General features: G+C 34.3%; 9 protein-coding genes and 3 pseudogenes across 11 annotated transcripts; 8 read left to right on the forward strand and 4 right to left on the reverse strand.

Annotated features, from left to right (window-relative positions):
- The first annotated feature begins 1,111 nt into the window (after positions 1-1,111).
- Positions 1,112-3,204, forward strand: LOC145619437 (putative galacturonosyltransferase-like 1). Its single transcript, XM_081674124.1, has one exon. The coding sequence runs from the start codon at positions 1,320-1,322 to the stop codon at positions 2,373-2,375; it is 1,056 nt and encodes a 351-aa protein (XP_081530250.1). The 5' UTR covers positions 1,112-1,319; the 3' UTR covers positions 2,376-3,204.
- A 5,830-nt stretch (positions 3,205-9,034) lies between these two features.
- On the forward strand, positions 9,035-11,581 carry LOC145620019 (subtilisin-like protease SBT1.5 pseudogene; annotated as a pseudogene).
- A 1,991-nt stretch (positions 11,582-13,572) lies between these two features.
- LOC145621612 (B3 domain-containing protein REM21-like) lies at positions 13,573-15,411 on the forward strand. The gene is made up of 4 exons (XM_081676339.1): positions 13,573-13,714; positions 14,043-14,397; positions 14,512-14,633; positions 14,963-15,411. Exons 1-4 carry the CDS (start codon positions 13,592-13,594, stop codon positions 15,230-15,232), a joined length of 870 nt encoding a protein of 289 aa, XP_081532465.1. The 5' UTR covers positions 13,573-13,591; the 3' UTR covers positions 15,233-15,411.
- A 4,383-nt stretch (positions 15,412-19,794) lies between these two features.
- Positions 19,795-24,265, forward strand: LOC145620510 (putative membrane protein At3g27390). Its single transcript, XM_081675194.1, has 10 exons — positions 19,795-20,093; positions 20,256-20,364; positions 20,857-21,058; positions 21,153-21,283; positions 22,063-22,351; positions 22,469-22,575; positions 22,789-22,933; positions 23,014-23,212; positions 23,321-23,564; positions 23,907-24,265. The coding sequence occupies exons 1-10, from the start codon at positions 20,000-20,002 to the stop codon at positions 24,031-24,033; spliced, it is 1,647 nt and encodes a 548-aa protein (XP_081531320.1). The 5' UTR covers positions 19,795-19,999; the 3' UTR covers positions 24,034-24,265.
- On the reverse strand, positions 24,235-25,683 carry LOC145620511 (uncharacterized). The gene has a single exon (XM_081675195.1). It carries the CDS (start codon positions 25,616-25,618, stop codon positions 24,722-24,724), a length of 897 nt encoding a protein of 298 aa, XP_081531321.1. The 5' UTR covers positions 25,619-25,683; the 3' UTR covers positions 24,235-24,721.
- A 2,441-nt stretch (positions 25,684-28,124) lies between these two features.
- On the forward strand, positions 28,125-30,597 carry LOC145620690 (uncharacterized). Its single transcript, XM_081675397.1, has one exon. It carries the CDS (start codon positions 28,174-28,176, stop codon positions 30,043-30,045), a length of 1,872 nt encoding a protein of 623 aa, XP_081531523.1. The 5' UTR covers positions 28,125-28,173; the 3' UTR covers positions 30,046-30,597.
- A 3,753-nt stretch (positions 30,598-34,350) lies between these two features.
- Positions 34,351-51,332, forward strand: LOC145621598 (uncharacterized). The gene is made up of 15 exons (XM_081676327.1): positions 34,351-34,607; positions 35,026-39,943; positions 40,025-40,213; positions 40,918-41,032; positions 41,296-42,358; positions 42,580-43,027; positions 43,720-43,773; positions 43,855-46,693; positions 46,777-46,890; positions 47,017-47,147; positions 47,439-47,531; positions 47,833-48,102; positions 48,183-48,750; positions 50,090-50,165; positions 50,248-51,332. The coding sequence occupies exons 1-15, from the start codon at positions 34,351-34,353 to the stop codon at positions 50,345-50,347; spliced, it is 11,235 nt and encodes a 3,744-aa protein (XP_081532453.1). The 3' UTR covers positions 50,348-51,332.
- A 2,043-nt stretch (positions 51,333-53,375) lies between these two features.
- On the reverse strand, positions 53,376-56,605 carry LOC145620020 (uncharacterized). The gene is made up of 8 exons (XM_081674679.1): positions 56,417-56,605; positions 56,218-56,307; positions 55,847-56,092; positions 55,522-55,758; positions 54,561-54,656; positions 53,808-54,464; positions 53,540-53,692; positions 53,376-53,447 (listed from the first exon to the last, which is right to left on the reverse strand). Exons 1-8 carry the CDS (start codon positions 56,603-56,605, stop codon positions 53,376-53,378), a joined length of 1,740 nt encoding a protein of 579 aa, XP_081530805.1.
- A 15,115-nt stretch (positions 56,606-71,720) lies between these two features.
- Positions 71,721-78,728, reverse strand: LOC145620413 (extra-large guanine nucleotide-binding protein 1-like; annotated as a pseudogene). The gene is made up of 8 exons (XR_014108220.1): positions 77,176-78,728; positions 76,916-77,056; positions 76,716-76,820; positions 76,450-76,623; positions 76,054-76,228; positions 75,072-75,310; positions 74,017-74,183; positions 71,721-72,621 (listed from the first exon to the last, which is right to left on the reverse strand). The product of XR_014108220.1 is annotated as an extra-large guanine nucleotide-binding protein 1-like (transcript).
- Positions 78,729-88,218: 9,490 nt separating this feature from the next.
- LOC145619415 (protein JINGUBANG pseudogene) lies at positions 88,219-90,332 on the reverse strand (annotated as a pseudogene).
- Positions 90,333-106,936: 16,604 nt separating this feature from the next.
- Positions 106,937-111,683, forward strand: LOC145620991 (uncharacterized). 2 transcript variants are annotated; one of them, XM_081675730.1, is made up of 7 exons: positions 106,937-107,042; positions 107,224-107,389; positions 107,641-107,699; positions 108,216-108,334; positions 108,588-108,828; positions 109,008-109,131; positions 111,237-111,683. In XM_081675730.1, exons 1-7 carry the CDS (start codon positions 106,983-106,985, stop codon positions 111,314-111,316), a joined length of 849 nt encoding a protein of 282 aa, XP_081531856.1. In that variant the 5' UTR covers positions 106,937-106,982; the 3' UTR covers positions 111,317-111,683. The 2 variants fall into 2 exon arrangements, with proteins under 2 accessions (XP_081531856.1, XP_081531857.1); XM_081675731.1 differs by having other exon boundaries at positions 107,009-107,042; positions 107,228-107,389.
- A 368-nt stretch (positions 111,684-112,051) lies between these two features.
- On the forward strand, positions 112,052-113,658 carry LOC145621352 (allene oxide synthase 3-like). Its single transcript, XM_081676084.1, has one exon. The coding sequence runs from the start codon at positions 112,184-112,186 to the stop codon at positions 113,639-113,641; it is 1,458 nt and encodes a 485-aa protein (XP_081532210.1). The 5' UTR covers positions 112,052-112,183; the 3' UTR covers positions 113,642-113,658.
- Positions 113,659-114,339: the final 681 nt, after the last annotated feature.

The following is a 114,339-nucleotide window of genomic DNA, read 5'->3' on the forward strand; positions in this document are numbered from 1 at the left end:
CCTAACTTCTAAAATGCTTGTGAGCAAGATCCTTCTAAAATATACGGTATAATAATAGATATTTATTAAAATATACGGAGTAATAGATATCAAATGATAATATCAAATAGATAGTGTCAAAGTTAAAGAGTTGCAACTAAAAATACAAGTAGAAGTAAAAGTCGTAAACAAAACTACGGAGGTAGGATTACTTTGATTAGTCATAGTTTGGCAAACACATAAATGCCGAGTACTCCGTATTTTGGAAATGTTCATGAAAGTTTGTAAAGTTGAACCTTCTAAAAGAAAATTGTTGTAGACTTGATGAATGGTAGAAAGTCAATAAAAGGAAGCATAACTACAAGTCTATAACAATTATAAACATTTCCAAAACCGAGTACGAAGTACGAACTTCTTTGACTCCAATCAAATAAGGTATATTCTTTCAAAAAAAAAAAAAAATCAAATAAGGTATTACACATTCCAACATCAAAAAAAATTCAGAAAAAAACATTTGAACGCGGTAGTATTACGGAGTAGGTAAATAACTAAATACTCCGTAACAACTCATTTAAGACAACAGATCTGAAAAAATGGAAATAAAAATAATATTGCCTCTATTCCTTAAGTTTGCAATAATGTATTTATTTATTTTGAGAGTCAATTTGTACTTCCTCATCGATATGTAATTAAAAACAAGTCGTTTTGCAATATTATTCGATCTACAATGCATTTTACCATACAAACTACGGAGTACAAAGTAATACGAAGTATTCAATATCATACATTATTACTGTATTTTTAGATGTTTAGATTTATAGGGTCATAAGGGTGAATGATGAAAATTAATCCGAAATCTCCTAAAAGTAGGACCCGTCGGTGGTAAGTTGGTAGGATAGATTACGCTATATATTTGTAGTATGTCCTCCGTATGTGTATGTATGACCATGAGGAAGATGACCCCACATTGAAAAGCCTTGGGAACTTCCAATTACCTCCAATTTCAAAATGTGAAAGCACCTTCTTATCTCCCCATATTTCACATAATAATACTAATATTATTATTATTATTATTATTATTATTATTATTATTATTATACTTATACCTTTGAATTGAATATTTCCTAAACTTGAAGCTTCCTTCTTCCTCCCTTTCAACCAAACACACTCTTCTCTCTATCTGGCCATCCATCACTATCCCCTCTTCCTACCTTCGAAAGCTGCTCTCTCACTTACCCAACTTTTTCTATTCAACTTAACGTTACCCCTTTAAATCCCTTAAATTTCCGAAAATTATAAACTCACTCAATTCAATTATAGTCCGATACATCATCTAGAAAATGTATCATAATAATGGTTTCCTTATCACATTTTTCTTAGTCTTTTTGGTATCGGCCAACGCCGATACCATTGGTCAAAGGTTTAAGGAAGCACCACAATATTACAACGCCCCGAGTTGTCCAAACATTGTGACGACTCACGATAGTAGTTTACAAGATGTGAACCCTTACGGGTCCGAGGAGGCCGTGCACGTTGCGATGACGCTTGATTTAACATACCTTCGTGGCTCAATGGCCGCGATCTTATCGGTCCTACAACACACGTCGTGTCCACAGAACATCTTCTTTCACTTTGTGATCTCGTCGTCTACACCAACCTCGAATTTACGGGCCACGATTGCAACCTCGTTCCCGTATCTTCATTTCGAACTATACCCCTTCGATGACGATTCCGTTTCGGGTTTAATCTCGACTTCGATTCGGTCAGCACTCGATTGTCCATTAAACTACGCGCGATCGTACCTCGCGAACCTCCTCCCGCTTTGTGTGTCCCGAGTCGTGTACCTAGATAGCGATGTCGTCGTTGTCGACGACATCGCTACGCTGTACAATGTCGACTTGGTGGATGATAAAGTATTGGCTGCGCCACAATATTGCAACGCCAACTTCACTGCTTACTTCACCTCCACTTTTTGGTCCAACCCTTCCTTGTCCGTCACGTTTGCTGACAGAGAAGCGTGTTACTTTAACACGGGGGTAATGGTCATCGACTTGAATCGTTGGCGGGCGGGTGATTATACCCGTCGGATCGAGGATTGGATGGAGCTTCAAAAGCGAATGCGGATTTACGAGCTCGGTTCTTTACCCCCATTTTTACTAGTTTTCGCCGGGAATATTGTCCCGGTTGATCATAGATGGAACCAACATGGTCTTGGTGGCGATAATTTTCGTGGGCTTTGTCGGGATTTACATCCGGGCCCAGTTAGCCTTCTCCACTGGAGTGGGAAAGGCAAACCCTGGGCCCGTCTAGACGCTAATCGCCCTTGCCCTCTAGACGCCCTGTGGGCCCCTTACGACCTTCTCCAAACCCCCTACGCCGCCGCTCTGGAGTCGTAAAGATAAATCAACGAGAAAGTATTGCATAAGTCCGGACTCACCGACGGTTCAAAATTGGTCAGGTATTGATCAGCTTTTTCCTAATTAACACTAATAATAATATAATAATACGACGATCAACGTGGGGTCGGGAGTATTATTACTGTTATTATTATTATTATTGTTATTATTATTAAATAGCTCGGCTGCCGACACAATATATGGATCTGTATGTATGTAAGATTCTCTGGCGCTGCATAGTCGGAGGGTTATTATTATTATTTTTGGTTACATAAACTTGTAGTGTCATTAATAACAAGTGCTTCAATGTAAATGGGAGAGAATGAAGAACACAAAGCAGTAAAGAAGAAGGAATTGAAGATAAAGATGATCAAATGAAGGTGATGAATTGAAGATAAGTTTAATTACATGTATTTCTGTAATTGTTTTTTTTTGTTTTATTATATACCATATAGTAGTATTATAAAATACAAGTACATGGGAGTTAATTAATGAGGGGAATTAGTTAGCTAGAGGAAATGGTGGGGGAAAGTAGAAGAGAGTTATAAATAGAAAAGCACATGCTTCAAATTTTGTTGTAATAAATTTTCCATATGGGATGGAACAAGTATCATATGGCATTATTCGTTGCATATACTACGAATAATGAAACTTGTACATAAATCATTTTGCTCAATTAATAGAAAATAAATAAAATAATTTGATGTCTTTGTTCATTGTTTCTTACGATACTTTTTTTAATTTTTTCTTTTTATGTTTGGGTTTTTTCTGATATACTTTGTATATTTGATATTTTTACTGTTATATTTATGTTTTTCTAGTACCATTTTGTTTTTTAAGGAAGAAAATACAAAATTCAATACTCCGTACTACTTGGATGGCTGATGTATATGTGGAATTTTAATTTTGAATAATAATGTAACGACCAACGAGTGTATTGTACAATATGCCTAGTGTAGTAGTGTGTTCAAAGGTGAAAATGAAAGTACAATAGATTAAATCTCAAATAAATAAATCAGCCCCCAAGGTAAATGCGAAATGACTTTGCTACTAATGATGATGATGAGCACGTACGGTATGTTATTCCATTATTTTTATTATATATGATTGTATGTCAAAGATATCTTTACTACTCTTTGGGTCAAAAAAATAAAAACGACATCTTTACTACTCCGTACTACATATATATAAGTATTAAAAGTTGTTTCGAATTAAGTCTTCTACATGTTACATTGCGTGCAGAGTGATATCTTCCTGGCCTTCTTTGTTAACTATGATCTCATGCCATTTTTACATTAAAAATAATCGTAACTATGATTTATACAAGAATTGAACTCATGATCTCATGACTAAACAATAAAAATTCAACCATTGAGTTATGTCATTATATTTGTCTTTATTGCAAGCAAAATAGAAAAAAAATGCAATTTTGTGAAACAAAGAAGTCTATTAATAACATAATAGATAAAATTCAATAAAAGTAAAATTGAATCATGCATGTCATGCATAATTAATATAATAATATATGCATATAATAATTATTAACCAAGGCATCATTCCAACCTAAAAGTTAGTTTTAGTCTTCACAAGAAGACACTGCAAGATCTACAAGTAACTTCTCCCCCTATATCATAAAGATTTGAATTCTGCACTACTTACATAATATTTAACTTTATATCCACTGTCCAATGAGATGTAATATATATGATGCTTCGCAATGTGTATCATCTACTTAATTTTTATAATTTAATTAAATTAAGATGTTACTAAAACCATGAATGATAAAAAAATGGTGCATCAATAATAAAGGTCAACTTAAACATGATTCAACTTTAAAAACAAGAAAAGTATAATTAAATATAGAGTTCAAAGTTGAGTGTATGGTTACTTATAATGAAATTAATGTACATAGAAAGTGAGGAACGAAGAAGTAATGCAAAGTTGTAAATTTGTCATGTATTATTTGTATTTGCATTATATGGCAAGGTTGTAATAATAGAGGGACAAAGAAATAGAAAATGACATTTCTTTGTACTATTGAGTTGTGATTTATATCAATATTTAGTGGAACGGTACTATAATAGTATAAATGGTTGTTGCGGTGTAAAAGATAGCTACATTGGTATATATTTTTAAACCTAATGTATATACACAAGTATATGGTTAGGTGATGATGTATGTAATTAATGACAAATATATATACGTAGTACTTCTAATGCTACAATTAATATGCAAATGATGCATTATTATTTAGGAAATTTTGCAAAAAACCACCTTTTAAATCTTGTTTTTTGCATTTAACCACCTTTTAAAAAAAATGTTGCAAACAACTACCAATTTTAAAAATTTTGTTGCAACTTACCACCAATTCAATGTAAAACAATTAATAAATTTGGCTAAAAAAGTGGTAATTTGCAACAAAATATTTAAAATTTGTGGTATTTTGCAACATTATTTTTAAAAGGTGGTTATTTGCAAAAAAAACAAGATTTAAAAGGTGGTTTTTTTGCAAAATTTCCTATTATTTATTATACCATTGTGAAATATATATATATTTTACCATTGTGAAATATATATATATTTTACCATTGTGAAATATAATACGGAGTAGTAAAAACTAAAAATAAAATATATGCTTTAATGGTATTGTTTATTATATACCTATATAAATAAATGATACACATAAAAACACTAATAAGATTCGTAAAAATACCGCTATTAAGTATTAACCAATACATCAAGTAAAATATATCCTTTCACTAATTTGCTCAACACAAAGGCCCAATGCAATCAAAATTTCACTCATAAAAAGCATTAAATGGCAAATTACGTATACAAAAAGGTTGATCCGTTAGTAAAAAAGAAAAAAAAGAAAAAGTTTTTCCTTCAAAAAAAAAAAAAAAAGGTGAGTCCAAGCTTTATTCCAATGATGACGTGTAGAGAGAGTGTAGTCAGCTAGAATCTCTAAAGACTAAAGTCCAAACATGTGATATGGGCTGCTCACCAATTAGCCAAATTCTATGAGTGATAGATAAATTTACAGTTCATAATAGTAACTTATCAGGGCAAAAATGTCTTTTTATGCATTAAGTTAGTGAAACATCATACAACTATACAAGTATTTATTATTGAGGGAACAAGGTTTTGTTTTTTTTTTTTTTTTTTTTTTTTTTTTTTTTTTTTGGTAATTATTTTTTTAAAAAATTTTTTAAGAACAAGTTTTTTTTTGTTTTTTTTTTTTTTTTTTTTTTTTTAGGCAAAACGTAACAACAAGTGAAATTTAGTATCCAAAGAAGAAATAAGGTAAGCTAATTGTATTCCATTTTTTCTATTTTATGTTTTGAATGAATGTAAGTCCAATAAAACTTGGACTTAGGTTGAATGTTACATAAAAGTTCCTTTTGATAAATGAATAATTTAAATATGTAAAAAAATTACTTGCAAAAATATAGAAAATTGATCAATAAAAATGGCAATAATGATTAGGGGGAGGGTGTGATGAAAATTTGCAAAGCCTCCTTAAGAGGAGGATTTGCTACGACAATAAAATCAAAATAATGTTAGATTAATATTTAATATAATAATAATATTTTTATTTTATTATAAATTGAATGTCAAGGCTTTCTTTTCGGATAAGCCATTACATAAGATGAGTGTTAAAGCATGGAAGCTTCTCATTTTTATAATTATTTGCAAATTATAGAATATATAGATCAACAATAACAATGGCAAAAATGGTTAGGAGGACCGTGTGGTAGAACTTTGCAGAAACCTCCTTTACTACAAGAACTGCTACATAAACTGTTGCATTTGGTTTCACTTGCAGATCCTGGAATACATACTCCTATATGATTGTCTTGACAACATGTTACTTTTGAATCTCCAAGATCATCAGCTGCATGCCAATATCATATTATTGTATACATCAAACAAAATAATCTATACTATAGTTGTTTAATGCAATGTGATTACATTTATTAATTACATAGACCAAAATAATCAACACGTACATACAATTTATTATTTTACTGAAATTAATAGATAAGTAAGGTACAAACCTGAACAAACCACAAGGGCAACAAAGAGTAGAGCTACAATCATACTGATTTTCTTCATGTCTTCCGAAGTTTTTTTGAGATCCTAAAAAATAACCGAACTTAAGTATGCGCTTTGTATATATAATTAATAATGTGTAAATATATTTCAATAATATGCTACTTGTAGTTTAAAAAAAAAGTTATGCATGTAATAACACTAATGAGTTGAATAATACAGGTAGGGGAAAAAATTGATCCAATACCCTAGAATTTTGTTGACAATAGTAATTAACTAATTATGTTACCTTCAAATTTTCAATAGACAAGTCTAGAAATATTAAGTTATTAACACCAAAACTATTGATAGATTGACAAGAATTCTTAGATTGATCATGATCATATATATAGTGTTGTATTTTACCAAAAATAAAAAAGTATAGTTGTTAGATCAATTTTAATTTGGTAAATATTTTTATATGCCAGAAAATATATAGAAGATTTTCTAAATATGTAATTTTGGTCATTTGAATCAATTTTACTAATAATTTAAAAGATCTAATAAAAGCAATTTGACAATATGTATTTACTAATTTGTGTTAAGGTAATAAAAAGAGTTTCTTCAAAAAAAAAAAATAAAAAAATAAAAAGAGTTAGAGAAAAAAAAAAAAAACACTTTCCTTAATCGTTTTGCCTATAGTTAATGGAAAATTTTGCACCATAATCATAAATAAGAACGAAATACTGTGCTCCGTATACCATTGTCACAAAAAGATATGACAAAGATTTTGAAAGACAATGACATTTCCAAAAATCTTGATAATTATGGCATATTTCTAAATTATGACGAACATGCATGGCTTTCTCTAAACTTATTGACAAATTAATTTAATCAAATTAAACTATTTTTACAGTTTAAAATTATTAATAAACTGATTTACTGTAAAATAGTTTTTAGTTTAATGATTTTACAATCATCTTGTTTTAAGTTGTGAATGTCATATGTCAACTGTGAGTAGCTAAATTGGTGAATCCATAATCTATTAATCTACATCTCCAAAGGTTTCTAAACAAGAATTCGTACTTTGTATTTTGTACAATGTACGATAATAACTAAGGAGTATATCAGTATATGTAAACAATGTACAAAGTATTATGAACATGAAGATACTATACCATCAAACTAAGCTAGATGGTACGGATTGTACCTTTCAATCTCAAAGTTAAAAATTCAATCTCATCAGAAACACTTTGGGACGAGGATCCCTTATCCTTTCTCCCTTAGCGTTATAGTATTTGCTGATCCGTAAAAAACGTGAGGTTAAGATAAGGTTAGATTTATTTACCATTGATATAATTTTACTAACAGTCAAGTCAAAATCGGAATGTTTAAGAGAGAGTACAGTAGTATTTTTATTGTTTGAACTTTAGCAATATTGAAACACAGACATAGAAACGAGCTTGAAAATTGAAATTCATAGTTAAAAATGGGGCCAAATCATTGCATCTTAACCAGCTTCATCATCTTCAAGTTTGATTGCTTCTTCCTAGCAAATAATCTGTTGATTGTAAGTTTTTTCAGAATTTTAATTTCTTCCCTCCAATATTTACATTTTTACATTAACGATAATTTGCAACTCCATTTTAATTTCTATACCCTTATTATTGAATTGACAAATTATATACTTTAATTGAGTTTTGTGGCTCAAATTTGCCACTTTTTTCTGGGTTGTCCCTCAATTTCTATTTTATGAAACATTATTCAGTTGAGCAGATTTTATCGAGCTATTGCAATTTCAGATCTTTTTTTTCCCCTTTATTATCGGGTTTCAATAAATGATAAGGAGTACTCCCTTCGTCCGAAATTAATAGTTATATTGATGGTGTAATTTGAACTCGTTACGTGACAACTAAATACAGATGGAGTAGTGAATTGCATATTTAGATGGGAATTGAAATACTGTGGTGCATTTTAATGGAGATGGATATACTCTTAATTTCCTTTTAAAATTAAATGACTTCCTTCAATTGGATTTATTTAGGTTCTAAGTTTGTTCATGTATCTAAATGTTCACACCTCTCTTCATGCATGTACATTCAAATTCTTTATTTTCTCATGTTTTGGAAAACAATACTACCTTTGTCCGGAATTAATAATCATGTTAATGTAATTTGGACTCGTAATGTAACAACTAAACACGGATGGAGTTTGTGAATTGCATCATTGTATGGGAATTGTAATACTGTAATGCACTTAAATGGAGATAATACTCAGTATTTCCCTTTAAATTCAATTACCTTTCTTAATTATAATTCTTTAGGTTCTGATCTTGTTCATGTATCTGAATGTTCACACCTCCTTCCATGTATGATTAGCCATATTTGGACCAAAATTTCTGTTTCTGTGAACTTGTAAAGTAACAGCTTAAATGTTAAATGAACTGTTTGTTTTCATCAACTTGTTATTATGTGAGATGTTACATTTTTCAATGTTTCACCTTTAGTTCTGTATGTTTACCATTTGTTTATGTGAAGATTATATAAATAGTCGCGTTGAAGCATCCATTACAATGTAATCCATAAGCATTATCTTTAGAATTCACTTAGAAAGTTAGAAGTTGAACCATGTCTCTCTTTTGTACCATTTTCGTTGTATTGTTTATCACCTCATCACCGTTCTTTGGGGCAGGGGAAAATGCTGATGATCCGAGGATTCAAAACTATATTGTTAGGATTGAAAATGACTATAAACCTGCTGCATATTTTGATGTTGTGGAGTGGTATAGCTCCATTCTTAATAGCATTGGATTCAATGTTATCCAAGAGGAAGGAGGGAAAGGCAGTAGTAATTTCCTTCATGTTTATGGAACTGTCTTTCATGGATTCTCTGCTCGATTGACCTTTGAGCAAGCCCAGTTGCTTAAAACCCAACCTGGTGTGCTTGGACTCTTCCCAGACCAAGTGTACCACCTTCAAACGACAAGAACACCACATTTCCTAGGTCTTGATTCCTACCAAGAACCGGTTGGTTTGTTGAAGGAGTCTGACTTGGGCTCTAATGTCGTGATTGGTTTCCTTGATTCTGGGATTTCGCCTGAGAGCCCAAGCTTCAGCGATGAGGGGCTAAGCTCAGTCCCTGCCCACTTCAAGGGGGTTTGTGATGGAGGCATAGACTTTCCTTCCTCATTGTGCAATAAGAAAATAGTTGGGGCCAGGTACTTCTCTAAAGGGATACTGACAATGAAGGGTGCTAATGAGGAAGAGCCTCAGTCAGCTAGAGACTATGAAGGGCATGGGACTCACACAGCTTCAACGGCTGCAGGTAGAGGCCTTAATGCCTCTTTCTTCGGCTACGCTGAAGGAAGGGCCACCGGGATTGCCCCCAAGGCAAGACTGGCCATATACAAGGTTTGTTGGACGAATGGGTGTGGGGCATCCGACATATTGGCTGCATTAGACAAAGCAGTCCAAGACGGGGTTGATATTATTTCCCTCTCTCTCGGTGGTTCTCCAACACGGTATTCTACTGACCCCATTGCAATAGGGTGTTTTGCAGCTGTTGAGAAGGGGATATTTGTCTCAGCTTCAGCAGGAAATACTGGGCCTGAATTCAGAACAGTATCAAACATAGCTCCGTGGATCACCACTGTTGGGGCAAGTTCCATTGATCGGACCTTCCCTGCTGATCTTGTCCTTGGAAATGGCATCATATTGACGGGAGCTTCTTTATATACTGGTGAACCGATGAAGGATAAACAATTCTTCCCTATCATTGATTTGGGGGGTTCAACTTGTGAAGCAGATTTTTTAGATCATGACTTAGTCAAAGGTAAAATAGTTGTCTGTTTACATGGTTTTATTAGCACAATACAGAAGGGCTTGAATGTTAAGGAGGCAGGAGGATTGGGCATTGTTATTGCCAATGATGACGTTCAAGGGGAGAGTCTAAAAAGTGATTCTCATCTGGTCCCTGGATTATCCATTACCAAATCATCCTATGATAAACTTGTTGGTTACTTGAATTCAACTCGACATCCCAAGGCCACAATAGTGTTCCATGGGACTAAAGTTGGCAGCAGTCTAGCCCCAGCAGTGGCTGCATTTTCATCTCGGGGTCCACACTTTGAGTCTATTTACCTTCTTAAGCCTGATATAATTGCTCCTGGTGTTGACATCCTTGCTGCTTGGCCCAAAAAGGTTCCACCTTCTGGATTGGGACTTACAGAGGATTCACGACATTCTTGGTTTAATATCATATCCGGAACTTCCATGTCTTGCCCTCACGTGTCAGGCATTGCAGCCCTTCTCAAGGGAGCTCACTCAGACTGGTCACCAGCCATGATTCGTTCAGCATTAATGACGACCTCGTATAATAATTACTCTGATGGTAAGCCTTTAGTAGACCAAAAATCTTACACTGAAGCATCAATCTGGGCCACTGGTGCAGGCCATGTACATCCTGTAATGGCAAATGATCCAGGTTTGACTTATGACATAGATATGGACTCTTATGTTGATTTCCTTTGTGCCTCTAAATATACTGAGGATGAAATAAGGACCATTGCTAGAAGGGTTGTTAGTTGTGACAAGAAGGCTCTTAAGCAATGGGAACTGAATTATCCAGCCATCATTGTCGCATTCAATCAAACCCAAGAGTCTAGTGCAATTGAGTTTATTGTCACAAGGACTTTAACCAATGTGGGTGTGATAGCGTCTAACTATACAGCTATAATTTCCAGCCCTAAAGGGACACTTGTGACTGTTAATCCTCCCAAATTAAGTTTCAAGGTGAAGGGTGAGAAGCAAAACTTCAGAGTCAAAGTCTCAACCACGAAAATTCCTTTCAAGGATGAAGAGGTGGGTTGGCTGACTTGGACAGACGGTCAGCACAATGTTACAATTCCTCTGGTTGTGGTTTTTAAGAACAATCACTGATTTGCATGATGAAAATTACATTATTAATAATTTTAGTAATACTTCATTTTGAAAATTGTAATGTTAGCAATATCATATTGTTTATGCTTAAGGCAATTCAGAGATTGAATGATTCCATATGCGATATGATTTATCATATTCTATTTAACTATTTTCAGCATTTTCTTAGGCTAATTTCTGAGCTGCAAAGGTTTATTTTTGTTTAAAGACCGTGAACATAGTTAAAAATAACCATGAATGTAACAAAGGGGAGGAAGACCTAAACTTTGAGCGTTGATGACAGTGAAGATTAAGCGTGGTGGGAGAATCTACAGTATGGTGAGCAAAAAAACATGTCAACAGGATTTGAACTCCAAAGTTTGATAAGCTAATACCCTTTTAGTCTGTCAATGTGTAGTTTTTTTTTTCTTTTCTTTTTTGATATATTCACAGGTGAAGGAAAATCTATGGCACCTTTCTTGAAGTTTCTTCCATCAATTCAGAGTATTGATGCCTTGAAGAGGTCAACAAATACTACAAATTTGACAGCAGGACATAGAAATTCACTTCATGTACTTTATGTAGCTGATTTGTTGCTTACATGCATGGTAATACAATGCTGACAAAAATTATTGGCAGAGATCATCCATGTCGCTTGGAGGCCGTCTCTTCTGTCAGAGAGCTGTAAGTCTTCTCAATGAATTTTGCTATGATATTAATGAATTTAATATTATTGCTCGCCTGTAGTGTTTGAAATGTCATTGAGGTAAAAAACCTGTGTCTTCAGCTTCAGCTGTAATCTGCTCTATCACAATTATATACAGAAAATCGTAGGACTTCAGATATCCATAGCTTATTTAATTTATCGGTTTTATCTGAAGCTACCTTTTGTTCCAAGTCTTCATAGTAGTACAAATTTGTGCAATTATGTGGACTCAGTTTACGCAATGTGATGCAATGAAGCACTGAACATGTTTTTGTTTTTGCTTTGTTTATTTATTTATTTTTTTTTTTTTTTTGGTAAAATTAAATCAAATACTATGATAGGAAATGTAGTGACCATTGTGCTCAACTTTTTCTTGGCCAAAACCCAAAAGTTTTGACTAGGATTAGATGTTAAGGCTAGAAGGAAATGTTATATATCCCTCTTAAATAATTTGTAACTCTTGCTTTCCTTGACAAGCCTCAACCTACTGAAATTTTAAATTTATCTATGTTCAGAGCACGCACTGGATGCATTAGTAATTATGTGTATGGTCTCTTCAATTTTATATACCTCTTCTTATGCCAAATGTAGAATAATATTGAAATATGCTTTCATGTGCATTTTGAAGTTTAATTCACTAATTTTAACCATTTGGTATGAGTTTCCTAACGGCTAACGCTACTGCACTACCGTTATTTCTCAAATTTCTGTATTGTATGACAATCCAATAATTTGCACTCACTTTCATAAAGTGATATTTGAGTTGTACATCACTTTTTACTAATATAACTAGAGAAAGTTGCATGCTTGTTTAGAAAACCGATTGGAAGCCAATACATGAACAGCTAGTTGTTCATGAAATTACATGTTTACTTTGTGTTAGGAATTTGTTGATTCATATGGTTATGAAATTACTAATAATGCATTATATCATACTTACTAAAAAACTAAATAAAATGCATATAGTGTGGCATTATGATGATGTATCAGGAAATGGTCCCTCCCTCCAACCCCATCATAATGCTACTGCATTTTAGATACTGCAATTACTGTAGAACAGCTAGTAATTACTTAATTTAGCTATCTGATTGAGACTCTGTGGTTCAGCTTTAGTAATAGTTCATAAAAGTAAGCTTATAGTTCTCTACAAAGACTAGTTTTTATGAGATGCAGATATGTTGACTTAATGAACAACCTCGGATGCTTTAATTGAGTGAACTGATATTTTAAAAACATTGATGCTCATTTTCTCCTCTCTACTTTTATTCTATCTCCCAGAAAGGCTCTTTGATTTTGTATATTGATTTATCAGGTATACATTTTAGTGTAAGTATTTTTGATCTATGAGTTATCGTTGGTTTATAATTATATTATAGAAATTTATTTGAGAAATCTATCTGATATCTTCTTATATGTTATACATATTTTTTATTTGTGGATTTTTGATGTGAAATGGTGTTTAAACTCTTCCTTATTGTAGTTACACAGCTTTGTCTGACTGTTCTACTTTTAAGCTGATGTGTGTCTTATAGAGTCCAGGTAACTGTGAACTGAAGCAAATAATGAGTAACAGACAATACTTAAGGAGGAAAAGGTCTGTAGAGACATCTGCCGACCCGGATGAAGGGAAATCATGGAGATTCTTGAGAGTTATGCCAACTTCCATTCTTCAAGAAAGCATGCAGGTAAATCTAGGTTTTTTTTTTTTTTTTTTTTTAAATGCTTAAAATCATTGGTAGTTTACCTGATAGGTTGTCCAGATGATTTTCCTGAGGAAACACAGATTTGTTTCGCTTAAACATCTTGAATTAGTGTTTCTGCAAACTATTATGGCTTCTCCATTGCACCATTATGGTTTTAAATTGATTTGAAACAGATTTAAATGGGTCAATCATGTGGTATCTTGTTTCCAAAATCTGTTTGAATTCCATCTGACCTGCCTATGTTATTTGAAGTGAAATTTTCGTTTTAAATTGTTGGAAATTAAATTAAATTTTCTAATTAATATCACAGAGGACCCCTTGTGATTTTGCCAGCAAATTTCGGTCCAAATCATCTGTATCTGTCTCACTCAGTGGTGCAAACAACTCCTGGATTGTCAAAGTATCTAAGAAAAAAAACAAGCTCCAATTCTGTACCGGGTGGGACAAATTTATAAAGGATAATTCCGTAGATGATGGAAGTATGATCTTATTCAAATATAAAGGAGATTGTAGATTCAAATTTTGCATATTTGATCCTGCTGGCTGTGAAACCCTACCATGTCATATCCATTATGGAAAACAAAAGATCGACTCTTGCGGTGAGGAAATGCGAGAAGTAGATGAGGAAGACTTTGGTGAAAAACCTTTGCCGAATTCTCCTAAGAGTAAGATATTGTACATATAACCTCTTTATATTTTTCTTTTAAAGAATTGCCCATTTTGAACTTTGTTAGGACGTAATATATCTTTGAGGTACGGTGTCTATCAAATTATTTCAGGCTCGAGCAAGGAGGACATCAATCATGCCATCAATTACGAGGACAACACCAAACTTGAGGAATTTTTGGTCTCCTTGAAGAATCCCTTCTTTTTTGCTAAGAATAGCTCTAGAAGCGAACTGGTAATATTAGCACCTCCCTTGCCCCCTCCCCCTTTCCTTTATACCAGAAAAAATCAAGTAACAGTACACTAGGAATAGTACATATACATGCTCTAAAATTTAACATGAAGGTCATGAACTACTCTACAATCCATAATTACGATCAAGTAGCTCATTAACTTTGGTGGTTTTACGAGGCTTCCATGTGAACTCGTGAACATGAATTTTCATTATATCATGTTACCAATACTTAAACATTCTTCTTTGTCATGTTCATTCTTACATCGTATAAATCAAGTCTGTAATCATGAAATAATGAAAATAATTTAACTTCTTGCTTCCATCTGCAGGTAATTCCTACAGAAATCATATATACTTTCGGAATCCAATTTGATGAGCCATTTTCAATCAAAGACCCAAAGAAAAGGAATTGGGAAGTACGAGTTGTGACCTGGAAAGATGGTAGAGTAAGGCTCACTGGTTGGAACAAAGTCCGCAAATATAACTTCATTACAGACAAGGATGCCTGTGTCTGTGAGCTCATTCCTAGCAATGTGCCAACTTACAGTTCCATCAAGGTGCATATATTCCGGAATCAGAAAAAACCGGCTACATTCTGATAGATTTGAACATCGGTCATATCAGTGATTTCTCGTTTCTAATGACTGAAGGAAAGCTCCTGTCATGGATTAGCTGTTAGTCTATAACATACTCTGTACCAGATTTGTAAAATTAGATGTCAAAACTTGATGCTGAAGTGTTGAACTTCCTGCTTATTAAGAGTTGTACTAATTATCATCTTTAACTCTTTGCGAGGACCTTGTAGCAGGTTTTAGATTTTACAAGTATTATCTTGTATCTTTAATAATGGCTCATAAGTCATAACCTCAAAGGCTCAAACTACGATAAATGCTACTTAAACAGCCAATTAGAGGTTTGATCAATTTAAAAAGCCAATTTGGGTGTTTGGTAAATAGCTTATTAAAAGAGCTTTTTGGGCTCAAAAAGCTATTTTAGAAAAAGCTCATTATAAGAGCTTTTTCAAATAAGCTTATTGAATAATTAACTTTTTGTTGCACTAAAACAACTAACAATTAACAGCTATTTACCAAACATTTTTACACAACCAGCTGATTATAACCAACTAGTCAAATCAGCTAATACAATTAGTTTTGTCAATCAGCTACCAGCTAATTGCCAAACAGGACCGTAACCCAATCGGGCTCCGATCTAGGAATCTGAATTAACACCTCTAATAGGACAAACCCAATTTGAGCCATTTTGAACTAACTTATTATGATTCGTTACAAGACAACCCACTTATGAGATATGACCCAACTTGCTACTCCCTCCGTTTCATAATGATGTTCCTGTTTCGCAAATCGATGCAAATTTTACCCATCTTTGACCGCAAATATCTTTAATCTCACACTAGCAAAAATTATAAAAGTTAGATATTAATAATCTACTCACCAAGACGAATCAAACTAGATCCCACATGACTATATTTGCTCTTATAGATTAAGAGAAATTTAGAAGATTCTCTCTTTCTTAAAAAAGTCAAAGATTCAAAACAGGAACATTACTATGGAACGGAGGGAGTATTGATCAATGGTTTTGACCAACCCTATATATTGGGGCTGATATTACACAATTGGCCCTTACTTTTGACTCTACTTATGACGGATTGACGCAGAACTGTAACAAAACAGTGCAACTCTGCAAATGTTTTGATTTGACTTTGATGTTTCATTGTCTTTTACTACTGTAAAATCAACCTTTCAAATTTAATCAACCCTCTTTTCTTTCCCCTTTAAAACAACAAACCCACCCCAAAAAAAAAAAAAAAAAAAAACTCCTCTGTAATTTCTAAAACCCTAGATTTCTCAAAGATTGGAACTTTGAAGATGTGTCCTTCAGATAAAAAGCACCCACAATTCTTCAAAGTGTTTCAACCACAACAATCTTCTGAAAATTTGGTACGTTTTTCATATGATACTTTTACCAAAGTTTTTTTTGTTATATCCCCTGTTTTCATCCCTTAAATTTTCATGCTTTCTTATTGTTAATATTAAGTCAGTCGATTAAGCAAGATTAATACTTTCGTATACATTAATAATTTTTGTTGTAATGTCGATAAATTTTATATCTTTTTCCATGTTTCCTTGTAATTAGTATGATTATGGGTTATATACTAATTTAGATAATTACTTGATAATGTAGAAGTTTAATGTAATCTAAAACTATAGATTATGAATTAAAATTTAGTAATTTGCAGAAGCTTCCACCTGCATTTGAAGAGAAGTTAGCAGGAGAAATCCCGAGCAGAGTGTTCTTAAAAAATAGAAATAGTAGTAAGCATTGGCTGGTAGATGTGGGCAGAATTGATGGTAGATTATGTTTTCAAAAGGGTTGGTCTACATTTGTCTTGAAAAATTCCTTGAATTTGGGAGATTTTATGGTTTTCAAGTATAATGGACAGCGGATTTTTGATGTTTTAATACTTGGGAGACATGGTATCGAAAAGGAATTAGTTGGGGCGGAGGGGACTGAAGAACTCGTAAAGGAGGAGGAGGAGGATGAGGACGAGGATGAAGATGAAGATGAAGGGATGCGCTACACAATGTCTAGGAATATCTCATCTAAGAAAAATTGTAAGATACTTTTAACTCTTTTAGTTAATCTTAATTTTTTCTCCCTTTGGTTGTTTTTTGTTTGTTTGTTTGTTTGTCATATGATTTTAATAATAAATTGGAGTCTTAATATTTTTGGTCTCACAATTGTTGTCTTCCTGTTCCTATATTATAAAGTTTGTCTCTCTTCTTGGTTTGTTGCCTTCTTTGGCTAATAACTCAGCTGAACTGAAGTGAACTGAAATGAATATTTTATAAGAGAAGGAAATTAGGAGTCGAACTGAACTGAACTAAATTTCAACGTATGAGAACAGGCCCTAAGTAATTATTTTCTCAATGTCAAGGCACAATTTTTTGTTACTCTACATATATTAATAAGGCGTTCATTTTGGAACGAAGGGAGTAGTTTACTTAATTCGAAATAATTCTTATATGTTGTTGGTGAATTGGTTGTGTGTAAACCAAAGCTGAATTTGAGATTTCTAGGTATCCTACTAGCTTTCTTCTTTGGTCACTAATGTGTGAAATTGTGCAAGGCAGAATCGATGCAGTTAGAATGGAAAAGTCGAGGAGGAATTTTTTTGTGGAAATTCTGAGATGTTTTGAAGGACTTAAAGCAATATAGTTTGTATGAATATATTATCAGCAATGTGAGATTTCAATCGAGCATTAGGATGTATTCCCGGTGTTGGAAGCTGAATAAATTGTTGAAGCACTCTTAGGACTATAGGACTAATAGGTGCAGAAGCATTGGTTGAAAGGTTTGAGCTGCAAATCGTATTATGTATTCTGTCATTTCATATTTCCTCGTTTCTCTGTATTTCGATTTGTTGCTTGTATAAGAGGTTTGTTTAGTGACATCAGGCAAACTTGGTTAATGAGAGAATTCTGGAGTGAAGATGTAAACTAACTCTTTTTATTGCAAATTCTGTTTTTGTTGCCCTTGAAAGTAGAACAAGTCTTCTTTTATTAGCCATGCTTAATCTTGCTGGTTTGGGATTACATGTTTGATGTTTATATCATAGTTTTTCTTGAACATAAACTAAAACACCGCCTTTTCTCACCCTGAGCCTTAAATTTACTCTCCTTTACAACTCTACAATCTATACCATTTTGTACTTGCTAATACCAAGTGTGGTCAATTTAAGCATTCAACGGGTTGTCTTCATACTTCAAATTCAGTTATTTACTCAAATTTAGCATTAGAAGTTAATAGATCCAGAACCCTTTACCATAGGGGTTTTCACTAGGATCATTGTATTATACTCCATACAGGATGTTTTGTAACTTTTCCGCTTATCTTCCTACTTCAGTGTCCGAGCACATTACAAACAGTGATGAAGATGATATTGATGAAGATTACAGCGATGAAGATGACTATGAAGACGAGGATGAAGATTTTAAGCCTACTCGAAAGCTCAGGAAATTATAAGAGAAAAATGGTAAGTTCTCCCACTCACTTATAACATGAAACATGTTTAGTTGATACCAACTAACACTCTTTGACATTCCCATATCAGGTTAAGCAAGAGTATTATTGTCCTCCAAGACGCGAAAGGAAGAAGCTGGTGCAGATTAGATTATATGTACAAGCCTGGCACCATTCTTTGTGAGTTCTTGCCTCAAAGCAAAGATACTTGTGAAATCATCGTCTCTGATATTGTCCAAAGGCAACTAATTTAATTAACAATGCAGCTGTATGAAATGATCTAGTAGTTTTAATATTGTTCTATCAGATTTGGGAATGAAATATAACTTCTTTTTATTTTTCACAATATATATCTGTCAGATGTGTGACTTGGTCAAATAAATGGATAGCATTATTGTTATTTCCTTTTTAAGGATTTGGATCTAGATTTGCTGCTATCTTAATATGATTCTATATATGGGTTATTATTTTCTACACTGAAATGTCTAGTACAAGTACTTCTTTTTATTGGTCTAGTAAGTGGCAAGCATAACAAACTACCCGAAGGGAAAATACGGGAAAAAAGCCTCTAATGAGCCTGAAGGGGGTCGATCTCTAGACCTCAGGAACATTTCTAAATACTAGCGATATCACTACTCCACAACCTTAATCTCCACTCAATCCAAGTATAGGGTCAGACAATCTGATATATAATGCAGCATTAGAATTCTGCAATTATGCTAATTATTTCAGAATAAAAAACCACCAATAACAACTATTTGCAACCTGTTAAAAGGCACTATTGACAAAACCAAGTTGCTGATAAAATATGTCCTACAGTAAAATCCAAAAATAGATGAACATTTTTTTTATGTAGTTGGGATTTGCCAAATAAAATAAAAAAATGTCTAAAACACCCTTGCTAATTGCTAATTTCTAATCATGTAGCATATTGTTAATATTTTATATAAGGGTAGTTATTATTTATTGATGATAAAAACAGTGCTGTTGTAGTCTCGTGGAGCATTTGGTCACCAAAATGGGACCCACTTAGTACAGATTCACTATATGTACAGCTCTTCTTCACACATATTAAGAATAAAATAAATGGGGCATATCTCCATAAAGATCAATATATATAAATTAATGCTTCAAATTGTAAAACTATCCAATATATAAGCTATAATACAGTAAGATTCCTCTGGATCTTAGTCTTTTTTTGTCAATAGTTTACTCTTTGTTATTATGTGGGTGAAGATTTCTTGCAGAAATTGTTTTTCAGCTTTTTTAGGAATACAGTTTGAAGCAAAACTGAAATCTTGCAGTCTGAAATAGTGGTGGAGAAAATGGCAGAAGCAAAGGTCATCATATTGTACATTGCTTATGCCATCTTCTTTCTCCCTATCTTTCTCTTACTCTTTTTGCTTGGATTTGTCAAAAGTAAGCTCTCTCCCTCTGTCCTCTTTTTTTTTTTTTTTTTTTTTTTTTTGTGTGTGTATGAGCCGTAAAGGATAGTGATGTAGACGGGATTTGATTCACAATGTCTAGTTGCTGTTGTATTTCTGCAGATTTGATTGACATGTGAAATACTTGAACTTGCAGGTGCAATATTCAGCCCCTTTGTGTTTCTAGTGATTGCTATTGGGGACACTGGTATTGTAATAGGGCTATGGCCTTGCCATCTTTTTTACAGCATCTACTGCATCATCAGGTAATTTCTTTGGTAGCTTAGATTAATTTATTCACTTGTTTAATTTGCAAGATCCAAACTTTATTTGGTTGATCCATAAGAGAAGGGCTTAAACTTGTATACAATAGGTTGTATTGTAAACATGCTAAGTCTCCTCAGTTTAGTTATATGTCAACTTTGTTGAATTTTTATATTTACTATCTCCGTTTCATAATAGTTGCACGACTTGTGTTTTCATAGCCCGAATCTTTTATTGTTGCAAAAATTATAAATAGTAAATATTTTGAAAATAAACATTGAGGCGCTTCTAACATTCACTTGACTATGCTTTCTCCTATATACTAGTTGGAAGTTACAGTCAATATTTGTAAGGCCTGACCTTCAAATGAGAATGGTGCAACTGTTTGAAACATAGGAAGTACTCATATATGAATTGGGGCGATTATGCTAGTTGTATATAAGACTCTGATTTGATAATTGAAAGATAATCCATACTGATTTTGTGGGTTGCAGGACCAAGAAATTTGGCCCATTTATGAAGGGTGCGTTGATCCTGCTATCCCCCCTACCAATTGCAGTTTGGACAGTAGTTGGGGTAGTAGGCAGTGTTATAATGGCAATATATTATGCATTTGTTTGGCCTGTTATGGAAACTTTTAAGGCAATCAGTGAGGAAGGCTTATCAGTTCCTCAGAAGTTGCTTAAATGCTTAACGGTATGCTTACCAATTCAAAGCTCGTATATGACATTTTTGGATTTTATTTTGGCTGAGGCTATATGTTTATGGATATGAGCATGTTTATGATTAGGATGGTACTTGGAGCAATGTATGGGGAGCATGCACTATTGTGCGCGATTTTGCAGATTTCTCCTTCCATTCTTATTTCTCTGTGATGGATGGATTACTCGAATCAAAGGGAGAGAAGCCCATTGAACTCAAGTATGTTTCCGTTGCCTTGAATTTATGTATCTTTTAAGCATTTGATGATGTACAGAGTTTTGTTTGCAGAGTTTCAAGGACTAGTATTTATAATAGTTACTAAGCTAATTTTTATGAATTTTAACACATGAGAATGTTGAACAACTTTCTTTTGCTTTTTTTTTTTTTTCTTTTCTGCCAATCTAAAGTATTGAACTCAGAGCAAAAATTGAAGATGTGTGTGTGTGTGTGACTTGAACCTAAGCAATTTAGTACGAAGTATATACCATTTCCATTTCACTCCAACATCTGAAAATCAACCACCTGTGATTAGGGAGGTTAAAGCTTTCATGAGCTCATGGTTACATATCAGAAATTAGAGCATTGCTGAAAAATTACAGAGAGAAGTGCTCAAATCTGTGTAATGCAAAAACCAAAAGCCAGAATTATGCTAATAAATTCTGAACATGGGATCCACAATCTGTATTCTAACTCGTGTCCTCTGAATTTGAAGTCGTATGAAGTAATAACCTATTCCATGAATATCTGGTTTCAAAATTATCATTGTTATGCAATGCAATCAAGTTCAACAACATGTGCACACTTTAGTTTGTAATATGTACTTGTAATTGGGTACATATGCAACCAAAACCATGAAGTTTTAATCAAGAGTCTTCCTTTTTTTATTCTGACTATAGCTATTTATGATAGTTAAGTTCATTTTATTTTTTATCATATTTTACATATTTTGACCTCCTTGAACAAATATATCTAGAAAACTGAACTTTTTCTCTCTGTAGGGTTCTGCAGATTCCAGGGTGTGTTGTATGTGCTGCTCTTGGAATCTTGGTGGATGTGATATTTATTTCACTAATTACACTTTACAAAGCTCCGATTTTACTACTTAAAGGATGGCATCGGTTGGTACAAGATCTTGTGGGAAGAGAAGGACCCTTCCTTGAAACTGTTTGCGTCCCCTTTGCAGGGCTTCTAATCGTCCTGTGGCCAGCTGCTGTCCTTGTAGCTATTGTTTGTGGCATTCTTTCAAGCATTGGATTCGGTTGCTATGCTGCTTTGGTTGCATATCAGGTACCCTTTTTCTATTGTTTCCCTCCATAAATGTGTCAACAGGGCACAACATTGATCCCTTCATATGTCACAATTTACTCGACCCTTTACTGATTTTTGATTCGCAATGGTATGTAGGAAGAGTCTACAAAGAAAGGATTGCTCTATGTCATAGCATCTGTATCCATTTTCGACGAGTACACTAATGACCTTCTTTATTTGAGAGAAGGTTCTTGCTTTCCAAGGTATAATTTGATTTTAGCAGACTAAAAAAATGATGCTTCTCTTTGGGCCTTTTGTTTTCAAAATTTCAAGGGTACAACATACAGTAAAAATCAATCTATCAGTAAACATAATTCAGTTTTAATAAATATCTTCTGAAAAGATTAGCCTTATTCTTGAAAGTGTGATGCATGAGTAATTTCAGAAATATGACCATTATCCATTTGGGCAGCCAGACCTGTATATCGAGCAGGAGTAGGTTCCAGTTTCTCGTTGCTTCCTGTGAAGGGACTGCATGAACAATTCAATGGTGGGAACCATAATAAGGATCCTCTTCTGAGAACTCCTTCACAGAAGAAGAGAGCATTGCATTCCATGCTGGTAGGTATCAAATATGACATTTGATTGAACAAAGGAAAAGTTAGAAAGATTAATATTACACCCACTGATGTATAAAACAGATATGGGACAGTTTCTTCAAAGCGTGTGAGCATGATGGAAAAGAGCTTCTCAGAAAGGGAGCTATCACAATTGCAGACCTTGATGCGTGGCAACAGTCAAACAACAACAACAAGATAATCAATGTAGGAGTTCCTGCTTATGTAATCATAGATTGCATCCTCCGCTCTATTAAAAGTGGCTCAACGGGATTTCTTTTGAGTAAGAGCTTTTTGCCATTCCTCTACTCCTCACCTCTGTATCTGATTTCTGTAAATCAAATTTAATCTCTCTTAAGTCCTAACCCCTGTCCACACGATGTGTCTTCAGGTAACAATGTTGAATTGACAAGCCTGAACAGGCCTGAGGGAAGGGTGTTTGATTGGTTATTTGAGCCAATGAGCATCATGAAAGAGCAGCTCAGGAGCCTGAAATTGGTAGAGTCCGAAGAGTTGTATCTCTACAAACTGTGTCTATATAATGGAGATGCAAGAAGGATGGAAGCTTGGAACAATGGTGGTGCACCTCCACATGAAGAGATTAGAAGAGCTCAATTGGAGGGTATTAGTAGAAGGTAATTACAAATTCACTCTGTCCTTTATGAAGTAGTATGTCCAGCATTAGAGATTTGCACCAGTTTAGGACTAGAACATAGGTGAGACTTGGTACTTTGACAGGTAATAGTTGAAAATAATGGATATTAGGAATGCAGCATCCATAGGATGGGGGCATGGGGGCGCGTGAGAGGAAAAAAACATCAATTGATATATGTGCCCAGTAGGGTGTTTGAACAAATGAATTGTTTTTATAGCTCAGATTGGAACCATGTATACAATGAGGGACACATTGCTGGTTGTATAAGGTTAGAATAATATTTTGAAGCTCAACTCTTGATATCATGATCTGGAATTTTCAGGCTGCATGGCTTCTGTTTGACAATCTCAAGATTTCCAACATCTCGGCGAAAATTTATTCAAGTTCACAAGGATATAGCACAAGAATCAAACCGAAGGTCATTATCTTTAGGATCAGGAGCAGTATGAAATCATTTTGGCATATGACAAATACTGATATTAAAGCTTGAACGGATCAGTCAATTTTTTTACCACACATTCTTTTTCTTTGTTTAGCATCGGCTTGCATGTATTGCAGTGTAATTACAAGAACTCTGAACTTAAGAAAAATCTCGCTATATTACTGTCACAATACTCATTATAGCAAAACCCATGTAGCTAATTTCCCCCCTTAAATGTTAGAATTTCTTTATGCATGGAATTTGCACTTTAACAGCTATCCTGATGTGCTTGAGTTCAACAACTGTTTGAATACTATATTAAACCTAAGAATACATTTCCTTGATCTGTATAAACTAAGTTATCATATTTATCAAAAAGTAAACAGTGATAGCTTATTAGCTTATGTGCAAAGTGATTGATTAAATACAGTGCTCAAATAGCAATTTGTATATGAAGCTACATAATACTGTAGGATCAGCTTTTTGGATTTCAAGATTGTACAAATTCATTATCATGATATTTCATTTTTTGTTTTCCAAATAGGATTGTAAGAACCTATGAACATTAAGATCCTTCCTGAGTGTCAGAATTGGTAGCGTTTATCAGGATCTATAAAATTAAGATTGCAGTCCATGTTGCACTGATGCTTGGAAACATTTTACATAACCTGGTTATATAATACACTGATCTGAGAAAAAAAGACTGATCGAAACATCTAATGATCAAGAGGTTGCTTGAAGCATTCAATAGTTACAGGAGATTCAGATTTCCTATTCTGAAGCTGTTCATAAGACGTCAATTGCCGGATTCTTGGAATGCCTTTTCTAGCCAGAATCATGGAAGAAACTCCTGTGAACATCAGAATCCCGGCAAGTATCCAACTGAACTGCAAATTAGCCAAGGCTCTTGCTCTGAAATCTGCTTCAGGGGATCCACAGGTGACTGCTCCGTGCATCATCTCACTACTGCCAGCTTTATCCATCTGCGGAAAGCAACCTTTTGGGATTAACTTGGGAACCCATAGCATGAATCCCATGTTAACAAACCAACACCCTTGAAAAACAACAGAAACAGAAAGCACAAGTGCTGCAGGGAAACTAGCAGGGAAGACTGTCATTGCTACAGCTGCAAGGAAAGAAACCAAGGCGATGAGCTGCAACAGCCCATGGTACTGCCCTTCAAGGCCAACATGGTCAGTTGAGTGGAAATGAAGCAGAAAAAGCTCTTGACCAAAAACAGATGCAGCCATGATTCCAACAAGACTAGAGACTGATTCAGATATCTGATTCAACTCAGCATAGTAGGCAAAACCTGTGAAGATCGCGAGGTGGATGAACATGGTTGCATGCTCAAAGTTGTCAAGCTTGAAACTGAGATGAAAAGCCGGGTAATCAAGGACTTGGAGGATGATTGCAAGGACCGAAAAAGACAAGATGAGGATGAGCTCCAACTCCTTGAGCTTCAACAGAGAATTATTCAAGGGGTACCAAAATTTCGAGATGAAATTAGAAGGACCTTTGAGATAATATGATCTGATGGTGTTGATAATGTGCCATACACCAAGAATTGTTAAGGCCAAACCAGGTACAAAATGCCCTACAAAAGTCCCCATAATTCTCTATTTTGGTAATTTTTGAGTGGTTTGTTATTTTTCCATATATGTTCATTCAATATACATCAATAATGCTGCTTTTATATATAAACTTGAATCTAACCAAAGTTCAGAAATTGTTTTTATGTAACACACGTAAGTTGGTGCATGGTGCATAGATCTTCCATAAAGTATGAAAAGATTCCTTCCATTAGATTACCACCTTTATAATCAAGTGGTCCTTTCAAAAGAAAGTGTGTTAAAAGAGGAAGATTAATCAGAAACAATTAAAATGATGAGAAAGTAATATGTAATCTAATCACATAATGATTATGAAAAGGTTACTATTTGCAAGTAATTAGCTTGTTTAATTGGTGATTATTTGTTTGGTTTATAAGTAGTGTAATTAAGGTGGGTTATTAATAAGTTGATGAAAGTCATGTCAGCTCCCCACTTTGTTGTGAATTGTGATGGAAGATGACATGCTAGATATAGAGAGTGGGTTTATAAAGATAAAACCAGCAAAAAAGAGTAACCCACTCCATGAGGTCCACAATCTCTTGGTGCATCAATAAGAGTTTTGAAGAAATCTTAGGAAAAGTTTGGTATGAGAGTGTCTTTCATAGTTTCAATAACTTTTTCTAGATCATAGTGTGATTTGAGAGGGAGGGAGGAAGAAGAGGGTTTTTTTTTTTTTTTTCTCCCCATAGAATGGCTTATGAACGTAGTCGTCCATGTACTTTTTTTTTTATTTACATTTAGGGGAAAATAAACCTCATCGCTTTACATGTGAGTTTTGTCATGTACATAACATGCAAGATTTGATTAATGGACTATGAGAAGTAGCTAAGTGAAGAAAAGGAAGTGTTGAGATTAAAATAGAAGAGACGATGACTTTTATCATATAACCAGTTGTACCTCACATTGTACGGAATAAAACCGTTATTGCTCTAGAGGAGCAAATTTCTTTCTAGCTTATTTCCTTACATGCACAAATCAAATGTTGCATAATCAAAACAAAATCGATTTGCTTTGCTCATTTGTGAAATTGAGCACAATACATCTACTGTCATCTTATTGTAACTTACGAGATACAACCAATTGTATGGAAAAAAAAAATTTAAGAAGCATAAGGTTTTAATAAATGAGGTGTATTACTTCGTACCTACTAAAAATGAGAGTTGAGGTGGAAAAGAAATTGAGTTTGTCATTGATAAAAGCCAAAGGTTTCAAAATTAGTAAACAAGTCTTAATAACATTCTAGCTAAACCCTAAGGGGGTGTTTGGTAAGTAGGAATTGAGGGTGGGATCGAGAATTTTAATCCCAATTGAGAAAATAAGTCTTGTTTGTTGGGTGGGAATGGAAATAAAATGGGGTTTGGGAATGAGATTATTTAAGGGTGAATTCCTATCATTTTATTACCTAGGGAGGGTAGGTAACAAAAGGATGGGAATAGGAATAGGGGGAAAATGACATTTTTGCCATTAATGAAAGAATGAAATAATAATCTTAAGTAAAGGTATATTGGTAAAATTGTTATTTATTCCCTATATATTTCCACCCACCATCCAAACAAGGTATTAGCATATTTTCATGTATTCCCATCAATTAATTCTCAATCTCATTCCCACCTTTTAATCCCCTTACTCCCATTCTCACAATCCAAACGCCCTGTAAATTTCATCATCCTCTTATTCTAACAAACCAAACGCCTTGCTAATAAACCAACCCAGCACCAAGGTAGTCAATTGTACATGAGATCGGTCAAAAGTCCCTTTGAACCAGCGAACCATCTTAGTTAGTGTTTTTGTTTTTTTCCCATTAACCGGATACAAACACGAGAACTTCTAAAGAGGTCCACTAGTTAGTTATTCACTTATTCTTGCCGGGCTTGCCCCACTTTCTCAACATGAGAAACATTAATGTTTATCAAACATGGCAAATTAGTAAATAAGACAAACTTTGTTAATATTTTATTATTATTTTACTACTTTTTCCCCTCATCTCCTTCTTCCTCCTGTGACTCCTTCCTCAAATCTCCATCAACAACCCAACTCCATCATCCTTCGATCCCAACTCGTGACCCACCTCCATCTTCATCCTTCTTCTTCGTCCTCTTCCAACCTTCATAGTACTCCATTAAAGCTGTCAAATTTTCCTCTCTTGAACCACCATTTTCACCACTGTATTAACGGCATCTCCGCCGCCAAATTAAAAGAAAACCCTAAAATATAATGGAGAAATTAGGGTCAGTGTTAACCCTAAAGGGTAGATGCATCATCCTAGCTCCTCCATTAAAGCCCCTGTTCAGTTTCTTCATTGAATTTCTTATTTATCCATGGAAGCTGTTCTTCGCTTCTCCATTGAAGCTGCTCTGTTATAGCTTGAATTCATCTATTTATTTGACAAAATTACAATATTGTCCAACTTAATAACTGAAAATGACGAAATTGCCCCTTTGAGATACATAGAATGTTTCTCATGTTGAGAAACTTGTATTTACTCATTCTTGCCTCCCTCTGGGTTTCTTTGTTTTCTACTCTCCTCTCTTTTAGTTCACTCTCTAGTCTCTACCATGAAGCTCCGCCATTTCCGCCACCACTCCAACTTCTCCTCTCTCTCCGCCGCCTTCACAACCCCCCGAAAACCACCGACTCCACCACCTTCACCGGCGCCCCAATCAACCCAACACCAATTACAAACTTCAATCTTAAACTCTCAGTGGCATTTCATCGAACACCTTGCGCCCACTCTCACCCCCGCCGAAATCTCCACTACCCTCTTCAATCTCCAATCTAAACCCACCCTCGTTTCCAAATTTCTCGATAAAATCAATCATACCCACCTCGATATCGACTCCAATTCTCTTGCTTTTGTCATAATCTCTCTCCTTCCGTCGCCAACCCCTGCTGTGCAGCTAGCAAAACGCATAATCAGTAGCAGGTTAGTAAGTAGCTCTGATTTTTTTACTAAATTGGGGGAATCCCGTGAAAAATTGAATGTTGATTCTAGCATTTGTTATGATTATTGGATTAGGGGTTTGTGTCAATTGAAAAAAGCTGAAGAGGGTTTTAAGTGTTTTAAGATGATGATTAAATTGGGGTTTTTGCCTAAGGTTGAAACTTGTAATGATATGTTGAGTTTGTTTCTTAGATTGAATTTTACTCAAATGGCTTGGGTTTTGTATGCTGAAATGTTTAAATTAAGGATTAGTTCTAATACTCATACTTTTAATATTATGATTAATGTGCTTTGTAAAGAAGGGAAATTCAAAAAAGCAATGGAATTTGTGGGGTTTATGGAATTTGCAGGGTTTAAGCCTAATGTTGTGACATATAATACCATTGTTAATGGGTATTGTTCGAAGGGTAAGATCGAAAGTGCTAAGAAGATTTTTGGTGAGATGAAGATTAGGGGGATTTATCCGGATTCGTACACGTATGGTTCGATTATAAATGGGTTGTGTAAGGAAGGGAGGCTTGATGAAGGTGTGAAATTTTTTGATAAAATGGTGGAAAATGGGTTGGTGCCTACTGCTGTTAATTACAATGCTTTGATTGATGGGTTTTGCAATAGAGGGGATTTGGAGAAGGCGTTCGGTTATAGGGATGAGATGGTTAAGAAGGGTGTGGCACCAACTTTGTCGACGTATAATGTGCTGATACATTCGTTGTTTATGGAGGGTAAGGATGGTACTGCTGATAGCTTGATAAAGGAGATGGAAGAGAAGGGTATGAAGAAGGATGATGTTACTTATAACATTCTGATTAATGGGTACTGTCAAAGTGGAAATGTAAAGAAGGCTTTTGAACTTCTTGATGAGATGTTAGTTGAAGGGATTCAGCCTACGAGGGTTACTTACACGTCTCTTATTTATGTCCTGAGCAAATCGAAGAGAATGAAGGAGGCAGCTGATCTGTTTGAGAAGGTAACAAGCAATGGTGTGACTCCGGACCTTGTGATGTTCAATGCTTTGATAAATGGTCATTGTGTCAATCGGAACATGGAGCAGGCTTTATTAGTCTTGAGGGAGATGGAGAGAAGGAAAGTTCGTCCTGATGAAGTCACATACAATACTCTAATGCAGGGCCTTTGTCGGGATGGTAAGGTTGAAGAAGCTCGAAAACTTCTTGATGAGATGAAAGAGAGGGGGATTTCTCCGGATTATATTAGCTATAACACACTTATTAGTGGGTACAGCAAGAGAGGTGATATGAAGGATGCCTTCAAGGTTCGAGATGAAATGTTTAATATAGGATTTAATCCCACTCTTCTTACTTACAATGCCTTAATTCAAGGGTTGTGCAAGAAAAAAGAAGGTGCTCTTGCTCAAGAACTCCTGAAAGAAATGGTTGATAGAGGCATTACTCCTGATGACAACACCTATATCTCTTTGGTCGAGGGAATTGAGGATATGGAAAACTTTATTGAAAATGGCACGCCATAACAAGTTACCAACGGGATTCTTGGGAATCTGTTTCTGGTCCACAAATCCTTTGTTTTGATGAAGGTCTACAATTGGTATCACTAAATATGATGTTTCTTATTTGGCATCTAAAGGTTTGAGGAGAAACTGTTTAGACCTCTTCTTCTAAGAGGGCCAGGCATGATTGCCTTAAATCTGGGCAACAAAGAATATAGCCTTGCCTTGGAGGCTTGGATCATTGGATGGCGACAAAGAATATAGTCTTGCCTTGGAAGCTTGGATCATTGGATGGCGGTGGTCTATCTGCAATGGATCAACCTGTGGCAAACAACGACCAAGCAGTGCAAGTGGTCAAGCGGTTTGTACTGGCTATGTAGTCCTGATACATTGGTTTGTTATCACTCAACCTCACCACATTGGAGCACATATTCTATGGATGGTAAATGTTTTTCGTACTATTTATAGTTGTGTTGAAATTAATTGGTAAACGAATATTGTCATGCAAGTTCTTGTCGAATAATCTATTGTGTAATACTAAGCCCTGTAACAGAACAGATCTATGCATAAATCAGAAACGTAACAAAATATTGATTACTTATTTGAAATGCCATTAAATACTTCTATAAATTAATACTATTCTGCTGGGGTATGATAACTAAAGTCTAAAGTAACCCCTTGTTTATCCCTTTACTCTTCTAACTAAATTATTTATAAAACTTAGCATCAATTTGATCAAGGTTGCTGGAGCTGGAGCTGCCTCTTCCAGCTTACACCTGCTTGCTTAATATTGTTTACATGACAAAAAGAAAAATCCCCAGTAACAATTCCCACCTCGGGTGGCAGATTGACCGTACCGGCGAGCAAGATCGAGATCACCGGGTGATAGAGCATGTGGTGGCAAAGCAGGTAAGGAATTTGCATTAGGAGCACCAGCAGCAGGGGTATTTCCAGGGATAGAAGTACTAACCCTACTAGTCACCCCCTCGGCCATAAAAATCAGTACAATAACTACTATAAATAAGCTTTTTGAATATGCCAACTTCATCTTCTTCCCTTTCGTTGTTTAGAGCTTAAATTGCTGCCCGGAGTTAGGATGGATGCAAGAATACTACGGAGTTGCAGCCCTATTATCTGATGAGCATTTGGTGTCGGAAATATGCTTTTCGTAGATGGGTGTAATAGGTTGGTGGTGTCATATTCATTGATTCATAATGCTACAACCAAGATTGTGATCGTAATGTGCAATGTTCATCAAGAAGGATGTCGAATTGTTGATCGCCTGTGTTGGTGTTATATAATTTGAAGTAGAATTTGGTTGGTGTTGGAGTTAAACCTTCCTAATTTGGAATAGAGAAATATAAGGAGAAGAACAAGGAGATGAGAGAACATTAGAACAATGCAAAAAAATAACATTTTGCGTCATTAATTTTTGGGGTGAAGGATTATTCTTGTGATTAGCCATTCAATATTTTAGGCATGCTTATTTCATTCTCATTCTCTAGTTTTATAGAGATATGAATCCATATGTTCATCCTATATTTTTTTTTCTGCTTTATAATTTTTGCAATTGTTACGATTTGTTCTTTCGTTTATATTAATGGCTCAATTTATTAGCAAAATAGAGTATGGCGTATTTTTGTTGAATATTAGCTGAATAAAATGTGACATACTCTAATTTTTGCAATCTTACAAAAATCAGAATATGACGTATTTGTTGATTAATGATTCTGACTCAATGACCTGAATTAACACCTCTTACTAATATTGTAACACGTACTACTAATTTACTACAGTATCAATAAACTTAGCATTAATTTGTATATGATGGTGGTTGATTATGCATACTCTAACAAGTCACAAGCTTACATTTTCGTATAGCTGCGTTATTAATCAGAAGTACAATACACAGAAATAATAAGCCAAAAACATCTTTGATGAAATGCCCTATACTCGAAGCCGTTGGCGGATTGAGTGGACGGGCCAGCAGCAAATCGGCGGCCTAAACCGCCTCGTACTGGAGTTTGTTCCCTGACCATTGGAGGAACAGCAGTGGCAGTGGACATGTCCACGGTAGAAGTACCAGTCGCCGCCACTATCATAAAAACCAGTGCAGCAGTGCAAATCACTGAACTTGCAAGCTTCATTTTTTTCAATTTCTTCAAATCTTAATTCGCTGCCAAAAAAAATAAATGGATGAAAGAATATGAAAGGGTTGCTACTCTTTATATAGTAAGCATTGGCACAAGGCAAATATTATAAAGGGAAACATTGTGATTATTATTTTATTGAACTTAAGTTAAAGGCAACTATTGTTAATAATAAGGGACAAAATAACCTGGTCAATGGGCGGTCTGGGCCGAGGTATAAAAGTGCCCATTTCTCGGGCCGGGCCGAGCCTAGCTTTGGGACACAATTTTCATGCCCAAATTCGCCCAAAATGGCTGGGTCATGCGAGCTTTTCGGGCTGGGCCAAAAAATGAACTAAAATAACAAAAAAAATGCATTCCCAAGCAAGTCCAAAAAAAAAAAAAAATCGTGCCGGAAAAACCCACCCAAAATCGGGGCGGGCAGATTAGTTTTGATTAGCTCTAGGACAAATAGAGTAATATTGTGATTAGTATTTTATTAAACTTAAGTTAAAAGCAACTATTGTTAACAATTAGGGACATATAGAGTATAGTTTTTGACTTTTGAGTCGATTAGTTGGTAAAACTTCTAAATTTTAACATTAATGAGGTTTAGGTTTAACTCTTACCAAGCTACATTATCGTAGATTTCCTTTTTTACTCTCTAGCTTTCTTCATATTTTTCACTCAAAATATTTTTCCTCTACTTCCCATCCTTAAACACTCTTTTGAACATACTCGTATATTCTATTTGTAAACTCTTTTTGTTTCACTTTATGTACATTTTTCTCCCAACTTCAATTAGTTATAGTCTTGCACTCTTGCTAATGCTCTTCTCATTTTTTGCACTCTTCTTTATGACAGTTCATGTTAGCCGAACTTAAATAATTTTGAGATTAAGACTTTATAATTGTTGGCGTATTTACACCTAATCAATGTTAGGCCATTAGACAATTTAGTACTGTTCCTCCGTTACTTTTCTATGATTACATATTCTATTTTGGACATATATTTCTATGATTACATTTCTAAACTTTTGTAAATAGAAATTTTACACAAATACAACTATATTTATACATTCCCAATACACCCACTTCTAATACAATCGTTCCCATTGCCAAAATATGTATATGTTCCCCAAGTAACTATTTCCATTTATCAAAATATTACCTACTCATAAAGTAAATATAAACGATTCTCATTTTATATTTTATGTACTCCATACGATTATACTATCAAGGTCTATCTCTTAATATAGTACTTAAGTAAAATATCACAGGTATCTTTTTTTTTAGGTTGGTAATAGAGGTGATCAAGTTAAGGCCGACCCGATTTTGGGCGGGCTTTGGACAACTTTTACCGGCCCGACCTGATTTTTAAAAAAATTTCGGCGGGCTTGGGAAATCAACTCTATACAATTTTAGTTGATTTTTTGGCCCGCCCGAAAAGCCCGCATAGCCCGCCTAGTTTGGGCACATATTTTACGACCCGATAAATGGGCAGTTTTTTTGACCTTGGCCCAGTTCGAACGCAGCCCAGGCTGCCCATTGATCACCTGAAGTTGGTAAAAAGAAGAGTCCTATCAATCAAAACCTCTCACAAGTCCTCTCGGCTTGGATAAGCAGGCTGGGACTTTGGGAGGTGAAGGTTTCTTTTTTGAAATTTGATCCCACAATAATCTAAATGCAAACTTTCTTAATAAATCAAAACTTTAGTCAGTAAACCAAACGAATCTATGGAGTACGTAAGTTCAGTTCACATTTACTTAATTTCAGTTCAGTTCAGCTCCAATTAGTTCAGTTCAATTCAGCTCTAATCAGTTCAGTTCCTAATTTCCTTCTCTCATAAAATATTCATTTCAGCTCAGTTCAGCTCCAATCAGTTCAGTTCAGCTTAATTCGGTAAATGTGAACAGGCCCTAAGTAACCGTAGAAAAGTAATGAAAGGAGTACTCCGTACAACATTACCACAAGCACTAGTAAAATAAAAAAAAAATTGAACAACAATCACATTATTTACCCTCCAAAACAAATACAAGCAATCTATCTCTCAAAACCTTTCTCCGGCAAGTCAAAACCTCAACAACAAACAACAATGGCGGTCACAATCCCAACCCATCTGAAACACCATCACCATCACCACCACTCAACTTAATTACAGAAAATGCACAAACTCAACGACGAAGAAGACGACGACGACTATGCAAGGACTTCACCATCAACAACAACAGCTCGGTGCTCTTCTCTCCGTTGCCCTCGCCAAAGACGACACCGCCACTTCCGCCGCCGCACCATCTTCTTCTTCCTCCTCGTCAGCTACTCAGGATGCTGACGACTCCAATCGACTTTCCGCCATTAACTCGCTTCATCGACTCATCCTTTTTCCTCCTAACTCAGTCCTCGTTTCTCACTCCGCTACTTTTCTCTTTCAAGGCTTTTCTCAGCTTCTTACTGATAAGTATGTTCTTCTTTTATCTCTCTATTTTCTATTTTAGGGTTAATTTTGTGTTTTTTTTGTTGTTGCTATTTTGATTGCTGCTGTTTTTTTTGTTTTAATTGATTGAGCTTGTTGGAATTTATTTTGTTTCTGTATTGCAATTTGTAGAGTTAATATGCCAGCTTGAGTTGCTTATTGATTGCATTAATTTTTTCAATTTCTAGAATTATTAATTTTCCAGTGAAATTAGCTTTCAATTTTTGAGAATTTGTGTTTTGAATAAGTGTTTCTTAAAGACTCTTTATCTATGTGTTGGAGGTATAGTGTTATGGAGTATTTGTCCTCGGGTGTCGAAATTAGTGGATAATCTAATGCTTCTGTCGGAAATGGAGACTGTTATGAAAAAATTGTGACATTTTATTAAATATGTGGTGCTCAGATCATATGCAATTCGTCGGGCAGCAGCCACTGGATATGGAGCGCTCTGCTCTATTTTGTGTACAATTCCGCCAGGTTCTAATGGAAGGCAGAACCATGTTGTACTGGGAACTTTGGTGGATCGTTTTATTAATTGGGCGTTGCCATTGTTGAAAAATATAACTGCAAATGATGGGTCTATGGAGCTGGCTCTGGAAAGTCTGCGTGAATTCTTAAGTGTTGGGGATGTAGGAGCAACTGAGCGGTATGCTTTTCCTATACTCAAAGCATGTCAAGAACTGCTTGAGGATGAGAGGACCTCCTTGAATCTGCTACATCAGATTTTGGGTGTTTTAACTGTGTTATCCTTGAGGTTTTTTGGATGTTTTCAGCCCCACTTTGTTGATATTGTTGACCTGCTACTCGGATGGGCAATGTTACCGGATCTTGCTGAGTCTGATAGACAAGTTATTATGGGCAGCTTCTTGCAGTTTCAGAAATATTGGGTGAGTAATCTACAGTTCCCTTTGAGTTTGCTGTCCAAGTTTTTAGGTGATATGGATATGCTGCTACAAGACGGAAGTCCTGGAACTCCTCAACAATTTCGTAGATTGCTTGCTTTATTTTCTTGTTTCTCGACTCTACTAAAATCAACGGCTTCAGGGTTGCTAGAAATTAATCTTCTTGAACAGATAGTTGAGCCTCTGAGTAAAATGATTCCCAAGTTGCTGGGATGCTTGTCTTTAATGGGGAAAAAGTTCGGATGGTCAAAGTGGATTGAGGATTCTTGGAGGTGTTTGACTCTCTTGGCCGAAATACTACGGGAAAAGTTTTCCACATTTTATCCTCTTGCTCTTGATGTTTTATTTCTTAGTTTGGATGTGAATGACAGCACAAAACCTGCTGAAAGTGGGAAAATTACATCCTTTCAAATTCACGGTGTTCTTAAAACCAATCTGCAGTTGCTGTCCCTGCAAAAGCTGGGGCTTCTTCCTTCTTCTGTTCATAAAATTTTGCGATGGGATTCTCCGATTTCTCAGCTGCGTTTGCATCCCAATCATTTAGTGACTGCAAGTGCTGCTGCTACTTATGTTTTCTTGCTTCAACATGGGAATGATGAAGTTGTTGAGCATGCAATTAGCTCACTATTCGAAGAGATGGTCATGTTGTCTGATATGTTAGAAAATGTCCTTGTCTGTAGAGATGTGGATACTAACCGTCCCAGATCCGATTCTTTCTCAAAGACGGAGTTGTTTGCCTTGATAAAGTATAACTTGAAAGTCTTACTGAGCTGTATTTGCCTGGACAAGACAGATAGTCTGACTGCCTCACCTGACATAGCTAATTTGTTGTGCAAACGGTCAGAACGTCTAGCATTATTTGTAATTACGAAGTTGTATCCTTTTCAGTTGGCTGTCAAAAGCTGTGTAGAGCTGCAAGTAGTTGTTCTTGAAACTTTAGGTAGGATTTCTTCAGTCGAGCTATTGAGCAAGTACTCCATTCTTCGCAGCAATGACTCTGTTCAGAAAACAAATAGAGTTTGTATGGATTGTAATTTCATTGTTGGGCACTTAAACAAGTACAGTAGCATCCTTTTGAAAGCTCTTGAAGCTAATTCTCCTCTTGCTGCAAAACTCAAAGCCCTTGATTGGATTCATAAATCATGTGAAGATGCAACTAGAATATGTGAAACTCTGAATGTGCCCATAAATCCTTATGATGATACTGGATATGGTTCTGCTGTCTGGACTCTGGTTTCCTCTGTACTGGGTGCTGCATTTGACAGGGAAACAAAAGTGAGGTTGCAAGTGGCTACAGTATTTGACATGCTTTTACGAGCAAAACTTGTTCATCCCAGAGACTTCTATCAGATGGCAGAAGTGGTCCTCGAAAAGCTTGGCGATCCAGATACTACAATAAGAAGTGCTTTTGTAAAGCGTCTTTCCCTTTTCCTCCCGGTTGCGGTCTATCTCTGTGGCTCATCGGATTGTGGAACTGATACAACAGGCAGGTTCACTGACTGTAAATCAGGAAATAGAGCTGACTTGCACTGGAGACATGTGTTTGCCCTTAAGCAGCTGCCACAACGTCTGCAACCACAGCAGCTTGTTTCTATTTTGAGTTACATCTCACAACGATGGAAGGCACCTCTTTCTTCCTGGATCCAACGGCTTATTCAACACTGTAATTGTGCAAAGGAATTAACTCAAAGTCTGGAGGAAACTGGAAGTTCCAGTGGCAATAGTAAATGGCTGGAAATTAAGTTTGAGGCTGAATTTCTTGAAAAAACTAGTTTAGTGAATAACTTGGCTGGTGTATGGTGGGCTATACATGAAGCTGCTCGATATTGCACTGCTACTCGACTTCGGACTAACCTTGGTGGTCCAACTCAAACTTTTGCAGCTTTAGAGAGAATGCTTCTGGATGTATCTCATATGCTGCAAATCGATAGCGAGCAAAATGATGGAGGTTTAAGCATAATAGGTTCCAGTGGTGCCCATTTACTGCCTATGAGGTTATTGCTGGATTTTGTTGAGGCTTTGAAGAAAAATGTATACAATGCATATGAAGGCTCTTCTGTGCTGCCTCTTGCTTCTCGTCAGAGTTCCTTGTTTTTTCGAGCAAACAAAAAGGTTTGTGAGGAGTGGTTTTCTCGCATATGTGAGCCAATGATGAATGCTGGATTGGCGTTACAGTGCCATGATGCTATCATTCAGTATTGTTCCCTGCGTTTGCAGGAGCTCAAAAGTTCAGTAGCTTCTTCCTTTAGAGAAAAGTCTCGAATTCAGGCTGTTGATAACCCACTTGATGTCAGGGGAAAGTTAAGTGGAGATGTCATGCGAATTGTGCAACACATGGCTCAGGCTCTGTCTAAGAAACATGAATCAGCAGCTTTAATTGGCTTGCAGAAATGGGCGTATATGAGCTTTTCTTCTTTGTTTGATGAAAGCAAACTAGCTGATAATAGCTATCAGCTTTATGGACCTTTCTCGTGGATCACTGGTTTAGTACATCAAGCAGAAGGACAATATGAAAAAGCTGCTGCTGTCTTTACTCATTTGCTACAGACAGAAGAATCCCTTAGTTCTATGGAAGCTGATGGAATACAATATATAATTGGACGTGTCATAGAGAGCTATTGTGCTATTTCAGATTGGCAGTCACTTGATTATTGGTTGCTGGAGCTGCAAGCTTTACGGGCAAAGCATGCTGGAAAAAGTTATTCAGGTGCTTTAACTATTGCTGGAAATGAAATGAATGCAATCCATGCATTAGCTCAATTTGATGAGGGTGACTACCGGGCATCATGGGCATCCTTAGATTTAACACCCAAAAGTAGCTCTGAACTTACTCTCGATCCCAAATTGGCATTGCAAAGGAGTGAGCAGATGCTTTTGCAGGGATTGCTTTATAAAATTGAAGATAAAATGGACATGGTGCCTGATGAGATGCATAAGGCCAAGTTGTTGCTAAATGAAGCTCTGACTATTTTCCCACTTGATGGGTTGCCAGAGGCTGCACCATATGCCATACATTTGCACTGCATATATGCATTAGAAGAGGGTTGCGGGTTGGCTAACATTCAGGACAAACCTAAGCAGTTTGAATCAATAGTAAATTCACTTTGGCAGGCAGTTTATCTGCCAATGAGTGTAGTCCACCAGGATTGTAGTTCATGGCTGAAGCTTCTTAGGGTATACAAAACCATCCTGCCTATTTCATCTGTTACCTTGCAGCTATGCAAGGATTTAATGTGCTTAGCTCGCAAGCAGGGAAATTTTGGGTTGGCAAACAATCTTAAGAAGTATCTCAGGGATCAAACTGATACTTGCTTTGAGGGAAGTAATCGTGTATTTCTAACATCAAGCTTGAAGTATGAGGATATTCTGCTGTTGTATGCTGAAAAGAAGTTTGCAGATGCATTCACGAATATGTGGTCATATGTTAAGTCTGCCTTTTTTGGTTTAGAGGATGTAGATGCTGCTGCTGACGATAGTCCATTAAAGGCTAAGGCATGTCTGAAGCTCTCAAATTGGTTGAAGCGGGATTATGCTGATTTTAGCCTGGAAAATGTTGCTCTTGATATTCTTACTGACTTCAGCCAGTTTGGTGATGGCGATGAATCCTTGGTAGAACAGAAGTTGATCTCTAAACCAAGTACACGCTTAATCATTGAGGAAATTGTTGGCACAGCAACAAAGTTATCAACGCAACTTTGCCCTACTTTAGGCAAGACTTGGATTTCATATGCATCTTGGTGTTTTTCTCAAGCTAATGAGAGTCTAAACCCATCTCAGGGAGCTGTCCATTCGTCCCCTCTTTCTCCAGTCCTTCGTCAAGAGTTGATGCCAAATATGACCAGTTTAACTGAAGATGAAATTTCGAGAGTTAGATCTGTTATTTCTGAACTTCCTTGTGCAAATGATTCAAATGAAAGGGAAGAGAGGTGTTCCTTAGTTGAATCGTCCAATGAGGTGAATCGCCTAAATCAAACATCTTTGGTGCAGCAAGTAGTGAATGTTATTGAATCTTTTGCAAGAGTACCTGGTGTGGAAAATTTTGGTTCTGAGCCTCTGTCATCTGCAGTGTCATCTGAGCTTTGGATGGCTTTTCATGATCATGATGTTGACCCAGAAGAAAATGTTATGACATCTTATGTCAGTGCTATTGTTGTCATGGTTGATATTTGGTGGTCTTTGAGGAAGAGAAGAGTTTCTTTATTCGGGCACGCTGCATATGGTTTCATGCAGTACCTTTCGTACTCTTCCTCAAGGGTTGGTAGTTTCACATCCATTGACCGCGATTGTGGATCCTTCAGTAAAAAAACTGGAAGCTTAAGGGCTACTCTGTATATACTACATATTATGCTCAATTATGGTTTGGAGCTTAAGGACACACTTGAACCTGCTTTATCTTCTGTGCCATTGTTGCCGTGGCAGGTATCACATTTTCCTACCCCATATCCTACATTACTTTTCCTGCAACTCTTCCACAATGTTCTGATCAAATGTCATCTTTAGGAAGTAACACCACAGCTGTTTGCTCGATTATGCTCTCATCCAGAACCCGAAACACGGAAGCAATTGGAAGGCTTGCTAATGATGCTGGCAAAGTCGTCTCCGTGGTCTGTTGTGTATCCAACTCTTGTCGATGTTAATGCTTCTGATGAAGAACCGCCAGAGGAGCTTCAACGTATTCTGGATTGTTTGGTAATTTACAGCTCTCACTTAATGCTTCTGCTATTTAATGTACTGTGTTTTGCTGTTATAGCCACTCTTATAGGCATGCAGTGTGTTTTTTTCTTCAAGAATATAGACCTGAATCATTTGGATTTTTATTGCTCGATTAGTGTACTGATTGATCTTCATATCCTCATCTGTCACAAGGGCCAAAGCCTGATATACTGATTGCTGACATAAGTTTTATTGCTATCTTTTTCTGACCCGTTCTAATCTTTTTGAGGAACCCTAAGTTGTTTCAAGACTCACCTTAAATTCATAGCATCTTACATATTTGATACTTGTGTAGTAATCTGATAGTGCTTGGCTGCTTGCAACGGTGAAATCTCTACTAGACTAGTTCGTTTGACTTGTCAATGAAGGAGGTCCTTCCTTAGGCTTGTTGAAACTTGAAAGAGTTGAAACCTTGTTGGGGTTTATTCATTTGATGGCTGGTCACTTGATCCACTATGATTTTTTTTTTTATTATTTATATATAATTTTATAATTTATCTACTATTTAATTTATCTCTACTTTTTAGACTTGTTACTTTGTTAGTGCTGTCTCACGTCACTATGTGTCAATATTGAGTCCTTGTTCATTTAGCTTTAAGTTGTCCTTGGTGCCATGTTTCTAATGTTTCTCTTTGCTATTGATTGATTGATGGTCTTTTACTCTTTTTATTATCATTCAGATGAAGCTTTATCCAAGGCTGGTACAAGATGTCAAACTCATGATTTATGAATTAGGAAATGTAACTGTTCTCTGGGAGGAACTGTGGCTCAGCACTCTCCAAGATCTTCATGGAGGTAGCCTTAGCTAATTGCTGGTGCATTTCCTTTGAAAAAAACTGTAAAACTTTTTCCTTAGAATTACTAATCTTACAGAGTACACATTTGAAATATTGGTGTACTCTGAAGTGGGTGCTATTTTGACCTTTGCTTTCCTTTTTTATTTTTTTATTTATATATTTACTATGCTGACTTTAGCTGCTATATAGCCCATACTTTTGTAATTAAGCCTTTGAGATGGAATTTTTTAGCCTTAGATATTGAGCATCTGTGTTTTGCAGATGTCCATAGGCGTATTAATTTGCTAAAAGAAGAAGCTGCAAGGATTTCAGGAAATTTTACTCTTAGCCACAGTGAGAAAGTCAAAATAAATGCTGCGAGATATTCTGCTATGATGGCCCCTGTTGTTGTAGCCTTGGAGCGTCGTCTTGCTCTGATATCTAAAAAACCCGAGACTCCACATGAGAAATGGTTCCAGGATGAGTACAAAGAGCTGATAAGATCTGCAATTTTAGCCTTTAAAAATTCTCCTGCTTCTACTTCAGCACTTGGAGATGTCTGGCGACCATTTGATAATATTGCTGCATCCTTGGCATCTTATCAGAGAAAGTCTGAAGTTTCTTTGAAAGAAGTTGCACCAAAACTGGCTCGCTTGTCCTCTTCTGATGTTCCTATGCCTGGGCTTGAGAAGCAAAAGCAGTTAATGCTGTCTGAAAGTGACAGAGACTTCAGTAGCAATTCTCTGGGAATTGTCACAATTTCTTCTTTCTCCGAACAAGTGGCTATTCTACCAACCAAGACCAAACCTAAGAAACTTGTAATATTGGGCTCTGATGGTGGAAAGTATACCTATCTTTTAAAGGGTAGAGAAGATTTACGACTTGATGCTCGAATCATGCAACTTTTGCAAGCGGTTAATAGTTTCCTTCAATCATATTCTGAAACTCGAAGTCGGTCAGTTGGTATTCGTTATTATTCTGTAACACCAATTAGTGGCCGGGCTGGTCTCATCCAGTGGGTGGATAATGTAATAAGCATTTACAGTATTTTCAAATCTTGGCAGCAAAGAGTTCAAATGGCCCAGCTTCTGGCCACGGGTGGCTTCAATGTGAAAGATACAACTCCTCCACCTGTTCCCCGGCCAAGTGACATGTTCTATGGGAAAATTATACCAGCATTAAAAGAAAAAGGCATAAAGAGAGTTATTTCAAGACGAGATTGGCCTCATGAAGTTAAGCTTAAGGTTTTCCTGGATCTTATGAAAGAGACTCCCAAGCAGCTTCTTCATCAAGAACTCTGGTGTGCAAGTGAGAGTTTCAGTGCTTTCAGCTCAAAACTGAAGAGGTAAAATTAGCATTAATAAAGAATGAAACTGTTTGACAGGAATTCAGTAGTCAAACCTTTACTACAGTTTTAAACAAGGTTTCTTTGAGATTGTTGCCTTCTTTATAGATCATGAATTTTATAAAACCCTAAGGAACTACAATTTCTCAAATGAACTATTATACTTAAAAGATGTCATTATATTTCTTAAATACTTTGTCTATTGTGATTTTTCTCTACAGGTATTGTGGTAGCTTAGCTGCTATGAGTATGGTGGGCCACATCTTTGGCCTTGGGGATAGACATTTGGATAACATTCTTATCGATTTTATTAGTGGGGACATTGTACATATTGATTACAATGTGTGCTTTGAGAAAGGACAAAGGTTAAAGGTTCCTGAGATTGTGCCATTCCGCCTTACTCAGACACTTGAAGCTGCTTTAGGGTTAACTGGAATTGAAGGACTCTTCAGGGCAAACTGTGAAGCAGTAATTGGTGTCCTTAGACGGAATAAAGATTTACTTCTCATGTTATTGGAGGTCTTTGTGTGGGATCCACTGGTGGAGTGGACACGTGGAGATTTTCATGATGATGCTGCTATTGGTGGTGAGGAAAGAAAGGGGATGGAATTGGCTGTTAGCTTAAGTTTATTTGCTTCTCGAGTGCAAGAGATGCGTGTTCCTTTACAGGTACTCCTTTATTCTGGCCTATTTGAACTGCAATCTCTAGTTATATGCCTAGTAGTTGAACCCATTTATTATTTTCCAGAGTCCTGAACTCCTGATTCACTGATTGATTATAATAAATGACTTATACCCACTTATGGTGAGATCCTTATTGAGTTATTGCTGCTGAATACCTGACATGCTATTCTTAAAGGCTTTATGAAACCACTAACTCAAGGTTTGCATTTTTTTAGATCAATACCTCAACCTTTTCAGCATCAAATGTTGTGCTGTCTTATTACAGACTTGTATTTTAATGGATCTGAGGCTTGTAGTATGATAGAACTTAAAATAGTGAACAATTTGTAAGAAGTATTTAACTATTTTCAATATAAATATTGCCATAATTTAATATATCTTTAAAATGTGTTGTTCAAATTATAAATTATGAGCAATGGTAATCTTCTACCTTTCTAATGAAAACAGTGTAAACCGCATGCAATTGTCAACTGTCATATTAATATGAGACATGTATTTCAGTAATAGGCACTCAGGAGCCACTTGTAATTTATGTGAACATTGTAGCTCTGTTTTTTAAGACCATTTTAGAGTTATTTTATAATATGCTTTGTCATTTAAGTTATATTTCGTAATATCCCAATCACAGAATTCATTGTAAACATGAGGAAGTTCACTGAGTTTGTATTCTCTGGCAGGAACATCATGATTTACTACTAGCTAGTGCCCCGGCCATTGAATCTTCTTTTGAGGTCAGTCATATTTTATACATTTATATATTTGTTGTATACTGTGCTATAGTGTATTATTTAAACTTGGAATTCTATTTGCAGAGGTTTTTGAATATCTTAAACCAGTATGAACTTGTCTCGGCTATATTTTACCGTGCTGACCAAGAGAGGTCTACTCTTCTTTTCAATGAAACATCTGCAAAATCACTTGTCTCAGAAGCAACCTCTCACTCAGAGAAATCTCTCGCCCAGTATGAAATTCAGGCTCGGGAGTTTGCTCAGGCTAAGGCTGGTGTGGCTGAGAAAGTCCAAGAAGCAACAACTTGGTTAGAGCAGCATGGAAGGTTCATTGATGCTTTACGGAATGATTCCATATCTGAAATCAAAGCCAGTATAGGGAAAAGCTGTGTGGAAGATGCTTTATCTCTTACCTCTGCTGTTTCAGTAGCAGGTGTTCCATTATCTATTGTTCCTGAACCCACACAAGCACAATGCCATGAAATAGACAGGGAAGTTTCTCAGCTCATAGCTGAGTTGGACGATGGAGTTTCATCTGCAGTAATAGCACTTCAAGCATATGCTCTTTCTCTGCAAAGATTCTTACCCTTAAATTACATTGCAACAAGCCCTGTACACAGTTGGGCGCAAGTCTTACAACTGTCCATCAATTCACTATCCCCTGATGTGCTTTCTGTGGCGAGGAGGCAGGCTGGTGAGCTTATTTCGAAGATACATGGAGACGATTTTGATTATGTCAGGCATCGCCAGGGTGATCTCTGTCTTAAAATGAAGAGATTTGCTTTAGAGATAGAGAAACTCGAGGAGGAGTATGCTGGACTTGTTAACTCTATTGGCTCTGAAGCAGAATTGAAGGCTAAGAATCGTATTCTGTCTGCTTTTCAGAATTATATGCAATCTAGTGGGTTTACGAGGAATGAGGACCTCTTTCCTTCTCTTCCCCATATACAATTTAAACATGAGGGCAGTAGAGATAGCAAAGTAGAAGTGGATATGAAGAAAGAGAAGTTATTGTCTGTTCTATATGTAGCCTTATGCTCTCTGTATGATGACATGAAACATAAGGTACAAAACATATTTAACGAATCAATTACTTTAGGAAATGTGGGCAGTCTGCCTCAGTCTGACTTTGGGATGGTATTCTTTGAGCTAGAAGAGCAAATAGAAAAATGCGTACTAGTTATGGACTTTATTATTGAGCTTCAGCATTCTGTTGGTAATGGAGCAGCAACTGTTGATACAGAAGTTTCTGACAAGAATTGGGCTTCCATTTTTAAAGCTACTTTGTTGTCGTGTAAGGATTTTGTTGTACATATGAGTGAAGCTATTTTTCCAGAGCTTATTAAATCCATTGTTTCCATTGATTCAGAAGTAGTGGATGCATTTGGGGCATTGTCCAATATCCGGGGATCTGTTGAAACTGCATTGGAGCAGCTTGTTGACGTTGAAGTAGAGAGGGCATCTTTGGAAGAACTGGAAAAGGGCTACTTTGTGAAGGTTGGTCTCATCACAGAGCAACAGTTGGCTCTTGAAGAAGCTGCTATGAAAGGAAGAGATCATCTTTCTTGGGAGGAGGCTGAGGAACTTGCTTCTCAAGAAGAAGCTTGTAGGGCACAACTAGACGAACTTCACCACACATGGAATCAAAAGGATGCACGGAGCTCTTCTCTAATTAATAAAGAAGCTGGCATAAGAGATGGTCTGGTTTCTTCAGAACATCATTTTCTATCTCTGCTTGGTTCTGAGGAAGAGAGAGTAGTTCATGGTCTTCGAAACAATGTGTTGTTATCTACATTGGACAGACCTTTCTCTGGATTAGAGTCTCAGGACAAAAAGCTCCTTTCTTATTGTGATTCGAGTTTCTGTCAAGTTGATATTTCCAAATTAACTAACACAATCACATCTGGATGCCAATTGTCCGAATATATCTGGAAATTCAAAGGTTTACTGAATGGTATTGATTTTTTTGTTTGGAAAGTTGCAGTAATGGATTCCATCCTTGATGTTGCCATCCATAATGTATCTTCATCTATTGATCAGAATTTGGGTATGGATCAGCTTATTGATGCAATAAAGAAAAAGCTGGTAGGGCACCTCCATGTCCTGATGAGCCTATACATCAAAGAACGAATTGCTCCTGCATTAGTGCACTGCTTAGATAAAGAGGTTGAGAAATTAAAGCAACAGATGGAAGGGTTTAAAGAGCATGGATTTGATAAATTGAAGAAGGATCTTAGTGATGAGAAAAAAATGAAAGTAATGCTTGAAGAGTACTGCAGTGCACATGAAACTGTCAGAGCAGCAAAGTCAGCTGCATCTCTTTTGAGGAAACAAGTGAATGAGCTAAAGGAGGCTATTAAAAGAACTAGCCTAGAGATTATTCAAATGGAATGGATGAATGATATGACCTTAAATCCTTCACATGATAACAGGATCATAGCTCATAAATTTCTAGAAAGTGATGACAAGTTGTATCCTCTTGTTCTGGATATCCACCGACCTAATTTGTTGGAAAAGATGCAATCTTCCGTCTCTAAAATAGCTAGTTCAATTGAATGCTTGCAGTCTTGTGAAAGGACCTCTATCACAGCTGAAGGGCAGCTGGAAAGAGCCATGAATTGGGCTTGTGGTGGTCCAAATTCCAGCATGACTGGCAATACCTCTTACAAGGGTGCTGGAATTCCTTCTGAGTTCCATGATCATTTGCAGCAGAGGAAAAAGTTGCTGCAGGAAGCTCGCGAAAAGGCTGCTGACATAATGAGAGTTTCTTTGTCGATTTTGGAGTTTGAAGCATCAAGAGACGGAATCCTTTGTGTGCCAGGTGAATTATTTCCATTCAGAACCAGTGGAGATAAAAGGGCATGGCAGCAAGCATATTTAAATGCATTGGCAAGGCTGGAAGTCACTTTCCATTCTTTCTCTCGTGAGTGATTCCGTTTTTTCTGCTCAGTACACATTATCCTTTATTTAGTCACTGAAGTACTTAACTGTATAAATTTGGATCAGGGGCTGAACAGGAATTGAAGTTAGCAAAGGGCAGCTTGGAAGCTGCCTCCAATGGTTTATTTTCTGCATCTAATGAACTCTCTGTGGCTTCTTCAAAAGCAAAGTCAGCCTCAGGTTGTAATAATTTCTGTAATTTTCAATTAGTTATGTATATTTTTGTGGATTTATGTTTTACTTTCCTGTTACAATTTATCTCACACATGAATTGATATGATGTATCTGGGGTTTCAACCAATTCAGAGGACTTGCAAACTACTCTGCTTCAAATGAGAGATTGTGCATGTGAAGCTAGCATTGCACTCTCTGCTTTTTGTCACGTTGCGAATAGCCATACTGCTTTGACTTCTGAATGTGGTTCCATGCTTGAAGAGGTTTGTAATCTTTTTCTTGAGTTTTGTTGTAGGCTCTTCTTCCGTTAGTGGCTTTTTGTAAAGGCTGCTAACTTTTATTATGATTGAAGGGTTAAATATCTTGAAAAGATTTAATTGTGAACATAATATAGATTGCCATGTTCTGCTTCTCGGTGTTGCTGGTTATCGCTTTCATTAACTTTCTTTGTTTTGTCTCTCAATACAGTCTATAGTGACATTTTCAGCAGTCTGAACTTTCAATGCACCCCTATCTCACTTTCTTTGTCCAACATTCTTTGTTTGACATTATAGGTGCTAGCTATTAGCGATGGTCTTCATGATGTGCATAACTTGGGAAAAGAGGCTGCAGCAATGCATTGTTCCCTTATGGAATCCATATCGAAGGTGATTTCTCATGAACAATGTCTGGGTTTTCATTTCCTTCTTATTTATTTTCTTAATAATAATCTATTCATAAATTTTATGACTGGGTTGTGGTTCCATCACCTTGCTGTTTTTGAAACTTTGATATATTTTTTCCTTTTTTTTTTGGAATTCAAGTTAGTCTTCCTCTTTATGTTCCTTACTCGAAGGACCTCTGGGCATCCCAAATAGGTTTGGGTTTAAGGAAGCTAGGGAGATGGAGATCTAATTAAGTTTCTTTTTTCACCATACCTTTTTATACTGATTTGCTGAGTTATGTCAGGCAAAGGAGATAATCTTTCCACTTGAGTCAGTATTGTCCAAGGACGTAGCTGCAATGACTGATGCTATGACAAAGGAAAGGGAAACCAAAATGGAGATATCGCCTATTCATGGGCAAGCTATATACCAATCCTATTATCCAAGGATTAAGGAGGCTTTCCAGGCTTTCAAGCCCCTGGTACCATCTCTAGTATCTTCTGTGAAGGAACTGTACTCTTCCCTGACTAAGCTTGCTCACTCTGCAAGCCTCCATGCTGCTAAGCTGCATAAGGTAATGCCATTAATTTTTCTGTTTTCATGCTTGAATGGAGTTGTTCTATATGTGAACAATTTTATCTGTTTTATCTATAGGCCGTTGAAGGTGTAGAAGCTACCCTGGAAGATAGGTCACAGGAAATGAATTTGTCAAGGGAAGACCTCATTCAAAGTTATACTGAATATGATGGTGTTGGAGGAGATATAATCGGAGAACCTGAAGAAGAGGATGAAGGTTTGATTGCTGTCAATTATTTGTCTGCTGAAGATAATGGATGGATATCTCCTCCAGATAGCATATATAGTAGCAGCTCAGGTGGGGAAAGTATTTCAGGTGAAACCAGTCCTTCCAATGGATTTAGTCTCCAAGAATCTGTGGAGCGTCTTTCACTTAAGTCCAACTACAAAGAGGATGGAGATCAAAAAGAACAATTACTATTCACTAAAACTGATCAACAGGATATCTTGCATGCTGTGATGTCAAATGACATGGAGGCCAAAGGAGATAGCACTGGTTTTTCTTTGGATATACATCCTAATTCACCTAAAGATTTGGACATGAATGTCAATGGAAAAGATGATGCAACCTCATCAAAGCAAGTTGAAGCTGGAGATGATAGTCAAAATGATCGAATTAAAAAAGATGGTGTTCGAGCAACTAAGGGTAAGAGTAAATTGCTTTACTGCATTTAGGCTGCGTCTAGTTCACATATTCAAGGACCTCATTTCAGATTAGATCGAAAATGATAAATTCAAATCAGATATAAATAAATGAGTTCATAACATACTTTATCATTTATATGCATTTTTTATTGCTATATATTGGTAATTCCGTAATGAAAAAAAATTAGAAAATTTCATAATAATGATTTTATTGCTAAATATTTCTAATCCTGTGATGAAAAAATTAAGAAAATTACAGACCCCATTTGATAGGTTTTTACCTTATATATTAGCGTACATTTAAGGTCAAATTTTGGTCAAATCGGATAATCAAATGTGATCAGGAAAAATAAGTGCAGATTAGATTGAAAAAAAATAAATAAATAAAACCACAGATCAAATCATATAGGCAAAAATAAGGTGAATTAAACACAGCTTTACTTGAATGATAACATGTAGTTTCTATGGCTGAGGATTCATTTTTAGGTACTTTGGAGGAAGAAAAATTAAACATAGATGTATACAGACTATGTCATGCAATTAAAGAACAATAGCTCGCTGATGGGATCCATTGACCTGATAATTCCCTGTTAAGTGTAGAAAATTGGTAGGTTAAACCAACATATGTTTCCCCTTCGGACCCTTACATATTACATGTGTATTTGTTGAGTTGTGAGAGAAAGGAATGCCAGATTAACAAATTGTTCTATTTTTTTTTTTAATTATTTCCACAATGTTTAATACTCTGTAGTTCCTCACGGTATAGTGTGAGAATTTATTGCCTGTCTGTTTGGCACGAAGTCATAAATTAATGGTGATGGACTGATGGTGTGAGTTTCTGTTAAATTTGGCGTGGAATGGCCTGTAGGAATGTTCATAATAATGCATCTTTAATTCAAGTGGGTGTTTTTCCTTCTAAAATTTTCAAATTTGATAATTAGTATTATTACCGCAGCTCATTACTTCAATTTATGTCCTTGTATAAAATAGAGCTTGAAAGTACTATCTTCTTCCCTCGTGGCCTCAATATACCTCCCTGAGAAAAAAAGGGGTCATTTTAGTTTATGTATTCAAGTGTAGAATGATAACCACTTTTATATACAAAATTTTGTTAACTTCTGTTATAATATAACTTGATACTGTAAAGTACGGAGTAGTACTTAATATTGCATTGGTATTTTAAAATGTATTATTGAGACAGAAAAGATTTGCTCTTACCTTGAGCCATTTTATCCTCTTATAGTTAGGATAGATTCCATATTTGTAAAGCAAAATTGACTAGTTTTGCTCCAGAATGAACCAAAGCTGTAATAATTTCCTGTCTTGTTTTGTATCTGTAGGTAAAAACGCTTTTGCTATGTCAGTCTTAAGGCGTATTGAGATGAAATTAGACGGCCGAGATATTTCTGAAACCAGGTACCTGCTTTTTTTTTCACACTTTTAACGCTTTTGCACAGGATCTATTTTGACCTTGACCCATCTTATGAATATATTCCAGAGAATTAAGTATTGGAGAACAGGTAGATTATCTGCTGAAGCAAGCTACTAGTGCAGATAATCTCTGCAACATGTATGAAGGTTGGACAGCATGGATTTGAGAATGTAAGAAAGATGCTCCCATGATGGGTTGTGCAATGTACACTCACATATGGCAGCTCTTCAACATCTGATTAATAATTGTGGTGAGGCAGGCCTTCAACATGAGCAGTTTTGGATGAAGTCTGCGACTCCACCTCGATATGTGCCCAAAAAGAATCATGCAGGTCTATTTGGGGAGATGCCGATTGTGCTGTTTATTTGGGAATATGGACCTCTGATCCTGTTGGAAAAGGCTTAAGGACATATACCTCAGCTTTTGCTGACTAGACTCTGCGGCTGTGGTGCTGTATAAGCTGATCAACTCCATTGTACCACAGAAAAATGCCAAAGCTTTTTGGAACGAAAGAAAATGACATTTAATATTCTTTTGTGATCACTGATCAGAGCCTTAACAGCAGTGCCATGGCCTTTAAATCGCAATATGTTCAAAATCCCAAGGAGAGTGGTTCAAAACTTGCTTCCTGTGATCCTAATATGCTTCCCGTTAAGAAATCTAGGAAATGAGCTTGGAAGGTCACAGTTACTGCATGTGGTTCGTGCATTTTGGGAAATAGTTTGTTGCTGATGGAAAAATCTAAGATACGCCATTATGCAGCAACCACCTTGATGGATTATGAAGCAGAGGCAGCGTATCTGATTCTTTTGCTTTGCTTTCCCTAACTTCCGTCTGCAACAACCCCACTTCCCTCCTATGTGACTGCAAATTATGATAATTCCAACCGTCCAAGTTAGTGTCACAAATTTGCCTTAAATAATTATCGAAGCAGCTTGGTAAGTGGAGGCTGGATGTTTCTCTTCATATACGTTTGTGTATTATGATTAGGATTCTAACTACAGTTTGATATAGTTTTCTATGACAGTAGTTATAGTAGGGTCTTAGTAGGAGGTAATTAATGTAACACAAATTTACACTTGAGAAGTGAATTGGAAGTTTTTTACCAGTTACAAGCCTTTCAAATTTGAGTTAAGTTCTTTTCTGAAAAATTCGAGTTGCCTTGGCTTGAAAATTCGGATGTGCTATTGAGTATTTTATTTTGGTAGAATCATGTGATAATTTTAGATATATTTGATTCAGACTGTATCTTCCTTTGTTCTCCATTCATGCATTATTTTGATTTTTTGTCTTGTAATAGCACAAACTTTAACCATGAATATTTTTGATTGAATATTAAAAATAAAAAAAATAATAAATAAATAAATTGATATTATGAAAATTTTATATAAGTGCTGAGTATAATGAACTCTCTAGAGTCTTAGACTGAAGAAAATAAAAAATACAAAATATAACAGATCCTAGTTTAGTCACTAAAACAGCAACATAAAACCTTGGGTTACCGCCCACTGTAGCAGCATATCATAATCCAGATTCCAGAAAGTGACACTAAACATAGTTTATTACTCCAATCCACAGACCACAGTTTATAACTTGTATATGCCCAAAAACATACCGGCGATACCGCCTCACTTAATGAAATCCCCCTTGATCTTCTCCTATAAATTGTCTCCAAGACCTCAAATTTCTTTTCATAACTAGAATCATAGCAATCAGCATAAACCTTGAAAAATCAACACTAAAGCTCAACTTTTATTTTTAGGTTGCATAATATAATGTCTGCACTAGTTGATATCTGGAGCAGTGAGGCTGCCAAGATGCAGGAACAGAATCAAGCCAAGCCTTCCAACCCACCACCTTCTTCTTCTTCTTCGGCCTCGACCTCGGCTTCGAAAAACAAGACTCAAATTGAAACGGGTCAGCCTAAAAGGGTCCAAGCCATGTATGTGAAGATGCCCACTTCTCTTTGGTCTGACTCCAGTCTGTCTATGGTTATGGACTGTGTTAGCGCTTGAAAGATGAACCACCTCGACTGCTTAAGGATTTTGTAATCTTCTTTTCACTTGTTTGAGAGTGTCTTAGCTTAAGCTATTTTGTACTTATATCTTAAATTGTTACTCTACTTTTGTTTCAATAAAACTCTGTATATTCTACTATTAGTTTATTTTCAAATCTGTTTAAATAACAAACATTAAATCACATAATACAGAGTAATATTTTTCATTTTCAGGTTTGTATATGTTATTTATTTATTTACTTTTGATGGAATTCTTAATAAGAGTAAATAAATGCTTGTGTTACAACATTATCATTTATCACCCCTAATTTTAAATTCTCTCTGTTGTGTTATACGATTCGTATAAATCGTTTTTCAATATACGTAGTAATAACTAATAAGCCAAAAAAAACCAATTTTTTTATCCAACAAAAATAAAAGATAAAAACAATTGTTCAATCCAGCTTTTAATAATCTTGGATTCAAGTGAAGGGTTGTATGCTCTCTTCTTACTCTCTTCCTTTCATTATCATGAATTTATGATCCAAAACCTAGCTAAACAAATGATCTCTTCCTTTCATAGTTCCTTGGATAATTATTATGATCCAAAACTCATTAGCAACGTAACCCAAATTAGTTTCTTAATCTCTTCTTCCTTTCCTCCCTAAAAAAGCAGGAAACGCAATAGGGAATTACACATGATTGACATGAACATAACTATCACCAGTGCTTGTCGCGAAAATAATCTAAATATAGCAGTGAATTTGTATGCACATCTAACAGTATTATGAATTGTAAGTACATGTACAGCATATAGCTTCAGGTGATGAATTACATTGTAGTTTTGCTACCTTGGAAACTACTTGATCAGCTTAATGCTTCCCTCTTCACTGATATTAATAAATTAGATCAGAATTATGTACCATACATTATACTGTATAATATATACAAACCAAGTGAGGCATTGACAATGACGACTCAAGAAAGCTATACATACTCATGTACTTCCTAAATCATAACATCTACCAATATACAAATGAGTTGCGATAGTTGGTCATGTCAAGAATACCTGCAATACATGGCTCAAAATCATGGCATTTGGCCGACTTCAGTATTCATCTCAAGAAATAAGCTTCTTGGTCTGGTGTGCCTTCTAACTTGACAAAAACAATGAGGATGCAATTCTACTTAAAACGCGTCACAATCCACTGGCATCCACACTCTCAGGGGAAGTGGCTTCCTCCTTTGAACAATGCTCACATTCTCTGATCTGTAAATAGCAAGAAGAATTAAGGATCTAGTAAAAACAAGTTAGTGTAAATGGATAATTCTATCCACTAAGACTATTTAAGAGATTTGTACCTTGTCATATTTTATTTTAGCAAGCACCCTCCTTAGTGTACAGGGGTTCCTAGAGTCACCCTTAGTGTACATGATGATACAAGGATACGAAAACATTTTCGGATCAACTTCCATTTTCAAGTAAGGACTCCCAATGCGCCCGTATATCAATGTCTAAAACACAAAAAATGATCAGGATATGAGTTTATATATGCAAGTCAATAAACAATGACTATAATTGCAGAGTATAGAGACATACTATATAGCAACAAGTTTGATATGCAATTACCTCTAAGAGAGGAAGACACCCCTTCATAGATATGAAAGTAGTAACATCTTCTGCAAGTCCATTTGCAGTCTTTCTTACTGACTCCCTCAAGTACTCGTAGATGGCACGCGCCCAATTGAAAGATTTAAAGAGCTCCAGGCTCTCCAAATACCTCACAGGCCAATATGATATGCACGCATCATTTGTGCTGAAGAAGTAGACACTAAACATAAAATAAACCGACAACCTAAAGAAGTCATCGGCGTTATCCTTGTTCACATGCATTTGCTTCAACTTCTCCATCAAATCTTCTTTCAACATCTTTCCCTTTACTCCAAAATAACGCTGAAAAATCACAGGAGTTCTCCTAACCTGAGTTGTAAAATCAACTAGTTTTCCTTGATTTGCTATTCCTAGACAGGTCTCAACTTCTTTGCCACAAAATTGCAGGGCCTGATTATCTATAATAAATGAATCTGATTTGACGTCAAATTTTTCAATGAACGCGTGCAGTAGAGGGAGGCAGATGCTGCGAGGAGGAATTGACAAGAAGGGCTTGAAAATTGAATTTTCCATAACTCTTCTCTTTTCAGCAGTTAAATTGGAAAGAAAACTACTGAGTAGCTTCTGACTGCACCTTGTACGCAGCTGTCGAGGTTGCTTTCTGATACCCTTTCCCTGCTACAACAAAGAGGCATATCTGTATGATAGAGCTACATATCAAAAATAAACTGAAGGGAAAGAGATATATCAGATTATCAGTCGCAATCTTACCATAATATCACATTGTGTAGTGCTGCTGACCCCAGATGAAATCTCTGCTTCACCGCCTTCAGAGTAACATGAAACTTCAGTGCTACTGTCATCAATCTTCCAACACACAGAAAAGTACGCATCAGAAATAAACTTTAGAGACTGCATAGCCAGCCAACAAGTATAAACTTTCCTCAGAATAAATAATGTCCAAAGGCATATTTATCAGGATTTATATATAACAATCTTTGCCGGTTGTTGGAAGTTGTATACATTCTGTAGGGTGTTGAAACACAACTGACATAAACCCGCAAGGACTCAATACAGAGTTTGAGGTCAAAGCAAGAAATCAAGCTGATGTGGGCTCATGAGCTAGCACTATTGGGTTGATTTGTCGCAACCAGATAAAAGGCTATGTGGACTAGGCATTTGGGTGCAACAGTTCAACTAGGACAGCAGGTAAACCAAAGCAAGGAAGATTCCAGCTTCGCTTGTGATTGACTTCCTAGCATGATTTGCTGTAACTTTTCTAATTAGAGTAAGTAGATGATTAGAACTGGAATTGTTTGGTTTTTGGCACATAACAAACTCTAAGAATAGCGTATTTGTAGAAGTGTTCTGGTTATTCTAGTATATAATCTTTTGGTAAAAGTGACTAAGGGAGAACAAGCTAACATAATCTTATATATGTGATCTAGCTATTTACTCTATTCTGTATTGGCAATTTATGTTTCTGATTTTGAGCGTACTTACATGCTCATGAAGCCTAAAGACTGTAATACATGATCAGAAACCTCACAGGTTATACAGCATTACTTAAGCTTCATTTAAAATGTTATCTAAAATTCAGTTTCACTGGATTAACATATATAAAGGATGAAATGATAAATGATAGAGTTAATTGTAACAAAGCCCTAAAAAATACAAGTACATGCATGAAAGCAGGACAACTGGACAAGCAAAAAATGGCAAGAATCCTTACCTGTATTATTTGGACTACTGGTTTTACAGATCTTTGTTGACAATTTTCATCACTTTCCTCAGTTTTGATATTGTCCACAAGATCTTGATCATTGACTGAATCGATTATATCCTCGGATTTTACAGCTGATGATCCAGATGCTGAAGGCTCACCGAAACCTTCCAACCTTCTCCTGGAAACAAGCAACATTGCTTCTTGCCTGTTTTTCTCCTTCAGTATTTCCTCTAATTTCTCCTTCTGCAGCAAATTTAACAAATTCATACATTGTCATCTTTTGACATGTTAATACATATACTACTCTGATGTTCGAACAATGATATCATACCTTAGTAACAAGTGCTTCTTTATCTTTCTGTACTTCAGAAATGCTCAACTCGAGGTCTGCAATTGTCTGAAACTTCGAGTTTTTGTAATGCGATGCAGTTTGTGACAGCATATCCTCTGTTATTATCTGATCTCCCGAACAAAGAAACTCAAAGTATGATTTCACAGCCTCATCTCCTTCTTTTCTGTTTTTAAGCACCAGATTCCACAACTTGAAAAGACTATTTACAGCCTCTTCAATATGTGCCTGTAACAATTTTTTCGACGCCTTAATAAGCTACTTAACCACATGTTCAGCTAATAATTCGTATGCAATAAAGGAAAAGCATGTACATTGCACATTTGCACTAGTAGTAAGAAGTAAATATTCACCTTTTTATCCTGCAATAACTCCCAATGCTTCTCAGCTAACGAAATCTGCTCCTCGAACGCCTCATGAAGCTTATCTTTCGACATTTTATTCTGTTCATTTTTCCATAACCAAACACAAATAGCATAACTATATGATCACCAAAACATCAGAAACTATATTTGGCAAATTCGATGAAACCTGAACATTATAAGTGTATACCTGATTAACAAGCTGAAGAAATTCAAGCTGGTTTTCAAGTTCATCAGTCTCTTGTTGGGACTGACTAAGGATTAATTTTTTCGACTCGTTTATCATATTTATATGTTCATCATTCTCTCTTTCAATCGACTTTAGACGTGTCTCAAGTATACGAGTTAGCCTCTTGCTTGTTTCTTGTAGCTTATCCATTAATCTGAAAATTGAGTTACAAACAAGTATTCCCTAATTACAAGCTAAAATTTATCAATTGAAAGAACTAACACAAAAGCAATTAATTAAACGTAAATTGTAGGATTTTTCGATTTTTTTTAACTTAAAAACACTCCCTCCTTTTTTTCCCTCTTACTTTCCCTCCTTTATTTAAATTAACCCTTTTTTTTACATAAAAAATTATCTGACCTAGGGTTACCTATCACTAACAAACTTAGAGATATCAAGTCAAATACACCCAAATTGAATTACGTGTGAAAAAAAAAAATACAAAATAAAGCAACAAATCATAATCACAGGCATAATGTGCATAATTTAAACCATAATCCGCTAACAATTGTACATGATGGAAACCACATTTCAACCATTTAAACAAAAATTCATATACTACCAAAACTCAACCAATTTTAAGCGAAATTCAGAAAATTAAAGGCTCAGGTCAACACTTACCTTTAACGATCAACAATGAAGTGCAGAATTTCTAGGAATTTTGTTTCAAACGCGCGTCAATTAGGGTACCTCATAGCAGCAGAAACAGGGGAGAGAGTGAAGAGGAAGAAGAAGATGAACAATCTTCTGAATTAATGTATTTGTGAGACTGCTCTACCTAAGGCAAAAGCACACCAAAGGTCAAATAAAGAAGCTTCTTTAACAAGTCTTAACAACTTTTACTGAAGTAGAGTATGATACGAGGAAAAAATTATGCTACTTTCGAAAGTGTTGTAATGGTTTGAGTTTCAGTTAAAAACAATTGCCCTTAGTAACTAGTAAGCACGTAAACTGGCTTCGGGGGAGTATCAAGGAGACCTTTTAATTTCCAAGTTAACACGATCATAATACAATTAGGGAAGTACGGATAGAGAGCAACTCAGCAAGTGCAATAAATACTGGAGTAAGGCCCTCTTCGATTCACCTTAATTTTGCTGAGTTGAAATTATTTTTACTGAACTGAACTTATTTTTACTGAAATGAACTTAATTTTAGTGAACTGAAATTATTTTTACTGGAATTAAATTATTTTTACTGAACTGAAATTATTTTTACTGATTTTCTATTATAATTCTTCTTTAAGAAAACTGAATTTTACTGAACTGAACTTTTTTTTACTGAACTGAAATTATTTTTACTGAACTGAAATTAATTTTACTGAATTGAACTTATTTTTACTGAACTGAAATTATTTTTACTTAATATTATTTTTTTTTTAAGGTGAAAAGAACAGGGCCTAAGTGATCTTTATACTTTTTGTTTGGTTTCAGTTCATGAGATGGCACAATTTTAAACGATACTGATACTTTGATTGTGACTTTAGCAATAATTTGACACTGGTTAGATATGTGCGACTACATACATAATGCATAATTTATCTGCTTCGCATTGTAAATACTCAGTGCAGACCATTTAACTTTATATTTCATATCTAAGCAATGTGTTTTTATTAAAAATTTATCTTAATAATTTCTACAAATGCAAAGATATATTACATATAAATTGGTGTCCCTCAAAAAAAAAAAAAAAAGATATATATTGGTGAAGAGATATATAAAATGATGAGAGTATGAATTGAAAAATATAAAAAATAAACATGTTTGTGACTAAAAAACAAAAATGTAGATAATATTCTATATTTAGAGGTGATGAAAAGGCGAACCGGGCCAGACCATGGCATAAGAAAAACCAGCCCATTTGCTCGGGGTGGGCCAAGTTTTGGGCCGGAAATTGCCCAAAAACATAAAATATACTGGGCCGGACATAGCTTTATGGGTTGGGCCAAAAAAATAATTTAAAATCATAAATATGTATGCAATGCCCAAGAAATAAAAGTATATTAGTTGGGCCCGACCCGACTTCATGCCAAATAGATCTGCTAAAAGCCTACCTAAATTTGGGTTGGGCTGAGTTTGAACAGCTCTTCCCATATTTAATAAATGAGAAAAATACAACAAATACAAGATAGAAATTCTATCAACAAAAACTTTTAAATCTTTTAATGCCTTTTTGTTTTTGTTTTTTGTTTTTTTAAAAAAACGGTTTAATTAATTAATATATATATATATATATATATATATATATATATATATATATAAGGGAGTTTTTTCCCGAATTATTAGAGAGCCACGTGGTATCTTATTTTCTTGGTGTGCCATGTAGGATTATAAATATTAGTAGTGGCCAATTAAATAAGAGATTATCAAAATCTTTTATAATTAAATAATTCAAATGCCACATAAGCAAATTTGGCGAATGAGATTTTTAAATTTTGATTAATTTAATTTCAAAATATTATCTTTAAATATTAGGATTTTTATCTAGATATATAAACAATTTTAGCACATAAATTTATTTAAAAAAATTATTTGAAAAAAATTCAAACAAACCGTGCATTGTACGGGTTTCATCTAATACTCCTATATATCCGCCTTATACTCTTATAGTTTTCAAATAATAATAAAAAAATAAAAATAAAAATTAAAAAAAACAATGAAAACCGTACGTCTTATATTCGTCAACATCAATATATTTAATTTCTAATGGCTATGTCTACAAATTACATGGACGACCTTTTATCTAATAAATTCTTTCCTTCCGAAATTCGGGATTTGTTGCACGTATTAGCTCTAGAATTACTATGGTTATCCGAGTAGCAGGTACCATCAAACAAACTATAACTCATATAATGAGTCATTCGTAGTTTCACAGGCTGAATTATCATTCTCACACATGCATGGCTTAATCTTTAAGACAAGTAGAGGTGATTACATTGGCCCGATCCGATCCGGCCCGAAAATAGGGCGGGTTTGGGCAAGCTTAAAACACATTTTTAGTTAAAAAGCCCAAACCCGACCCGAAAAGCCTGAATCACCCGCTTTGGCCCAGCAAGCTCGTTACTTTTTGCAGGTTTGGGCACAAGGAATTGTGTTAAGGCCCGGCCCGATTTTTTATCAACTCTAGAGACAAGCACATGGCTACTGGCAAGATCAACCAGGTAGCACTCCTTGTTCAACACCGATACGCAAGAGCTTTCCCTTTTAACGGGGAGAGTCAATTCGTACACGGACGTCGGTCGTGTACATGTTTAGCGTAAAACGCTTAATTGGGTATGTGATGAATGAACGCACATTCCCCCTCAACATTCTGCATCCCGGGGCACAACTAGAGACCGTACATCTGACCAACAACGCTTGGTTTTCGCTGTCGAGGTTGGAGGACGGACCCAGCTACAAGGTCCACCAAACACCAAAATATATAGACATCAATACCGTCGATCATTAGGAATTAAACACAGAAAACAATACCTCGCCGCAAGGCTTACTGCATTGGAGCAAACATTAAAGTGGTTTATCAGAGTGCGGTTCGATGCACAAGCATGAATCACTACTCACATGTGTTCTGTACCACTATGTCAAGAAATCCCGAGCATATAACCTACAAGCACAAGTATGACTGTAAGAATTCGTCAGAATCCCTTAACAAACACAGTAAGATGTGAAAACAACAATTCCACTTTGCATCTTATATGCTAAAAATTCTAAGTATGGGATAAGACAAGTTACAATGCCTAAGTGTTGGGGTGATGGATGGTCAGGGGGCATGTGGCATGTGCACAAGATCATGTTCACCCAGGGATAAGGCATACTTGGATATATGTTTGTCATTTAAGGGTCTGTCGACTTTGTCTTAATACAAGATGATTAAGGATGAATGTAATGATTTCGAACACTATTTATGACTTCCAAGGCCCTTTAATTTGGGAACCCATGGAAGTACTATGATGCATAATCTCGTCGAGTGAAAAAATGATATATGGAATCAAAAATTGAAAGCTATTATCCACGTTTTTTGAGAAATTTTTGATGTGCGGGGCCGGGAGGCAAAAAGTCTTAAAACCCTAGGGGATACATATTAGGTTCATATAATGACGTTTGGAACCATATATGACCATTATAAGTTGTCCAAAATGTCCGAGGGAGGCTTTAGTTCACGAAATCGGTGCAAGTTTCGAACGGGTAAATTGACCGTTTTAAGGCAAATTGGATGGTTCCACCCACCCAATTGGACTTGCGGAGGGTATTAAGGACCATGGTAAATAGCTAGACAATTTTTATTTCCGGGCGAAAAAGGGTCCAAAAATTCCAAAATTGAAGGCCTCCACGCTTTTTAAGGAATTTTCGAGGATTCAGGGTTCAGTGTCAAAAAGTGTTGTGGTCTAAGAGAATACATCTCGGGGTCATAAAATGTTGTTTGAAAGCATATATGACCATTATATGTTATCATAAACGTCCGTGGTAGGCTAGAGTTAACGAAATCGGTGCAAGTTGTAAACAGGTAAATAGACCGTTTAAAGGCAAATTGGATGGTTCCACCCACTCAATTGGACTTTCGGAGGGCATTAGGGACCATGATGAAATTAAATCTCGGTAACTTTTATTTCTGAGCGACAAAATTCAAAAAATTTCAAAATTGAAATAATCCACGCTTTTTAAGGAATTTTTAATGTGACGGGACTCGGTGGCGAAAAGTCTCGGTAACCCTAGGGAATACATCTTAGGGTCATATAATGACATTTGGAACCATATATGACCATTATATGTTATCTAAATGTCCGTGGGAGGCTTCAGTTCACAAAATCGGTGTAACTTTCGAACGGGTAAATTGATCGTTTTAAGACAAATTGGATGGTTTCACCCACCCAATTCGACTCCCAAGAATATTAGGAACCATGGTAAACATCACGACAATTTTTATTTCCAGGCGAAAAAAGGTCAAAAAATTCCTAAATTGAAGGCTATTATCCACCCTTTTTGACGAATTTTTGATGTTACGAGGCCCGGTGGCAAAAAGTCTTGAGACCCTAGGGGATACATCTTAGGGTCATATAATGACGTTTGGAACCAAATATGAACATTATAGGTTGTCAAAAATGTGCGTGGTACTGTGGTAGGCTTCATTTCACGAAATCGGTGCTAGTTTCGAACGTGTAAATTGACCGTTTTAAGACAAATTGGAAAGTTCCATCCACTCAATTGGACTCACGGAGGGTATGAACGACCATGGTAAACATACCGTCAATTATAATTTTCGGGCAAAAAAAGTCAAAAAATTCCAAAATTGAAGACTATTATCCACGCTTTTTGAAGAAATTTTTGATGTGACGGGGCCCGGTGGCGAAAAGTCTTGAAACGCTAGGGGATACATCTTAGGGTCATATAATGACGTTGGCAACCATATATGACCATTATAGGTTTTCCAAACTGTCTGTGGGAGGCTTCGGTTCACGAAATCGGTGCAAGTTTCGAACGGGTAAATTGACCGTTTTAAGGCAAATTGGATGGTTCCACCCACCCAATTGGACTCTCGGAGGATAGTAGGAACCAAGGTAAACATCTCAGCAATTTATATTTCCGGACGAAAAAAGGTCAAATAATTTCAAAATTAAAGGCTATTATCCACGGTTTTTGAGGAACTTTGATGTTACGGGGCCTGGTGGAGAATAGTCTTGAAACGCTAGGGGATACATCTTAGAGTCATATAATGACGTTTTCAACCATATATGACCATTATAGGTTGTCCAAAATGTCCGTGGGAGGCTTCAGTTCACGAAATCGGTGCAAGTTGTGAACGGGTAAATTGACCGTTTTAATGTAAATTGGATGGTTCCACCCACCCAATTGGACTCCCGAGGGGTATTAGGGACCATGGTAAACATCTCGGCAATTTTTAATTCCAGGCGTTAAAAGGTCAAAAAATTCCAAAATTGAAGGCTATTATCCGCGTTTTTTGAGAAAATTTTTATGTGCCGTGGCCCGGTGTCAAAAAGTCTTGAGACCTTAGAGGATACATTTTAGGGACATATAATGACGTTTGGAATCATATATGACCATTATAGGTTGTCAAAATGTCCATGGTAAGCTTCAGTTCACCAAATCAATGCAAGTTTCGAACAGGTAAATTGATCGTTTAAGGTAAATTGGATGGTTCCACCAACCTAATTGGACTCCCAAAGGATAATAGGGACCATGGTAAACATCTCGGAAATTTTTATTTCCGGGCGAAAAAACGTTCAAAAAATTTCAAAAATGAAGACTATCCACGCTTTTTGAAGAAATTTTTGATGTGACGGGGCCCGGTGGTGAAAAGTCTTGAAACCCTAGGAGATATATTTTAGGGTCATATAATGACGTTTGGAACCATATAAGACCATTATATGTTGTCAAAAATTTCCGTGGGAGGCTTCAGTTCACGAACTCGGTGCAAGTTTTCAACGGGTAAATTGACCGTTTTAAGGCAAATAGGATCGTTCCACCCACCCAATTGGACTCCCAGAGGGTATTAGGGACCACGGTAAACATCTCGGCAACTTTTATTTCCGGGCGAAAAAAGGTCAAAATTTTCCAAAATTGAAGGCTATTATCCACGCTTTTTGAAGAATTTTTGATGTGACGGGGCCGGTGGTGAAAAGACTTGAAACCCTAGGGGATACATCTTAGGGTCATATAATGACCTTTGGAATCATATATGACCATTATAGGTTGTCCAAATGTCCGTAGGAGGCTTCAATTCACGAAATCGGTGCAAGTTTCGAACGGGTAAATTGACCGTTTCAAGACAAATTGGATGGTTTCACCCACCCAATTGGGCTCCCGGAGGGTATTAGGAACCATGGTAAATATCACGACAATTTTTATTTCCAGGCGAAAAAAGGTCAAAAAATTGCAAAATTGAAGGCTATTATCCATGCTTTTTGACGAATTTTTGATGTTACGGGGGCCGGTGGAGAAAAGTTTTGTGACCCTAGAGGATACATCTTAGGGTCATATAATGACGTTTGGAACCATATATGATCATTATAGGTTGTAAAAAACGTCCGTGGTAGGCTTCATTTCACGAAATCAAGTTTCGAACGTGTAAATTGACCGTTTTAAGACAAATTGGATGGTTCCACCTAGGGGTGATAATGAGACTGAGCTATTCGTGAACTGTTCGAGCTCGATTCGGTCAAAGCTCGGTCAAAACTCGGTTCGATGATGAGGCTCGACTCGAGTTTGAACTCGGCTCGAAACCTTAACGAGCAGAGCTGAGCAAGTCAAAGCTCGGCTCGAAAAGCTCGTGAATAGCTCGATTAAAATATATATATATATATATATATATATATATATATATATATATATATATATATATATATATATATATATTAACGAGCAGAGCTGAGCAAGTCAAAGCTCGGCTCGAAAAGCTCGTGAATAGCTCGATTAAAATATATATATATATAAATATATATATACATATATATATATATACATATATATATATATACATATATATATACATATATATATACATACATATATATATATATATATACATACATATATATATATATATATACATACATATATATATATATACATACATATATATATATATATATACATACATATATATATATATACATATATATATATATATATATATACATACATATATATATATATATATATATATTTTTAAAATACAAATTTTATAAAAAAAAATTATTTTTATTCTTAAATTGAAATTATGAATTACAGTAATAAATTCCACTTAACTAAAAGTTAAATGTTCATTTTTATTATTAAAAAAATAAAAAATAAAAACCCAATTTTGGTTTGTTGGGATTTACTCCTTCAATTGTCTTTGTTAACCCTAGCTTTAGTTCTACTATCAGTTTCCTCACGCATAACATAGTCGTCACTCTCATCAGCTAACAACTTCAGTCTTTCATGAGTCTCACCTCACAACAATACACCATTTCCCCACTAGCCGTCGGAAACACCATCATTGTCGCCGACTAGCTTACCGGTGTCGATTAGAATACGCTACTTACTATCAAGGTGAATTTTGTCTTCTCCTTACAAACTTCAAGCCTTCAACAGTTCATCAATGGCAGGGACAAGAGGTTAAATTTTTTTTATTTATTTATATATTAAAATATGGTTAATTGTTACAATTTATGAAGATGTTGACTATTCAATCTGTAATTGCATCGTTTTACCCCTAATTCCAACTAAATACAGAGTGCTCTACACTGAATTGCTAACTCTGAGGTTCTCAAAATTACAAGCTCAATCTGAGCTTTGAGCCGAGCTCAAACTTGCATCAGGATTCTCGAGCTCGAGCCGAGTCTAGGTTTCGAAAGCTCGTCGAGCTTCGAGCTCGAGCCGAGCCTCTTTTGAGACAAACGAATTCGAGCCGAGCTTACCAGTGTTCGGGCTCGGCTCGAAGGTTTAGCACCCCTAGTTCCACCTACTTAATTGGACTCCCAGAGGGTATAAGGGACTATGGTAAAATTCTCAGCAATTTTAATTCCCGGGCGAAAAAAGGTAAAAAAAATTCAAAAATTGAAAGATATAATCCACGCCATTTGAGGAATTTTTGATGTTATGGGGCCTGGTAGCGAAAAGTCTTGAAACCCTAGGGGATACATCTTAGGGTCATATGATGATGTTTGGAACTATATATGACCATTATAGGTTGTCAAAAATGTCCGTGGTAGGCTTTAGTTCACGAAATCGGTGCAAGTTTCGAACTGGTAAATTGACCGTTTTAAGGCAAATTGGATGGTTCCACCCACCCAATTGGACTCGCGGAGGGCATTAGGAGCTATGGTAAACATCTAGACAATTTTTATTTGCGGGCGAAAAAAGGTCCAAAAATTCCAAAATTGAAGGCATCCACGCTTTTTAAGGAATTTTGGAGGATTTGGGGTTCAGTGTCGAAAAGTGTTGTGGTCCAAGAGAATACATCTCGGGGTCATGAAATGTTGTTTGAAAGCATATATGACCATTATATGTTGTCATAAACGTCCGTGGTAGGCTAGAGTTAACGAAATCGGTGCAAGTTGTAAACAGGTAAATTGACCGTTTAAAGGCAAATTAGATGGTTCCACCCACTCAATTGGACTCTCGGAGGGTATAAGGGACCATGATGAACATCTCGTCAATTTTTATTTCCGGGCGACAAAAGTAAAAAAATTCTAAATTTGAAGGCTATTATCCACAATTTTTAAGAAATTTTGAAGGAATCGGGGCCCGGCGTTGAAAAGTCTTGTGCTCCTAGGAAATACATCTCGGGTCATATAATGTCGTTTGGAAACATATATAACCATTATATGTTGTCATTAATGTACGTGGTAGGCTCTAGTGTCTTTTTAATTGTCACTATTTTGGTTAGAATAAGGGAGTTTCAAAGTGTGCCCATGGGCACAAAGATATAAAAAAAAACTCATTATTAATATGTTTATAATTAACAAATATAATGAGGCTTTTCCATAGTTATTGTTTAAATTAAAATGATGATTTTTGTAAAAAAAAAATATCTCTTTAGAGTTTATCATTTTACTATTTAAGGCCGGTTCTGATTGACTGAACTGAGCTGAACTGAACTGAATATTTTATGAGATAATGAAATTATGAACTGAATTGAAAATAATCCAAAGAGAACAGACCTTTAATCCATTTCTTAATAGGGTTTTTCTATAAATTAGGTAGCGTCTCGCTGCCGAAGATACTTATTTTGTTCCAAATTTGATGATACTTTTTCTTTAAATTAGTCAACGAGGCTGCCGAAACATACTTCCTCCTTAAATTAGTCATCTTTAAATAAGATGACACATTTTTATATTATTCATATAATTTTCTTTGACTAATATTTGCAATCAATATATACATTAAAACTCATGGCAAGACATGTTGTTTTGCCATGTGTCACCAATTTTGTCATTTGGCATATGATGTGTCGTCAAATCATACTATATCATTAATGATTGAAAACTCCATGTATTAATGATTATTTTAATTGATAAACTTTTTTATGCATAACAATTTCCCTTGTGATGTAACTCCATAATAATTACACAATAATAAAGTTTGTAAGAAATTAAACATTACTCCACTTTTATTTTGTGCATTAATTTATAAAATTGTAATTATAGAGTAAAAGATTTTTTTGCATTATGGAGTAGTATATATTTTGACATCAAATTTATAAAGATTTGATTCATCATTTTATTTTATTTTATTTATTTTTTTTTACAACAAGTTGATTTTAATGCAAAAAAATTATTCTTAAAGTCAAACCAGCTCATACAAGCAACAAATTTTTTTTTTTTTTTAAAAAAAAAAGAAAAACCATTTAAACTCTCAATGACAAACAAGCCAAAACATATATAGTTCGATTAAAGCAATAAATTTATAATGACCCGGGGCATCGCCCGGGCCAACAACTAGTTTATATATAAAAAAAAACATAGATTGTTATATGAAGCGTGTTAGATTCATCTCATTGTGTACTTTATTAAATTCAATTTGAAGTGTTATTAAATATTAATTATTATTATTATTATTAAATATTAATTATTATTATTATTATAATTCAATATCAAGTATTAATTTTAAGCAGAGCAGTTCTAAAGAACGGGGCTTTAATCAATAATAAAGTGTGTTTTATTCATCTTATTTATAATTATCTGAAATTACCTAAACATATTTGAATTGATATGAAATTATTAGACCTTATTAAAATTTATTTTAGCTGTAATTTGAATTTGATTAACTCTTACTAGACATTATCTAAATTATTAGGTCTAAAATAAGTGAAAATAAGACGAAATAAAGGAGGTGTCAGACCTAAAATGTAAATTATCCACTCCAATACCAATCCATAGGGGGAATCTTGACTAACATTTAAATCTCATCAACTTAAGGATATGCACCGAAATCCTTATCCATATCATCACATGGTTAGTTGTCATGTCATATCATACGCTAAATCATCAGTAATAAAGGTGTTAGGATAATGTTGGCTTTTTAAATAATCTACTCCTAGTACGGAGTACTTCATTACTATTGAGTATTGATTAGGTTAAGCTTACCAAGTTACCAAGAAATTTAGCTTTGACAAAGTATTTTTTGAGGTTAACTTAATAAAATAAGCATACTAGATGGTCTAGATCTCATTAAAATAATGAAGTTTACGTACTAATGCCCAAATTATGAATAAACGAACACCTACACCATTTGTCCAACTGGGCGATTGATAGGCCGGGGTGAAAGTAATTCGGATTAAAACTGAACTGAACCGAACCGAAAACCAAACCGAATTATTAATTCAGTTTGGTTTTTTTTTTGAATTCGGATTGGATCGGATAGGAAAAATTAAAAAATATGGATTATGGATTGGATTCGGTTTGGGGTTTAAAAAAACCGAAAACCGAATTCAATCTAATACTTTAAGCGCATTTTCTTTTTCAAATTATCCAACCACTTTCTCCTTTCATATATAATTTTTTAAAAAACCTAATTCTCAATTCTCCTTTCTCAATATCTTACTCTCTCAAAAAGAATGTAGTTAACAACAAATGATTGTAGGAATTTTCTAGTGAAGTCTGAATTTCGGGTTTGAATGCTGTAAAAGAAGGGAATAAATTTCGGTTTGGATTGGATTCTAATTTGAAAAACCGAATTAATTTGGTTTGGATTGAATTGGATTGAATCTTAATTCGCGATTTGGATTCGGATTGAAATTTCGAAACCGAATTAATTCGGATTGAATTCGGTTTTGGCTATAATGCAAACTGCAAAACGAACTTCACCCCTAGCAATTGATCTTATTGGCGTGTCATCTACTCTAATTTGGAAGGAAAATTAAAATGAAGCTACTTCAATAATGCAATGCAATTGCTCAAAATTTGTCTATATATGGAGTTTGATTGAATCTAGTGGTTTCCCATCCCACATCGCATTCAAGCCGCGTACTTCAAACGAACAATTATTAGATGCTTTTAAAAGCACCTAATTAAGTAATTGATGCTTTTAATTGATATTTTTTTTCCCCTTTTTGTAAAATAAATATCCACGGGCCTAAGTTTAAATAATCTATCTCATAATTAGCAAGCCACCCCCCGGGCAAAATCATTTTTCCGACCAACCTCCGTCTCTTCCATTTGAAATTGAGAATTGAACCTAACAACTCATTAAATTATTAACAATTGATGTTCGTGTTACACCATGATATGATATATGCATTGTTAATTTGTTACTTATATTGACAAATTGTATGAAGTCCTTAAAATATACACGTAGTAGAGGTATGGCATTCATTTATACAATTTAATTTTTATTTTCAACATTGTCATTAGCTAATAAATTTAATTGTATGAATGAATGTCATTAATATATTTTATACTTACCGAGTATTTTTAAGAAAACACCAAGTAGAACTCAAATTATTGGAGCAAAAGAATCAAATTTAAACCTTTTTTACTTGTGAAGTGAGAATCAAATTTAAATCTTATATTCTCAAAAAATATCTCTAATCAAACCAAAATTTCATCAATTTTTTCGAATTTTGCTCATTTTACATTGTATGTATGGACCATCATTGTCCTAGTAGTCTAATAAAACCAAAGTAAAGGTCACACGTTTTGATCTAAATCACCAAACAAATGGCACCACATTGTAATATTCCATCAATTTGAATTTTGGGGGACTTTTCCTATTGAAAAGTATCATCACACCTTTTATAGAATATCCCAAATATTTAAAACTCTTTTGAGAAACTTCTGATTTTTAATTTCCTCTTTTTCAATCCCTTTCTTCTACTTCCTTCGTTATTCAATAATTACACCATTTATACTTTTACAGTAATTTTATATTCTTTTGTATTCAGCAATAATATTATTATGTGAATTTTAAAAAACTATAATTACGTGAAATCTTAGCAAATCGGTCTTAATATATACTTCTAACTATCATACTTTAATAATTATTATAAGAAAATAATTAAAAAAGTATTTCCTCCACTTTTAAACAATTAAAACCCATAATTTTTCACAATAAACAACATAAAATAGGATTGAGAGATTATTAATAATATAATTTAATGAATCACGAGTTCCAAATGGTGTAAGTGAAAAATCAAGAAAGACATAGTATGAGTACAACTTTTTTTATTCCAAATGGTGTAAGTGAAAAATAACGAATGAAAGACATACAAGTATACAACTATACAAGTATTAAAAAGTTTTTTTTTCATTAAAAATGTTATTGGACCAACTCAACCAAAAGCTTAAGCTTATGGTTGAAATCCAGGAATATGTTTTATACTCTATCACTCCCCCTCACATGAAAGACCCTTTGGGCTTGAAATGTGGATGCAACACAGGCCCTACCCATACCTGGTGCGAATTAATTCCACTTCGAAGGAGGGGCGGATGAGATTCGAACCCGTGACCTTTGTGTCACGCTGGCTTATTGGACCAACTCAACCAAAAGCTTAAACTTATGGTTGAAGTCCAGGAATATGTTTTATACTCTATCAAAAAAAAAAATTGTTTTTTTTAGAGAATTAAAAAAAAATGAATATTTTAAGACAATAAGGCATGTTTGTCTGTTTCTTTAAAGCCACTTGTTTATTGCCTCTATAAAATGTCCTTTCTCTTCTTTCCCAACCCCCAATCATAAACTAGTCCAAACAATATACAGAGAAAGAAGAAAAAAAAAAAGAGAGAGAGAGAGAGAGTTTTATTATTGTTATAAAAAAAAAAAGTAAAATTTTAGTGAAAGAAAAAAAAATGGCAGGAGAAATGCTAGGAGCATGGGTGGATGAGATCACAAAATTGAGAGAAAAGGCTTTAAATCAAAAGAAGGCAGGAAATAAAGTTGCAAAAAAAGAGCAGAAAGAAATATCCAAGAAATTAGAACAAGATTCTTGTACTAATTTTTCATTTCAGGAGACAGCTACTCTCTCTGAATCTACTATGTGTTTGCTTCTTGATCGCTTTGTCCCATGTTAGTTGATCATCATTAATCAATATTATTATGTAAGATTAGTTGGTAATTACTAATTAGTATAATCTTGTGCTTATTAATCAATGTTGTTGCAGTATATTAATTGTATAAAGGATCCTTAGCTTGTTCATTTATGTAACATTTGTTTAAGATGGGTGAATAGTGTATGTAATTTGCACTTTATTTGTTGCAAGTATGATTGATTGTTTCAAGAATTGCTTAACATTTGCTCACAATATTTGGTTGTCTGGTTTTGGCTTAGATCCATTTGATTTGAGTTGTATTCCAAATTTCCTATCATTTAGCTTTGGATTGTTTTAAGTTAGCTTAACAATTGACCCGCGAATGATGATTCATTTAGCTCGAATTGTTTAAGTTGGTTCGATTTATTTACCATTATACGAGTACTTTGTATATAGATATATCTTGGAATGTTTAAGGTATTGATAACTATGTCGCATCTCAAATTAAGCTACTTAGAATTTAAAAATTCTAGGTAAAGCAAATACTTCACGTCTACACCTTTTCAATATTGATAAATTTCAAAATTGCGAGAACTTGTGAGAGCTTTTGTGTAACCACTTTTTTGGTCAATCTTATTAGTTCACAGTTGTTTAAAGAGGTTTAGTTGAAATAGATCTAATTAACTATGAAGTACTCCGTGCTAATTGTTAAGTACGGTTTAGCTCGATTTCATCAGGCCTTTCGGCATGCTTTATCGGGCTTGGCATGCCCTATCGATGTGTTGTATCTATAATCAATTGTATTTCTTAATAGAGTAATGAATTTAAATATAGATTTGGGCAGAAAATTAGGGAGTATTAAGGCCACATATTGTCACTAATGATTTTGAGGTTTTTCTTTAGAAGATTTAATTCACCTTTACTTAAATCTCACTTTGTTGTTCCATAAACATACCTGTTTGATCTAGATCTAATGCTCGCGGTTGAATATTGCCCCATGGCAAAGCTATCTTTCTTAGTACCGAAAACAAAGTAGCACTTAATGAATAATTCATACAAATTTTACAATGTTATACTCCGTCCGTGAAAATTGATTGCTACTTATAGGCATATACCATGAGAAGTCCAAAAAATTGTCATGTTTCTTACAAAATTCACTAATTTTATACTTCCTCCCATTTCCGTAATAAAGTGATGCAGAGATGCTAAAAGAAATACTACCTCCGGTCCAAATTACTCGCAATTTTGGGGTATTATTCGTGAGATATAAAATATTCCAAAGTTGCGAGTAATTAAGACCGGAGGTAGTATGTAAAATTACAAGAAATTTGTAATTATTGGATTTAAGAAAAATGTGACACATATACAAACGAAAGGGGTATTTATATTCCTGTGACACTATAATACAATTACCTCTTTAAAGGTCAATTACAAGTTTACAACACACTGTGTATTTCCTTTCATATACCTATATCTATGTTCAATATTCTAGGCAAATGTAATGCACACTATAGCTTGCTGTTGTGCATATATACATACATAAATATCAGACAAAAAGAATGTTACTACTACGTATCTGAGAATAAACTTACATTTGGTGTCTACCCTCAGCTAGCAAACATTTGAGTACGAGCTGTTTTCAATACTCTCCGACGAAATATCATTTATGCTGCTGAAGTTCATCTTATCTTCCTCCCATCTAAGAATCTCTCTCGCATATTTCAGAGCATTATCAACAGTATCAGGCTCCAGAGCAGTAACTGGACAAACATACAACTTTCTTCCAGTTAATGACTTGAATAGCCTCTTGAATTGCGACCCAATGTAGTGATATGCGCGTTGAGCCAGAGGTGCTACGTTGTTACCACTGCGCCTGGTGCTCTGGTGACGGCTGAACACTGGATTGAAGTCCTGAAACCACTCGCAGTGTGTGAGGGGTACTTGCTCGATCTTTTCCTCTAAGAGATCAAACTTGTTGAGGATCAACAGGAAATTCATATCCTTGTATGTTGGGTGACTAATGATGCTCTCAAAGAGTCTCTTGCTCTGCAACATCTTGTTTGTAAGATTTCCACTACTGTCGACCTCATATTCATCGTAATCTGTCAGGGACACACAAAATATGACAATCCTAACATCTTCAAACATCTCCAACCACTTGCAGTTCTCCCCAAGGCTTTTTGCGTGCACTCTAATTAGTTCATATCTGTAATGCAGTACATTAATAAACAAGAGTAAGAACACATGATTCTTCGACTGCATTTTACTGAATAGTCTAAGGGGATGGATGGATCAAGGGGCGTACTGATTGAGCTCTTAAGTAAACAATAACAACTCAGAAACAAGCACATGAGAAAGCAAACAAGAATAGCATAGACTTACATGGAAGCCTCAAACATTAAGTACTTTAACTTTAGAGCAATGTTAATGTGAATACAAGGCTCACAAATCACTCTATCTCACAGGAGTATACATTCTTGGCTTAAACATGTTTCTTTTAAACACTCAAAAAAATTTCCGCTAATAGGATTCATTCCAATATAACAAATTATATACAAGCCTGAGGAAGTATATTCGTAATAGGAAAGATCTTCTAGGTTGAAATTTTACTGGCTCAAGAGGGTCGAATTCCCCAGAAGCAAATTTGAGCTGCAACAGAGATGCAGCTAGCAAATACATGGGAAACCAAAAAAAAAAAAAAAACGAAAGAAGCAAACATGCCACTCTGCTTCAAACACAACCTTTGCCAATGAACCTCCTTATGCCACAAGCAATCTTTTTAACCTTCCAAAACTTCATAATAGGCTCCAAACCCAACAGGGAAAGACTAAAAAAGAAAGGGTATAAACAACGGAGCAAATGTCCTATATTTTGCCTCTGAAAGTTCTATAGTTCTATACCATGGCGATTCAATATGATGACATGCATTCTTGTTATTATTCCTGAACATACCATCAGTTATATGGCTTGAATTACCACATCTCTAATACTCTATTCTCTACTACTCATGCACAACCATCTTAACTGTATTTGAAGGGTGGTTTCCAACATAGTTGAACAGATGTTCATTACAAACACATTGTAACTTAGGAGTAAACAGTACCATAAGATTTGCCAATTACAATCTAGTAGACATAAACATAATTTAGTGTTCAAGTAAATTCTCAAGATCATAGAGCAATAGTGAGAAAAGTACTCTCTCCGTCCCCAAATGATAGTCCCTTATGGCCTATTTTTAGTCCCAAATTGATAGTCCCCTTTGCTTTTTTCAAGTACTATTAATATCAATTTTTTATCAAAATTTCCTCCAATTACAACATTATTTGTGCAAATTTAACTTTCCCATGTAAATTTTGTTTTTCAATGTAATTTTATTACTTTCTCTCTCTACTATTTTACATATCCTATGCAAATTTATCTTTCCAATGTAATTTTACTACTTTTATTTAAGTTTTTTAATTCCCGTGAATTTTGCCCATAAGGGACTATCATTTGGGGACGGAGAGAGTAATTGAGATATAACTGATAATAAAACAGGAGAAAGATAATAATCATTCTACATTCACAGTCCTTTCGACATTTGCTCAGATAAAAGATTTACCGTGTATTAAGGTCAGCTGGTTGGCCAGCTGAGTCCTCGCAGTCATTATCTGATGGCTGAGGAAAGGAGAATTCCATAGAAGTGAGACCATTGGATGAAGTTATGCCCTCTGCATATATGATGTCAGTATCAGAGGGCTCATAATCCACTTGGGCAATCTCGACTGCCTGAAAAGGTTAAGTTTACAACAAACATATCAATCATCCATGGTACATATAATAGCATACATAGTAAATAAGTAATAAATAACACATTCTGATTGTCAAAGAAGTAGACTAAATCCATTTTAATTAAGGGATAAGGTATTTCTAAAAACCCTTGAAATATATTACAATGAATGAGGAGTGAACTGAGCAAAATATTCATATTCCAGCAAGGCAGGAACTGTAAGATGGGGTCACAACCAAAGGCATGATTCCCAAATTAAACACTGAGCAGTAAGATAATGTTTAATAGAAGAATTTTAACAGGTTTTCAGCTTTGATCTATGCAATGGTATTCACTCTAAAAATCGTACATATTGTGAAACTCAACTGACAACAACAAAAACTACAAAGAAAAGCAAAAGGTAATATCCAAACAAAATTATTAGAATACAAGAAACTTCACTCAAGCTATTAGCATTTAGAGTCATGAAATTACTTCTGTTATGTGTTACACCAAAGAATTTTTCTCAAAGGAACATAATTATAGTTAATTTGAGACCTCCAACATTCATAACCCCATTTTAACATTGAAATGATTTTCTTCTCCTTAAGATTATTATGGATAATTGGATATCAACTTAACAACTTTGTCCGGTACCAGTGGGATAACTTGCAACAGGGAAGAGCAAATATTCAGAAGGCTGATTAATCCCCGTCAACTAATTATGCATAGATTATGCTTTACGTTCTTTTCATGTTACAGTAAATTTATAAAAAGGAGCTTCATTACATTTCATAATTTGTGGCCATTGCATGCATCAAGTACACTGTACACCAATAGCAGAACAATTATTTGAAAGATCAAAACACCTGCCAAGGAATGCGTAAGCAGACAAGCAGTGGTCTTACCCTATCTAAGAAATAATTAGCAACCCTGGGTAGATCTAATTCATCTCTTCTTCTGTATGTGGCTTGAAAGGCTGCATCATTCCACAACTCTTCAACACATGGGGCATATTCTCGAGTGGATGCTGGGAAAACCAAGTCCAGGTTGTTTGACACCATGACATCGATGAGCCAATCAGAAAACTTCTTTAATTTCAGCCCTAAAGTATACTCAGTCGTACATTTTAGTTCAGTAATAGAATCTGCAGGCCAAAGTTGAAATCAGAGGAGTCTAACACACATAAAGAGAGGTCTTTAACAAATAAAAGTACATGTTGAAACTTCATCCACTGAGAAATAAACATACAACTACATAAGTGCTCAGTATCAATATGCAGGGTAGGGTACTTTAGGGAGTAGAATTAAAATTAAGTTGTTAGTGACTTGAAGAAGATGATAGATAGTTAGGACTATAAATAGAAGAAATGAGAGAGAGAGAAGTGATGTTAAATATTGATGAGAGTTATGATAAGCTTTTATACTGCTAAGTGGGAGAGAATCAAACATCTCGAAAGCTTAAATATCATTTAAATTCTTTGCAGTTTCCATAATTTTAATCAATCATCTTTTTCTTCCCTTAAATTCTGCCATTACTGATGTCTAAGCTAAGTTAATTCTTAGAAGTTCTTTATGGGCGATTGCTTTCTCGGAGTCCTTATAGCAAGCTGAGCCCTTCTTAGAAGACTCTGCGGAGACTAAACGGCCACTACCTAAAAGGACGATGTCCAAGCCCCCCCACCCCAAAAAAAAAAGTACATCTCACACCTATGGAGTATGGACAATAAAAAAGATGCGGGAAAAAAGAAAAAAATCCTCAGTTTCGTGAGAGATGATATCCCTCCATCCTTTTATTATAGTCCCATTTCTCTTTATTATGTGAGTAATAATGTTAGAAATGGGACTCTAATAAAAGGACGGAGGGAGTAAATTGCAATTCATGTGTTACCTGATGGACCAGGATCAGCAGACTGCCTCTTCCTCAGTTCCAACAAACATTCTTCTTCAAATATTTCACGTCCCTCAAGTAGTCTACCAAGATACCCATAAAGATTACTCTGTATCATGGACTTGATATTTTGACGCTCCTCGTCCGAGAAAGGTACATCATATAGAACCCTAGCCTATTAAGAAAGATATCATAAACAGCCAGTGAGTGACATCTGTTTTCTAAGAGTTTAACAGGCAGTTGCTACATTTAATATTTTAATCAAAGTGGCAAATATTATCAGCTCAGAAATGTTATGAGCCCCATGCTTTACTATACAAATATTACAATCTAAACAACTAACAATAAAAACGACTCTAAGCAGAAAAAATTTCAAGTAGACAGTCACATACAAACCTGCTTAAAAATGGCACTTGTTCCGGAACAATTTTGGCCAACTAGAAGCAGTTTACACAACACTCTTTGTTCTAGGTAGTTAGAAAATGCTCCTTCAGCAGCATGGTTTGATTTTCCTCTAGAGTTTGGAGGAGTAGGCAATGACAAGAAAGCGCAAATAAACTTAATCCTTTTCTGCAAGATAAGCACCTGTTTAGTCCAAAGCCAAAGGATAAGAAATATATGGACAATTTAAGACTTAGAAAATAAGTAAATAGAGGCAATACCCTGCCCCAAATATTTCCTTTATTCACTTGCATTCCCTGTTCAACTATGGTTCCATCTGCCGACAGCCAAAGATCATAACACCCTTCACACATAATACCGGAGTACTGCAAACATTTAGTGTAAGATGTTAGATTTGGAATTTTGACCATCATTTATTGAAACAAAATTCCATCAATTTTTAAGTTTAAAGGAGAACAACCTGCAGCATCAAATGCTCTGCAGAAGTAATCTCCCGACCATTGATCAGCACTTTTGTGTTCCCATTGCTAGCGTTTTGCATCATCTGCAGATTTCCAACGGCAAGATCTGGAGTAATGATCTGGCAAGGCTTATCCCCTTCCTGTTTCATTAAGCCACGGCTATAAGACCAAATGCTGCTACAACTTATACTACAAAGTCAAGTTAACTGTCCTCGTATTTAGAAGGGGAAAAAAAAAGTTGACAGGAAACTACGTATACCTTTCCCCAGAAACCGGAGACTCTATCATACCAATAGGACCCCGGTTTTAGATTCCTTGGTGGATTGGGGCATCTAAGCAACAACATCAGCTCATTCAAGCATAGTGAGCGACCATTCACCAAAATGCACTTTGGAGATAGCTGGTTGTCAGGACAACATAGCTCAGCCTCCATAATTTGTCTCACCTCCTCCTTCTTTAACCATCCCCTCAGAAACCGCGAGCTCTTTCCAAGCATCTTCCTTTTTGAGTCATCAATAGGGTAACCGATACAGGTAAGGCATTTTCTGCCTTGTGGCATCGATCCCATTGCTTTTCGAATGCAATGGCAACAATATTTGGCATTACAAACAAGACAAGCTTCTTTCTCAGTTAAACGATTCCCTCTATGACAATGATAACACATACCCTTCTTAGGAGGCTTTTCAGGCACAGGCCTTTCGGCGTGCTCCCATATACTAGCACTCTCATCCGTATACATCGAAGACTCCTCAATAACCACAGCATTAGACTCATGATCACCAAAAGTAACACCTCCCTTCTTCTTCCTCCTACACTCAAGACGTTCCCCATCAGAAGCCTCCTCTTCATCACAAAAAATCCCACCAAACCGCTGAGAAGTCGTCGAATCAGGCTCAATGGGGTTATTATTCCACCTCCCTGAACCCATACACTCCTCAAAACCCTCAATTTCATTACAATCATCAATTGGGGTTTCCAACATATCTGAACTCTCAGACAACCCATGTGAATGATCCCGGGAACTACCCGAAAACCCTAAAGTACCCGAACTCTCAACCCCATCTTCCAATTCCCCATTTCCCATCAACCCATTATAAGAAACATCATCATTAAACCTATCCTTTGAAGAAATTACCTGAATCTTCGAATTATCAACCCTAGAACCTAACTTAACCTCATTGAAACCCCTAATATTTTTCCTAATTGGTTCAACTACAGGCAATGATAAATTATACAAATTAGCAGGTGAAGCAGCTATCTTAGCAGTTGGAATAACTATCAATATCAACAGGTAAAACTTTAAGAATCATACTATTAGTAATAGGGGAACCTGTATATTCCATAGCAATTGAAATATCAGTATTATAATCAAAAAATTCTGTACCAGACATTGATTTTGAGACTGGCATGATCTTCTTCATAATCCCCGCCATAGCCAAAACCCTTGCTTTTCCCACCAAAATTTCAAATTATGCAATCAAAACCCACAAACAATATCATCAAAGAATCAATCTTTCTTCCTTTTTTTGGTTTAATTCATGGGAATTTAGAAAAGGGTATGAATGAATTGTAAAAATTGGTCTTTGAAATGGAATTATAAAAAATTGATAAGAAATGAAATGAATAAAACCATATATTTAGGAAGCAAAATACAAATTTTGTTGTTTGATTATGAAATAGTTCAGTCTAGTTCACATGAAAAATGGAAGGTGAGGAGGGTTCTTAAATTCAACTACGCGTAGGTTGAAGCTGCTTGGAAGTAGAGGGAGGACTTGAGACTTGAGAGTCAAGAGAGGAGGAGAGAGAAAGCGATTGAATTTGTATTCGGGGCGCTAAATCAATGATTTTTAATTTTTCATGACCGGAGAAAGTCTATATAGACTATAGAGCTGGTTAAAGTAGACCCGATGTAAAATATGCTTGTTTAAGTGTCGTTAAAATGAATAACAATTACAAATTCAAATTTAAGTGCTTCGTATTTGTTGTTATAATTTACTTTTCAATTTTTCATACTTTGATCATTTATATACTTAATTATGTACTGTATTTGTAAAACTTATAGAAATAAAAAAAATACTCCGTATCAATTTTTATAAAATATACTTGTACATTAAGACGAATTTAATATCCAACAAAACCATTTATTTCATATTTTTTTATGTGCAATCACAAATAGTGGCGAAAATGAAGTTTGTAAATAATACTATACTAGGTTAAGTCCCGTGCCATGCACAGTATATCGTAATTTTCATCATTAAATAACATTATTTTTAATTAAAAATTTTCTAAAACTATTGTGAGCACTTTTTTACCAAAAAAATAGTTATTTTCTTCTTATATCATGTCTTTACAAAAATATTTAAATACTTGTATTAATATCACGTTAAAGAGTTGTTTAGTACTTTAGTCAAATGAGTATATTAAAATTATGTTGAATGACTGATTTTAAAAACGGTCAGTAATTAGCGACCGTTTTTATAATCATTTGCTAACATTCATTTTATCGACTAATTTGATGCCCGTCATTTCAATTTTTCAAAGACAAAATTGATGTATCCTTTTTATTTTTTACAATTAATCAAAGAAATATGTATAAATTATATAGGTTTTTCTTTTTCTTCCTAATTTAGTAATTATTCTTGTCCAGTACATTCTTAAGATTATATATTCTTAAAAAAAATTCACAAAGATTGTATTTTCAAAACAATTAAATGGTAATGTTGCCAAAACTCATACCTATAATAGTTGTGAACCCATCTTTAGAATGTAAAAGATCTTTAATTAATTTATATGGTTAATTATGACAATTATTATTGTATATAATAATTTCCTTAAATATAAAAGTTTTATAAAGGATTGTTTTTTTTTTAAAAAAAGACAAAAATACTAAGGACACACCATAAATTGACACATGTCATTGCTAGTGTGTCTTTTAGTATATAGTTTGTAAATAATACTATATTTAATAGTAAATTTTTTTTAAAGGTAAGAAGAACAACCCTACTGAGCCGGCACCTCTCACATGTTTAGCCAGCCTAGCTCCGCAGGTCATCGCTTGAGATTAAAGGAATCCTCCTACTCCCAAGCATTTTGTAGTTGGTGGGGCTCGAACTCGTGACCTCAAAGTCACAAGGTGAGTTCTTCACCAACTCCACCAAACTTTGCTTGGTATTGTATTTAATAGTATGGTGTGGCCTTTAAGTAAGCAAATAGAGCACTAATGTATTTACTTCCTCTATTTTTATTTAGTTGCAACACAGCCCTTTGGCACGTATTTTAAGAAAGATATTAAATTACATAAAATGTATAAATTAATTTATAAAATTTTACCACCTAAGAGAATAAATGGATAAATTGTACGGTTTTAAATCTCTTTGCTTAATTCATTCGTTTACCTAGTTTAATTACCTCCTCAAAAAGCGTGATAAAAGGTGTGTTACAAGTATAAAAAAAAACTGAAGAAGTAATAGATAATGGATACTTCGTATTACTAAGGGAAGTTTGAGTTACTTATAGAAACTTAACTAAGCAACACCATCCATTTTATGGTTATGGAAAGTGAAACTTCCTCACAACTTCATAGAAGCCATCATTCCTTATAACAATTGGTTTGGTTGAGCTTGACTTATTTTTGTGAGCTTACAACTTACATTTAATTTTACTAATAAAAACCCTATTCTCACATTTGCTAAATTAAAATATTTTCAATAAAGTTTTAACTTATTTTTGTGTTGAGTGTCACCACATGTAAGTGTCCCACATTAGTTGAAAAAGGGAGAATTAAACACTTTATAAGGCTAAGGGGCTACTCCTCTTATTGTCATATGGTTTTGGGATGGAACCTCTTTGGACTTGTGAAGTGAACACTCTCTCTTAGTTTGCGGGTGCGGCCCAGGCCCGCGTTTAACATGGTATCAGAGCCAGGCTACGATATGGCCTGGGACCTCAAATGGCTAAAATTCATTGGGCCAAGAGTTGGTATAAGTGAGGGAGAGTGAAGAAGCACTCTAGCCCGAAAAATCACATGAGACAAAGTTTAAAAAGGGACCTTACATGTGAGGGAGAGTGTTGAAGAATAAACCTATTAAGTGTCACCATATTAGTTGAAAAAGAGAGAGTTAAACGTTTTATAAGGCTAAGGAGCTACTCCTCCTATTGCCATATGGTTTTGAGATGGAAGGTTTGACTTGTGAAGTGAACTCTCTCTCTTGGTTTGCGGGTGCGGCCCAGATCCGCGTTTAACGTCCAAGTAAATTTATTCCTACTAAATTTTTGTGGAAGTTTATTTATGTTTTCTACTATTTTCAAAAATAATTTTAACAACTTAATGAGAACAAATCTTTAGTATTTTTTTTTTTTTTTTTTTTGGGACTAGACTTATCTTGGCATAACTTAGGCTATATTATGCTCGATCAACTATTTATCGTGACAAATTTGAGACGATATTCAATGAAGTTTATCTTGTGTGTATGTATAGCTTGTATGTGTGAATAGTAACGTTGATATGGTCAATTAGAGTGAAGAGATGACCATTTAGAACACGTCAAGAATTAAAAATCTTTCAACTTTCAATTTGATTAGTGAAGTATGCAGGATTGTAGGAGTACCAACTACCAATACATGTCTGACCATATGAGTTTTGACTCATTCCACGTAGAAATTATGAACCTTTAAAATTGAATTTGCCTTTGGGATTTCTTTTGTTTTGTTTTTTTTTTGGAAGCATTTCCCAAGTGACGTACTTGACATTTTGACAAGTACGGAATTACCATTGTTGCGTTATGCATAAAAGATTTATACTCCTATGTGTTAATTTTAATCTTTGCTAAAATTAGAGTTAAGTACAAATCGAGTATATTACATCACATCGCATCACTAGTAGTGTGTTACTAATCTTACTATAATAGAGACACATGTAGATTAAAAACTATGTTATCTTATATTCTTATACTAGGTTAAGTCCCGTGCCATGCACGGTTATAATTAAACTTTACAACAAAAATTATAAAGAAGGGTGTTAATTCAACAATATTTTAACAAAAAAAAAAAATATATGTAACAAAATAGTAGTGTCTAATTAAAGGTATTGATGATCAAAGTTGTATCTTAACAAATGTGCAAATCCAACTACTCTTATAACTTATAAAAAAAAAACGGAGGAGTATAATTTAGTAAAATGACTTTGTTCATTTTTTCTTATAAACGTTATGTACAATTTTAAGATTTATATATACAAAGTATGCTACCAAAGTAATTTTTGCTATTTTTAATGAAAAGAAATTTTAAGTTGGAAGAAAAAAAATTGATAATATTATAATAATCTTGGATAATGATATATTTCAATACCTTAATTATAATCTATATTAGTATATTTGTAACTAAAAGATTTCTAGTATGTAAACTATATTTTAAAGTAATAATAATAAAAAAAAAACTAATTGAGTATGATTGGATTATATGTGTTGTCAAAATGGAAATAAGTATTATTATAGGATATATAATGAAAGTCATTAAAATTTGGAAAAAAAAAAAAGCGGGAAAAATTTTAATGACATCGTGACAAGTGTCACTATAGGTTCGCTTTTAGTATAGGTTATAACTAGATTTATTTATAATCATATCTATGAAGTTACAGGGCATCTAATCTAGTTCTGTAGTTGCAAAATGGACGAATTAAGCATATATATGCTGTGGGGATATGAAATGATGAAGTGGGTTATACTGATTGATGTAAATTATGATTTTCTGCTAATCTTGGCCCTGTTTTATATCCTTGTTCTAAATGTTTACACTTTGTTCTAATGTTAGTTGCTTGCTATCCAGTATCATTACTTCCAAGCTACATATGGGACTTCTGCAGTTGGCTTGCCGCGCAGTCTTTCTTGTGCGATAGCCAAAGCGCATCTCTCATTAGGTGAAATTGCTTTGGTTGCTCCTTGTATTATGCGAATTTCTAAATGCTCCATCTACCATCTGATTCGTCTAGACGGGTTTGTAGTTTTTTGATGGAGCTAAGAGTAATGGTAAAAGTCGAGTTCCTTATTTTACCTTCGGCAATAGAGAGGTGGCTTTGAGGGTTATAATGTTTTTGAGAAAGAATATGGATCTAACACTTGAACCTTACAAGTAAGAATGAGGGTTTATCTATTATGTTCTGCTGCTAAATTAATAAAGTGGTTCTAGTTTGTATCGTATTTTCTGGTTTTAATTTATGTTTCAAGCAGAAGAAAACCACTCTTTATTTAATTAATGTTATATTTAATTATAAAAAAATAAATTTGACTAAATCATTAATTCGTAAAATGAGTTTATTATGAAAGTCTATTATTTGTAAAATAAATATTTTAAAATACGTATGTATGTATATTTATATGTATATTTATATATATTTCACCAACAAATTTATATCATTTTCTTCTTTTTAATCAAATGAATATCTTAACAATATGTATTTTGCCTGTAAATAAATTTCTTTTTTACACACTATTACTCATTCTCTATTATGTAGTATTTTTTTTCATAATCAATCGACTTTAAATATTTTTTCAAATCTTCCTTGGAAAGCTTTTCATATATAATTAAGAACAAAAATCTTTTTAAAAATTCTTGTTTTATTAATGGTAAAGTCGTACGTAACACTACATATGTCGCAAATTATGGTATCAATATATATATATTTAGAAGAATACATTAAATCTTTTCTACTCTTTTATTTTTGTACAAGTTTTATTTCCTAAATAGGTATTTTTTTTATTAAAAAGAAAAATCTAAAGAACACACCATAAAATGACACGTGTCATTCCCGGTGTGTCTTTTAGTATATAGTTATTGATTGATTGATAGAAATTTCTCAATAAAAGGGCTAAATTTGTTGCAGTGTAATTGTTTTGATTTAAAGACCGTATTGACGTATATTTTTCAATGTCTAATATTGGACATAGTCACATCTTTGACCATTTTGCCTAAATTTATCAAAATAGCTTGTTCACCTTGTTGTGTAACTCTCAGCTTTAATTTTATCAAATAAAAAAGTCTACTTTATCATTTTTGATAAAGTTTTATTTTGAACCTTTGAGTATACTGCATCACATTTGACTAAACAGTTAATGAATTTTCAATGTGAAGTTTATCTTATGTCACGTTTGATATGATTCATGTGCTTGATAAATTAGATACTACACTCAATAATATGATGTTTGACATTTTACTTCAAAATATTTGGAGTATACAATACAAAGTTAATAAACATAAACGTATAATAATAAAGTAAAACAGAAAATATAGGCATAATACAGAGTAAAAACAATATTAATCAAAAGCATAATGCGAATCATATTATTTTGTAACAAATTTTTTTTTCCCTTTTAACATCATACATTCAAACATTAAGAATCAAATATTCAAATGAATCTGACTTTTCAAGGTTGAGGTGGCCAATGTGTACCTATACCTAGCCCATTATTTTTTTTTTTTTTATTAATTTCTGAGTCAATTTGATTTTATTTTAGTAGTAACTTAGAATCAACCATCACAGCCTTAAAGCCCAGCCCACATTTATTTGGATCCATTCCAACTTGAGTAATTGGCACATTAAGCCCAGTTAGATCATTTGCGTAATTGGCCAATATGGCTAATAACTTTGTACATTAGATTTGGGAAGATTTATTTCCAACCTAAATCATGACTCAATGCTCACTTAGGCTTAAGACTAGCGTTCAAAGGGTGAAGCATCTAATGTCCAAGTATCCAACTTCTCCTTTGTGTCTTACCCGTCCCCTACCCTACTCTTAAAGGGTCTTGCCTGATAGCTCGAGACTAGTTAACCTGTTTGAGAACCCAGTCTGTTAGGCGCCTTAGGTCCTTCTCCTTACCTATATCTACCATTAAATTATTTGAGAGCAAGCTCGTGCTAGACTTGCTTTATTACACAAGCACAAAAACAAAGTAATATTCGAACTCTATATGACTATACATCAAGTATTCTCCTCTTATTGATTTGTTCACCTTACAAGAAGCAAAGTATGTACAGATAATCACATCCCAAAACACAGGTTACATTAGAAAGAACTGCATGTAATATACTTTCACCGTCATAAAAAAGAGGATTAGAGTTTGTAGAGCTTTTCACAAAGAATCTAAGGTTTGATGTATATTGTAATCCTATCATGTGTTTGGTAAATCTAAATCACATAAATAAACCATAGAAACCAGGTGCAAAAATTACCAAAGTTGCAATTTAGAACCACTAAACCTCTTTATTTGATAGGAAAGGTTCATAAAGTCAATTATACAACATACATTAAGCCAGCTTCCCTGGTTTCACATGACATTATCCGTATATCTAATCATGCTAGTATCATAGTATGTACTTCGTATAAAATATTGATGCATTATGATATGTTCGTCGTATATATAAAATACCAATGTATATTAACTTTTTATTTATAAACATTAAGATATATTAATTATTTTTCATATAATATACATGCTTAAAAAGACATTTGTCAGTTGAGTAATAGGTCAAGAACAAGTCGGAGTGATGTATAGTCTACAAAGACTATAAGAAATAGATCGCGTTGATAGGGGTGATGAACATTGAACTTGAAGTCTACTATACCTCACTTAGGACCATTAAGTTGTTAGGATACTTGAAGTCAGCAAATCAAGCCAAATCTCACACCAATAATATAATGTTGCAAGCTAAAGAATGGTAAAAAGGCTAAAAAGCTAAACCTTTTTTGAGCTTGAAGCTCATTCATACTTTCATGCTATACTACTCCTATCATAGATCTACATTCACGGCCAACATTAAACCTCAAGGTAGGCAAAAAGAAGACACATTTTTACATTAAAAAACTACATTTTTCATACACTCCAATGAAATTTTCTTAATCAAGTTTCGAGTTTTACAAAACCGAAAAGGCGCTTTACGGACTTAAAAACCAACCAAAGAAATCAAATCTTGATGTAGAGGCTAAGTTTCTAAGGAAGGTACCGAAAGTGATTAGAGTTATACAATATTTATTCGTGTACAAAAGAACAAATAACATCAAATTATTCACAAAATAGGTTAACTTTTTTTGTTTTTGTGTTTTGAGTGGTTGTAAAGTCTCAACATAAAACGAATTGAATGGCAAGAACTTCATTAGCTGCTAACGGTCATAATCATTTTTTTGTTGTTGTTAAATTACAAAAGTCATACTGTATAATATGGGACCATATATTAATTTATGGGCGCACCATTAACGTACCTTATAAAACAACATGCATCATCATCAAATTATCTATCTATTTATGCATCATGCATGTGAGTTTTCCGCTATTCTTATTTTGTTTGTATTATTTTATTTGAGAGAACATGCTTATTAGGTTGTTGATTATTATGTCAACGGCTAAAAAGAAATAATATGAATATGTTCTTACTATATACTATTGTTTCATTTGCATCTAACTTTTAAGATTTTGGGAGGCTATTATATTAGTTTATCTAATCAAATAAAAGTTTTAATGTAGCTTAGGGCCTATTCTGATTTACTGAACCGAGCTTAACTGAATATTTTATGAGAGGAGGAAATTAAGAACTGAACAGAACTGAAAATATATAAGATGAAGAGAACATACCCTTAGCTTAGTTGTGATGATTTTCGCGTCGTGCTGTTAATTTGGACTTTACAAATACAAATCTATAAGATATTATGTCAACTTGAAAGATTAGTTGGTTAATAAAGTTTAAGAATCGGGATGTGCTTGTGAGTTTTTGAAACATTGTAATTAAATGTAGAATAACTTACAAATAAATTACAACGATTGTCATTGTGAGTAATTAGAAACTCTTGAATTATTGTACTTTAAATGTTTTAGACTGATTCCATCATATATGCATATGGTTGTAGGGCAGTTATGCTCCTACCAGCCCCCCCTCCCCCCTCTTCCCCTAATAGAACGTGGCACGCAAAACAAGCGATGTATCAAATCTCATCATCTGGCTATCCGTGTCTCTTTCTATACCAAAAAACTAATAGAAACCTCCAACGTAACATTAAAATATATAAAAAAAAAAAAAAAAAAGTATGAATACGTCGATAAACATAGTTATAACACTTGAAATTGTTAAACCACTATTTAGTCTAGCTTTTGTAAATTATATTTTTGGGCTAAGCCAAGCTAAGTTCTTTACTCTTTCCATTACTCCAATTTTCTCTAAAATACATTTATTTGTTCCTACATTTCCTATTACTTACAATAGATTTGGATTATGGAGCAATTTCAAGGTTGATTGATTGAACTAATCAGTAGTCTTAGCTTAGAGACGGATGTTCTGATATTGGATTTGTTTTCGAACCATTCAGTATATATAGTTGCATATTAGAGCAAGCTAGAGCTCAAACATAATACACTCCATCCAATGAGCTTAGATTATGCCATTTTGAAACTTATCAACTTATTCAAATGACAATTTCATAGACATTAATTAAACCTTGGAGAGAAAGCATGTGACATCTTGCCCTAAACAACTTAAATCAAGTTTGAATTGAACTTGTAAAGCTCGATTGGAAACTTCAACTTGACTCGTATAATTTTCGAGTCAAATTCAAAACTATATATAAAGCAAGCTTTAAGGAAACTTAAATCGAATTTTACTTGTAATAGAGTATAAACGGACTAAATAATGTTGTGCTTATATCCGTTGAAAATTAACACTATAGTTTTCATGTAATCGCATGTTTTGGTCTCTGATATAGCGAACACAAACCGCCGACTCTTAAACCAAAAGAAGGTAGGCAAAAAGGTGATATTGTTAATTTTCCAATACTTATTACCATATCCTTATAAAATACTCTCTGATATTGCACAATTAGGTGCTGCCTTTTTGACCAAATCCACTTTACAGTCATTTACTATTAACAAATCTTAGCTTTCAACCATAGCCAAGAATCAAACCATAAATACAGTTCATACTAAATTTTTAAATATGCCAATTTTGCTTTACACTTTCTAATTTGCATGTTACATATATCATACAATTAATAGCTTACATATTGTGCTTGTAATGAACAAAGTAACGTAAGAATGAAATTGCACCTATACAAGCTAACAAATGAATGGTCGACAGATCAGGTCTAGTTGAGTCATTCATCTTGATTAACAAAGAAAAGAATATTAGACTACAAACTAACAATAGATTGATAATACTAGCTAGAATTCAAAAACACAAAATAAACGGCACACCATATACTACATGCCTTTTCTTCTCGTTTATGGCAAGAGTAACACTCAGAAAGCGATTCTCAACATCGAAAGATTCGGCAGGAAATCCTTAATATGGTGTGTTTTTATTACTATACATTTAATGTTGCAACTTTCCAAATCTCTATCAAAAATTAAATACAAAGTTTTGTAACGTTGCTACAGGGGACCAATAACCATATATTTTTCCTTTGGCTCTCAAGGATTCCCAGCGTGCTCCGCACTTCTATTTTCCAAAGGGGTCGGTCGGTGGCCGGTCACTTTCTATTCCCATGTACCAACACTGTCACCCTTTTTCCTCCGGCGGCAGCGGCGCGTCAACTCCACTTTTTCCACGTGTCATCAATCATTAATTTATGTACAACCAAACCCGGTGGCAGCTACGGCGGCTAAGCTAGACTAGGCTAGGCTACTTCCTTAGCCAAATGGTTCAATTCACACTTCTAACACGTACCACCACATACATACACAATGTAAAAAAAGTTTAAAACACGCAATCAATTAAATTACGGTTCAACTCCAACATAACATTAGTTAGTACGTAGTTTCATCCTCGAACGCGTCTTCCGACACGCGCCATATCTTGACTGACTTATCCAAGCTACCACTATACACAATCCACTCCCGTCGTTGATCATCACCACCACCGTTGTCGTTGTCGTCGTCGTCTTTATCTTGCTCGACGGCTAAACACTTGACGGGCCCGCTATGGCCCGACAAGACAGCTAAGCAAGAATGATCCCCATCACCTTCCCTCTTCCAAACACAAATAGTCTTATCCGCGGACCCACTAAACACCAAACTCCCAGCCGTGCCCAAACACAACACGGCTAACTTATGCCCTCTCAACACCCCTCCATACACCACCCCTTCCTCCTCATCTCTCTCCCAAAAATTCACTAGCCCGTCGGATGACCCGGCGTATAACACCCACCCGCCACTCTCCTCGTCTGCTGCTACCGCCAACGCGGTAACAGCATTCTCTTGTTTTAACAACGTCCTAACATGGATGTGTCTAACATTATTCCCATCCAACTCTCTTCTCCACACCTTCACGGTCCCGTCCGCGGACCCTGAAAAGACTAGTCCGTCGTATCCTACAACGATGGAGTTGATTGCATCATCATGCGCCTCGAATGACTCTAGACATTTTCCGTCAGATATTCTCCATACCTTGATGGTCTTATCCCATGACCCTGAGTACAAAAGTCCGAACTCTTCGTTCAAACTCATGCAAGAAACCGCGTCAAAGTGCTTTATCTTAGGCACTTTATGATGCCTCCTAACTTCGACGTAATTCTTAGGGTTCATTGAGCTTTTGATGAAATCTCCCATTTTCGGAAGCGTACCCACCCGTTTTCCTTTCGGGTTCCATATCCGGATCTTCCCATCTTGATGTCCGGTAAACACTTGCTCGTCTTTCGAAATGACGATCGCCTTCACCAACCCGCTACCCGACTTGAACCCACCCGCGTCATGGAAATTCTTCCAAACCCGAATATTCTTTGATTCGGATCCTGTATACAGCATCCCATCCTTCACGGCTAATGAGTACACGTGTCCTTCCTCGCGAAGAAGTGAACCAATCAAACACTTCCTCCCTCGGGAAAAATACGTGTCGTCGCTCGACGAATGACTGGGTGTGGCAGGCTGGAGAGGGGATAGTTTTATCCAAGGCGATTTCAAGTAAGGAGATGATTGATGAATCAAAGGCGAAGGGGACGACATGATGATGTTATTATAAGGTGATGATGATGAATTTGTAGTCGTTGAGAAATTCTCATCTGTGTAGTTAAAACTACTCAACCTGGGACTATTACTACTGCTTGAGAATGTCTCAACAGAAGCATTACTTTGCCTTGCGCTACTCGAGTTGGAGTGACGGCTATCCTCCGTCTCCTCCTCGGAAGAGTGTTGTAACAGTTGTCGGAAATTCACTCTTCGCCGAGGGGAGTTGATGTGACTCTGGTTATTATGATGATCAACTAATCTCGTTTCGATTAGTGGAGACATTATTGCACTAATAGTACAATCAATCTATAATAATGTATGTGTGTGTATTTTTTTTTTTTTTAATTTGAGATTGTACAAAGAAATTGAGGTTAAGAGAGAATGTTTGTTTGTTGTTTGTGATTGTTGTTGTTGTTGATGAGCTAAAAAGAGAAGGTTGAAAAATGGAGAGAATTAAATTGGGGAAAAGGAAGAGGAGAATGGTGTTTAAATAGGGAAAGGAGAGTGGGGGTAGAGGTAGATTCAAGGTGGGTGGGGATAGGGGGACACGTGGGATATTTATCAATCGTGATTGTTTTTTAAATGGTTTTTATTAAATGAAGTATTTTCGAAAATCTTGGCTGTATGACCTGGCGGTTATATTATTTGTTTATGACTTTTTTTTTTATTTTCTGACTTTTTATTTTCTTTTTTAGAAGCTTGGAATTATGACTTTTACTTGTGCTAGTCATTTTGTGTTCACTTTTAAAAAATTTAGAAATTTATCTATATGATAATAAAATATTAAATATAACAATATTTGAAATTCACCTAGCTAATTATGTTTCAAATTTGATTGTCACGTAGTTTCAACCTCGTATTGTTATAGATAGATGTAGATTAAATTAATAAGGACTTATCTTTATTGCAACAAAAAAATAGCAATTATATAATTTGTCACCTTTGTATTCCCGGGCTATTTTTCAAGTTCAAATAATGTCTCATACTCATAATTTATAAGAGATTATTAAAAAATTTCACAATTAATTTTTGTTCCTTTCATGTGAGTTTTTGAAAGTTCATGCATGCATCATCACACAACATAATTTTTTCTTAAATTTGTCATCGTTTAGATATACAAATTACTTGTAATTTAAGCCTAACATATTCTATTTAGAAAGTGGATATACTAATAGTAGCTCCAAATAGAAATATGATCTACTAGATAATGATGGAGTAATATACATTATTTATGGATTAATAATGAATCAAAGATTTTAATTAATTACACATGATTTCTAAGAAAAATGGACCAAAATGAACCTAATGATGACGTGATTAATTTAATTTATTCGGTTGCAAATTTATTTAGAGTGACCGAATTTATATTTGTTATCAAGAATTTAATGTTTCAGATCAATGGGGAAACAATTAGTGCATACGATTATACGAATACGATAATTGACAGCTAGTAGGGTAATACGATCATACTTCCTTTTAATAGTTAGACTCTGTAAAAACTTCCAAATGATGTCAGGCTTATTACGTAGTATTAGTACAAGTATTATTCATAATTTTGACTCTTTGAATTAAAATTTTTGCATGTGAATATTTAATTTGTTTTCTAACACAAGAAGCTTACGAGTAAATTAAATATTCATTCCCACTATTCAATTTCTTTTGCGTTTTCCATCTTTTCGTTTAGGCTGTTACTATTTTTTTACTCCTTGTTTTTTACTTTTGGCAAATAGAAATTTCTTTGTTACCCTATCGCTTATCTAATCATGATATACGTTGTAATTAATGGTACTTCTAGCGTGTTTCAAAAAATAAAAAAAATCATGATGATATACGTTGTGAGTATAATTTCTTTTTTTTTTTTTTAAAAAAAAAGTACTTTATATAATTTTATTAGTATATATATATTGTACTCTCTCCGTCCCTAAATTACATTCTTACTTCACTCTATTATGTGAAGAATAAATGCTAGAAGTAGAAATGTAATTTTGGGACTGAGGAAGTATATTTCATTTTCAAATACTGACATGTGCTATAAAAAATAATTATTGATGCTAATGTGGAATCTTATACTTTTTTTTAAATAGATTTATTATTTTAATATACTTACATAGTTTTTTATCAGAAAAAAGATTAGAATTTCACTATATTAGATAATATTTAAAATTATTAGTAGTAGTAGGAAAGTAGCCAATCCAATATTCAAAATTATTATTAAAAAAAAAAAAAAGGTTAGTGAGAAAAATGTGCTAATTGGTTGACATTTTGGATCACATAACTCAATATAATATATAATCTGAAATGTAGTACGTACCAAATAAAGGAGGCTAAGGGTGCAAATTTTCCATCCGATGAGAAAATCGAAGCTGAAGTTAGTAAGTTCAGGGCACAAAGACTGCGTGTAAGAAGTTGGTTAACAACTTGGTGAAATAGTAGTAGAATAAAACCATTTTCAGACCAAGAACTTTTTAGGTCACGCCTCACTAAGTTAATCTAGTACAGTGAGTTAGTGACCACAATGACAACAATAATAATAATAAGTGAAAAATTACCGAATATATTAGGCCCTGTTTCTCTTCACCTTACAAAAATAATATTAAGTAAAAATAATTTCAGTTCAGTAAAAAAAATTCCACTTCAATAAAATTCGGTTTTCTTAAAGAAAAATTATAATAGAAAATCAGTAAAAATAATTTCACTTCAGCAAAAATAATTTCTGTTTTGTAAAATTAATTTTAGTTCAGTAAAAATGATTTAAGTTCAGCAAAAATATAATAATTTCACTTCAATAAAAATAATTTCAGTTTAGCAAATTAAGGTGAAGTGAACGGGGCTCTGCTTGTATTATTCTTAATGTATGAATTTAAAATAAACTCCGTAAAAAGGTCTACTTATATTTTTAAATAACGCTTAACAAAATTTATTTTTCTAAAGTTATCTTACCTGAATTTATACTTTCTGAAATAAATGGAAATATTGTGAATAAAACCAAGCCTTATTGTAACAAATTTATCTTTAATCAAAGTTTTTGATGATCAAAAGTAAATTATGCAAACATTAATTAACTCAATGTAAAATAATTTTCAAACAAATAGACTTTTTTCCATTAAGTTTAAATAAAGCATATTTATTCAATTAATCAATTACTATGATTTTTCATGAGATTAACCAAGCAACTAATTGTGTTGAATTACTAGTTATACATTGCCGTTTATATTTAGTATTCTATGATTTTAGATGATGCAATATGATTAACACCAAATAATGATTATTGTTATTCTTTTAATCAACTAAAAAGAGAAAGGTTTCCTAAAATGTAATTTCCTCATTTTTCACAATTAACTAAAACGAGCATAATAATAATGGATACATCAATATTACATAATGCAACAATCATGTTTGAAAATCGAAGTGACAAACTCTATTTATATATATATTTCACACTATAGAAATAAGAAAATGTTGACTCAAAAATAGGGTGTGAAACGTCAACGGTCCATGGCTTCTAGTTATAGGATTTACGTACGTATTTACAACCATCTATCAATTGATTCAATTCTTATTTATTTATCATCAGCCGCCACGTTATCCTTTCTTCTATTCCAAGACTTCGCTCTTCTCTTTATTGCGAGGCCGGTCTGCCACGTATTTTACCTCTATTTTTTAATCATACTTTATATAATTTCCTTAGTAGGATCTTTTTTCTTTTTTTTCTTTTCTCATTTTGCTTACGCGGCCCAAAGTCTTAGCACGCTATTTATATTATATACTCCCTTAGCTTCACTTTAAATTAACTCGCATAAATTAATTTTTCTATTTTGCACACCTCTATATGTATACATTTTTTTTTATTGATATACAAAAATAAATGTTAAATTGTGCACTGACAAGTGTATATAATCACTGTGATACATGTAATTTATAATAGAGACATCAATTTAAAATGAATACCAGGCCATCTCCTAATTATACGATAGATTATACGTACAACAGCCAAGTATCTATAGCCATAAAGTTGGAGGCTTGGAGCGGTGGAGCCTCATATCTCATACAACTGAATTACCTATGCTTCACATACTAATCATAAGAGATCAAATTGCATCTAAATAATTAATTTAAAATGTTTGAAAATATAGTAATATATCATATATGCATTGAATGTGCATGTGAGACAGTGAGATACCACAAGTCGACTTTTTTAGGTCGTCACAAATCACAACATAATATGCATTAGAAATTTAGAAGTTCACCTGGCCCTTTTTTCATTTTTTTTCCCCCCAATTTTCGTACCAATTGTTTGTGCTTTTTTAATTGCTTATTGTAATTAAGTTGTGTTATGAAACCGAAAAGGTGAAAAATCAAATAATTGTTTTTGGTCAACCACACACAAAGAAGACAAGCTAAAATACTGCTCCATAATAGTAAAGCTCTATTATTTTGACAACATTTTTATTTGACAAAAACTATTATAGTTCTCACCTTTTGCGCCTATCCACAAATTTTCATTCCAAATTTAGCATGGTGTTGGTGTAGCTTAATTAAATTATTTCTATTACGTAACTACTATTTTTATTGGTGAGGATTTATCTAAATTTCATATTTAAGCTTTATATAATGCCGGCAATGTATGTGAATACATTTTTTTTGGGTTAAAGTATGTGAATACATTGCGATATCAATGTTACATAAATAGAAATAATAACAACTAAATTTGAATAAAATAAATTAAAGCATGTAAAAATTAGCAAATGAAGAAAATTCAGAAACAAATTGAAGTACCCATACTATTACACTATACATGTGAGTTGTGAGTCTTGTGACACATCTCAAGCATGGACGGTAACAAACTACCGAACTACATGCAATAAGGTGGCTAGAAAAAACAAAAATAACCACACTTGCGAGCTGCTAATTTTTACCATGTTCACAAACATGTGAATTCTAATGACTTTATCCCTTTTATTTGATAGTTTGACATATATATATGGCCTTGATATATACTGTATAAGTTTATACTCCCTTTATTCAAATTTATCTCTCTGTTTCAAGTTAATTGTCACGTTTAATTTGGCTTTAAGTTACATGGTTGTACATATATAAATATCATAGCTTTTTAGGACGATAAAGGGATTGGATTAGAGCAACTCATATTTTCCCATCATAATTCAATTTATACTCCGTAACAAACACAAGAACGAAGTTCACATAATAATGATGGGAGTAAGGGATAACTCAGTCGTAATTTAAGGGTCTGTTCATATTTACTGAACTGAGCTGAACTGAATTGATTGGAGCTGAACTAAATTGAATTGAACTGATTGGAGCTGAACTGAACTAAACTGAAATAAATATTTTATGAGAGAAAGAAATTAGAAGCTGAAGTAAACTGAATTGAACTGATTGGAACTAAACTGAAATTAAGTAAATGTGAACATGTCCTTAGACTTTCATTCCCTCTCAATTTCAAGGGATCATGATATTAATTCTCATCACCTATTGTACTAAGGGCCTGTTCGATCTCATACGTTGAAATTCAGTTCAGTTCAGTTCAGTTTAGTTCAGTTCAGCTCAGCTCGGCTCAGTTCAGTTCAGTTTAGTTCTTAATTAATTTCCTTCTCTTATAAAATATTCATTTCAGTTCAGTTCAGTTCAGCTCAGCTCAGCTTAGTTCAGTTCAGTCAATGAGAACAGACCCTAAATAAATAAAAAAAAAAAAAGTTCATTTAATGGTGACTCATCATTTCATCAATAGCTAATTGAATCCAATTTATAGATTTTATACTATATTTTTCGAATATTCTAAAATAGTATATATGATTGCGTATCATCATATTTTCCCGACTGAGTACACATAAAGAATACCATATAGAGTACGTATAGTTTGTTTACGTAGATATTTCTGCATTAGGATTAGCATAAAGGAATGAACTCGAATGATAACGTAAAGTTTTGAAGTATACACTTGTCATATGAGACTAACTGCCACATACACTTATCCTATACAACTAACTTATACCATCAAGTCCACATAATTCAAATCATCGGCTACCTGCTTGTCTTAAAATTATGTGACACATAAGATATTTGTTTGTATAAACATTTATAAAATATTATTACAAAACTATACGTTGTACCTTATAATTGAGGCATACATATACATACGATGAGATAATATACTGATTGTTCAAAAAATAATGTTGATAAATCAATATGTATTGAACGTGTTACTTAATTAATTTCTACGTTCACGTATGTAAGATTTGATGAAATAAATTATGAAAAAATCGTGTTTGGAGATTTTATCATATTTTTATGCTTGCGTATATGAAATCTAGTTGGTGTAAGCATAAAAAGTGAGGTTAATTTATTTCATTATTTGAGCCAAGTGTTATCATAAAATTTAAAGGTAAGGTTTAATTAATATTAAACATAAAGCAAAATGCTGATACATCATGTTATTTTTTTGGTCTCTATCTAGAAACTAAGCATACAATTGGGTTAATTAATCAATTAGGGATTTTTTTTTGTCTTTCTCCAACGACTAATTATTTATCTAATTAAGTTTAGTGTAATTAGTTCACTTAAGACATTCTTTCTCCAATACAACTACATTATTTTAATACATACTCCGTATTTTTTTTTAATACAAGATACTCCGATCCATATACCATATTGCTACAAATTTTATACTTGTATATTTATTGCCCATTATAAGATTATAGTGAAAATAATTTCGATCCTACCCTCTATTCTTACTATTTTATTTATATTGTGAAATTGTGACAACAAAATTATATAATTGCTAATTCTCCACGAAATTGTCATTCGCAATTTAGGGGTTGCTTTATTAAATTTTCTAGATATTGCAACGATTTTTAAAAAAATTGTATTATCATCACTTAGCAGAGTACAGGTGTGAGACTGCTACCAATTGTTGCACTGGATCATCCGAATATTATCGTAAATTGCTAGAGCAACATAAGGCCCCGTGAGTCAATCAATTGTCTAATACGAATACGTTTACAAATATAGGGGCCTCACAAATGTAATGAGACAAAATAAAGTATATACAAAAATACACCAATATCATAATTAGATAATATCACGTATAATTTATAAATTACACGCATTATTAGCCAGTTATTCGATCATGATTCTATGATATAAATTAGGCCCTGTTCTCTTCACCTTATTTTTGCTGAAATGAAATTATTTTTACTGAACTTAAATTATTTTTACTGAATTTCTATTATATTTCTTCTTTAAAGTTGCTGATTTTTATTGAACTGAAACTAATTTTACTGAACTGAAATTAATTTTACTGAACTGAACTTAATTATACTGAATATTATTTTTTTGAGGTGAAGAGAACAGGGCCTTACACTACATCACATTACGAGTGTGCATGCCATTATCGTACATTTGGCTCAACATTTTCATTCCTCCAAATGAAAAATGGTTACGGGTATAATTAATTCTAATAGCATTACATGTTTAATATATATGGAGTATTTAGGTTAAAATTACAAAAAGGAGAATCTGAATGAATTCAGTCATACACTACTAAATCAATATCCGTCTTTTAAAAAACAAATTTACATTTACCCTAACTTTAATTTAACTAAGTATTTTCACTAACGTTTGAAGAAAATGTTGCCATGTAACACATTGTTAAGTAATTCACTCTAAATGTTTAATTAATAATTAAAAAAATTAATTTTTAAATTATTTAATGCATTGAGTATGTAAGTATTGCACTATCCAAATTGATGGAGTGAATAAAAAATGACTAAAAGGGTTAAAGGGGCCAAAAGGGCATCAATATGAGTGTAGACAAACACTCATAAGCTAATTAATAAGTTTGTGTACGTACGAGATTATCCTCTCTTAAATCTTGTAATCACTATTAATTAATTCATAAAACATATTGGTTTGTTAAAAGATTAAAAAAAAAAAAAAAAAAAAAAGTAAAAAAGATATGTGCGAGCACGTATACACAAGCTTGATAAGTTGTTATTAGTCCTCAAAATTAGGTTGACAAAATCTACTTTGGAGATACTAAACAAATTTTGGTTGCGTATAAGAAATTTGGTTGGTGTTAGCAAAGAAAGTGAGAGTAATTTATTTCAATAATTAAGCCAAGTGTTACCATAAAAATGAAAGTAGAATTTGTAAATAAAGTAACCAGATGCTGATATCAGATACATGCCTGCATCATACTCATATACCTCTATTTAGGAGCATACTATTGGGTATAATCAACAATTATTTAATTTCTTAAATTAAATTTCATTTTTTTCAATCTCCAACAATGAAATAATTCTTGAATTTGATGATTAATTTAGTGATGAGCTCATATATATATAGGATTAAGGATTTATATACAACACTTAATGGTAATGGTTGTTTACGCGAGTTAATAATTTTAATTTGTACAAAGAAAGGAACCACCTTATCTATTTAAATTGACGTATTTTCACATACTATAATAAAAAAACATTGTATGTAGAGTAATAACAATGTATTTTCTAATTCGAAATTTGTAAATGGTAACAAGATACTTTATTAACTATCTTGACCAAGCTAATAATATCTATCAATGCTCAATAATTTAGTGGTGTAGTTGTAATCTAGAACTAGAAAACACCTCAAACTTCTTATGTTAGTTGCTAAAAAATAGAAAACACTAATTATACTAGTTCCACTTAAACATGAACATCCCTTATTAGCTTGATTTTATTGATTGACCAGCAACTGTCTGCTGTCTTTTATTGTTTGTTATAATAGGGGCTTGACATATGTTATCCAACATAATACATCATAATTTATCACTTTAGCAACATTATCATTAATAGTATTATGATATAATCAACTACTTAGCACAGTATTAATTTAGCAAGATTCTAAGAATTATGATTTTAGCAACATGCTATATCACGTGCTACGTGCGCCATCACCGTACACGTGTCTCATCATATTAGTTTTTCTTCAATTAATTAATATTTGTTGAAAATTATGGTTCACCAACTAGTCTTAAACTCTTAATCTATCTTCAAATTTATAGCTTGTCATTTCCCTCTTCACCTATTTTAGTCCAACTACATATAAAGCATTAAAATGAATCTCTGCGGCTATTTTTGGCAGCACTAATCGAAATTTCGAAATGAAGGTGAAATTGATAAGTTAATTGAAATTGATAAAAAAACTTATAGTTACTCGTACAACTAATATGTAATGATGTGTTAATAAGAGTTAATATCAATAATCTTGAACAATTGATAAACATTAATAACACTGACTATTCAATAAGCATGTAATTTTGTCCAAGTTCGCGATGAAACAAATGATCAATTGATAATAATACTCCGTATGTACTTTTTATTAGAAAATATTTTAATCCGTAAATGCTTAAATATAACCTCTACGATTACGAATAGCTAAACCGATGATTAAAAATTCATATATTGCATGACGAGATCATATCAAAGATCAATTTCAATCAATTAAAATGTTTTCATTTAAATTAAAGGTCTTTAGATTGAGAGCGATCGAAACCTACATAATTCTAAATGCCAGGTGTCCATAATTAAACTAAGTAGATAATTTAATAAAGTAACACAAAACTATACAGATGGCAATAATTAGATTAATTTTATACAGTTAGTAATGTATTAAGGTAATCTCCTGTTAGCGTGGTTACAAACAGTACCCCTAGACACAAACATGCAATATAGGATGATAATATTTTATGTTTAATGAAGATTTTTAGGATGCTGCGAATCAGGAAAGTCCATTAAATATAATTGGATAATACAAGAACAAGACAAAATATTAATCAAGATTAAGTGTACTTTGCAGCTAATGTGGTTACGATATAGACATTAATTTGGTTTTATGAATAATTTAATTATCAAAGTAATATAGTAGTTGATTTGACAAAATCTTATGAGTTTAAGTGAGAAGTGATCTAACCTTATCAAACTTTGTAACGTGGATTTGGATTTTGGAATATGTATGTTATGTGATTAAATTAAAGGGGGTTTTATCCAAGATTTTAAGGAAGATTAAAAAATTGATTAAGGATTTTATAGTGCATGCATGGTCGGATTTAGCTAGCTAGCTTAGTAGCATAGACTTATAGTGCAACAAGGTGGATTAGTTATTACATACTTAAGTTGTTTACGTAATAATTAATTTTTTTTTTTGAAATTGGTTGTCGTAATAATTCGGTAACATGAAGTATATTGGTTATTCAATTCATATTGGGATCAGATATGAAATATTTAGATCATAGTAGACCAAATCTTATGATTTGTGCTTGATTTGTTTGCGGTAAAACAATTGAAATTTCGTAATGATATGTACTAATAATTGAAAATAATTACGCATACAGTAACCTTGTTAAAAGTATAGAAAGTATATAAAAATAAAGATTATTTTTAGGCATTTAAGGTCGTGGACACCAACCTTTAATTTCATAGTGCTGACTTATATATATTAGAGATTTAATGGTGATAAACTTATTTAATGATCAAAATAAAATAAATAATATTCATATGAAACATATTTAAAAAGTGTACTGTATGTGAATAACAACAACACAATATGCATGAAAAAAACACTTAAGTAGAAAAAACCACCCTGTATAAATTGCGGCTAATTAACTGATGACAATTATTATTTGTAATTCATCAAATAGAAAAAGTAATAAAACTAGAGAGATATTCTGGATTCTTCCTTAGCTTGATCAACAATCAATGAATTATATACTCCTACATATAACAATTTTAAAATGAAGCAAAAACAAATAATAGAGTTGCACGAACAAGCAAGCCCGCACTTCGCCTAGCACAAATTCTCAACGGAAAGCGCCGCATTCATGCATGCATGTGCTGATGTGCTATACAAACTTCTAGCGCATACGTTGATGCCATAATGCGTATAGGTATGTACCCCCAATTTAATTTGTAACATTTTCGGACGAATATTATTTTTAAATTTTGGAGAATGATTTCGCCCATAATGTACATTATGAATTATATATATTAAATAACGACATTTCTATTTTTCAGGTTTACGTAATCATATAATATAGTTTATCCATATGACTGTATATTTGTTTAATTAAATTAAAAATATAGACGTTTAAATCCACTTGGTAACACTGTAACTACAACTGGAGGGCTAGAGGGATAGGAGATTCGAAGGGGAATTAAAGAGAGGGCGGTCGACAAGAGTTGAGTGGCCGAGTTGCCGTGTCAACAGTGGAATAACTACTATCTCCCACTATTGCAAGGCTTAAGAACACTTGCATAGTGCATGATGAAGAAAATTCTAGAAACAAACATAAGTATCATTCTCAATGTTATTGAATTCATAGACAAGCAACCCCATTTTCACGTCAACAAAACATAAAAAGATACCCCCATAATTCTGTTATCTTACCACCCACTTAAACTTTGCAGGGTTCATAGAAGGAGTGATCAATAAATAGTGATGACTAAAAAAAACACCACAAAGTTTAAAACAAACTTGTATTTTGATACTTTCTGTTTGTTGTTATGCAATTCTAGTTTTTGTGCACCATATTACTTTCCAAGTAAAGTTGATATTTTAATTTTGGACGTCATTATTATTGCCTTTATAATTATTCCTTTTTTCATGTTAAGATTCAGTGTACCAAATTTTTATAGCCTCTTATTTGCTTTAACTCTTCACTCCACTCCACTCTACTCGGTGTTAGATTTATTTTTTTTTTTTTATTTTTTTTTATGGTATGAAAATGAGCACGAGTGCAAGATACATTAACATTGGTGGAGCTAGATTTTTTTCGTACATAGAGTGTCAAACTATATTTGCCAATTATACATTCATGCTTCAAGTCTAATAATGGCTAGCTTCATCATCAAATATCGAAGCATATAGTTAGTTTTTATTAAAAATATTATAAAATGTGGTTGGGTAAGTTTATTATCTTCAATGAATTCAATCCCATCATTTCATCTATATACTGTGTTAATTAGACATGCAATATATGAAAAGGTCAAATATTGTTTTTTTAGTACATCATAATTTTTTTTTTATTAGTACTAAATTTGGATGAAGGAAGGTTGCATAACATTGTTACCTAGATTATAATTTGGAGCTTATTATGCATATAATGTCATACTAAGTATATATACATCAATATATACACCATGCATAATGTATGTATATACGTACATATTATAGGCTAGAGAGGGTATGCTATTTCCTAAACATGATCAACTAGATTATTTACAAAATGCTTCACATGCACGCATGTATAATTAATATTCCCTCCGTCTTTAAATATTTTTCTTGTATGTTTTAATGTTTTATTTTAGGTGAAAAAATCACCGTCAAATTAAGAACATCTTTAGAAATGGAGGGAGTATAATAAAGTTGGACATTCAAACTTAATACATTGAGGGTAAAGTGAGGGGATGTGAATGAGGAAATTAATTAAATTCAAGCAAAGTATGTACTTCTTTCTATCTATTTCTCTTTCCATTTAAGCCAAAAGGATTGCTTTGTAAGTGAGTATTATTAAAATGGGATAAATAAAATCTCTCCTATTTCAATAATCCATTTCCTTTTTCCTTTATATACAAATATTTATCTCACCCTTTCAATTTAACCTCGCCCTTCTCCTCAAATTCTCTCAGCCAAACACACTATCTATATTACTTCACTTCGATAAATGACATATTTATATATAAATATTGTGTGTATCAAATTACTCCGTATTTTCTATTTTGATCTTATACTCATCAATTCGATAAATGACATAGAATGATGTAATAAACCTAAAAGTACAGTTCATATATAATAATGAAGTACTTAACCTAATATTAGTAGTACAAATCAAATAGAATGAAGTACATGCTAAACCTAATAATTGGTTGTCATGTCAGTTATACTCTATCATCCATCAATAAGACAATAAACAAAAAGTAAGACTATAAATGAATGTTCAAGAAACAGTGCTTTAATAATGATGGATCAAACCTACTATGAAGATAAGATGATCTAATCTATGGCTTATATGCGCAAACATGGCCCTAGATATTTGATAGTTTTAATCATTATCACTTAATTTGATAGATATTTTTGTCCTCAAATAGTTTGTCTAACAATCTAACATGTTCCACACATGATATATATACATACACGTACATGCATTTTAAATCTTTGGTAAATTAAAGAAAAGCACCCTACGACTGATTTAACATCTCATATATATATGGGTCCGTCTTTCTAGCTATATTGATTAACGTTTAATTAAGAGTAGGAAGAAAGATAAGGAAATTCTCACTCTCAACTTAAGTATATATGTAAATGGTGAAGCTCGAACATGTGATTTTCAAAGCCATCAATTTAAGATTTGTTAATACTTGCATAATCATACATACATACAAAGGACATACAATTATATAAAATCACCATCAATCAGATAAAAAGCGTTGTGTTGGTTATCATGACTACTCCACGCATGCATGCATGTTACATTATCATATGGAATGCCAAGTGGGTGTCTCTAATTGGCACATTGTCTCCTCATCATGCATGATGTATACATGCTGGATGATTTAAATATCACAAATAATATAAGATGATGAATTACTGGAAGATTTTAGAGGATAGAAAAAGATAGATTAAAAAAAATGGAAGTACTTTTCTAATTATAGTATACGTACATATGGCAATAGTTAGACCACAGTAAGTGCTATCTATCTGCAAATTATTATGAGAATCACTAACTAAGTTTAGATGACTGATGACCCAAGTTTTTGATTGGGTAAATGGGTGGTGTCCAACTATACCAGCTAGCAATCCTAGGGTTACGCCCACAAGACCACAATATGTATGTCGATATGGTCCATGCAAGGTAAGTTGCCCTAAGCTAGTATTGCTGGAATATCGGGTTCGGGTAACTTTGTCAAATTATGCTGATTAGTGTCATTGCTGTCGTGATCGTCTAAAAATTGATTTAGATATGAATATATACACACTTCTTAGGAGTACGGACAAATTTTTGTATTGAAACTAATTAAACTTGTTTTTTTTAGTGCTGGGTTTGTGTCCATTATGATCAAGATATTTTTAATGGTAAAACTAGTCTAACCCGAAACAGTTGGACTCAAAATAATGTACCTCGCTATCATACTCGTATTTAAAAATAAATTAATTGTTAATGATTTGAATTGATGAATATTAATTGTTATCGACAATAGATACATGTTTGACAAAATAATAATTGAACCATATCAAATGATTAAATTACCTGATATGACGAGTACAATTTGAAGTCTTAAACTGAACTTGTCCAGTTTGAATGATGTGCTTGACATCTTCAAAGAAAACTTATTTCAATCAATGTTGATCTCAAACAATGAGGGGATAGATAGATCTTAGAAATTGAAGCGTATGTATGTAATGTTATTTATAGAAATAATTGATAATTATGTACCTCTATACATGGTCTCATTATACTTTTTGGGTAAGGTTTCATTAAAAAATATGAACCCCAAAACTTTATGTAGAATTTAAAATGTTCAAATAACATTTTGGAAAAAAATAAAATAAAAAATTTAATCATGTCATACATCAATACGCAAAATGATTTTGACACACTAAAAAGTAACTTTGGCACACCCATTGTGAGAGCACAGTTTTCTATGCTCCTTTCATATAGAGGTATGACAATATGAATAATAGGTGTGTCCAAATCAATTTCCATCAGTCACATGCTTGCGGTGTGAGCTTGTGATCACTCGCCTTGATAAAAAGTCTCAAAGTTAACAAATCATGCAATTCAAATATCCAAAACAAATCTTAACTCCCATGCATAGGAGATCAAGATTGATTAGTTGTTTGGAATTAGGGTAGAACTATAGATCTATACATATACATGGCTCTCGATCAGCTTGGCAAAGTTATGCCTAATAATGTATTTATCATCGATCGATCGCTATTACTTACGCATAATAGATACTAGGCGGCTAGCTAGCTAACTTGCTTATAAACTGTACGTACAAATCTGTCAATGTTTTGTACTTGGTAAACAGTAATCACCAATTCAAATGCATAGACTTTCTAATAATAGTCTGGTCTTCGTTTATAGCTGTTGCCTGCTGCCTAAGTCACAATCTTGACCACGTACCACGTACCATCACCATGTTCTTTTAGATAATTATTAGATATTTTCGTGATTCTTGAGATATCTATCTATGTCATAGAGACCAACCTACGATACGTTATACTTCTTCTAAATCAACTTGTATTATATCGTTTGTGATTTATACGCTAAAAAAGAAATATATTTAAACTTTATAATTGACAATCTTCAAAAGGTGTATGGTAATCATCAGATCACTATATATTGAAATGGAGGGAGTAATGCGTAGCGAATTATCCAAAAGTCAAGAATACAAGTTTGACTTTTAGACGTACAAGCTTTGTCATGGATTAATAAACATCAACATAGCAGTTATAGTGGTGTACTTTGCGATCTGCCATTTAATGCCGCCAACAATATCCATAATTGTCAACGAATCTTGGTAATTGTCACGATCATATCATATCTTCTTGATGTTATAAGCTCCGTATAAGTCATACTATATGCATGTGCAACTGTATAGCATTAGTTAGTTCGATGTACTGAATTTTCTTGTTCTTAGCTTAAAATTGCATGCTAAATAAAGTGTACATACATTGCTTGATTAGAAAACTAATTTGAAGTTGTATTAATTTATTCTTTGTTTAGATGCAGCATTCATAATTTAATGAACCTAAATTAGGTGAATCACCTATATATCTTTTAGAGATTTGATCAAACTATATGAACCATTAAATTAATACTTCTTTTGCACACCCATTGTACGATTGGCTTTGAGAGCATGGAGCAATATAATACGATGTTAGAGCCGCTAGCTTGACTTGCACATGGGATAACGATTAAGGATGACTCGAAAAACTTCGTTATGTATCTTAGTCTAGACGTACAAACTATTTTATTTCCCAAATCCCAACAAACAGTTGTACTAGATGATAAACGATTAAGGATGACTCGAAAAACTTCGTTATGTATCTTAGTCTAGACGTACAAACTATTTTATTTCCCAACAAACAGTTGTACTAGATGATAATTTTGTAATCCTCTCCCAGCTCTTCATCACTATTACATTGATTGGGATAGTTAGGTTCATAACATGTAAAACACTTACAACATTGTATCAGAAATTTCATGTTGGCCCTTTGTTAGTACAACATTTAGTAAGGGCTCATTTAGCACATGAGTAAAATAGACTATCACTATTATCACACATTACTAATTAATTTGGATTGCCACATATATACATCTAGTGATGAGTGGTGAAACTATCTCATCAATGAAGCTAGGGAAAGTAGCTAGGGTAAATGTGGATGTTGGTCTTCTTATGTACATATCGTGACTATCTAATTCTGCTAATCACAAACATTTATAACGTGGAAAACAAAAAGAAACAACAACACATTAAATTAACAAGGGTATTCATGAAAATTTGAGAGCTAAGTGAAAAATTGCAAAACTGTAGCAAACCTTTTAATGTCGTGCGTGACGTGACATGATGCGTTACAAGGTAATCTCAATATCACTCTTGAACACATGAGAGTCTCATACTCTCATATGTATTTATTCATTAACTTGACATGTTTATCAATATGAAAAAAGATACTGTTTTTTTTTTTTTTCATATACATATTTTGAATACATATATCGAGATGAATCAAACAATATTTTTATTCAAATATGTTTTCATAATTTACAGTTGTATATAATGGTCATACAAAAGTAATGTACAATGATGGTAACAATTATGAGTAACCCTAAAATTGTAGAATTATTATCTAATTACATGAATGGTTGGCTAAATTAATCTTATCTCATGGGCTCAACACTACTTATCATAGCTCAACAAACTTTACCCATTACCCAAGAAAGTCAGGCCCAAAGTCTTGTTCTTCTTGTTCCCCAAACTTTCTGAAAATTTTACTCCCCTAAGAGAGAGAAAGTAGAGAGAGAAAACTATGGAGTTTGTACTAGAACCTGGCAAGAAATCTAACTCCGAATGCTCCACTCTAATACTGGTAAGCTCAATTGAACTTTACTACTCCAAAATTCACTTTAATCTCTTGATTAATTCGTTTAATTGATTAGTAGTTAGTATTAGGTTAACCAATTTTGCTGAATTTGAAATTATTGATTTTCCCCAATTACTTACGTTTTTTTTAATGTTTTTGTGGTAAATTCTGGGTTGAATTGTATTAGCCAGCTTTATCAATAGGAAATGTGGGACAATTAGCAGTAGATTTGTTGATATCATCAACTGGTTCAGAGAAAGTCGGGTACTTGGATGATCTGAATATCCTTCCTTGTGTTGGAAATGACGCTTTTGGCCCTCTTCCTCTTGGAGACCTTGCTCTCCCCCTTGAAGGTCTTTCTCTCTCTTTCTAATGATTGCTTAAAAATATTGTACTTTGTATGTTTTATGGATTTTGAATTGTTATGGATTTTTGATATTGTCTCAATAAGTTAGTTAGGGGTAATGTTGCGTATATCTAATACCGGTACTATATCACGGCGATAAAATTATGGGTCGTAGACACAATGTCTATGTGATGATATTCTAGTTTGTTACACTTGATCGAATTCGGAACTATCAAATGATGTTGTTGTTGTTTGCAGTGTATGATTCAGTTTCGAGTAAATTGACTTATGTTCAACAAAGATCTCCCGTAGTGAAGGTAATAATATAAGTCATTTACATGCTATACCTTGATTCAGAATGTTATAGTGTGTTTGTGTTATCAGGGAAGTAGTTGAGCTTCAATTTGGTTTGATGATCTTAGAAAGTTCAAACATGTAATCTAATTAATTAGGCCGATTAGTATTTTTAATGTAAATCAGTAAATTTGATTTATTATATACTGAATAGTGGGCAAGTGAAGTAGTTAATGCAAGAATCTTTATTCCAGTTATGTCCAACAAATTGATGTTAATAATATTCCAGCATTTTTCTTGCTCAACCTAGGATCACCTGTCATTTTGTAATGTCGAAGGAGTTGGTATTACAAGATATTCTTTGGCTTTCTATTTTCCAATTACTTTTGGGTGTCATGAGATCAAATAGTTTCTACTAATACAGTCATCCTTGACTCCTCAATTGGTAATTGTCTAATTTTCTGTAGGATTTCTTGGTGGTTGGTAATCTTATTATCTTAAAGAAAATTTCTGTTATTCTGATAAAGCTTGTCTTATAGGGGATGATGGTTCAATTTGCCCAAAATTTGGCTGATTTTGCCGTTGCTGCTGGAATGAAGCATGTTATTGTGCTTTCTAGCTTGGACTTTGGGAGGTGGAAAAAGGTCGATATGTCAAGGTATCTTAGCCTTTGTTCTTAGGTCTTTAACTTGCAATCAAAGAGGATATAGGCTCAGCTATCATGAATTGCAATCAAAGTTCCAAACAACCTTAATCATCCATGTAGCTTTCTCTCTTATTTTTATTAATAAGTGTCTGAAGCATTCTGCATAGTTCAGCTGGCCATTTTACCTTTTGTTATTGAAATAAATTTTGTGGAATGCGGGAGTGAGGGGCAGCCTTTAACTTGATTTATTTTGTTGATTCTTCAGTGGAATGCCTATTCATTACCTCTCAAGCACCAATGCAGATGGAAGTGATGATGATTGTGAAAAGCTTGGATGGAAACGACTGCAAGAGTACACTCCTTCTCAAGGGCGATGGCAGTATCTTAGCACAGTTGCTGCTGGCAATATCGTTGAGGAAAATTCTGTCCCTTGTGATGATGATCTAGAAAATGATGAAGATTATTTTGCAAGTTTGCCTTTTGCTGCACTATTTTCTTGCTTCAAGGTAAATGTCATGCAAGACATTTATATAGCAATTGTGTTTTATAGGCAAAATTTATGGTGTTGCAAATATAAACAAGAATTTTTGCTTTTATTTTAAAGGAGATACTAGAATATTTTTCTTAATGTGCTGTGGAACCCAATTATTACTGATCTACAAGTTGCCTCTTTTTATCTGGTCAGGCGAGAGGTTTGAAAGTGACTTGCTTGCTCTGTTACTGTTCTGAAGGAGATAACATATGCGATTCCTTTAATCTTGCTGAGGCTGCATGCAAAATTTCGGGAATGCGCCCAAGTGATTGCCACGGTAAGATGCTTCACATTACTTTGTAGTAGTTTCTTAATTGCTTTCTGTGAATTGCCAAGGTAGTTAGCGAACATGTTTAGTGTGAGTGGTAAGCTACTAATGTCAACTTGTCAAGTGGTGAGTCGGTAAGTGGAGCATATGGCTTTTGTTCTTCCGGTACATCCTAATCCTTTCTACTCTGCCCTTTTTTATCTTAGTTTTGCATAGATACTTTTTGCATACTCCTAGATATTGTTTTTCTCTGCGACTATTTCCAAGTGTAAGCGCCAATCGAATATTCTGCTTAGAGGATTATCTCCTTTGGAGTGAGGAGCTCAAGCATTCATATCTAGTTGTAGATATTATCCTATCTTGACCAACTACTTAAGCTGGCAAGCCCTATAGTCCTCTTTCCTGAAGTTAGATTGCATTTGACTAGCTTTGCTATTGCACAGTTCGACTAAGGTATATGCAAAGTCGCTATTGTGTTGGTGATGAAATATCTATCTCTGCTTTTGTTTGTGTTGCACAACAGAAGACAGTTTAAAGTTGCAAATATTTTTGTAGGAAGCTGTTTTTGTTCTGTTTAAGTTTGCCCCCTTCCGGTTGAGGATAGGAATGGAACTCTTAGTATCAGGTCCCTAGCTGAAGCTTTATAAAATGTCAGAATAAAGTCTTGTTCCACTTTACTTCCCACCTGATTTCTTCTGCCAAATTACTATTCTCAGAATATGAACATAATTTTTTGTATTATGGTCCTTGATGATGCTGGGGTAGTGGGGTATAATGTCAGAGTAAAGTTATGTCCCAGACCTCCCTGTTCTTTTTCTAATTCGTCGGCCAAATTACAAATCAAGCGTTCAACTGATAATTTAAACAAATGATAGCCATATGACTCAGATCTATCACTAAGAGTGGCAAACGCTATACAGTCCCTTGTCTATCTGAGGTATTGAGAACTTGTGGGAAACTCACTGTAATAGACCAGCTTTAGGGGGGGGGGGGGTAATTTGGTAATACGGGTCAGCCACAACCTATGCGGGTCTACACTAGAAGAGTCAAACATGGGTATCAACAACACAAGCAACAAAGAGCAAGGGACAAAATCAATTAAGAAGAAGAGAAGGAAAGAAAGCAACCTTAGTCCTATGATGTTTATTTATGTTTTTCTATTAGCTAAGTTTCACATGTTAAGCCTTAAGGTCATCTTTGACCAATATGACCATCTTAGTATAAATAAAATGAGTAGTTTTAGTGGAAAAGCAGGCAGAAATTTGTGAGGAAACTCTCAGAGAGATTTGCAACCTAAAGTTGCTTAGGAGAGTTGCAACCTCAAGTTGCTTGGAGAATTGTAGCCTCAAGCTTCTACTTTGTATCCCTTCCATTAGTCACTTCAATGAAAAATCAGTCCTCTTACTAATGAGTATTATTGAGTGAAATCAGCTTTAGTCTATAACACTCACCTCATTCTACATTAATCTATTCAAGAAAAGTGTGGTTAAGTTGTTGGACATGCTCTGATCAATCTATGCTCTCTCTCTCTCTCTCTCTCCCCTGTTGCTGGTTTAGCCCTACATGACATTGCTGTTCACACATCTCAAGGAATTCTAACCCATGGAGTAGGGTCTGCATTAGGGGGAGAGTGGGGGTTGGGTTATTAGTAACAGAAGTGAAATATAATTTATTCAATCAAAAGCCAAATAATAGACTGGGGGTTTTCGTTGAGTTTTCATTCCTCAAAACAACAAAAACTGAATGCTTTTGTAATATGTACATCTATGTACTTCTCCGATTCTCTATCAAATGTTAACGCCATGACATCAATGTAATATTCACCTTGGCTACTAGAACTTGTAACATATATCCACTTGTTCTATCTTTCAAAAAAAAAAAAAAAAAAAAAAAACCCCACTAGTATTAGTAACTCATTATTACTACTATGTACTATCCATATGTGGTAAAATGTTGCTTCAAGTGGTTCAAAACCAATCTCTTCGCTCCTTCTGACCAGTTAAGATTATGATTCATCTTGGCCTGCACAATGCTGCTACACAATGTGGCTTGGAATCTTTGTCGAACCACATCCTTATTGATTTGTAACCTTGTTCTCTTTTTGTTGTATACAGCAGGTGAAGATAGAGGGTGGATCACCCCACTTTCATGGAAGAGCGTGTATGGACCACCACCAGATATGGAGATGTTCTAGGCTGATTGAAGTTGGCAAGGGTAGGACATTAAATACATGTTGAACCCTATGTTTATTAGTTTACAAATCCAAGTACAAGAAAACATGAGTCAGAAGATCCAGCTGCGAAGGAGTTGAATTTACAACAAAGCTTCTGTGGCTGAGGTTGTTTCATTAGGTACTCTTCCTTAATCATCATGTGAATTGGAATTGTATGGTACAGTATTAGTCCTTAAATTTAGTTACAGATTACAGCTCTGCCTCTGCTCTTTATGTATCGGTTTTGATTGTTAACATAGTAGGCATATTACTTTGTTTCTTCTTAATCCATTAGTATACTTTCTGGGTTGTAGAGTTGATTTTGTTTGGTTTATTCAGGTTTCTTTTATGCTTTGCTTAAAGTCCTGATCATGCATTATTTGTAGCATTATGTGAATACTGGACTTAATATTAACAAACAATAGCGCAATGGTTGTGGAGAATAATAAAATAACATTGTTGGGGTAATGCAGCATTGTGTATAAGATCCTTGAATTATGCTAACTAAATAAATAGAGTGGAAAAGTTCAAAAACAATATATAAATGCTAATTAAATTCTACAAACTATGTTTCAATATTTATTTAAAGGTTTTTAGAGGACTTTCTTTTTTAATGTTGACTTATCGTTTTTTTAATATTGACTCTGCTGTTAATAATACCAACTTGTTCTTACTTGTTAGTACATGCAACCCACGATTCAATCAAGGCCTTAACCACTAGTTCAGAACGTTCAGTGTCAAAGAAATTATGCAGGGTTTGATACTAGTATGTGTATGGTCAGCCCCAACATATGCTATATAATAGATGTGCTAATGCTACCATTGTATTAACTTGCCCCTTCTCTCACAATGTCATCTCCATCAGTCTCCTCTTCTCTCCTCTCATCATCACCATCTTCGGATCTTCCTCTATGTGAGATCCCTGGAAGTTATGGTCTGCCCTTCTTTGGAGCCATTAAAGATCGGTGGGACTTTTTTTACCTCCAAGGGCGAGACCAATTTTTTAGGTCTCGCATGGAGAATTACAATTCCACAATTTTTCGAGCTAACATGCCTCCTGGTCCTTGGATATCCCCTGACCCACGGGTCATTGTTCTTCTAGATGCCAACAGCTTTTCAGTTCTCTTTGATAATTCCAAAGTTGAAAAACGAGATGTTTTCACTGGAACTTACGTGCCTTCCACCTCCTACACCGGGGGTTATCGTGTATGCCCCTATTTGGATCCAAGTGAGCCTGAGCATGGATCCCTCAAGGCCCTGTTGTTCTCTTTCCTTGCCTCAAAGCATGAAGAGTTTATCCCACTCTTTCAGAGCTGTATGAAAGGTCTGTTCAATGGTCTTGAGGATCAGCTGAGAGATACAGGCCGGGTCAAGTTTGAGCAGGTCAATGATGTATTATCTCTTGAGTTTGTTTTCAGGCTGTTTTGTGATGACAAGAGTCCTTCGGACACCAAGTTAGAGTCCAATGGGCCGTTCACGATCAAGAAGTGGCTAATTGGCCAAATAGGACCTGTGGCTTCATTGGGATTACCCAAGTTATTATTTCCTATTGAAGATTTTTTATTGCATTCAGTTAGACTACCTTTTCTGTTGGTGAAAGGTGATTATAGAAAGCTGTATGATGCATTTTACTCCTCTGCGAAATCATTCTTGGACAAAGCAGAGGGTTTTGGTTTAAGTAGAGAAGAGGCATGCCATAACTTAGTTTTTACAGCTGGATTTAATTCATTTGGGGGATTTATAATATGGTTTCCAATAATGATGAAATGGGTTGCATCCGCTGGTGAGAGCCTGCATCGTGAGCTGGCTGATGAGATTAGGACCACTGTGAAGTCTGAGGGTGGGGTCACTCTGAATGCCATCAACAAAATGGCCTTGACCAAGTCAGTGGTTTACGAGGCTCTAAGGATTGAACCTCCTATCCCATACCAGTATGGGCGGGCTAAGGATGATTTGGTGGTTCAAAGCCATGATGCTTCTTATAAGATCAAGAAAGGGGAATTGATCTTTGGGTTCCAGCCGTTTGCTACAAAAGATCCAAAGATCTTTGACGATCCTGAGAAGTTTGTAGCGAATAGATTTGTAGGGGAGGAAGGAGAAAGGCTGCTGAAGTACGTGGTATGGTCAAATGGAAGAGGGATTGATGATCCGACGGTAGATGATAAGCAGTGCGCAGGTAAGAATCTGGTGGAACTTTTGTCCAAAGTTTTCCTGGTGGAATTCTTCTTGCAGTATGATACATTTTCTGTTGATGCTTCTAAAACCACTCTGACTTTCTTGTCCTTGAAGAAAGCAACCAGCACTTGATGTTTGAGAAAAACAAGAATGATGATACTCCATAATCAGTTTTCTTTTTCAATCATTTTTATTTGTTTGTTTTTGTTGTTGCTTTTCTATTTTTATTTGAAGTTACACATGGATTAGTTTACTACATTTTGCTAAAAAAAGTCTATGAGTTTGCTAACAGAGCAAGTAAATAATCATGAAATGCAATTGTGCTTTTTAAAAATAGGTTATCTTACGTGTTCCCAAGGGCTGCTAAGTTGTCATTTTGATTTGCTTTTGAATAATTATTAATGAAATGGTTCTCTAATAATATAAGTATACATTGTACAAATTTCGTATAAGAATCTGTAATACGAAGTATGTCGAAGCTAGACTTGTCAAGGTGCGGGTTTCCCTTGTTCTTCCTCTCCACCTCCAAGGGTAATATTGCAATTTTGGTTGAGATTATCCGCAAGTGGTCCTTGCACCATTAGATGTTGTCTAATGGTTAATATATGAAAATAGTATAGTGCACCCGGGTGCACCATGCGCATGGTGCACCCGGAAAGAACACGAGGCTTATTTTAAAGAACATGAGAAAAAAAAAAAAGAACATACGAGTGTTTGAAAAAGAACATGCTAGTATTTGAAAAAGAACATGCATAATAGTGTTCAACAAAAGAACGTGTTTGTGTTTGACAAAGAACATGGCCTACGAAAAGAACATTAGGCATATTTTA

The sequence above is a fragment of the Chenopodium album genome, chromosome 27, assembly GCF_948465745.1.
Source record: "Chenopodium album chromosome 27, dcCheAlbu1.1, whole genome shotgun sequence".
Lineage (NCBI taxonomy): Eukaryota > Viridiplantae > Streptophyta > Magnoliopsida > Caryophyllales > Amaranthaceae > Chenopodium > Chenopodium album.

Bases quoted from the DNA above. Each gene is read 5' to 3' on its own strand.
- LOC145621598 (XM_081676327.1), top strand. From the start codon at position 34,351: ATGCAAGGACTTCACCATCAACAACAACAGCTCGGTGCTCTTCTCTCC. The intron at 40,214-40,917 runs GTAATTTACAGC...ATTATCATTCAG, and splicing joins AACGTATTCTGGATTGTTTG to ATGAAGCTTTATCCAAGGCT. The intron at 46,694-46,776 runs GTGAGTGATTCC...AATTTGGATCAG, and splicing joins CACTTTCCATTCTTTCTCTC to GGGCTGAACAGGAATTGAAG.
- LOC145620991 (XM_081675730.1), top strand. From the start codon at position 106,983: ATGGAGTTTGTACTAGAACCTGGCAAGAAATCTAACTCCGAATGCTCC. The intron at 107,043-107,223 runs GTAAGCTCAATT...GAATTGTATTAG, and splicing joins AATGCTCCACTCTAATACTG to CCAGCTTTATCAATAGGAAA. The intron at 108,335-108,587 runs GTATCTTAGCCT...TTGATTCTTCAG, and splicing joins AAAAAGGTCGATATGTCAAG to TGGAATGCCTATTCATTACC.
- LOC145620511 (XM_081675195.1), bottom strand. From the start codon at position 25,618: ATGGGGACTTTTGTAGGGCATTTTGTACCTGGTTTGGCCTTAACAATT.
- LOC145620020 (XM_081674679.1), bottom strand. From the start codon at position 56,605: ATGGATAAGCTACAAGAAACAAGCAAGAGGCTAACTCGTATACTTGAG. The intron at 55,759-55,846 runs GTATGATATCAT...AATTTGCTGCAG, and splicing joins AAGAAGCACTTGTTACTAAG to AAGGAGAAATTAGAGGAAAT. The intron at 54,465-54,560 runs GTAAGATTGCGA...TTGTTGTAGCAG, and splicing joins CTACACAATGTGATATTATG to GGAAAGGGTATCAGAAAGCA.
- LOC145620690 (XM_081675397.1), top strand. From the start codon at position 28,174: ATGAAGCTCCGCCATTTCCGCCACCACTCCAACTTCTCCTCTCTCTCC.
- LOC145619437 (XM_081674124.1), top strand. From the start codon at position 1,320: ATGTATCATAATAATGGTTTCCTTATCACATTTTTCTTAGTCTTTTTG.
- LOC145621612 (XM_081676339.1), top strand. From the start codon at position 13,592: ATGAGTAACAGACAATACTTAAGGAGGAAAAGGTCTGTAGAGACATCT. The intron at 13,715-14,042 runs GTAAATCTAGGT...TTAATATCACAG, and splicing joins TTCTTCAAGAAAGCATGCAG to AGGACCCCTTGTGATTTTGC. The intron at 14,634-14,962 runs GTAATATTAGCA...TTCCATCTGCAG, and splicing joins ATAGCTCTAGAAGCGAACTG to GTAATTCCTACAGAAATCAT.
- LOC145621352 (XM_081676084.1), top strand. From the start codon at position 112,184: ATGTCATCTCCATCAGTCTCCTCTTCTCTCCTCTCATCATCACCATCT.
- LOC145620510 (XM_081675194.1), top strand. From the start codon at position 20,000: ATGGCAGAAGCAAAGGTCATCATATTGTACATTGCTTATGCCATCTTC. The intron at 21,059-21,152 runs GTATGCTTACCA...GTTTATGATTAG, and splicing joins AGTTGCTTAAATGCTTAACG to GATGGTACTTGGAGCAATGT. The intron at 22,576-22,788 runs GTATAATTTGAT...TTGGGCAGCCAG, and splicing joins GAAGGTTCTTGCTTTCCAAG to ACCTGTATATCGAGCAGGAG.